This window comes from Abramis brama (assembly GCF_963993115.1).
Source record: "Abramis brama genome assembly, chromosome: 5".
In the NCBI taxonomy this organism is placed as follows: Eukaryota; Metazoa; Chordata; class Actinopteri; order Cypriniformes; family Leuciscidae; genus Abramis; species Abramis brama.
In genome coordinates, this window is record NC_139967.1 from 4,852,016 (window position 1) to 4,976,187 (window position 124,172).

The following is a 124,172-nucleotide window of genomic DNA, read 5'->3' on the forward strand; positions in this document are numbered from 1 at the left end:
TCTTTACTGTCACTTTTGATCAATTTAATGCGTCCTTGCTAAATAAATAAAAAACATTTCAAAAACACTTTTGAAAGGTAGTGTATATGTTTTATCATTTAAAAAAAAAAAATTATTCAAAAAGGAATTCCATTCACTGTTAACAACATAAAAAAAAAAAAAAAAAACTGGTTATCACTACACTTCCCCTATTAAAGCCCCTTTGAGCCCTTCTTGTGACTCACAACAAGCAATGATTAAAGTTTGTGTTTTTACTACAGAATGAAGAACTTTTGACTTTGTCTCTGTCAGCCCATCTGAGGGATCATAAAGTACGATGCCTTTATTCTGTCCCGACTCTCTTTCTTCCGCACCTCCGAAGCCAAAGCATCCCTGTCATCTTTTCTCCTGATGAAAGCATTAGCTCTATCGTTCTCTTATCTGATGTAACTCAGACAACCTCATTTCTGCGTAAAGAACTCTCACCTGCTGCATTGAGCTGATACGCACCAGCCTCGGGCCAGAAGACTTGATTTACGTCACATACCATTACGGCTCTTCAGAGATCTGAGGAACAAAACAGTGATTTTAAGAGACTTCTTTTCTGTTCATCACTCCTGAGAGGACAAGCAGAAGTTCAAACCCTTCAATATGACATCATTGGCTGTGTCAGCTAAAACAACACACATCTACTGCAGTGAACAATGTAATTCATGACATTTTTTGCAGAATAACCCACCTTGGGAAATTTAAACTTGAATGTCAACATATTCTCAAGTTATCAGATCATTTTAATATTTTTTAACCATATTTTAAAATGTTGGCTTGATACTAATTTGTGGACTTTCATCACTTGCTTATATTTGTATTGTTGGTTCTGATGTCATTCAAAACCTGTATGCATTTCTTTATTTCTTTATTCTTTAAAGGGGTGGTATAATGCCCTTTTCACAAGATGTAAAATAAGTCTCTGAAGGCCCAAGGGTGTATATGTGAAGTTTTAGCTCAAAATACCCCACAGATATTTTTATATAGCATGTTGAAATTGTCAATTTTTGAGGGTGAGCAAAAACGCACCGTTTTGTGTCTGTTCCTTTAAATGCAAATGAGCTGCTGCTCCCGGCACAGGGGGCGGAGCTTCAACAGCTTGCACTCACACAGACATGCACTGAAAATTTCAAAAACGTTTAGCCTTTTATGTTCAAACCGAAGTCAGACAATGATGGAGAGACTCAAGAAGAAGTGACAACATGTAGAGCAACAGGACATTTCTGAATGGTTAGTTGATGAATTTATCTGGGGGCGGGGTTTATGTAAATTTAAGGGTTGGTGATGTCACTAACCCGGGAGGAATGTCGTGTAGTCTCTACCAGCCGTTTGTTGTAGTCCTTAAAAAGCGATTTCTTTAAAAGCAAATATCTCCCTTTGCTTTAAACTTTGAGCATTGTAACTTTGCAGATGTTGTTTATGCTCAAACAGCAACATTACACACTAACTAAAGTTAAAAAAGTGAAATCATAATCAACCACCCCTTTAAACTTTTATTCAAGTCACTTTCCAAAAAGGTATCTTTACTTTTACTCAAGTATGACTACTTGGAACTTTATACAACACTGACGTATTACTCAAAACATCCTCACAAACTACAGCAATAATTCCATAGATAGTGTCTCATGGTGGCCATGATAATGATGCAGTTTATAGTCAAAGAAGCATCTTTCATAAATCATATTGAATGCTTTTGCCTCTATAACAGAATAGATCCTAAATATCACCTTTATCATGGACAGAGGTCGACCAATCAATCATCTCAGCGTGTGTACGACGGCTCCGTATCACTAGGTCACATCTGGACGCTAACTGTGATGGATGAGAAGAAAGGATGACTAGACACACACGTGAGCTGGTTTTTCACCTTCAATTCATTCTATTCAGATAACAATTTTCCACAAGTATACATATAGCAAGTATAATATACTGTAGAACTGAACTGAGCTGGATGATGACATCACTGTTTTCTGCAGAGCTGCTGTATTACTGAACTAATTATATTAACTTTACACAGTTAATAAACCGACCTGAATCAACACTGAACTTGTTTCACCTGAATAATGACTGATTATATTGTCTTTTAAAGGTGCTCTAAGCGATGTCACACGTTTTTTAGGCCAAAAAATCTTTTGTCACATCCAGCAAACATCTCCTCACTATCCGCTAGCTGCCTGTCCCCTGAACACACTGTAAAAAAACGTGGTCTCTGTAGACAGCCCAGGCTCCACAAACGGCAAGAAAAACAAACTGGCCCAGCCTGGACCACGAAACATAACAAACAGTGTTCCAGCCAATAACCGACGAGAATGACTTGGGGGTGGGGGGGTTAGTGCACGTGCACATTAAGGGGGGGGTGTGGTGTGGAGGAGAGAGAAGCATGAAGAGGGAAGTTAGCTAGAGGAGAGATGTCCTAGACAACGACAACAACTAACGTTAACAATTTATAATCTTGAGAATTTTGATATGGCCGACACACGACCAAAGAGACGACGTTCCGATGAACAAATAACAAAGAATAGGGAAAAGGAGAAGGAACGCGAAGTCCCGAATTTACATCGGAAAAGCGTTCAAAAGGTGGCGAGAACTCCGCCGGCAGAAGGGCTTCCAATCCGACATGCAGGTGGCTCTGTTTCAGCTGGACAGGGTAAATCCAGTTTGGTTTTTCTAAATGGTTCATGACTGTTTCAGGAAGCACGGAAGGGAGGGGGAGGGGACGGGACGGGATGAGGAGGAGGGAGGGTCGAGCTAGCCTCCGTTTTGTTTGACAATACTTCGAACGTCAACAAGAAGTGACTTCACCCAACATCGCTTAGAGCACCTTTAAGAGCTTCTTTACAGAAGAATTGAAAATGATTGAAACAATATGTATTGTATAAAGTGCTATAGGTGACTTGACTTGATGTGCATTTACAAAAATTATTCAGAAACTAGATGTACCGCATGGCGGTACAAAATATGACCGCCGCTCAGGCCTGCACTGGCTTTCCACAAAAAGAAATGACGTGGAGCAATTTGGCTGTATTGCGTGTTTATGTATATACCTAAAAAAAGTAGTAGTATGTGCATGTCTGTCTGTGTGTGTGTGTGTGTGTATGTGTGTGTGTTTGTGTGTGTCTGTGTGTGTCTGTGCGTGTATGTATGCGTGCGTACATGTGTGTGCGCGTGTGTGTTTGTGTGTGTGTCTGTGCATGTGGATTTGTATGTGTGTGTGTATGGGTGTGTGTCTGTGCGTGTGGATGTCAGTGTGTGTGCATGCTTGCGTTTGTTTGTATTCCTGCATGTGTGTGTGTGACAGTTAGGGTTGCCAACTTCAGAAAAGGAAAATGCGGGACAATCGTGGTTATTTATAGGAAAATGAGGGACACTCAAAATATTTGTACTGTATCACACAGTGTACGTCATTTCAGTGTCTGCAGTTAAGTTTGTGTTTAAAAGGTTATCAGACATAAACACATTTGTATTGCTTAACCTATTTATGTATTTAATTCTAAAAATAATTTTAATGTCATACATGAAAAAAGTCACATTACAAACAAACCATAGTTCAAAATAACAGCATTTATCTAAAATAGAAAGCTTTTTTAACATTATACACTAGGCTTACAGTTCAAAAGTTTGGGGTTAGTAAGATTATTTTTTGGGGAAAAAAATCAAGAAAGTAATTGCCTACTTTTATTCAGCAAGGATGCATTACATTAATCAAAAGTGACAGTTAAGATAATGTTACAAAAGCTTTCTATGTACTTTCTAAAAGCTTTAAAACATTAATAATAATCAGAAATGTTTTTTGAGCATATTATTCCCTCAGGTAGATTACATGTTTTCTTGCGTGGCTGGATGTTAGACTCATGAACAATAATCACGTTGTTTGCATTCGCCAAAATTGATTAGCCGAAATCAAAACGTGGACAGTGAAAGGAAATTACCGTTAGCGCGAGACGAGTCCGGCTTGAAGCGGAAGCGACCAGACGGCAGAGGATGTTCGCAAATCAAACAATGATTTGTCTCAAAACAGTGATTAAAAAAAGCTGTGATTGGATGTTGACAGGTGTCGGTGATCATTCTCAAGTGTCGTGGTCAGCACTGCTGCTGTTGCTGTTGTATCAGTCAGTGGTTTATCAGCTTGTCAAAAAACGGGACACGGGAGGTCACGCAAGGGACAAATAAATTAGGCCCAAAATGCGGGACGTCCCGCCTAATTCGGGACAGTTGGCAACCTTAGTGACAGTATCATCCTAAACCAGCAACCCTTCGCTCAACACCACCATCTACAGGCCGATGAGTGTACAGTCACTAAATGTGCACATAAATGAATTTATTTTATACCCCCCCATGGATGAAATTCTACGAAACTTAGCATACCCCCAGAGGATGTCAAGTTAATCATACACATGAAATATGGTGCAGTTCTGAACATCTCAACTGAAGATAGGGGCGATTAAAGCAGAATAATATTGCATTTTCATTTTTTATGGGAGGGGCGCAAATCACAAATGAGTGATTATGGGCTAGGTTGATGTGGGCCCTTAAGAGCAACATACCATAAAAATTTCTTCATCCTCGGTGCCACGGTTCAGGTAGTTATTTAGGAAAAACTGCATTTTTTGGGTTTGGGGGGGCCCAGCGCGGGGGTGGAGTGGCCCCCGGGGACCAAACGAAATTTTTCCGTAAAAGGCTAGTGGGGCTACATGCCCACCAAATTTCATGTTCCCCGGTGTTTCGGTGTCCCTGGTATCGTTGACGAAAAATTCAGTAGATGACAAAAAAAATAAAAAAAATAAAACTTTGACAATCCCTATATGACCGCTTTCGCTAGCTATGCTAGCGGCGGTCATAATAAATGTTACGGAGTCACAGCCATGCGCTCATTAACATATGACCAGACACATTTGCATGTCAACACCCATTCAGTAAACCTGACTCATCCTCATGAAGGACAATGTGAACTAAACTAGTGCACAGAGATTGGTCAATCATAAGTGGTCACTGATATATTGACAAGCCGTCTTAAAGGTACAGTAGTAAAAACTGCCTTAAACTGGTGAAAAAAAAAAAAAAATATGACTGCAAGAAACCCTGACTAACAGAGAAGGTCAAGGGAAAAAATGAGTGGAAAAAACTCGATAATAAAAAGAACAAACTATATATATATATATATATTATATTATATTGTTTATTATATTGTTTATATATATTATACTGTTTATAATATATATATAAACAAACAAAATAAGGAAATGAATACAATTAAGCCTGTTTTAGGACCATATTTTAGACTGAAATAAGGTTGAAATTAAATTAAATAGCCTATTAAGATTAGTTAAAAAACGAAACTTAGAAAAATATAAAAATATATCCTGGACACATTCAATGACAGGTTCTGTGAGATTCACCCTCACATCCTTTCGTGTTATAATCTATTTTTCAGTACAGCTGAATATGCGAAGTGAGTGTGTGTGTGTGTGTGTTGACTTCACACCCCTAGTGATGGTTATAGATGTGAACACATGGTTAGAGAACAGGTAATGTGTTCTGACACAAAGAACAAAGAGAACCAAATTCTAAGAAAATACACACACATTGACACACAAACTACAAAATCCCTCCTTCTTTTAGACACCCGTACATCCAACAGACCTCAGCTTTATGAACGCAATAACATGCTCACGTCCTGAAGAACCATTGCCACTTTACTCATAAAAAAAAGAAATACGATTTTAGATTATAGCATAAAGACAATAAAGACTATTTAGAACCATTGACATTTTTTGCATTGTGAAAAAATCTCATTCTAATGTAATTTCAATAAATAATTAAATAAATGTATTTATACATCATCAACTTATTTGGGAAACTACATGTAAAATATCTGTATGCATCATAGTAAAAATAATATCACAATGCAATAAAATTGAATTTTTCTATGCAAAACAAAATTTCTCAGCTGTGGGGTGGAAAACTCATGAGATTCATCCACAAGCAGTTTCTTAAAGTAACTAGCAATAGTTGCAACAGGTTCTTCAGTTGCTCAAGCTGATCTTTCTGAAGATATTGGCTTTGAAGGCAGGCAGGCCATGCCAAGAGCTCCTTCATCCGTCATCTCCCAGAGCTTTCATTCCTGACCATCAATTTCCTGAACAAGACGCCGACAGGCTTTGATCAATGCGTCACTGTTGTTTTCCCTCCCTCTTTATCTAAATCTGTGCCTCTGGAAAAAATGACAAGACAAACTCCGGCCTCTTTGTCTTAATTTTTACAGCACGAAATTGAATTCCGCCACTCTTCCATCACAAGTGAGAAGTTCAAGGGGCAGAAGAAAGTAAAGAGGGAAGGAAAACAGTACCATGCTGGAAAATTCATGGCTACTGAGAAAATAGATACTGTCAATAATGAAACAATGCTGTCAGAATTACAAACTACAACTCCCATAATGCATCTACATCATGCCTTCAGTAAGGTTCAAGACATTGAACATTGTTTTTGTGTCGCCTATTTAGGTTTACAAAGTCCCTTTAAAATTTGAGATATGTATGTGGGCAAAAGGTGCCTCTGTATGAGTTATTGTTTTTAATATTTATAATATATGATATAATTAAGCAATCTAACATGAGCAAAAAAGAGATGTTTTCCCAAATATCAGCACAATTGCAAATGTGATATTGACAGTTTAATATCAAGCTATACATTTAGACACAATATTGTCTGTTTTTGCTCTATTTAGTCTAACAAAGCCAGAAGAGAGAACGGTTGTGCATCTCAAAATGCATTTTGAACGAATCAATTGAATTAATAATTCAATGAGATACTGAGTATCGTACAGCCAAATTTAAAGTATAATTTAATTTTTTTTTATCATTTCATATTTCTGTATTCAAAATGTTATATTTAAAACATTAATCTCATAACATTATGCAATTGTAATTGCAATGTAAATTCATTAATGTCACCATAAGCTGCATTAAACAGTCTGTAACTGTAATAATAATTAAACTCTGCAATGCATTTTATTGATACTGATTATATTTTATTATAGTATAATATTGGCCCGTAATGGGAAAATTAATTTCTGCCATCGATCAGAAGGTGCTCCTAAATTCTTGAAATGAAAAATGTAAGAATAAGAATGTAATTGTAGAGCCTCGCTATAACCCATATTAACCCATATGAAGCGCTGGTGTCTCTAAAATTTAGAGTCTAAATGAACTGCAGTGCACACTAGAGCACTTCTGACCTCTGGTGCATATTCAGGGAATCACACGTTTATGATATATGAGCAATGGCTTTCCATTCATTCCCTTTCCCAGTATCTGTCTGCATATCACTGTGTATTGCATGTGCCTCTTATAAACGTTATTTTTATTAAGCATAGGAGAGGGCATAAAAGTTAAGGAAGGGAACGTAATGGTCAAAACCTCATGTTGATTCAAACCTGTTTGACTTTCTCTCTTCTGTCAAACACAAAAAGGAGGAGTTTCCCAGAATGCCAAGCTGCTCTTTTCTATGCAATAAAAGCAAACGGTGACTTTGATGGTACAAAAAGCACCATCAAGTTTCTAATTCTAAAAGTCCTGCCTTATAAGTCACAAAAAATTGTCAGTATATTTGTCTTGTTTTACAATATACTTAAACAAGTAAAACAATTTTTTATAAGATGGATATAAGGACTTTTTGTTCCTGAGAATGCATCTTAAATGTGTGTTGGCTTATGTGTTTTATAAATATAGTAAAGGTATCAGATAGAAATACTATAGTATTTGATATGGGTAGCTGACTTTGAATACATTGAATATGTGCATTTTTTTTTAAACCATTGCATTTACATTGTATTCCAATAGAGTACAAGCTCAATAAAACAAGGTACTTTTCTATAATTTTTAAAGGTGAAAGCCTCAAATCTATTTTGAAGTAAAATACCATACCAAGGAGAAGGTGGTAAGAGTGACATTTATTGAGGTTGAGTCGTTACAAACGAGATTATTCTGACCACAAAACCGAATGAGCTCCAGTTGCCTTCACTTTTCAACACGAAACGGGTCTGTATCGCAAACACAACAGTGCAACACAAGATTTATCATATTATTTGGTCTGGAATTCGATGTAAAATAACTGTTGGTTTTCTCTTCATTCACACTGTTTCAGCTAAATGTCTTTATCTGTATTACACCTGACACACACATATGAACAATGACAGAGAAACGACTACAAAAAGATTTAGAGGGACAGTTTAGTCCTAAAAAGATGCACAGGGAGTCATATCATACATAATATCATATCATACAAATAATTTGTCACTTAGGTCCACATTATAATGCTAAAGTTTATTGGATTCATTGTTTTGCAACAAAAACAAAGTTCTTTGCCTGAAAATGTTCAACCTGTTCTGAGCAAACAAAAAATTATCATCTAAATTTGGTCAGTCGTGTGATAACGTATTAATCAGTTTGACATCAGAAATATTTAGGCACAAATTTAAAACATATTTGAATTGCATAATATTTGAATTTCATACAAAATGTTCATCCATTTGGAGTTTTAACATTATGCATCACATTAAGTTGAACAGATTGTTATCTAAATCTCTTTTTTAGCGAGTAGTTCAGAACAAGTTGTTTTTGTGCTTTGTTTCAATAAATGCTCTTATTGGGAAGAAAGCTTTGAGTTGTGAATTGTATATCATTCTGAAACAGTATATTGTCATAATACATCAGGCTCTTTTATCTGAAAATGGATTCCTCACGATATGACCCCTTTGGAGACAGACAGACTCGTTTTGTGGTGGGACAGAGAGACAGAAGAGGCAGTTGCCCATCACAAGAGGAGAAGAGAGGCGTGATTGGGCTACAGTGCTAGCGGCAGCGGTCTAAGCCAATCGGTGAGCTGCCAAATGTCACATGTCACAGCGTGCTGGTGGAGGAGGATGCCAGCCGTTTCCCTATGTATATTCTGAGAAAGATAGAAAACAGAAAGAAAGGCAGAAAGAGACAATCTGTCATCGTTTCTCATCTCTCAGAGATGGTCATCTGAGTTCTTATTTGTGTTCTTTCTTATGCAACATCAATGCCTGTAATGAAAATGGAAGTCAAAAATTCAATTTGTTCAGCTCAATACATTTTAGAGAGTCTGAGCACAATTTTTTTTATTTGTTTCTGATTTATTGCAAACACAGACATATGGGACTCGGGGGCTTATGCGGGGAAAAACTCACAGCGTCATGAGCCAAAGATTAAATTTGATCTACAGTCATTTTTGATGAAAAGCCAAGATTGGCAGAGAAGCCTCATATAAACACTAATGGTCAAAAGTTTGAGATCAGTTTGATAAAAGTAATTCAGACTTTTATTCAGCGAGGACACATTAAAATCATCAAAAGTGAAGAGGAAAGAAGAGGAAAGAAGAGGAAAAAAGAGAAGTGTCTCCATTAGCAATACTATTAAAGATACAATAATTTTGCGGATTCACTCATGCATTTAAATGCATAAACACTCCTAATCAGAAACAAATAAAGACAAATTGCCAGCACTAATGGATGGCAAAATGCACACTCTGACATTTGAGCACGATGTGTACAATGGTGTATTTAAATTACAAGTGCTGACTCGTGACTTTCAATGCAAATAAGGCTTATGATGGGATCAAAAATGGCATGTTTAAAGGCTCTTTCCCAATCAACATCGATCATCTTTTGCATTAAAATCAGCCACAGACTCGCAAGAAAACAATGAGTTCAATGGGGTTATATGGGGATGGGATGAACGTCCGCAGAATCCTACACTTTTTTTAACGCAGATAAACAGTGCTTTAATTCTGTAAAATATTCAAATGCACTTAAAAATGCACAATATATGCACTGTTTGAACAGATGAATCTCATTGTCTTAAAGCTATCGCTGATTTGCAATGATATTAAAATGAAAATATTAGAAGTTAGGATATGATATGAAATATGATGTGAGACCCTCACCCCAGACCCAGCGTCAGAGCGTGTGAGGCGAGCAGAGACGGCAGGAGGATGAGGAGCACGTCTGAGGAAAACAAACCCCTCTTCATCACCTCAGTCTTCCTCACGCTCAGAGAGCCTGACTGCTTTGGGTGATGAAACACAAACTCCCTAAAGAGAGAGAGAGAGAGAGAGAGAGAGAGAGAGAGAGAGAGAGAGAGATCAGGGTCATTCAGCAATATAATCTTGATATGTATACATGGATTTAGGACACTGAAGATGTGAGAATATAAATATATTCAATAAGCGGCCCTATTAGCGCATGGTCTAAAGTACACTCAGGGTGTGTCCGAATCCACTTTTGCTAGTTTAACGATGGGAAAAATGGTCGGCGCTCCCGGCGCATGGTCTAAAAGGGTTGTCTCTATTCTCTTAATGAGTAATGGGTGTGTTTTGGGCGTAACGTGCAATAAACCAATCAGAATGTAATATCCCATTCCCTTTAAAAGCCAGTTGCGCTCGTGCCATGGCGGATTCGCTATTTACATGACGAAAAGACTGAACGCTTCTCTAGAGAGGAAACGGATCTGCTCGTGCGCTTATTTTTTATTCTCATGATAAATTACAGTTTTAGCAGCATAATTTCAGTGAGAAGCTGTTTTGAAAAATGCACATGAATCTGCGAATGTCTCAGTATTTGGTGCATCTCTCTTTTGCTTTAATGACAGTAGCACTGGAGCAACACGAACAAAACCTTGATCAAATGGCTGAGGAAAACGTGTCAACTGGAGTGACAAGACTAGATCGTTTCATTCTTACCTTTATATTCCAAAAAGTGCATTCAGGATAAACTTGGCAGTAAATTTGGCAATATACGAGTAGGCGCAATGCTAGAGCTTTGGTATAAACAGGTCGTGCGCTGCACTCGTCCAATTAATGACACTGACTGACACCGCAAAATATGCAAATATGAATGATAACCCAGGGTTTAGGAATGTACAAAGTGAAACCCAGGATTAAGGTGTGAAAAACCCTTATATGTATTAGATCAGGGGTGTCCAATCCTGCTCCTGGAGGACCACTGTCCTGCAAAGTTTAGCGCCAACCCCAATTAAACACGCCTGAACCAGCTAATCAAAGTCTTACCAGGCCAAAGCTGCTTGAATGTCAATGGAGGAGAAGCCGACTGGACCAAAAAAAAGCAGTTTTACAAGAGAAGTCACGGACAATTTCGCCACAGGTATGATTCAGTTTAAGGCATTTTTCATTCATTTCTATGGTATCCGCAAACAGTGATTAACTATCAAAATTCAATGATGTCAAGGCTGTAATGTGATTGGTTATCAAGGCACACGTGATCAAGTTAGCCGTTACGCTTTCTCCAATGTTAGAGCCACGGACCCTCATAACTCCCAATAATAAGACCATCTCTGACTAGGCAAACTAGAAACCTGAGGCAAGTTGGAGCTCAACCCTGCAGGACTCTCCTGGACCGAGTTTGGACACCCCTGTATTAGATGCTTTTGACACAAATATCACGTCAGGCTGGAGAATTTAACAAGCGTGCACCATGTGACCCTGAAGGTGTTTTAAGCTTAATTTCATTGAAACAGATTAAGCCAAATTCAGCATTGTAATCTCAGTTTAAATCTTGTCTATCCTATCATATAAAGCTTGTTGCTATAATGAAGTCAGACTGGACCTCATACACATGCAGATGTTGGGAGAGCAGGAATGCAAGAATATGCAAAGAAGTTTCGTCTTTTGAGGAAAAGACATTTGACATTTAAACATCACAGCTCAATGCAACCAAGATAAAACTCAAAGCCGCATTGGTTGCAGGAAAATGGAGTAGAAAGTGTATGTTAACATTTTTTATGTTTTTTTAGTTTTTTTTTTTTAGAAGGGCTGCAATGGCTAATCAATAAAACGATCAAATTTAATGTGAACGTTTTAATTAAATGACTCTACATCAGCTCTATTTCTAAAGACTGATTTCAAATAACCTTTGAAACATTTGTGCAGCAAGATTTATTTTTGCACAGTGCGTATATGCACCGCCATGAAAATTGACAATGACAAAGTAAAGCTTTTTGTGCTTTCTCAAAGGTTTTTGCTTTTAATAGCATCATGATATCGGAGTAGTCTCTTGCTAAAATCTGCAATCCTAACATCATTAAACGTTCCAAAAAGTTTTTGTTGCAAAGTTTTTTTTTTTATCTGTATAATGATATGTGCATTACAAACTTTCTCCTCTAGAGAGCCAACTCAGATTCGCTGACTCATGGTGTGGCGCACAAGCTATTTTTGTGTGGCAACTAAATGATCCTCTCTGAGATTTAAGCAGAGGTATGCAGGGCTAACGGAGGTCAAACGCTCCACTGCAAGAACTGGCAATCTGTGAAGCGCTCCGTTAATCTGAAAGGACACATCAGCACACAAGAACACCTCATTTATTTTCTTCCAAAATTACGTTTTTATGTCCTTAAGCATAATTTTATCTAGGACTGTAAACTGGCATCATGTGCAAAAAAAAAAAAAGTTTAAACTTTATTATTCTATCTATTCCAGGGCTTTCTGGGTGTTTTTTGGTCAGCTGAACCTATAGAACTCAAATTAATTACATGAACTATCCTCTGAAAAGTAGCTTATTGTTCTTATCTTTCTACCATTCAAAAATTTGGGGTCGGTAGGATTTTTAAAAATGTTTTTGAAAGAAGTCTCTTACAAGGCTGCATTTATTTGATCAAAAATACAGTAAAAACAGTAATATTGTGAAATATTTATTCCTGTGATCAAAGCTGAATTTTCTGCATCATTACTCCAGTCTTCAGTGTCACATGATCCTTCAGAAATCATTATAAGATGATGATTTGCCGCTCAAGAATAATTTCTGATTATCATCAATGTTGAAAACGGTTGTGCTGCTTCATATTTTGGTGGAAACTGTGATAAGTTTCTGAGGATTCCTTGACTGATTAATATAGATTTAAAAAGAACAACATAGAAATATTTTGTAAGATTATAAATGTCTTAACTGGCACTTTTGATCAATTTAATGAATCCTTAGTGAATAAATTATTCTTGGTAAAAAAAAAAAAATGTATGTAATATTGTAAAGTGATTTTTTTAATGCAAATTTTAATTAATGGAAAGTAATGCAAACAACTCATAAATGCAACAAAAAAAAACTTACAGGTCTCATAAATATTGTTTTTATGCAAAAAAAAATTGGGGGTAAAGTATGAATTTCAATACATATTTGTATTTACAGTAATACTCACTTTTGTATGTAAGACCAGAGTAAAGGGTTTGGATTAAAAAACAGTCTAACAAACAAACCCCCTGCAGTTCCATCATATACCACAAACTGCTTACAAAACTCAGGAATACATTTATTAATAACCATCATCCGCTTATATGACTTTAGAAGGTGAACTGAAGAGAAGAACATGATTTAAGAACGTAGGCTACAAATGAATCAAAGTATGAATTAAAGGTAAATCTTACTTGGGCGGGAGGTTTTCTGGCCGACTGGACCAATCCCACACCCATTCAGCACTCACTCGCCTGTCATTCTCATCCGACTGAAAGAGAAAGAGAGCAGACCGAGACAGTGTGAGCGTATCAAATACATGCATTAAATCAACTGGCTTTGCTTCAGGAACCAGTCCATGGTACAGTGGACATCAAGTGGTGACCTGATACAACCATGTTTGTCCTTATTGCAAGTGAACCTGTATTTAATGTAGTCTGGGTCGTATTTCTTTTTTTAGGAACTCATTCAAGTTCATTAGCCTATTTATTTTTCTGTCCTATCATGCATGATTATACAGTTGCGTTTGCAATCATCCTTGTTGTTTACCTGCTCTCTATTACCGCAAAAAAACAGAAATGCAACACATTTGTGGGTCACCAGCTTAGGCCTTTGCTATGTTTCACCTGTTTCACTTGAAATGGACCCCCGTCATCACGCAGCACACAAACACCAGGGTTGGGAATTAAAAAGGGCAAAAATGCCACCAAAATTAATAAAAATGCTTCCAAAAACCAAGATATGGTGCAAAAAAAGTGCCCGTATAAGTTCTTGTTTTAAATATTTATAAGCAATTTCACATGAGCAAAAGTGCTGTTTTCCTGAATATCAGCACATTTGCAAATGTGATATTGATTTTATACAACAATTCTCCGGGGGGATCCGGGGGGAGGGGGGATCTCCGACTACAGCCATATAAATGAGACGCATAAAGAGAGGGTTTTTTCAGCTTGATGATTGAGTGACTAATCAAAAACTTATGAGCATACATAAAACCATGAAACCAATTACCATTGCAAAGTCTGTCTCAATCAGTCATTATAAAAGTACTGATATGATTGTAACCCTCATAACTATTCAGGTTGTAATTGTTTCAAGTAACTGGTTGTAACTATAAAACAAAATGTGCGATGTTGTTGGAGCTAACATGCTGTAGCCTGAACAGTGCTGTTACCTGTATAGTGACACAGTCTGTGCTGCTGCTGCTGCCCTCACTGGCTGGTTTAGGAGATCCAGATGTTCTCGGGGTCACGACCTGCGGAGGACTGAAATCAGAGACGAAACCTGTGTTATAAAAACAGCTTCCAACCACTTCTGTCCTGATTTCTTCGAGGGGAGGGTCTATTGGTGGGTAAATGTATGGGTTTTTTTCCAGATCTTTCAATTTAATGGAGAAAATAAGCTTGCGCAATTTACATATGAACGCAGTAAAACATACAGAGAACATCAGCTTTAGTTTCTGCTCTGACAGACGCAAGACCAGCCGAACGCTGTGAGTGTGTGTTAGACATCAGGAATGGTGAGAGAACATTGAGCTTGGTATGTTTTTCCTCTTCAAACAAAACTTGGGTCTTCAGTCGACCAAGTTTAAATCCCGTCTGGCTAGAGCTCTTCCCATAATGTTTACTCATTAGGCCAGTAGGTGGTACCTCTGGAAGTGGTCGAAAGTGGACAAGCTCAAAACGTCATAGACCCCGTTTACACCTGTGTTTAACGTCGTCCACTTGTGATCTGATAGACCAAAACGCGTCTTAATACCAGATGTAAACAGGGTCTTGGATCAGGTTTGGAGCTGAACTTTGCAGGAAAGTAGATCTCCAGGAACAGGATTGGGCACCACTGGTGTATATAATACTGAAAAAAGTCAACCACTAAAGCCCAATGTTCCATGCATTCAACTCAAAACTTACTTTTTCAGTATGTAATCACTGATCAATCACTAAACATGTTGGAAACTGATTGAAATTAGTGATGAGTCGTTTATTGCGTCTGTCACGTTACAAATGAACGAAAGACTCGGAAGGTAAAGTAATTATTTATGTTCCCTGTAAATTATTTTTGACTGCATTATAATGATTTCTTAATTCAGAATATGATCAAGATTGCATAAGTGGATGTGTTTGGGGAATTTGCCTGTTAAAAGCATAACATTTAAAGCCCCTTAAATAAACTAAATGACTCGAAAAAAGATTTGTTCATTTTGATGAATGAGATCGAACAAGAGAGTCAGTAAAATGATCCGAACTTCCCATCACTAATTGAAATAAAACACTGCAAGTCCAAACATGTTTGCAATTATGTCTTTAGCAAGCTGTGACATTCAAAACAGGTACAAAACAGGTATGAATTGAGTGCCAGGCTGTATGTAAACACATTGGTTGATGTCTTGGAGAAACAAAGAAATAAAGAGATCTAAAGGCAGATTCATTTACTTCCAAGTGAACTGGCTCAATATTCATAATTCCCAAAGAAAAGCTTAAATAGGCCTCAGACACACACCTCTCTGTTTGACTGCTCCTCTCACACTCCAGCTGAGCTTCCAGCAGAATCCTCTCCAGCTCCCCCTGCAGGAAGGAGGCTGTGGTGTCCTGTGCTCCTAATTCTCCTTCTGTTTGACCTGCAGATCCCATCAGACCCTCCAGCTCCACCCAAGAACCTGACGGACATATGAACCGCGTGGACTTCTGGTTACTTTTGGATGAATAAAATGGATTCAGTTTATTGCTGTGCTGTAAGACAGTGGAATCTGTATGCATGACGTTCAGTTGAACGTCAACATGAATACATCATGAATACATCGTATTGTGACATATTTCCAGGCATGGACGTGCACAGGGGGGGTGTCCCCATAGATATCATATAAAGGCTAGATGTCTCGTCCGCGCTGCTGGCCAATGGAGCTCGACATCCGCACACGGCGGCCATCTAACCACAGGGTGCTCGCTCACTCATAACATGGTGCATGTACTTTTAAATAACCATAACTTGCTCAATTTTCTACCGATTTTCAAACGGTTTGGTTTGTTATAAACGTCAGAGATGTAGCTATTATACTGCATACATATGAATAATTATGTTCAAAATGTTTAAGCATTCAGAATTATAGCCACGTTAATAACGTTTGTAAGAAACCAAACCGTTTGTAAATCCGTCCAGATTTCAGCGAGATAAGAGGATTTGTGTGTGTGCTGCTCACTCACCTTAATTCACAGAGCCCTGTGGTAAGATGGCCGCCGGTGATGCCGGAAGTGACTCCGCCTTAAGACATCTAGCCTTTATATGATATCTATGGGTGTCCCTCTCAGCTGGATGATACCCCCCCACCCCGTCACCCCGTCACCCCGTCCGGTCCCATCCCTCCAATGAACGTGATTTTGGCAGAGCAATCTTTCCCAATCCTCCCCAGTGCCCTTTTTTGGTTCGGCCCACTTCCCTGCAAAATCTATCTATCTATCTATCTATCTATCTATCTATCTATCTATCTATCTATCTATCTATCTATCTATCTGTCTATCATTCTATTGATGTATCTCTCTGATTGTTGACATGAACACAAAAGCTTGCTTACATAAGCATTTTATTTCTGTCAGAGATTAGCCAGCCACCTCTCTCTCTCTCTCTCTCTCTCTCTCTCTCTCTCTCTCTCTCTCTCTCTCTCTCTCTCTCTCTCTCTCTCTCTCTCTCTCTCTCTCCCTCTCTCTCTCTCTCCTTCTCTCTCTCCCTCTCTCTCTCTCTCTCTCTCTCTCTCCCTCTCTCTCTCCCTCTCTCTCTCTCTCTTCCTTCTAATCCTGACCTTCGCATCTTCTCTTTCCGCCTTCCTGGTCATTTTGTGGTTATTTTTCAGAGACAGGGGTTTTGCAGTGGAGAGAGGAGGGATTGTGCCATTGCTCCAGATTCTCCAGCATGTGGAATTGTGACATAACCGCAGACAAGGGCCGTGTGTACAACAAGCACAATATCAAGCTGTGAGTGTGTGCATGTCTATTTGTGCATGAATGAGAGAATGTATTTGTGTTTTATGAATGATAACGTATTCCCTGAGAGGGATTCGGTTTTATGAAGAACTTGTGTTCTGCAAACAGTATTGTTCTCACATTTCCCCCTGCGGACAGTTTAAGCCACTGATCAAATTATGAGTTGTTAACCCTCTTCACAGTAATTGGCTTAGAACAGGCGAGTCATGGAATCTATTTACATAACAATACAGACAAAACAATGGCACTGCAAAATAAAAACACACAGATATTAGGCTACAAGGTTATATATGTGCACTGTAACACACTTTGAACAAAAGTGATTGTGTTATTTTAAAACAGAATTCATAAGAAGTTAAATATATTTTAAATTAATTGTAATTAATTTCATCAAGTTATTTTTTATAGAATTGAGTCTAAAATGTCTTTTAAATCGTATTTATATGCATTTATTTGAAAATAATTTATGTACAATATACTATGGGTATTGAAACAAAATTATAACTTTGCAATTTAAATAATAATAATAATATACATAAATATCAATATCACATATGTCACGTTATAAATAGGCCTTTCTATATAGGCTGCACATCACAGGTTATAACAATGAAGCAGTGTTATGTAAACATGCAGTCTTCTTACCGTGCAGAGCATTGTCCGGTGTTTGAGATCCTGACAGAGACATGATGGGACAGAAGAGTTCAGGAGATGATGCACTGACTTCAGCTCCTATCGGCTTTCTTTGCCCGTGTTTAACCGTCCTCTGCATTTGTTGACAACACTTTTGTGGGTGTGTTTGAGTGGCTAATGCTCGCTGATCACCGTTTCTTAGAGGACGTTTACTTTCTTTCCGCCAGGGGGCGCTCGATGGCTCATAGAACCGAAACCTCCATTGAATTTTTTTTTTTTTTCTATATTAATTAATTTCTTTATTTTTATTTAAAAGGATTATTTTTACATAAAATTGGGATAATGCTAAATAATGGAAAAAAAAAAAATCAGATAGTAAATTAGATATTGATATCTAGTAACTGTAATGACCATGCAGAGTGCGGTCTAGTCTAATTGTTTAGAGGGCACCTGAATAGTGACACTGAAAATAATAAATAGAAATTGTATTTAAAATAACTGGTCGATATATAAAATAGCATAATAATTGTTTACGACCCATCGTTTCTGACCAATCAGAGACAACTTTCGGGACTCCACGCCCCGCCCCCCGGTTCAGTGTTTTGCCATTCTCTGCACTTGTTCTATTTTTATGACGTAAATGCGGTAATCTCTCTTTCTCCCCACGTGTTTCAGCAGGAGGTAAATATTGGCATATTTCCCTTCTTTTCCATAAACAGACCTAAACAGGTGCCTATCTTTGGTATAAACTGGAAAACAACAAAATCTCAGCAAATGATTTTATATTTCAAATCACCCAAATCCAGATATGACACGTAAATTAGGCTAAATAATGTATACAATTATTTTAAAGGTCAGTATTAGATGGTTTGTCTTTGATAACGACAAGTGAGAACAACACTGAGTGTCTCAAAATAACTTACCTGACAAAACATCCAGCATGTGTTGTTACCATTTAGAGTCACATGACCTCAAATAAACTTTTAATAACATGATAATCTCTTCTGATCACCACACACACACACACACACCATCTAATCCGTCTTTCACTGACAAAAAAGTACCATGGTACTACTGTATTTTCGCAGTTAAGTGTTGCATTTCAACTGTGATCATTAAAATGCAGTTTATAGCAACTCACAATACTTTTATGAACACGAATAAACATCTTCACACCCGACTGCTACTTTCAGCCCTGACAAGAAGACATTCCACTTCAAAAATGTTGTGGTGAATAATGTTCATATTAGTTCCCCTGATTCCTCATTCTCGCTCTAGTTTGTGGTTATAATCACGGATAATTAGATTCTGTTCACGTGTTCATCTGGTTCCCTTTGTTTGTTTGTTCCTTGCATTTAAGCCCTGAGTTTCTTTCTGTTCCTTTGTCTGGTAACGTCAATGTTTATCGATCTCCTGAGTTTAGTTTTGTGAGAATAAAGATTATTCTGTATTCGTCGTGCACGTCTCTACAGCACCCACACGTGACAGGAATACAGTAAGGAAATATTAAATTAGGCTACTGATCATCTTTCTGTGTTAGATGCTACCATAATAATTGTATTTTTATGTTTTAATCATCTTTTTAAAACTGAATATTAGCATTTTAGAACACATCTGTACTGAGATCAAACTTAAAAATAATTGACTAATTAATAATTTCCTGCTCATTGTCATTATTAACTATAAAGCCTACTGTATAATATTTTGGTAACTCTTTACAGTCAGGTTTATTAGTTAACATTAGTATTAAATAACATTAGCATGAGCAATACATTTGTTACTTCATTTATTAATCTTTAAATTATGAAATTAACATTAACGAGTGTTAAAAAATGCTGTAGAAGTGCAGTTGAACATTATTGTAAAGTGTTACCCATATTTTATATGCAAATTTCTAAGGATTCTAAATTATCAACATGATCAACCTGTTGCACACAATCTACTTCATGCCTTCTGTGGTCTGATTGATAGTTTATACTTTTTTAGTTAGTGTTAAAGGGTTAGTTCACCCAAAGATCTTTTTGATGAAATCTGAGAGCATTCTGTCCCTCCATTGACAGCTACACAACTACCACTTTGACGCTTCAAAAAGTTCATAAAGAGATCGTAAAACAAATCCATATGAATCCGTTTGAGCTTCAGCAAGAACCAATGAGGTTTGTTCTTGAGAGTCAAGCAGGTTCGGTTGAGCTTCTCTTTATGTTCACTGATTAATGTTTTAATGTGAATAAAAATCTGAATTAAATCTGTTCATCATATAAAGCGATTGGACTAAAGCACTCAGTTCATATTGATTATATTCATAACATAACTTTCTGAAGCGTCAAAGTGGTAGTTGTGTAGCTGTCAATGGTGGGACAGAAATCTCTCAGATTTCATCAAAAAGATCTTCATTTGTGTTCCGAAGATGAACGAAAGTCTTACGGGTTTGGAACGACATGAGGATGAGTAATTAATGACAGAATTTTCATTTTTGGGTGAATATCCCTTTAAGGCCACAATAACACCTTGCCTATAAGTTAATGTATACATGCTTCAAAATATTTAAAGTCAATGACAAATGTATTTTGTTTGACTTCATAGCTCATTTTGTGAATGACCCCGAGGGCCGAGGCTAACAGATTTTGGAAATGATCTTCACCACACTCCGGAGAACATCAGGATACAGTGACAGCCAGAAAAACAATATTGCGATCTAATATTTATAAAATGAAGATCAAGAGTTTTATTATTATTGTTCATTTTACAAAAATCAGCAATAAAAACTTAAACTGATGTATTGATTGCCTCTGTTTTATGAGTGATATCATGCAATTCTGACATCATTGGTTGTTTAATATGTCAGCACCAGAGGGAGACATTCAAAAACATTCGAAAACTATACAATATAACATGATCTTAGATTATTGTATTTATTTATTTTAGTTTGATTAACGTTGCGTTTGATTCCTCGAGAATGCATTAATGTATACCTTGAATGCAGTGTATGCATTCAAGTATGCAATGCAATGTTTTAGATAAAAACATTTGCCAGATGCAGAAATGTAAATCATTTGAAACACTTTGCTGGTCAGGAAGAGGTCTGGCAGTTGTAAAGATATCAGGTATCTTTGTGTGTGTTTACTGAAGGATGAAAAGGAAACATCCATCTGTCCATCTAAAGAACACCTGCATCATCAGGCGGCCAGCTCACAACGTGCCATTCGACCCCGGGGTTGTTCAACTGGATCATGTTGCTCTGCCCTCAAGGCAAATGTGCATGAGAAGCTGAGATGATTATTAGTTGTTTGATGACAGCAGCTGGTAAAAGCTGACCTTTCTTCTGCTCCGGCTTTTTGACTTCCAAACACGCTAATTCTACACTCTTGGAAAAAAAATGTTCTATTTAGAATCTTAAAGGGTTTTAAAGGCGCTTCATAGAACATTTTAGGGGTTTCTAATGGGATCAATACAATTTTATGAATTAAGCATGCAGCTCTTAAATAACTTTATCACCTGATAACCCGTTAAACATGAAAGTATCATGCAACACTTTAAGACATTTCTCCTTATATAGAACCTTTTTGGCATCTTTGAAATTGAGTCAAGACCCAGAGGGTTCTATTTAGAACATCATTGAACCGGTTTAGGGGTTTCTAATGGGATCTATTACATTTTATGAATTAAGCAGCTCGTAAACAACTTTATCACTAGAAAAAAACATAGAAATAACCTGTTAAACATGAAAGTATTATACAACAATTTAAGACATTTCTCCTTATATAAACCTTTTTGGCATCTTTGAAATTGAGTCAAGACCCAGAGGGTTCTAGAACATCATTAAACCTTTTTTTTATTTTTACATTTCACATGTTACGTGAAATAAAAAAGCAACCAGACCAAATGTAGTGGACTGTCAAACACACTGGGGGGAAAAAAAGTAGGACTTACTTCAAAACAACTTTCCTCCCCGAAATTGCAAGCAAATTTCACAAATAATTACAAAGGAATGGCAAGCAACACTTGAAAAATCAATACTGTACAGTCAGAAATCATAATGATAGTTTTTATTGTACTCAATTTATTTTATTTAAAAATGTCATTATTGTAATGCTAAAAAACAGACTTAATTGTCATGAAAATAGTGTCACGTTTATTTGCTGTCAATTATTAATCCTGATATTAAGAATAAAAACATATAATCTGATGAGTGTTCGACTCATGTAAGTGGGTCTGTTGACTGGGCTGAGGTGTTTCTGTGTGAGCGTGATGGTCTTGTGGAGCGTCGGGACCAGCTCGTGTTTTTCAGCACACTGCTGATCCAGCTATCCCGTGTCATGTGACCCCGCTGGCCAGGACACACTGGATAACAAGAGGCCCCTGACACTGCCGTGGGATTGAGACCCAACACTATATATAGCACGAATGAGTGCTGAAGGGACATATCCAAATACATCATCTCTCTGGCCTGAAGATTAAAGGGGTCGGGGGGGTGGGGGGAGAAAAATTAATGAGCTTTAATCTCAATGTCCTCCTATCATTTTCATCTTATTTGGTCTATAAAGTGTAAGTATAACTTTAAAAGTCAATGTGAAACCTCATTTTACTTCCATAATCTTATGTGTTTCTGAGTAAAATTAAGTTTAAAAAAAGTATATGGTTGGATTTTTTTTTTTGTGGAAAAGTGATGAATGGATTGGCTAATAGAAGAGCAAGCCATGACTTTTTATTAAATTACATAAATATGGTTTTATTAAAATTTAATTATACCTTTAAATTTCTTGCTCAAGCTATTTCAACTTCAAAGCCTTTAACTTGTAACTTGAGCTACTTGTATGAATGGTGCTTTATAAATGCAGTTTATTATTTAATTAGGACAAGTTCATCAAAACATTTCATTCCAAATTAGTGTCCTTTGAATTTGTAAAACATTTGACAACACATAAATACATAATCACTATTTTTTTTTAAAAGAAAGAAAAGAAAGAAAACTCCAAAAGTTGTTATAAAAATTAAGACCTTTATCATTGTTTTCATGATCTACTTGCAGAGGAAAACACTAAGCACCAAAAATGATTAATATTTACATATTCAGTATGTCCATGTCCAGTGATTAGTTTTATAGGACCTGTTAAGACTGTAATCAGTGTGATGTGTTCTAATGATATTTACTGGTTAGTGTCATTATTAACCATTTTTTGCAGAGACATTCAGCCCTGAAATCTTTAGTTATATATTCCAACAGCACAAAAATTATTTTGAAAAAGAATAGACATGCATAGGTTACAAAATTATGTACATATTCAGCATGTGCGTGGATGCATTGTATTAAGTGATGTAAAGGTGCATACATTGAATGTGATTGTCTGTAAAACATTGCTTTTTAAACTTTTTTTCCAAGCCCTGCCATCTACCTCTCTCTTTGATGTTGTATAATGTACATGAATGTCCATGCATGTTCATGCAGACGGAGGAGAACTGATGTGAGTCTGAATCTGTCCTGGTCTTGTGTTCAGTTCATCAAACACACTGACCCAGTGGACGTCCTTCCTCCAGAGGACAGCAGGACAGAAAAACCGTCGTCTTAAACATTTTTCTAAAGAGTCAAAAAATAATGATTTTTTAAATCCGTTACTATAGCATACAGGTTTATTCTGTTACATTTCATCAATTGGGCTGTCAAGCGATTACAATTTTTAATTACATGAATTAATCGCACATCAAACTTGGATGAGAAATCCCCCCCCCCAAAAAAATATTTAAAGTCATTATTGTGTTAAATGAGAAAATCATCAAAGAGACATTACAAAGAGTAGCTTTAGAAAAATAAAAAATAAATAAATAAATAAAAATAATAATAAATAAAAATAAAAAAAATATTTATTACACAAACTTTTAGGCTTCAACGGCTGTGAGGGTGCGTTAATATAATTTTTGGGTGAAATATACTTTTAATGTTTTTTTTATAAATAAGGAAATATGAAAAAAAAAATTATATTATAATTTTTTATGAAATAAAACTCTGGAATATATGGAATATAACTAATATATATATTAGTATAAATATAAATACAAAGTTTTATATGAGATGCGATTACTGGATTTGACAGCACTACAGTATATGTTACAGTATGTGTAGTATTAACAGTATTTTACCGTGCTCAAATGCACAGCGCAGAAGATGCTGATGATGAGGATGCCGATGATGATGGAGGCGATCGACACGTAGAGCGCCATCTTCCCTAAACGCCTGGAACCATCATAATCTCCCTGATCATAACTGTTTCTGGACTATAAAAGAGAGAAGAGACATTACAATTAACAGACACAAGTTTTTCCCTTTGTGATTTGTTTTTAAATTTGCCAACTCATCCAGCCAAACTAACAGCTGAAAAACCCAAAATGATCCTAATTCTAGTTTTTAGTTTCATGTACACACAGTTTACTACATATTACTTGATAATATGTGAATATTACTATTATTGATAATAAACATTCAAACTGGAAGAACAAAACTACAGCCTCTTCTTTAGAAAACCTGGTATAACACTTACATCTCTGTGATATTCTGCTCTCTAGCTATGGGTGGGCCCTTTTAAATATAAATATTTGGGATATTTAGTTCCTCTGCTAGGTTACAATCGTCTGATTCCTTAAACAAGTAATCAACAAGCAAACTGATCCTCAACAAACCCCAGCATTAAGGAATAACAACTCAAAGAGATAATGAGTTAAGCATACAAGTTTAATATTTAGTTAGAGTCAAAAACAGAATATTTAGTCCAATAATCTGTTCAAATTTGAAAAATCATTATGTACAGTCAGAAATCATAATGATAGTTTTTATTGTACTCAATTTATTTAATTTAATTTAAAATTTCATTATTGTAATGCTAAAAAACAGACTTAATTGTCATGAAAATAGTGTCACGTTTATTTGCTGTTAATTACTAATCCTGATATTAAGAATAAAATCATATAATCTAATTCATATTTAGAATATATTTAGAGTCATTACTGATCAAGTATGATCAATAATGATAGTAATGACTTGACTTGACACTAACTGAACGATCAATATAAAAAAGTTGCTGCAATACATTTTTAAGTACAATCAACTTGGATGATTAAGTCATTTCAACTTAAATTACATTAAACTGGTTTATAAAATGAGTTGAATCTTGTATAACTTATAACACAGAGTTGAAAATGTCTTATTTTGCTGAGTTGAAGCAATGTGAAAACATGTGTTGTCATAACTTATCGATTGTGCAATATGAGTCGGGCGGGATCTGATGGGGAACTCACCATGACGGAGAACACCAGGGCTAAGATGTTGACGGGGTAAGCAGGACAGAAGCAGGTGAGGATGGTCAGGACCAGGTAATTTCGTAGAGGAGGTCGTGGGGTCGTAGGACCGAACCAGTGGTGATACAAATCCATACTCCCATTCAGAGAGCCTTTCACATCCGTCTGCGAGCCGGCCGGAGCCATGACGGCAGGCCAACACTCCTGATAACCGGCAAATGTCCACCAAAAAATGACTTTTACAGAGAAAGCAGTTAAAAACAGAGTTAACTGAGAGGAATAAATCCAGCAGAGCTGTGTGGGCTGTCAGGAATCAAGATGAAATGAGGAGTGCTTTCGGTGGGAGGGTGTTTGGGCAAGAAGAACCTGTGAGTAATGGGATCGCAGGGGAGATGAGACAGAAATATGGATGACACTTTCCCATGGACTGATTCCAAGTCAGAAAAACTTGTGTGTATGTTATTCTCTGATTTTCCGCGGTTGTACCAGGACCAACATCTACGAGGACTAGGTTTTGTCAAACTGAACTAATAATAGGGTCAAATGCAGAAATGGTGATGGAACTGGTGTGTGTGTGTGTGTGCATTTCCACATGGGTGGGCGTGCGGTATTGGGGTCACAGGGTATCAGGTGTGTGTTATGGGACAGACATGGACATATCAGAACAGGAGGGGGCAGGTCAAACACGTCTGTTCCCATGCCTCGAAATTTTGGATGGCGTCTCACTTGTTTGCTTATGACGAACTGGAATGCGGCAAGCTTCATGGACAGCGACTTGAGCTGAGACTGACAACGCTGAGTGTTTAGATCTGATAGTTATGAAATGGTTGGAATCTACTGTGAATGTTAAATGTTGCAAACCGGCTGAGAAACCACAACATTTTTGGCAATGTGAAATATCTACATTTCTATTTTTCATTGAAAATGAGTACACCACAAACACCATAAAAATGTGGTATGAAACATGTTCAGAATTTTAGTGCTTTATTGTATAGTCTACAAATTATAAACGGCTTTAACATTTGTTGTGAATATTCAACTTCTGTATAGCTTTTGAAATACATATTGTAGAACTCAAAGGTTTGGACACTATTTATTTATTTATGAATTGATCTAGTAGTTTGGGAAAAGCAGCCAACATGTTATTAATAATTCCTTAATTATGACTTGACTAATATTTTAAAATAATAATTATTATAGTAATAGTAATATATATATCTACATATAACATTTATTCTGGATTTCTGAAATTGAATTGGACTGGATAACATTTTATTAATAATTCTTTAATTTTAATGACTTTACTAATATTCAAAAAAATTAAATAAATATATATATATATGTATGTATGTATGTATGTGTATATATATATATATATATATATATATATATATATATATATATATATATATATATATATAATATATATACAGTGAGGAAAATAAGTATTTGAACTTCCTGCTATTTTGCAAGTTCTCCCTCTTACAAATCATGGAGGGGTCTGAAATTGTCATCGTAGGTGCATGTCCACTGTGAGAGACATAATCTAAAAAAAAAAAAAAAAAAATCATACATTGTGATTTCTGAACTATTTATTTGTATGATACATCTGCAAATAAGTATTTGAACACCTGAGAAAATCAATGTTAATATTTGGTACAGTAGCCGTTGTTTGCAATTACAGAGGTCAAATGTTTCCTGTAGTTTTTCACCAGGTTTGCACACACTGCAGGAGGGATTTTGGCCCACTCCTCCACACAGATCTTCTCTAGATCAGTCAGGTTTCTAGGCTGTCGCTGAGAAACACGGAGTTTGAGCTCCCTCCAAAGATTCTCTATTGGGTTTAGGTCTGGAGACTGGCTAGGCCACGCCAGAACCTTGATATGCTTCTTACAGAGCCACTCCTTGGTTATCCTGGCTGTGTGCTTCGGGTCATTATCATGTTGGAAGACCCAGCCTCGACCCATCTTCAATGCTCTAACTGAGGGAAGGAGGTTGTTCCCCAAAATCTGGCAATACATGGGCCCGGTCATCCTCTCCTTAATACAGTGCAGTCGCCCTGTCCCATGTGCAGAAAAACACCCTCAAAGCATGATGCTACCACCCCCATGCTTCACAGTAGGGATGGTGTTCTTGGGATGGTACTCATCATTCTTCTTCCTCTAAACACGTTTAGTGGAATTATGACCAAAAAGTTCTATTTTGGTCTCATCTGACCACATGACTTTCTCCCATGACTCCTCTGGATCATCCAAATGGTCATTGGCAAACTTAAGACGGGCCTTGACATGTGCTGGTTTAAGCAGGGGAACCTTCCGTGCCATGCATGATTTCAAACCATGACGTCTTAGTGTATTACCAACAGTAACCTTGGAAACGGTGGTCCCAGCTCTTTTCAGGTCATTGACCAGCTCCTCCCGTGTAGTTCTGGGCTGATTTCTCACCTTTCTTAGGATCATTGAGACCCCACGAGGTGAGATCTTGCATGGAGCCCCAGTCCGAGGGAGATTGACAGTCATGTTTAGCTTCTTCCATTTTCTAATGATTGCTCCAACAGTGGACCTTTTTTCACCAAGCTGCTTGGCAATTTCCCCGTAGCCCTTTCCAGCCTTGTGGAGGTGTACAATTTTGTCTCTAGTGTCTTTGGACAGCTCTTTGGTCTTGGCCATGTTAGTAGTTGGATTCTTACTGATTGTATGGGGTGGACAGGTGTCTTTATGCAGCTAACGACCTCAAACAGGTGCATCTAATTTAGGATAATAAATGGAGTGGAGGTGGACATTTTAAAGGCAGACTAACAGGTCTTTGAGGGTCAGAATTCTAGCTGATAGACAGGTGTTCAAATACTTATTTGCAGCTGTATCATACAAATAAATAGTTAAAAAATCATACATTGTGATTTCTGGATTTTTTTTTTTAGATTATGTCTCTCACAGTGGACATGCACCTACGATGACAATTTCAGACCCCTCCATGATTTCCAAGTGGGAGAACTTGCAAAATAGCAGGGTGTTCAAATACTTATTTTCCTCACTGTATTAATTGTGGCTGCAAACACATTTTTGTTCATGTTCTGTTAATATTACAACCTAAATGTTTTGTTTTTTATTATTATTGTTGTATAATATTTAAAAAGATCCTCGAGATTTTAGAGATACACTCAACACTATTATTTTAATTTTTTTTATTTCTGTATTGGACTGGATAGTTAAGGAAAAGCAGCCAAAAATGTTTATTTTCTCCATAATTCCCAAATTTTGTTGACTAAAAATAATATTGTTAGTATTATTTCAACAATTTTATATTCCATTTTTATTTATGAAATATTTCAATGTTCAGGGTTTACAATATTGTAGAATAAAAGGAACATTATATGTACATTACACTATTTAACTGTAAACATGATATTTTAGATTTAGATTACAATTAGATTCCAAAGTGAGATTAATAAAAAATTCATAAGAGCACGATCCATTCTGCATACGACCAAACCATGACAATCTCTGCTAAAAACTCTCAGCAAATCCACAAAGAAAAACATGAATACAGATGCCATCAAATGGAATGTTTTAAAATAATTTATTAGGATCTTTTTATTTGAAAATTTCCAGAGGTGAAAATTAAAAAAAAAAAAAATACAGTAAAGGGACAGCGGAGCAGCGTAATCGAGCATCAGGTCACAGTGTTGCTTTCCAGTTCTGCTGCTGATCCCCAAGCCCCGCCCCTTTTACAAATCATCCGAACAAAACATGTACTGTAAAAATCTCAGAAACTTTCAAAGGGGTTAAAACGGATCTTGAAAAATATAGCTTTTTTTTTTTTTCTGAAAAATAATTCTTAATGCCACATAATCGCCGCCGCATTCGTACCACCGCTAACGGCGTTCGTTATTACTTGAGTTTAAAAATAACTTATTGCTTTTTGTTGGTTAAATAGTTACAGTGTGTGCCGTGCAGTAGTTTTGTGAGGCGTCCCCGTCAGCTGGAGTTTTCGGATCGTCACAGTGACCACTGCTCCAAAAAGAGGCTACACATGTCAAACGGAAGACTCAATGTTATTGCGAATAGGTAGAAATCAATGATCAAATCCAATGTTGCCAACTTAAATGAACTCTGGATGAGTATTATTCATGTATTTTTCCCAGAAGGCCTCCGTTAGAGCCGTGGTGTCACAGACGTCCTCCTCCATTACCGGCAGAGACGAGACAGTTTCAAAGGTGGCAGTTGAATGCATGTAAACTAGCTACGTGTACATCCATACTTCAGTCTACGCTGTGCACACACACACTCTCTCCGTCACACACGCACACACACACAACCACGACAGGATAGAAACGGAGATGTAACAGCGCTCAGACTCCTTTGCTTTGTAAATGTGTCCTTCATTTCTTTAAAAACAGCAGTGTACCGTCAAAAAAACAAAGAGAAAGGAGAGGGAAAGTACACTGAAAGAAGTACACCGCGCAACAAAATTATATATATAATATATATTTCCAAAAACAGCATGAAGAAGCCTAGCAGCCGTGCCCTTCCGAATGAGGCTACTAAACTGGTCGCGACCTTCCTCTTCCCTAAAATGGGACCGAATCATTTGCTCTTTTTGGAAAACCAAACCTGGTTTTTCAGGGATGTGGTTTGACGCCTCGTACGTGACGGCAAACGTTAGAAACGTGGCTTCCGAATTCATGCAAAAAACCTCGAAAACTGAAGCGCTTTGTGCAACCGAAAGAGCCCAAGGAAAATTTTGTTTCCCGAAACATTTATCTTAGAGAAACTGTCAGTATAAATGGAGTCGAAAGTGAGAGGAGCACAACCAGAGACACACATCAGTCCAACTCGGTCATGATGCTAATCTCAGAAATACAAGATTCAATGTGAAGAAAGACGTTTGCATGTTAAAACCCCATAAAGGACCCGCACCCTCCCGCGCCCCCCCATCTGAACCCTCCCAAAATACATGCAATATATACAGTATCTACAAAAAGAAGCTGAACAATGAGCCTCGGCACGAGCAGAACGAGCTCCTGTGTAAATCTGAACGTGTAGAACGGTTCGACCAACGATTCGCGCAGGAAATTCGGAAACGAGGCCCATTGCTTCTCATATAAAAACCAATTTTACGGAAAAAATATCAAACCGATTCAGCTTACAACATTACAAATGCTGTGTAAAAACTACCAAAATATACATTTTTGTCCTGTCGTTTTGTTTTTGTAAATTTGATTCATTCTCACGTCTTTGTTCGGTGTTGTTTGGATTTGTAATGCTTAATAAACATCAAGGAAGACAAATCCTGAACTTTTTTTTCCAGTTTCGTTGCTCCTTCTCTCTCTCTCTCTCTCTCTCTCTCTCTCGACATCATCCGTTACAGCATGAGTACAGTAAAAACATCAAAACACAGTCAGCAAAGACATCGTAACAAATGCAGAAAAACTTGTCAAATAAAAATCCGGAGAAACGGAATCCCTCGCGTGTTTCCCGCACGTACAATCAAACAATATGTTTTTTTTTTTCTTCATTTTTTTTTTCTTTCAAAAGACAGACGGCAGCATATCATACACGAGTCGCTGATAGACAGGATACGTCAGGAAGAAAATACGGGATGAGGAAAAAGAAAAGTGATGTTAGTAGAGAATGGAGGAAAAAAAAAAGAAAAGATGGGAACTCCAGAGTGGAGTCAGGAGGGAGCGTCCCGTAAGCACGTCACGTGGTCAGCGGCGCTCGTGCTTCACAAGCTCGTGAGTTTCTTCATCCCGTGCCGGATGCTGATAGGACACCTCAGTGGTAGCCATTGGTAAAGGCAGTTGCAATCAAAGGGCCCTTGGAGAAGAGAAAGAGGGATTTTAAAGGAATGATCCGGTACAATACAAGACTCCTGTGGCCCTGTTTACACCTGGTATTAAGAAGCGTTTTGGTCAATCGGATCATAAGTGGATGACGTTAAATACAGGAGTAAACGGGGTCTAAAGCGCTTTGAGCTTGTCCACTTTTGACCTCTTCCAGAGGTAGTCGAAAACACATTCGACCGGATATAACAAAGATTACGCGTTTCTTACTTCTAAAAGTTTCATTTTTACTTCTAACATTTGTTGCAAACATTTGTTTTTCTTCTAATATTTGTTTTTAACCATGAGTGTAATGCACTTGGAAGTCTTTGTGGCAAGACATTCCTCATCACATATTGTAATGTGAACAAATGTTAGAAGTAAAAATTAAACTTTTATCTAAAGTCATTCAATGTTTGTATTAATATGCTTTGATTATGGTTATGCTTGTTGGAATGTGTTTTTATATGTTTTATGGACTTTGCCATCAACCTTCCAGGGACTACAGATGAAAATAGCCTATATGGCTAAATCTGGCACATTTCCATGATGGACTTGAGTGCTCATGTTGATTAATGTGCATTGTCCCTTTAAAAATAAATAAATTCATATTCAAATTCAAATTCTTCTGTACAGAATGTGTTATTTGAGATGTAAAGTTGTTTCTCAACTAGTGCGACGTGACCCAAATTTAGATGACAGGTCTGTTCTTAGATTATAGTTTGTATTGATAGTTTGATTTTGTTTTTATTTTTACATTTTTCCTTTTCATTTTGATTTTATTTAAAGTTTTAGTAATTTTGTTGTTTTTGTCATTTTCATTAATTTATTATTTTTTTAATATGTGCATATACTTTTATACATTTTTATTTCATTTTATTTTAGTACATCAAGTTAAACTAAATGAAAATGAGAAATGTTTCCTTACAACTAACTAAAATAAAAAGTAAGTTTTTATTTAAAAATATCTTATTTTATTTCAAGTAACAAAATCAGAAATGTTGGCATGGCATCTAAGTTTAGCTGGTAAGTCTAATTGAAAAGAATAATAATAATGCTAAATAGAAATATTTAAAAAGAAAAAAGCACATGTAAAACGACTACAACTTAAACTAAAATTAAAATATTAATTGAAAAATATATATTTTTAAATACTACAATAGTATATAAATAAACTAAAATAATAGCAGGGCAAAAACAATGATAAATGCAAATAATAAAATGCAATATAATAGTTGCCAAAATAAATAATAATGCACTTTTAACGGGACACATAAATTAATAAAGTATTTCTTTAATAAAACTTCAGAAGTCTTACAATCTACAGCTCAAGTAACATTAACTACTTTTTATGATGCTTGTGTCCTTTTTGACCGTAAAGTTATATTTATAAATGTTTGTGTATGAGCCTGTATGTCTGACTGTACCTACCCCAAGTCCATGTCCGAACCCCGTGCTGGGGGCGGGGCTTGCCGCACTGATGTAGCTGCTGACTGAATCCTGATTGGCTGCTGCATAAAGGTCTGCCATTGGCCCAGGGCTGCTGGTGCCCAGGAACCCGGCGCGTGACGGGGTGGAACCTACGGGCAACAGACGACAGACAGATGTCTCAAACGCTCAGAGGGTACTTTACAAGTGGAAAGAGTTTAACAAATCTCAAAATCTGAAAGTAAAAGATCATACAACAACCATAATAGAGCTGATTTTGCGCACCTCTGACCACCGCTGCCGCTGCGGCCGCTGCCATTGGTCCATAGGCAGTCAGTGGAATGGCTGAAGGACAGAGAGAGACACTTCATTCAGGTGACAAGAAGCCACAGGTGTCAGTCACACCCTACTACAATATCCTGTTTTACTCAGAAATACATCAAAATGAAATAAAAAATTATATATAACGTAATAAATAACTTTCTCCATTTCCGACTATTCTGCTGATTGTAACCATTGTCACGTGGACAGGAACTAATAATATCATTTTTCATGATCTAATCAAATCCCAATGGCTAAAATCAAGTCCTGCCTAACATTATGTATTATGAAACACTGAACACATTCAGTTTCACTCAGAAGTGTTAAATTACAGAAGTTATATATATACATATATATATTATTTGATCGAAAGTACAGTAAAAACAGTAATATTGTGAAGTATTATTGCCTTTTAAAAGAACTGTTTTATATGTGAATATATTTTAAACTGTAATTTATTCCTGTGATCAAAGCTGGATTTTCAGCATCATTACTCCAGTCTTCAGTGTCACATGATCCTTCAGAAATCATTATAATATGATGATTTGATGATCAAGAAACATTTTTGATTATTATCAATGTTGAAAACAGTTGTGGAAAGCGTGATACATCATTTTTTCAGGATTCTTTGATGATTAAAAAGTTCAAAAGAACAGCATTTATTTGAAACAGAAATCTTTTATGATATTATAAATGTCTTAACTGTCAGTTTTTATCAATTTAATGCATCCTTGCTAAAAAAAAGAAAAAAAAAAGGTATTAAGTTGCCCAAGTTTTGAATGGTACTGTATATATGCACCATTTGTACGCTGACTGTAACACTTTTAAATATTTCTCTGTTTCAATGGCGTTAGTTTGAGGAAACTTGTTTGAACACACACATGATTTTTGCCTTATTTGGTGGCAGTGCAGAAATGAAACCCAGCAGGTGTGTGTGTGTATGTGTGTGTGTGTGTGTGTGTGTGTGTGTGTGTGTGTGTGTGTGTGTGTGTGTGTAAAGTCAGATGAGAACTAACCTGTGATCTCTTGGGGGTGAGAGGAAGTCAGAAGGGGTGTCCGTTCTAAATGGAATTCTAGAACACAAACGGCAAAAGAGTGGTTTGTGAATAAACTCAACGTGAACAAGTTCAGAGCTAAAACACCAACACACACGCACACACACTGCAAAAAAAATGATTTTCTTACTTAGTATTTTGTCCAGTATATATATTTTTGTTTTCCAGTAGAAATATAAAAAATTCTTAAATCAAGATACAGTTACTTCTGATGCAAAATGACATAAGATATTAAGAATTGTTTTCTGAAAACATTTTTAAAACTAAAGGGGTCCTTTCACTGCTGGCAAAATGGGTTTTCAAATATATTTTTCTAAATATATTTTTTAAATCAGTGCTACCTGACTAGAGAAAACACTGTTGACTTTCCTCTCGCCAATTAGATAGGAAAACTTCAACACCCATAATGCACTGGGCATGTTGCCATCCAAGGCCACTCCCACCAGTCTGCCATAGATAGGGTGAATTCAGGTTGATTGAGAAACTTTTTCCAAGTCATCTTAATGGCAATCACCCTGAACTGAATATTCACCCTACGCTTAAAGGGTAATTTCACCCAAAAATGTCATTAACTGTCATTAATTAATCATGTTATGTTAATCATGTTAATCACGACTCCAGTGGTTTAACTTGAGTGTTTTGTTTGCGCAAAAAAAAACATTACAAAATATTAATATCTGATGCGTGTTCACACAACAACGTCTGCTCTCGCGTCAACAAAACACGCATGTGTCGCGGTGGTCTTGTGCACGGTGGAGACTAATATTTTACTAATACTTTTTTTTTTTTTTTTGCACAAACAAAGCAATTGCGTCGCTTTATAAAACTAAGGTTAAACCACTGGAGTCACATGGAGTCCTGTTAATAACCCTCTGATGATCCGACCGTCCGTGAGCGGGGGTACAGAAATGCAGAAGTATAATCTGTAGTTTTGACGAAAGACTCTGAGCCGTCAAAAGACTTTTGCTGACAAATAAACGTAAATTTCTCGGTCCAGGTAACACAGAGAACGAGTGAATATTGCTCATTTACATAGACTACCGACACTGCAACAATACAAAGCGGATTTAAGTCTCACTTTAAAGGGGTGGTATAATGCCCTTTTCATAAGATGTAAAATAAATCTCTGATGTCCCCAGAGTGTGTATGTGAAGTTTTAGCTCAAAATACCCCACAGATATTTTTATATAGCATGTTAAAGTTGTCACTTTTTGAGGGTGAGCAAAAACACACCGTTTTGTGTCTGTTCCTTTAAATGCAAATGAGCTGCTGCTCCCGGCACAGGGGGCGGAGCTTCAACAGCTTGCACTCACACACACATGCACTGAAAATTTCAAAAACTTTTAGCCTTTTATGTTCAAACCGAAGTCAGACAATGATGGAGAGACTCAAGAAGAAGTGACAACATGTAGAAGCAACAGGACATTTCTGAATAGTTAGTTAGTAGGTATGTGTAGTTATCTTCTAGTCATTGATTAGCATATTCTGTCTTGATAACCTATAAATCTTGTTCCGGGGGCGGGATTTATGTAAATTTTAGGGTTGGTGATGTCACTAACCAGGGAGGAATGTTGTGTAGTCTCTACCAGCCGTTTGTTGTAGTCCTTAAAAAACGATTTCTTTAAAAGCAAATATCTCCCTTTGCTTTGAACTTTGAGCGTTGTAACTTTGCAGATGTTGTTTATGCTCAAACAGCAACATTACACACTAACTAAAGTTAGAAAAGTGAAATCATAATCAACCACCCCTTTAAGTTATCTGGCAGTGCGGTAAGAGATAAAAACTTTAAGCAAAAACTCACTTAATTTTGATACATTTCACAGAAAACTAAAACTTATTTGATCTTGCTTCTCCAGTAAATGTATCCTGATTTAAGAACGTTTAGATATTTGCACTGGAAAACGAGATAAAAATCCTGAGGAAGAACATTTTTTGCAGTGCACACATAGTCCTATCTACACAAACACACTGACGTTCACCATGAAATGAGGTTTTCAGAGGAGAGACAGTGTATGCACACAGAAACACACGCAGGGAAGAGACTTACAGCCAGCTGTAGCTGATACACAGGAGGAAAGGAAGGGGACAGATTGAGGTGCAGAAGGACACGAGGGATAAAAAAGCACAAGGAAGAGAGAGAAACGGGAGGATGTCGTTAGATCGCTGATCTTAAGTTGTGGAGTGTTAGACATGGAGCGAAAAACTTGAAGGTTAGTATTAGAGTTAGGCAGTGTGACGGTATCATGCAACGATACAGGGTTTGCGATGCCAAGGTTAGAAACAATTGCACGGATATTTACATGTGAGAGTGACTAAGAATATAAAATAACTCAGAGAGGGACACATACACAGTCGAAGGATAAGTGTAGTTGTTTACAGGTGCGATGTCACATCGTTTAGATTCTGTATCATTGGTTTTATGATATTAATTTGACTTTTTTGAGACTTTTGATTCATAATTTGAAGCTGTTTTTGCACTGATCTTAGGCTGATCATTAATTTGTTATGAATAATTTTTTGGTTTGCATGCATCAAGAGAATAATCAAATGAGAAGTCCCTTTCATTTGTAAAGCATTTAATTCACTGGATTATATATATATACTGTATATATATATATATATAGTAGTGGCTAAAAAATGATGTCTGGATATTTGTATTATTCATTTATTTATTATTATATTTATATATTATATATAAATTATTTGACAAAAAAAAGTATTATTTTATGCAACAAAAAAATAATGCATTGAAAAACAAAAAAACTTCCAGGAAAAATAATACATTGACTACAACATAATCAGTTACGTTGTATTTATAATACTGTGTGTGTGTATATATATATATGAATAGTGCCATCTGAAATTTTCTTCTAGAATGATCATTTTTATCAAGCTCGAATATTAAAGTTCAGTAATTTCACTTAAATGACAATTTAATTTTCACTGCTATTTAAGTGAAATTACTGAATATGTGTGTATATATATATATATATATATATATATATATATATATATATATATATATATATATATATATATACATACACACATAATATTATCTATTACAGGTTATAGCTGAAAGCGCTATCAAATTAGTTTAATAGTCAATCAAATTGTTTAATAAATGAACCCACAAGAGGCAAAGGATCATTTTATTGGTTAAAATGACAGTTAGTCAACAATTGTCAATTATTGTCAATGCCATTTAGGAAAAAGGTCACGTTACTGATCAAGTATGATTTCTGCTGTTCCTGTTTAATCAGAGGAAACATGCAGAACTTCTTTTACTGACGTCACGCTGAGAAACAGTTATAGTCCGAATAGAGCTGAGGAGGACAGATGGCAATATTTCTTTCTCTTTGAAATGTCTTGTGGGATAGCATGGCAAAAAAAGCATAATCTCCTGCTGAAATCTACAAGCAGCTTTAAAAACTACTGTGTTTGTGAGTGTGAGAGTTTTGATCAAATCCATAAAAAAAATTGCAATTATCAGATAAGAGGGAATTTTTTTTTATTTCTTGGTGTTTGTAATGTATTAAATTATGCATTTTGACATTGCAGTGGATGACTGGTGCTGTGAAAGTTCTGCACAGATAGAAATGAGGGAAGGTGGACTGACCTGGGAACTGGTATGTGTATCCTGGTGTGATTCCTGTGTAGCCACGACTGGCGTAGGTGGCCGCCTGGAACCCTGGGTAACCTGAAAATAAACCACGTTTACTTATATAGCACATTTACAATAAGGTTCCAGTTGTTAACATTAGTTAACTAAATGAACTAACAATAAAAAATACTTTTATAAATCTTTGTTAATGTTAGTTTCAACATTTACTAATACATTATTAAAGGTGCCCTAGAATGTGAAATTGAATTTAGTTCAGTACATGGACATGACATACAGTGAGTCTCAAACACCATAGTTTTCTCCTTCTTATTTAAATCGAGCACAGCATTAGTTCAGACAGGCCACGTAGGCATAGGCTGGGATCAGCTGACGTGGTCAGCTGTCAAATTACTCCAACCACTACCGTTCTCCTATTAGACCGGAAGGATATATATACGCGGCACTTCCGCCTGGGAAATATGCTTAAACTGCTCGCAACCCCCCCCACCCTCACCACTATAAGTATCAAGCATATTTCTGTGCACCTTTTGGCTGTTGTCTTCTTTGTTTCAGATTATCAAGGCTTCCAAGTCCTAGAGTCACGGACATCATCGTGAGAGACACACCTTTCCTCATAGCAAGCTACAGTATAGACGTCCCAGACTTCACTGCTACGTCTACATGTTTAACCACGGCTTAAAGACATTACTAACTGTCTTAATCATCTGTATATTGCTCAAGCTGATGGTTCCATAGGGGTGTTAATGCCAAAGCTATGTATGTCATTTATTATGGAGCAAGAACTCCCATAAGGAACCATACCGCCAAAGATAAATTGTGTTCAATAAACTCAAGTAAACTTGCCAAAGTGGTCTCGTCTGAAATCTCGTTTTTGAAAAACACCCCTGAAAAACAGGCGAATCTCCACATAACACCGACTGTGACGCAACAGTCGGGATCATTAATATGTACGCCTCCAAAAATGTGCATATGCCAGCCCATGCTCAGTGCCAGGCGAAACTGCGCAGCCGAATCATCGGAAGTTCTGCAGGTGAAGAAACAAGCAGGAGGAGGATCATAGGGAAAATGGCAGATCTATCTATAATCTATCTATAATCGGATACCGCTACAGTTTAATTCGAAGTTGTTAGTTGCTCTGCCCATTTCACCACGGACTGTTTTTCTAACCTGGAACAATATCAAGCAGCCAGGCTTCTCTCGGCGTCTCAAACGGACGAAGGGGGCAATTTCAACTAACGTTATATTCCCGCAAGCGGTAAGTAGTGATTTTATTAACGATAATTTACACTGTGTTGTCTAGATCCAGTGCGATATTATTTTTTCCTCGAGAGACATCGTGGCTTGCAAACGAGCGAACGAAGCATGGCAGTTGCTCAGTGTTTGGATGTACAAATGAACACAAAAATATTTTTTTAGCTCCTTCATCCGAGCCTCTGGAGAACCAGTGGGTTATGTGAATTTCTGATGTGTAATTGTTCAAGTTCAGACAGATAATCTTTCTCTCAAAGTCGTTCAACACTGTTTATGCATCAGTATATCGCGTTGCAGTGATAAGATCTTCATTCACGCGATCAACAGGCTGTCATCTGCTCAATGCTCATCACTGCAACCTTTTATGTGATGGGAATAGATCTAAATACTTAAAAAACTTCTCATGATTCGTTAATCCCGATAGCTGTAATAGTAAAAACGTATAAAAGCTGTAATAGTAAAAGTTTTCCAGATAGCTCTACATGTAATGCCAGATATTTCATATGCAAGCATGTCAGCCAATCACAGCAGTGGGCGTTTACACTGAAGTCTCACAGCAGACACGCCCCTTCAAACAGAGTGTTCAAATCAGGGGATGAAATCAGGCTAGGAAATATGCCTTTTATTTATAAATTATAACAAATTTTTATCTAAAAAACATACTAACATTATAAGGGCACCCCAGGAAACATTATAAAATAATAAAATAATCCATTCTAGGGCACCTTTAAAGTCAAAAGTTAAGTATCTGTTAATGTTATTTAATGGACCTGGGATAACGATCTAAAAATGAACAGTTGTTTTATTAACTGACGTTAACAAAGATTAATAAAAAACTGCAACAAATGTATTTCTCTTTGATATTTAATGGGACGTCATTGTAAAGTGTTACCAGCATATTTCATACACTGTTGTAAAGTGCTTTCCATTAAAAGGATTCACGAAATAATCATAACAGGTGTAAGAAATAAAAAAAATAAGAGTATAAAATGTATTACAAACAAAGAATAAGAAAACAGAAGAATAGGTTATTTTTTCTTCCACAGTTAAAAAGTCATTTTTGCCTCATGTCTTATAATCAAGTAGTGTTTTTAGTGGATGTGTTAAATTAGTTTCATATTTTACAACAATATTTGTTACTAATACAGAATTTAATTCTCTATTTATTCACTTTCACTAATTTATCCAGTTTTTTCCAGCAGTAAGAAATTTGCAATGTTGTGGTTTTGTTTTAGAGTCTGCTAAATTATTAACTGTGAATGAATGTTCTGAATAAACCCCTCGTTTTAACTGTTGTAAAATAACATTTGATGTAATTTGCAATGTTTATTTAGTAAATTAACCCAAGCCCACACACAGCAGCTTAATTTTTACAATAAAGTTAAAAAAAATATATGTCTAAAATCTTGCATAATGTGACATTTGTTGCTCTGATTTGTGGCACACTCACAATCACACAGTGCAGTTCCCTGTTGTAAACAGCAGGTGGCGCCAAACTCTCATCAGACAGGACTGAACGCTTGATTTACTCATGTGTGCGCGAGTGCGCTGAAATGATTTGCGTTTTCCATCTTTCGACTCACCCAGCATGCCGATCCCCAGCATGAAGGCGTCCATGCCGTAGGGCATCACCCTGGAGCGGCCTCGCGCCGTACCTGTCGGTGACATCACTTCCTTCGGCTGCGCCTTCTTGCACTCCACCTTCAAACAGAGCCGAAGACAGACATCACACACAGAAATAAGTCAAGCCTCCTTTATTTCTATAGCGCTTTATACAATACAGATTGTTTCAAGGCAGCTTCACAAGTAAATAACAGAATCAATGATGCCAACTTCAGTATGAGACTAATGAATAGCGTCATTATTCAGCGATGTTGGTTTAAGTTCAATTATGAAATGTGCTCAATTTCAGCAATAAGCAGCTCTACAGAACACAATAGTGTCATTATTCAGCGTGAGTCAGTTCAATGATGATTCAGTTCTGTTCAACGTCAGTGTCGATGTTGCAAAATTCATCAATAATGAAGCAAATTTGATTCAGCTGTAAAGCAGCTCTATAGAAGACAAGAGGTTCATTATCCAGCTCAATTCAGTTCAAGTTTTGGTCTAATCTGATAGAGTCAGTGTGGTCAAATCGACATTATTACTGAAAATGAAGTGTCTTTTAAACCTTTATAAAAAGGCGTTTTCGCACAGTCTTTCATAGCAAGACACACTCACCATCTTGTTGTTGATCTCATGAAAGTGGATCTCGCAGACCTTTTCCACCACGTCTTCATTCTCAAAGGTCACAAAGCCAAAACCTGCAGAGCAAGTACACACGAATCACAAACATGACGCTGCTTTCACAGAATCTAAACATAGAGCATGTTTATTTTGCCCAGTCCAATCCTGACATCAATTTTCCCCTTTACTTTCTCATTAGCTGTTCTCTCTTTTGTTCTGTTTACATCTGTTCATATATTCAGGCCATTCTCTCCAGAGATTACCTCTTCACCTGCTGCACTTACCTGTCCTACTCGATCCTGCCCACTCATCTGTCACTCACACTCACACACAACCACAAGCTCCGCCCACTTTTCCTTTCGCAGGTGCTTGACGGTTTAACCTCTGAACTACTAACCAGATTACATGGACTTTAGCAATGCCTCTGAGCCAACAGACATGAGACAATGATGAGAAGAGACGAGACGAGAAGAGACGAGATCTCAAATATCACATCAAGGTATGAAAGACCAACCTTTGACCTTTTTCTTTTTTTTTCAAGAGAACCTGTTTGATCTGACTTTCTTTTTATTTCTCCACAAGAAAGCTTAAATGACACATAACTTTGTCAAGTTAAGCAACTTTTAAACAATATGATCACAAATAAGTTTTTCTAGTTATATAAGCATCTGAGACTAAGTTTATACTTGAAATATAAATGAAATGTAAGTCCATTAAGTCTCCTGAACTATGAGCTATGAAAGAGAAACTATTGATCAATTAAATGAGAATTTATTCCGTCTTTTATTTTTAAGTCTTGAGTATTAATTCTCCTAAAATAAAGTTTTTTTAAGTTGATACTGAAGAATAAGTATAAATAAGAACTTCATTACATCTCCTGAGTTGTAAATGAGCAACTTTTGAGGATTAAATCATTCCTCAAATACAAGAGATGAGATGACGAAACGAGACGAGAAGAGACGAAAAGAGAAGAGTGGAGAAGATAAGAGACAAGATGAAAAGAGAGGAGAAGAGACGAGAAGAGTGGAAAAAAGAAGAGACTAGAAGAGAACAGACCAGACGAATTCAAGAAGAGAAAAGACGAGACGAGACGAGACGAGAAGAGAAGAGAAGAGAAGAGAAGAGAAGAGAAGAGAAGAGAAGAGAAGAGAAGAGACCAGACGAATAGAGACGAGACGAGAAGAGACGAGACCAGACGAATAGAGAAGAGAAGAGATGAGATTAGACGAGAGGAGAAGAGAAGAGAAGAGACCAGACGAATAGAGAAGAGACGAGACGAGAAGAGACGAGATGAATAGAGAAGAGACCAGACGAATAGAGACGAGACGAGAAGAGACGAGACGAATAGAGAAGAGACCAAACGAATAGAGACGAGACGAGAAGAGACGAGACGAGAAGAGACGAGACCAGACGAATAGAGAAGAGAAGAGATGAGATTAGACGAGAAGAGAAGAGAAGAGAAGAGAAGAGAAGAGAAGAGAAGAGAAGAGAAGAGAAGAGAAGAGAAGAGAAGAGAAGAGACGAGACGATACAAGAAGAGACAAGACTAGACGAGACTAAACGAAAAGAGAGGAGAGTGGAGAAGAGAAGAGATGAGACAAGACGAAAAGAGACGAGACTAGACTAGACTAGACTAGACTAGACTAGACTAGACGAGAAGAGAGAAGAGAAGAGAGGAAAAGAGGAGGGTAACATCAGCTCCTGAATGACTGCAGAAGCATGTACACACTTGACTGTTGTTGTATAATTATATGACTCAGTGAGGCTTTGAACGCGAGCGTGTGCATTTGCGTGTGTGCGTGCCTGAATGCCGCCTTACCTCTGTGCCTGTTGGTGGTTTTGTCAAACATTAGCATCGCGTCATCAACCTGCAGACAAAACACACACACACACACACAAAAGAGAGGGATGAGACACTCTAAGCCATTACCCAGCATGAGGCTCTATTGTGAAGCTCTGAAGAAACAGAGAGGGGCAGCAGATGGAGGGGTCGAGAGGGAGGAGGGAACAGAGAGAGAGAAAGAGATGGACAGAGAGAAAGAGAAGAAAGACAATATGGATGGAAGAAAAAGAGAGGGGGGGGAATAAAAGAGGGGACTTTGAATACTTTGAAGCACCTTAGGTTAAGCAAACAACGCTGTTTGTATCCAGAGCAGTTTGTCAGTGTATACGGTTCTATAAGATCAGCGGTTCACAACCCAGATGTTACACTGGACATCAAATAGCTAACAAAACAGTGCCAACAACTGTCTGTGCTACAAAATAAAAGTTCTTTGTGGAACTTTCTATGATGCTCAATTTTAATGCTTGATTTAATTTGCACCTTCATTCTTAATGATGAAGGAACCTAGTGCTGAAGTAGAAATTCATTTAATACCATTTTCATGATGTGCATGATTATATGATTTTTTCAAAAATCATTTTGCATACACAAGAAGCAAATATTTCAGAATGAAATATAACTAGACAAATATATATTGATACGATTATAGAAATTTCCATGACTTTTCAAGGTTTTAAAGTTTCCCAAAATCCTGTTTTGTCTGATTATTATACAAGGATAAAAAAAATTAAAAAAAAATTACAGATTGCACACACAAGAAGCAATTCAGGCTGATAAAATATTTTAGAGTGAAACATAACTAGATAAATTTATTTTCATTATATTAATTCCCTAAAATTCTCTTGTGTGGGATTACATGAGGAGGAATTAAAAAAAAAAAAAATTCCACAAGAAGCAACTCAACCTGGTAAAATATTTTAGAATTTATATTCACAATATGATTTTTCCAGGTCTAAAAATCCCCTGACATTTCTAGGTTTTAATGACTGTAGTAACCCTAGAAACTGTTTGTGGAGAATAAACAGTGAAACCGGCGCAGACACAAAACGAAGGTGCAAACACATCTCTCTCTCTCTCTCTCTCTCTCTCTCATTAAACAGACTTCGGTGTCCACCGGCCGTAGTTTACACGAACAGCCTGATTCCCTGAATCTCTCAGTCCGCTCCCTCCCGACTTCACAGTTCGTGGGGGTAAATCTTTTCAATAACTCTCTCTGTCCTGTTCCCCCCTTTCTCTTCAAACCCTCTCCAAAGTTTACTATTCCCATGGAGACTCTGCAAAGAATTTCAATTAGAAGAATTGACCCCCTCCCTCGCTTCTCCTTTCATGAATAGAACAGAGAGAGAGAGACGAGGAGTTGGATAATGGCTGTTATGAATAGTGCTGGAAGAATAAACTTTGACAAGAGAGAGGAATATGTTTTCAGTGATGAAGCAACGGTCAGGCTAACAAATGAAAAGAGAACTTTAAATTCAAATTGCCGTATAAAAAGCTATAAGTCTCCTACCCATCAACAGGCACAATATCATCTAACATAAGACTGCACATAATAACATTTGCCGTAGACAGAACTGATTAGACGTTGTACAATCAACCGCCACAATAAAAAACAGTTATGAATAGATTTAAAATCTGTTTGGATGGGCTGTCTTTAAAGCCATTATAAAATGGTTCACCTGTGACTGTACATCAGTTAAATTATATATTACTGCTTCAGTCATTCATTTACAGAATAATCTTTGATCATAATGTTGCAACCATAAAGAGCTTACAGTTAGGCTAATAAACAATAGTATTACTTTGTCAAAGATTTGCTAATTAGCATCAAGCATCGCTATTACTAAACTGAAGCTAAATTAAATTAAATTATATTAAATATATATATACTGATCTTTCATTAAAAAAAATTCACAAAATTCTAACCTTTCACTAAAGTATGACTGAAGTAAAACAATTGAAAGTGGGGGGAATTATGAATCACATTATGAAATAAATGTTTTTCTCCAATGCATGTTGGCCACAATTATTGGAATTCTTATGAGTAAAGTAATTCTGAAGTATATTCCCATTCACATTTACGCCTTCTTTTTTTTTTCTTCTTTTTTTTAGCAAACCAGGGTGACTAGGAGCATGAAATTATCCAGCCATGAATATGAGGAAACACAAAGGCCAAATTCTCTTAATCATCCATGACAATGAGTAAAACCAAAGAATATAGTTCTGATGTGCAGCAAAAGATTGTTGAGCAAATGAATGGCGAGGAGGAGAGTCTCCAAGGATCACAGCTGGAGAATTGCAGAAAATAGTTGAGTCTTTTGGCAGCAAACACTCGAGATGTGTTTGGTGCACACTGAGATAAAAGGTACCCCATGCCCTCGGTTAAAGATACTGTTGTGTGGCCTTTTTTTTTTTTGCTGGAGGTCCTGGTTCAGATACATGGCATTATGGATTGTAACAAATACCAACAGATAAACAAATCAAAACCTGACCGCCTCTGCTAGAAATCTTATAATGGGCCGTGGTTGGATCTTCCATCAGGACAACGATCCAAAACAAACATCAAAATCAACACAAAAAATGTGTCAATGAGCACAAAATGAAGCTTCTGCCCTGACCGTCCCAGTTCCCTGACCTGAACCCTGTAGAAAACTGAAGAGGAGAGGCACAAACACAGAGCTGGGAATCTAGAGGATCTGGAGAGAATCTGTATGGGAGAATGATCTCTGATCTCTTGTCCAGGTGTTCTCCAAACTCATCAGGCATTATAGCAGAAGACTCAGAGCTGTTATCTTGGGAAAAGGACATTGCAATAATTGAGTGCCAATAATTGTGGCCAACGTGACCTAAAGAAAAAAATATTTATTTCATAATGAGATATATATATATATTTTTTACATTCATTTTGATTATAGTAATATTAATATGATTTGTAACTCGAGATTGCTGTAATTGCATCTAGCGTAACACCACACCTTAACGTTGAAAATGTTGATAATGACTGTGTGAATTTGTTCACAGTTATATCCTGCTTTTGATCGTTTGATGAAACTCAACACAACCTGTAACACGAGCATCGTGAAGCAACTGTTAACCGTCTCCTGTCCAGATCCGAGGCCTAATTATTTACTGACTGATGGCTTCTTCTTCAGGATTACACGTCACTTCAGTCTGTGTGAGCCGAAGCGCTCGAGAGTCACATGACACGCCAACATTTATGTGACCGAGTAGCTCTTTTCATTGCCACCTGGTTAAATGACCATGGGAAAGGTCAAACACTCTTAGCCCAGATAGGCCGCTGTCAAACACACACTCTTAGACTTGACATTTAACTATAACCCTCTCCTAACCCCTCCTATTGAAACCTGGTCGTACCCTTCCCTTCATTGAGTCAATCCCACAAACAACCCCCTCCCCATCCTCAAAATCCAATGACACTGCAAAGTCAGGAGAAGACCGCGGACCGACAGCTGCTGTGAGCATTAGCATTGACGTGTCTGATGTGAAAAATGATCAATGTGATGTTTGTGTTTATGAGTTACTGACCAAGTATAAATAGGTGAAAGAGACGGAAAACCATTCCAATAACAGATAAACCGATACTGACAGTCGAATTTTTGGATGATTCAGATGTTTTTGTCCCTAAAAACATTCACACTAGAGCTCCAAACTAGAATCTGACATGAAACCAGACATCAAAACTTTAGATTTATACTTTAAATATGTACAGGCTAACTTTTTTAAACTGGGAATTACAACAACAACAACAAAAATCTACTTTTTCCAGATATGCCAAATTACAAATGATAAAAAATAATGCTGCTGATAGTGTCACTGATATATTGTGTATCCCTAAAAGATCTGCATATCAAAATGAAAAATTTGAGAACTGAATGTGGTGTGGTGTATTACTATTATTATTGATCAGACTTGAGGTTAGTGATTTCAACAAACCACTAACCATGAGTATTAAACTTTGGCGTACAAACATTCCTGCACCGTTTGTTCTATGAACATGAATCATACCTCAAATTGAGAGGTTTGTTGAGTAGAGGTGTGTTGTTACTTTACTAAGCAATGAGATTTACCTGGCAGACGATAAAAAGACTGAAAAATCCCATGGATTTAGACTGAAGAGTGACCCGAGCCACACATAGGCCCTGTTTACAGCTGGTGTTAAGATGCGTTTTGGTCGATCGGATCACAGGTGGACGACACTAAATACAGGAGTAAACGGGGTCTAAAGCGCTTTGAGCTTGTCCACTTTCAACCACTTCCAGAGGAAGTTGAAAACACATTCGACCGGATTGCTTTAGTAGTGTAAACGCTCATGAGGTCAAACAGACACAAAAGACCGTCTACTCTCCGTCTACTGATCTAATGAGTAACATTATGGGAAGAGCTCTAGCCAGACGGGATTTAAACTTTGTCGACTGAAGACCCAAGTTTGGTTTGAAGATGAAAAACGCACCAAGCTCAATGTTCTCTCACCATTCCTGATTTCTAACACACACTCTCACCATTCTAACACACTCTAACACACACTCTCACCATTTCTCTCACCATTCCTGATTTCTAAGACCAGTGTTCGGCTGGTCTTGTGTCTGTCAGAGCAGAAACTAAACCTGATGTTCTCTGTGTGTTTTCCCATTGTCCCTGGTCACGTTCATATGTAAATTCAGCTTATTTCGTCCATTAGATCGAAAGATCTGAAAAAGCCCATACATATACAGCCCTCCTCTCGAAGAAATCAGGACAGAAGTGTTTGAAAGTGGACAAAAGAGACGGATTAAAACACCAGGTGAAAACTGGAATATGTCTCCCTTTCTTTAGATTAGGTCCAGTAAGAAAGAACCCAAAACACCCTAGCAACTTATGTATGTTATGATTAAAGTTTAACGTTGAACTTGCGCCAGTTCGCTCCCAAACTTTGTTACAGTGAGTTTTACACAGACACTCATGTTTGCTTTCTGAAAAAGTAAATATTTAGTTGTTTTGTACTTTTGTAAACTGGCATGTATAAAAGTTTACTTAATTATAATTAGTAAGTTTATCTTAATCGTAACAAAAAATAAACCCTGACATTATATGATTGCAAAATCAGACTCAGAAGCCAAAAATGTTTAAAACAAAGAACATTGCTAATATAAGATTAATCGCATCTAACATAAAAGTTTGGGTTTATATAATATATGTATTATATATGTTACACACACACACACACATACATATACAGTATGTGTGTGTGTGTGTGTGTGTGTGTATAATATACAATACTATTATATAAACACAAACTTTTATGCTAGATATGATTAATCGATATGACAGGACTAAAAGACATGGCAAACAAATATAGCATCCCTTAACAGAATTAAAGGTTTAGGAACTGTCAAAATATAAATAAATTTTAATAAAAAAATAAGGAAGAGAAAAGTGAAATGCAAAAGTTTAGGAAGGCAGTCCTTCAAAGATGACAGCTAATATTGCTTCAACACAACCTAAAATCATTTTGCATGTCAAATCGAGAAACAGCTATGAGACAAATTACATTACGAAAGAAATGTTAGGGATTTCTGGAGACATGTTTGTTTACACCGCCATGGATGAGCACGATCTCACAAACAAAACACACACTCTCTGCTATGCACCGTGTTTTCTGATACCGATCCAACCGCTGAGTGAGAGGAGTGTGGAGAAGAAGCACAATATTAGCACAGATTAAGTGTAGAAAAATCCCTTCTTTGTAAACTTTAACCTTGCCTAAGATGAATCCAGATTGCTTTCACATACTTTCCCCGTGCTTGAATGCCCAAAATGGAATTTGAAACACGTTTGGATTTTACTCTACCAGTCAAAAGTTTGAAATTATTATGATTTTGTTATGGTTTTGAAAGAAACTTCAAAGTTATCTGGTCTTTAATAATGTTAACATAAAAACATTATTTATACATTGTTCATGGAACGTTTTTTTTTTTCTGAAATGTTTTGGACGTTTGTCTAACAATTTTTAAATGTTACTACTTGTTTCGGAATGTTCAGAGAACATTCAAAAGTAACGTTCCAATAATGTTTGTGGAATGATAAAATGGAATGTTTCCTTGACGTTCGCAAAACCAAGAACATTTTTAAAAAATCATTCAGAGAACATTCATAAATAAGGTTGATATTTTTGTTAGCTTGGATTCTGGTAGTATCATTCAGTTTTGGTTGTTTTGGTTGCAAATCAGCATATTAGAATGATTTCTGAAGGATCATGTGATCATGCATAAGAGATGAGCATAAGAGACTACTTTCAAAAACAGTAAAACATGGTAATTATTCCAAACCTTTGAATGGTAATAATACTGATTTTATGTTGTCTTGAAACTCCCAGCAGCCCAACAGGTGCACGAGGTGCTGACACCCACTAATACGCATTTGTGAGAGTGTACACCACTGAATCCACACGTGCATTTACATATTTAAAAAAAAAAAGAGCCCACATGCACCCGGTGACACAGTGAGATGTGTGCGGAGACAATAGGCCCAGCAGGTCACCGTGGAAACAAGCTTGAGAGGGGGGGGGGGGGGGGGGCAGCAGCTGTTGCATCAGTTAAGATTCTGAGACCCTCCCCCTTTGCCAACAGCACCCTCACACCCTCGCCCCATTCTCCCATTCCTACCTTCACACCATTTACTACAGTAAGTGTCACTTTATATAAGTGTGATTCTGTAGCGAGGGACTACTTGAAATGTCTTCAGAGTACGTTTCATATAAACATTACCACACGTCATGATGGAATTATGGTCTTGGTAAACACGAGTGGATTTTGGTATTTTTTTACAAGTCAAAATGATCATTACAACAGGTGAAATCATAAAATTGACCCTATTTATATAAACACAACATATAAAAGTTATTGGCCTTCCCTTCCAATCACATTACACCTGGTGTGTTTCACAAATCAATCAGTTCTTAAAGCATACAATTAAGTCCTGCCTCACCGAATATCCTGTTTTACTCATAAATACACTCTTGAGCATCAAATCAGACAAATCAGTCCCCCTGTAGTCGATAGTTTTATCCCTTAAAACTCATCTTTGATCACCAAAATTACATATTTCAAAGTTTTTTCCTTGAAAAAAAATTTCTTCATGCCTTAAAATTGCTTGAATTTAACTCTACACCCTGTCCTCATTTAGTATACGTGGTTCTATGAATATGCAAATGAGCCCCACCTCCACTCACTCACTCAGCTCAGAGATCCACTCGTTGATGATCACACCATGACCTGATTGGTTACAAGGTAGTTTGTGACGTCAGAAACACCAGCGATTTTGAGACTTTGGTTCACTGCAGTTTTAAGGAGAAAATACTGAGCAATGGTGTCGACTTATGAATTTGTGGTTTGTCTTAAAGCGTATTAAAAATACCACAGACATATAAACAACATTAAAAGCTTGATTTTCAAATCATTGAAAAATTCTGATCTTGATTTAAAAGCGTTCATTTCACCTCTGTCTGTTAAAGGGAGTTCACCAAAATTATGTCATCATTTACTAGTTTCAAATAACGATTGTATCAATTACATCGTTACACCAGTAGGTGGCAACAAGTGACTGTTAAAAAAAATGTTTGTCATTGAATCATTCATTCGAGAGATTCGTTCAAACACGCTGATTCATCCAATAATGAAACAAGTCTTTAAGAGCGAGTCATTGAATCATTCACTCAAACTGATTTTTAGTTTAAAATAATTCATTCAAATTAAATACACATTTTTGAATAGACTGCAGCAATTAACATTTTGTCAGAACCTCTTTACATGTTATTTTGTTAAGTTGTCTGTTCAGAATCGTGGGAGAATCCTGATCTCTGTTTGAAACGAAAACAAAGAAATCCTGATTCTCGATTTATCCAGAATCGTGCAGCTCTAATTAGAAAGATTTCTGAAGGATCATGTGACACTGAAGACTGGAGTAATGATGCTGAAAATTTTGCTTTGGTCACTGGAACGAATTACATTTTAAAATATATTCACATAGAAAACCATTATTTTTAATTGTAATAATATTTCACAGTTTTTACTGCATTTTTGCTCAAATAAATGCAGCCTTGTTGAGCAGAAGAGACTTCTTTCAAAAACATTAAACTTTTGAAGGGTAGTTTACATTTGAAGGTCAGAAGGTTTTCCCTATTAAAGAATCACCTATTAACATGATCATGACCAGTTGTTTTGTGTCTATTTAGTGTCCCTTTTACTCTAATAGTTCTGGCTAGTTTAGGACAATTTTATAGGACACCCACTTTTAAAGCTTCCCTTTGTAGTGCGTGTCTTACTCTTTCTCCTCCTCTCGCTCTCTTCTCTGGCCCTCGACCCACAGGAGGCGACGCCGCCTCCCTCACTCGTCTCCTGCCTCTACTCATATGCTTTTCTCTTTCTTTAGACCCTGTTGTCCACTATTCAACTCAGCGGGCCGCTCTCGCACGAAAGAAAAAGCAGCAACACAAGGACTCCAACTGGGACACCGATTCTTTACCACTGACATCGAATATGACAGTAACAAATGGAACAAGTGGAGACAGATGGAGCATAAAAGAGATATCATGTGTTCTGTGTGCATCAAAACAGAGACAGATATATGTGACCTTTTTGTTATTGGAAATGTCAAAGAAAGCACCAATATCAAGAACACATTATTGGGTGATATTACAGGCATATCACAGAAAACTGTTTTTCTGGTTCTTTTAAAAGTGTGTGGTCTGTGTGTGTGTGTGTGTGTGTGTGTGTGTGTGTGTGTGTGTGTACCTACTTAACTATATTTTGGGGACAAATTTGTACTCAGAAGTGACCAAAACCTGACAAAATCTCCAAAAACCTCCCTTTAAGGACCTCCTCATTTGTAAATCTGGTATAAAAAATAAAGTTATTAAAGTTTTTTTTTAAATGTAAAAATCCAGAAAGTTTTGTATGATGGCTAGGTTTAGTGTAAGGGGAGAGAATAAACAGTTTGTACAGTATAAAAACCATTACATCTATGAAATGTCCCCATTTAGATAGCTAAGTAAACACGCGTGTGTGTGCGTGTGCCTATATACATTTATAAAGTTGAACTATGTAGACATACTCTAATATATTTACAACCATTTATAGAAACTAAGATGCAAATCATCATGTGACATCATGACATCACAACCACAAGCTCATTAACATATAACCACCTACATTTACTTAAATGGTATTAAGCAGCGTGACCTGCCCTGATGAACAAAAGTATGATTGTCATACAGAAGTCTTAAAATACAGTACTAAATACAGCCGGTTTATTAAGGATCGGGGGGGTGGGGGGGGGATGCATGAGAAACTAAACTAAATGACAGAAATAAGAAAAGTAGAAAAGAGCCCTTGAACTCACCTTTCCGAACTGATCGAAATACTGTTTCACATCTTCGATGGTGGTGTTGACAGACAGCCCTCCAACAAAGATCTTCTTTGTTCTTGTTACCAGCTGAAAACACCAGAGAAAAGACAAATAATGAGACTACAGGACTTTCTACAAGAAAACTAGGGTGCCATTTTAATAAGTATTTGGTAAAACTTTACAATAAGGTTTAATTTGTTGACATTAGTTAATAACTACATGAACAGCATTGACATGCTAATTTTAACATTTACTAATATTTTTTGTTAAAAAAAGAATGTGTGTGTCTATTACACAAGTAGGAGTAATGTACGACTGTTCCAAAACCTAGTGAGCTACTTTAATGTCTGCGAAGCTGCCTTCTAAGGGAACATCCTAACTAAAAATGGAACCTCCGAAATGGAATTTAATTAACTCGGATTTGGAACGTTTCACACAGGGAGAAACTCTGTCAGACAGATCCACAAGTAACACTTTTCATCACACGCAGGGGAGACTTGATTTCAAGCTAACAACGCAATACACTAATAAGCATAAAAATACACCGCACCGATATCTATTTTATTCGTGGAGTTTTGGGGGTTTTTTACATTATTTTTATAGGACAGTCCAGTGTAGACAGGAATTTTATTTAATTTTTAAGTTAAATTTGACTTTTTATTTTTAATTTACGCCATCTTGGAAGAAATTTCACTGAGCCCATCACAATGCATTCTGGGCTTACCTTATCTTTGAAGATATATAGCTACTACAATTCAAAAGTTTGGATTTTTCCAAAATAAATTAATACTTTTATTCAGCGAGGATGCATTAAATTGATCAAAAGTGACATGTATAATGTTACAAAAGTTGCTAAATGAGTAAATGTAAATGTACATTTCTGAAGGATCATGTGATCAAGACTGGAGTAATGACGCTGAAAATTCAGCTTTGATTGAAGGAATAAATTACATATTACAGTATATCAAAATAGAAAACAGTTCTTTGATATTTTAATAATATTTCACAATATTACAGTTTTTACTGTATTTTTTTTTATCAAATAAATGCAGCATTGGTGAGCAGAAGAGACTTCTTTCAAAAACATAAAAAAACATTTGAACAGTAGACTATGTGCGATACGGTCAAAAAGAAAGTATCTTTAGAATTTTTATCGTCGTTTAGTCTCTATTTACGGTCCTTTTACTTGTCGTTCTAAAGGTTTTGTTTGCTTATTGCCCATGCTTCAAGCCACTTCTATTCAGTATGGTCAAAAAGAAGAGCTGTCACATGGAGAAAACACCTGTGACGCTTTGAAACACTCATAGGTTTTAGAACAGAGCCTACATGTCCTTAATGAGAAGTGACGTGTGACATCACAACACCTGTGATGTTAACCTGAACTGAGACTTCGCACTCACCTTCGGCTGAGCTCTACGTGGGAAGGCCACCTTAGGGTCAATCTGAGACAGAACGAGAGAGAGAGAGCGAGAGAGAGAGAGAGAGAGAGAGAGTGAGAGAGAGATAGAGAGAGAGAGAGAGAGAGAGAGAGAGAGAGAGAGATATTTGTTTAGCATGTGAATTAAGCTTCTTTGAATCTTGAGAGGGAATAAGAGGCATGAGTGAGAAGAAACGTCATGTATGGTCCGTTTGAAAGACAAAGATAGTAGTTCATTAATATTCTCAAAGTCCAATCACAGCTGTTCAACAAACAGACCAGTCAGTGTTTCCCAAAGATTTACTGATGTTAACATAATGTAATCATTATATGAAAAATAAACATTAAACAAATCAAACTGAACTGTGCATGTGAAGTCAACTAGATCACCAAATTAAGTATTTCTACATCTTACATCTCAGTCAGTGTTTTCTTTAAGCATTCTACACCATGAAAATGTAAGTTACTATATTTGTTATGTTTTATTTATTGATGAAAGCTTCAACACATACTTCAACACAATGTTTTACTTGAACAATATTCACAGTCTTGCAAGCAGAACCTGGCAGGAAATGAAAGCTTTCGTAACAGACAAATCCTCTGAAATATTTCAAAAGGAATTACATTAAATTCCCACCATGTTTCAGGCCAGTGTGGAATCATCTGACCACTGCAAGTCATGTGAGAAACACAAGAAAAACTGAAAGAAAACTTCTGCTTAAAGCTTTTCATCTGCCCATGTTTTAAAATATCTATTGTGGCAAATAAATGTATTTTAAAAAAAAGTTAATTATACCAAAAATGATATAATATTTTGCAAATATCCTGCAAAATTAAAGAAAAAAGTCTGAGGTCACCAAGTTTTTCACCAAGGCTGCATTTATTTGAAAAAATATAAAACTATAAAAAATAATAAATAACATAATAATATATTTTTATTATTAATTATAATAATAAAATAAAGCATTTTTTTTCCCAAATCAGTATCTGTACAATTCAAAAGTTTGGGGTCAGTCATTTTTTTTGGAAAGCTTTTAATATTTATTTAAATTTACATATCTTTTTGTTATTGAAAATGTCAATATCAAGAGCATATTATTTGGTGATATTATAGACATATCACAAAAAAACTTTGTACTCTGTAGATATTTACTACCATTTATAATAAACTAAGATGCAAATCATCATGCTATGACATCACAACAACCACAAGCTCATTAACATATGATCACCTATATTTACATAACTATTTACTTATACCAAAAATTCACACTTTTGTAAAAATCCTGCAAAAATAAAAAAGCATTCAATACATTTTGAAAACAATGACATTCTAATTGTTTGTGAGCACTGATGCTTCCTATTTTTGGGGATATATTTGGATACAATAGTAATATGAAATAGTTGGATAAATATCTGTATAATATCTATATCAATAAGCAACCCTGACAGCGGGAAAAAAGGAAGCTCGCAGAAAAAAAAGATCTATTTGCAAAGAATTACAGAACAAGTTAAACTAAAGTTACTAATAGTTTTAGGATCATAATATATTCCGAAAGATACAACTTAAAATAAATATTTGATAAGTAAACCATACTTGACCAGATGCCTACAGCAGACTGTATGAGAATAGAGCCTGTAAAGTAAAATATAGATCAGTATCCTGGCAATCTAGAAGGTATAGATTTGTTAATCAACAAAAATCAGCACTAATCCCACTAGACAAGGCTATCTCCATCCTAATTCTAGAAACCATCTCTAGCCACCCCATGCCATGCACTGCCATTGATCTAAGCGACCTTCTACACCAACTAGATTCATATAGGTGTAGCACACAGTAGCAATCTATTGGTGCGCTCCAGCAAGACTCTACCATGTTGATCTTGCTAGTGTCTACAGTTTTAGTACTATGATTTCAGCTCAGAATCTCTAGACTACACTCATAGTCACCTTTTGATCCCAAACCTCGTCCCAACCTGTGCACGAGAAATACAAAACATCATGTGAAGTCACGTCAGATATACGAGTGTGAATCAGTTCATCCGGATAAAAACCTCACTGGTAGATCACCATCATTTTAAACTCATTTAAAACTCACTACAGTTCAATCTTTTGTAACATTATACAAATATCTTTGCAAGCACTTTTGATCAATTCTGAGTCCCTTCATTTTTTAGTCACACTTGGTACCTTCACGGTGAAATAGTTTTTTTTAGGAAAATCAATTTAATATATTTTTTGTTCAATATTATTTTATGATTGTTACTTAGAATTTTTAGGGGATTTTATGATACTATGCGATGTAAAAAATTTAAGAGCTATTTTTTCCTTTAAAATGTATAGAATTTTTTTTTCAAATAATAATTATTTGCAATAAATGCAATATTTCAGATTAAAATAGAATGAAGGCCTTTAAAATCTTTTTATTTTATTTATTGAGAATAGTGTCATCTGGAGACATTAAAAATAAAAACCTGTGCAATGTCATGGTGTGACCAGCTGTATAGCTCCCTATATAAATATATAGAGAGGCTTTTGGATTCCCTAGTTGTTTTTTAGACATAATTTCTTTCTTTTATTAGGTTTTGCATTTAGAAATATATTTAGACATTCTAAAAGACTACTTTTTTTGTCAAGGTTTAGATATTTAGATTTTTTTTTTTTTTTTTTTTTTTTTTTGCTTTTGCTTTTGCATTATGATTACAATCAAACATTAAAATTTTGTTAGAAAGGGAGCACAAGGATAGCATTTTTGTTACTCAGGATTTGACTGATAATTAAAAATTCTAGCAAAATAAGGAATGGATAGTGATAATTTAAAACACGTAATACAAAGATTTTGCAATTAAAATGTAATTTTTGTCTGTGCATTCTGCATTGGGGTTGAATTGTTGATTTATGTCACACATTTGCAATATCTTGCTCTGTTACAATTACACTAGTTCAAATGTGTGTTTTAAAAAATAACCCCTAACCCAGAGGGTTAAAGTATTCATTTCTTTAAAAAAAAACTTTTAAAAAAAACTAATCTTACTGACCCCAAACATTTGAACAGTAAAGTGTATTGTTAGCACATTATATTTGAGCGTGCCAGATTACAATACTATTTTTTTTTATTGTATCTTTTTATTTTTATTCATATTTTAACATTTTCTGAAGAAACAAGTGACGTTTGGCCCTGGGAAAATCCACTGTGATGTTGTGGATGCTTATGTGGTGTTTTAAGTGCAATGTCTGATAATAAAAGTGTGTTTCCAAAAGTGTGCATTCGCAGCGAAGCAATGGAAGAACCATTTTTGGTTCCCCAAAGAACCAGTCAACGGTTCTTAAAATAACTCTTAGCGTGAAGAATCTGAAGAATCTTTTTCCACTATAAAGAATCTTTAGTGCACTGGAAAGGTTCCGTGGATGTTAAAGTTTCTTCATGGAACCATAAATGCCAATAAAGAAACTTTATTTTTAAGAGTGTAGAGTGTAGGGTTTTGTAAAAATGTGTAACTCATGAAAATCATAGTTCCGTCTTTAAAAATATCTGAACACACTGAGCATATTCCTTCAAATATGTTGTAACATATGGATAACCAAAGCTTTATGGAATCCAAAATGAGGTCAGAAATGACATTGATACAGTTTTAAGTATCAGACAGAAAGAACAAACTGATAGAAACACAAGTGTGTGTGTGTGTGTGTGTGTGTGTGTGTTGACGAATGCTACTCCTTTTACAGGTTACTGGAACAGATCTGTTTCCAAACAATCCTCTTTTCAGGCCTGAGGGCAGGCAAAGCCTATCCCACCATCCAATCTCTGCTCGGAGCTGAGAGGGAGGAGATACGGAGAAAACGAGAGAGAGAGCGAGAGAGAGAGAGGCAGGAAGGGGGTGAGGGCAAATTAATCAGCACGAAACAGCAAAAACAAAAAAAAAGTAAATGAAAACAACAAAAGAGAAGGAAGAGAGAGAAGGCGCAATTCAGCTAAAACAAAACCTGCTAGTGAAAAGCTCAGGGTGTTGATTGTGTGTGTGTGTGTGTGTGTGTGTGTGTGTGTGTGTGTGTGTGTGTGTGTGTGTGTGTGTGTGTGTGTGTCATGAAGCCCCCTCTGCTTTCATTAATTATAAGGACAAAGATGAACCCCAAACAGATGGGACGGAGAGAGGTCCACCCCCTCATGAGCGAGCACACACACACACACACACACACACACACACACAGCTTGCTTTTCACTCCACACAACCATCAACAAATCAAACCAAACTACACAAGTATATTTCCTATTCACTCTTTTATCAGCTTCTACCTCATTTTACACACAGGAGCTCATATACACTCTTTAAAGTTCCTTCAGGCCAAGTTAAGCATCACTATTACCACTCATATAGTTAGTGTCAGTAAACTGTAGTTAGTGATTTTGAACAAACCTATGACAAGTAGTAAACTTCAGTGCGTACACCTCATCCTGCAGCATTTGTGCTACAGACATGAATGATTTCTCAAGGTGTTCTGTTACTTTGCTAAACCCTTTATTGGACTTAAAAAAAATCTTAAGTACACAAAAAAATAAATAATAATAATTATGAGGGAAACTGTTAGATTTCTAATGTTACACTCTTAGAAAAAAAGGTTCTATATAGAATCTTAAAGGGTTCTGTCAGTCGTTTCATATGCAGAACCTTTTAAGGGTTCCCATCATGGGATCAGTTTTAATTAATTTTTCTTTCATACATTTTTAATTTTCATTAAATTTGTATGAATTAAACAGCTTGTAAACATACTTTATCAGTAGGGAAAAAATGATTTAATGAACACATTAAACATGACAGTATTAATTAATATGCAATCATTTAAGACATTTCTCTTTAGACATACAGAATTTTTTTGGCATAAAAGCATCTTTAAAACGGAGTCAAGAACCCTAGATTTCTATATTGAAGCCCACTAAACTGACCTTTATTTGCAAAAAGTGTATACCATATAGGGATGCTATATGTGAAATATAAAAATTATATATATAGTGCTGGGCAATGATTAATCGCATCCAAAATAAAAGTTTGTGTTTATAATATAAATTATGTATAAATATATATATATATATATAGGCAAATATTTCTTAAATATATAAGCATATGTGTGTATTTATATATACAAAATAATTATACACATTACACACACATATATTATGTAAACACAAACTTTTATTAAGATTAATCGTTGCCCAGCACTAATATAAATAAATATACAGTATTAATTAATTAATTTTAAATAATTGTACATCATTTTTTTATTTCACATATAGCATCCTTATATGGTATACACTTTTTGCAAATACAGTTCATTATATATATATATATATATATATATATATATATATATATATATATATATATATATATATATATATATATATATACACACACAGCCAATATATATTTATATTATAATATATTACATAAATGACAGACAGACAGATAGTTGTATTGCAACATTCACGATGCCTATTTTCATAAGCTGCTTTACGAAGAATATTGGTAGTGAACACTATAAATGTGAATTGTGAAAGAAAGCTAAATCAAGACTCAACTGGGGAAGCCCTCGTGCTCAAGCTCGCGCATATTTAAAACCATTTTATACAAAGCTTACATAAATACAGTCATTATCAGTTTAGGCCAATATTTCTATATATATACAGACCGCATTAAAACTGTCGGTGTTTGAAAGTGTGTTGCTGTAGGAGGAAGATCTGCTGTTGTATATGGGACTGGGCCATCAAGGTCACTGTGCATGAGTGAACAATGGCAAAGCAATTAGCTAACGATGCTCGTTAATGAGGCTCAACAACCCCACACCGTGACCAAGACGGAACAAAGGTGAGAGTGTGTGTGCTGACACAATGCAAAATCTCAGGAGAGGCTTTGGCTTCAGCCACGTAGCTACCTCGGAAATGCAATCCAGTTTGTTTCCCTCAATCCGATTACTTGCTTTTGCGATCCATACTAATTACGGACAGGGAATTCTCTCTCTCTCTCTCTCTCTCTCCCTCTCTCTCTCTCTCTCTCTCTCTCTCTCTCTCTCCCTCTGTCCCGCGGCCCGAACCACCTCATGCCATCAGCATTTCAGATCTAATCTTCAGAATCTACCGCTAAACCATCACACACACTCTTGCACGTCAATGACACACTCAAGGCCTCCAACGGGACTCTCATCCAAATAATTTCAAGTGTCCTTGTACCAGTTCTGCGCAACACACAACACAGGAATGTCTCTGGTCTTGAAATCCGAACTTAAATGTGTTTTTTTTAAGCTGAAATTCGAAGGTTCAGATTTAAGGCCGTATTAAGCACAAAAATTGCATGATAAAGTAAAAGCATAAACGCATCAAGCCACAAGCTATCACAGACACATTTTTTCATGTGTGTGTCAACTGCTAGAATAATAGCAGTTCATTTCCACCAAACGCCAGTGAGTCTAGAGGATTTGATCACTGTATTATCAATACAACTTGTAGTACATGGCTAAACAAGCATGTCTGAGCTGAATGTGCAATAACATTGAAAAAGCAATTTCAGGAATGAATGAACAGACGAATTTCTTATGTGTTTATTGCAAAACTGGATGTTTATTCAGCAGGATTTTTAACTCTTTCCTCACCAGCGTTTATTTTATTTTTTTAGTTACCAGTCAGCGCCCGCATTTTGGATTATTTTCGCAAAGCATTCATGGGCCCCAGAATATTTATTTGTATGAATATCTGAACAATCAATATGTATATATAAATAAAGTAACAGAGACTGCCTTTAAACTAACTTGAAAGTGGGTGTTTCATTAAAAAAGCAACATTTTTGAACAAATAGCTGAGAAAATAAAAATTTTGTCAAAGACTTTGTCCAGATCAGATTTCAGAACGATGTTCAAAACATAGATAGAGTAGATCGAGTACATCAACACCCCCAAAACTTTACAGTCCTCGTCCTGGGTCGGTAACATTAGGCAGTTTTGATTTATATGCTGTTTATATGCTGTACGCAGATCTTCATTGTATTGTTTTGGATCTGGCGATCCTGTGCTAGTTCAGAAGATGCGTAAGATGCGTAATAGCGCCGCCTACCTTATAAAAATGATTGCCGGGAAAACTTGTCAATGGCGGGGAAGCGTTATGTCATAAATGACGGAAAATCACGTCAATGGCAGGGAAAGAGTTAATCTCTTTTGCTACACGAATAAGTTTAATTGAAGTTCGTATTCAAATATTGAGCCTAACTAACCTCATTTGACAAATGCAGATCCACATTGTTCCCATTTGCACTTGTTCAGGTTTAATATTTGCAGTTTGTCTTTTTATACAGCATTGATATGATCTTGTTTAATCATTTAAATTTGAACAAACTCCTAACACTAAATATTCAAATTAGCTGTGTAACTCATTCTGCAGCGTTTGTGCTACAGACATGAATGATTGTGCAGAGTTGAGAAATGTAAAACAGGAGACAAAACAGCTGGAATCTCTTGACTTCGGCTGGTAAGCAACCAACTAACAACTAGCGATGCATGAATCGGGGGAAAGCCGAAATGTGAGTTTTCTGATAAAAATTGCGACTTTTATTTAAAATGTGATTTTTTTTTCTGTGTTTATTTGGCCAAAATTTAGTGATCACATATCAATATGACATAATATATAATAAAATAATAATATTTTTTATATAAGGTGCATCCCAATTCGCATACTAATGCTCTATTCTATGCTGTTTTAGTGTTCACACAGAAGAGGTGTACTTTAAATATCTGGATAATGCTTAATAAATATGGAATGTTGTACACAGCTTTAATTACATAACATTTGGGATGGGGCTGTCAGGCTCTGAGGCTGAATGACAAAAATAACCTTATTACATTTATACATTAAACGGTTGAGTACATTGAGCACAAGTATAGTGTGTCATTAGGAACACAGCTTTAGAAAGCCTTAGCATACCATGTAACAACACTTTGACAACCACCAATAACACCTTAGCATAATGGTGGTGAGAAATTAAAAAAATATATAAATATTATAAATATCAAGACAATGTACAACACTGACGTCCAATCGTTTTTTAAGATACGGCCCTGAATTTTTTTTTGACTACGTACACAAACACACACCTTGTTTTAAAACACACAAATCAGACACCTACATATTCTTCACATGCTTGTTGTCTCATTCTGTCATGTCTGTTTTAATTCAGCCTTATTTTTACGAGATTTGACCAAATTACCTCTCGTTTCCAGAACTCAACCAACCTATCCTCTTTCATTCTTTCTTCTGAGGGCCGACAGCACGCAAAAACACTCTCAGCATGGCACATTCTTTCTGTTTTCAACACAGACTCTCACAATATCTTCTTTTCATTTCCTCGCGTGGACGGCAAAAGCAAGAAACAGGAAAACACTCAAGGAAGGATGGAAAATGTTGAATAATGAAGGACAGCATGGAAACGCTTTACTGTTACATGCACAACTTTACAGTTCTCTACACAAGCACCACATCAAATATCAAATAAAAAAAGCACATACTGCCATCTGTGTTACAGACTGTTGCCGATTCTTCGGCAGTTCCTCTGGAATCTCAAAACACAGCTGAAAGTGGACGAGGAGCTGTTTTCACAATAGTCTTATCTATCAAAATTGCTTCCTGTTATTGTGGATCCCTCCCCACGCAGCCTTTCAGACCCCACCGGAGTGACCTAATAACCCCCACCACAACATTACCACAACAGAGGCTCAAATACCACGCCAAAGGCTCATTCAAACCCGTCAATACACAATCAACACACTGATTAGCCTTTGCATCACAGCACACAGAAATCATGCTTCACTTAATAGGCTACCTGTAATGGAGATTTACATCACAGCTACCAGAATCATCCGGGTCGCTTTTAAAGTCGTCTCGTATGCTCATCACCAAAGCCTGCATTTATTTTGATCGAAAATACAGTAAAAGCATGTGAATTATTATTACGATTTAAAATAATTTTAAAATTCCAGCATCATTACTCCAGTCTTCAGTGTCACATGATCCTTCAGAAATCATTCTTATATGTTGATTTGCTGCTTGATATTTTTGTGAAATCTGTAATACTGTTTATTTTTCAGGATTCTTTGATTAATAAAGTTCAAAAGAACAACATTTATTTGAAATAGACATCATCTGTAATGTTATTTTACTGTCACTTTCGATCAGTTGAATTCATCATTGCTAAATAAAAGCAATAATTTCTTTAAAAAAAAAAAAAAAAAAGATAGACTTTCACATAGATAAATGATATGTGATTAACATTAATGTTATACCACAGGGAAAAAAAATGTCTTCATAAAAATGAATCACCCTAAAATTATTTTGAATAACTCTCTTTTAGATACTTTTTTTCTAGTTGTAAGTTCTCTCAGTTTCCTGAAGGATAAGTCCTAGCCTACATTTTCTCCCACTGAATATTCTTTGACTAATGAAGTTCAAAAGAACTGCATTTATTTGAAATAGAAATCATTTGTAATGTTATTTTACTGTCACTTTTGATGAGTTGAATTCATCATTGCTAAATAAAAGCAATTCTCAATTTCCTGAAGGATAAGTCCTAGCCTACATTTTCTCCCACTGAATATTCTGTTTCACTTATCAGTACATCACATTCCGAAAAGAAAATAGATTGTGAGCATCACTTCATGTCCACTTTAAGAAGCCACAAAGTATTATATTCTAGAACAGAATTGCTCTCGAGCATTAAAAATAAAACAGTGTCTCTATATGTGTCAATCTGTCCTAATTCCTTACTGAATTAATGCAAAAATGTACTTGACCCCACAACATATATTTGCTTGATATGATGTAACCAGGGCTTGACATGAACTTTTTTGCTCAGTCAGTCACTGTGGCTAGTGATTTTCCAAAGTTACTAGCCACTCAGCATTTTCACTGGCCACAATTTTTACATCAATACAGGGGAAAAATCGATCTGACACCATGGGGAAAAACTGCCATACAGATATTTTTAATATCTCATAATTTGGCAGCAGGTATATTAGGCTGCTGTTACTTTAAGACCTGACGCACAGATCTATTATACTGTTACACATGCGTTTTAAAAACTGACTGTGTTTACATGAATACTCGCCAAGACCGGCATTTTGACATTATTTTGTGTGTATTTGACTGTTTAAGCGCAATCAGCAGGGAAAAAGAACTTAATTTAGTACTGAGATGCAGCTTTATGTGCTGCACTTTGGGTGTTTGAGCACAAAATCTGTGGGAATAAGTACAATTATGCACAATATGCACAATCCCATGCCGAAATTCAAGCCCTGTAACAGCAACAATATTCATTGGCGGGTTTGTGTGCCAAGCCCTGGATGCAACTATGATGCCTTCCATTTTTCAAAACAGAAAATAAAGAGATTTATATACATAATTCTACACCATCAAGTGTTACTCAAACTACCACTGGCGATTATGTAATAGGTGGGTGTGGCTCAGAGGCTCCGCCTTCTTTGGCGTGGATATTGATTCATTTCTTCAGTTCAGTCCGTCAAGGTCAGATGTGAAACATGAACACTGGAGAGCTGATTTATAGTGGAGACTAAAGTTGTAATTCCAATTGAAAGTGACACTGACACGTCAATGGCGTATTTTTTCATGTTTAATACTGTAAAGCTGCTTTGCTAAAGCAATCTATTGCAGAAAGTGCTATATAAATAAACGTGACGAGATTTGACTGCAGTGCTGAATTGCAGAACTTGTGCAAACATCCACATCGCTGTGATCATATGCTTTTTATGAACTGCTGTTTTCTTACCACTGTCATTTTAGTGGTATGTTTATTTTGTTATCGAGGAACGAGGAACGAGCGCAGCGCATATTTACATATTCATTAAACAACGCCAGTATTTCAACCTTTTTACCCCTAAGCAAATAATGAATAATGAAAAGAACTTCTCTGTGAGTATACAGGGCCTTTATGCAGGGGCACAGTGGTTAATAGCCGTGGTTAAGTGTGCGACACTCTCGGATATAACCAACAAAGTTGTTATGGTGATGATAGTCCCACATGGCGACCAAACCCAAGAGACTGAAGTGTTGCCAGGCTGAGTCTCTCTGCGCAGTGGTGTTTAAGTCACCATTAATAGTTGTAAATACTCTTGCTGCAAATAAATGCGTCGAAACATGATTCGGCTAGCCTCGTTCTTTAATGTGAAAAGACTAGGAACAGGCCACAACCCAAATTTTACAACAAACAAATACAACCCCATTTACACATGGTCTGTGCCACCTCTGTTGTAAAGCTCTGGCTGGTTTTCTCTGCTGACACACCCACACAGTTCTGACAAAGGACCATCAATGACGTCCCAGGACTCACATATTCAAACACGACCTGGGAGCTTATTCAAATAGAGCTACTAGCTAGCACCATAATGTGGTTACAAGTGGACAAAAAGTTATGGAGCGAATTCAAAATGGATTAGGTTTCATAGTATCATAGGCCACTTTCATGTCAAAGAATACTATGCCATTACCAAAGTAGTCATGGATCTCAACAACCCTGGTGGGTTGCATCCCAAAAAAACTGTTCTGATCGGGTCACAGACATCAGGGATAAAACAATAAATGAATATAATAAAATGCAAACGTATGAAAACGTGTGAAATGTACAAGCTAAACTGTTCAAATGGAGGAGAAAAAGCTCTACATTTGACATCAAAGGCTGTTCAACTAATCAAACTTTACTTTACAGTACTATAAATTCACCTGTCACTATGGCTAATACTAATATATAACTTTTAGCACTATGTTTGGCTGGCAAATCACTGCTGTTGTTTATGCATTTGCAAAATTGTCAGTTTTCCTATTCAGCCCATGTCATGTTAATCATTTTTGCATAGTTTCTAACCTATTAATATATTTCAACACTAAAAAATGTCCACCTATTTCAAATTAAAGGTGTCAGTTGATGTCTTCAATTTTTAAGTATAATCAAATTAGCTGTACCACCAGTCTTAGTGAAAGTGGATGGTTTATTTTAATAACATTTTTAAACAATTTGGATACAGTGATGTCTGATGTAAAGTCTGGGCCCTGACACAACAGCAGCTGAGAAACACTGATTCAAATTAAATTCACAATTTTTCTATTGTGGCTAGTATCTAAACCTTCTTAATGTATAATGATAACATTAATGATAAAAAAAATACACATATGAACAGTGGTGTAGTCTAGTTTTTTGTAGTGAGTATACTGTAATAATATGATACTGATTTTCTACTGTTTAGTGTTAATCACCATCTAACTCAGCCAGTTAAGAGCTACATTTAGCCTTAGATGTTATATGAATATGGTCCCTGAAGCACAGGTTTTATCAGTTGACAAAAAAAAAAAAGAAAAAAAAGAAACATTATAGGCACAAATACAAATTTACTTTTAGAAATGGTGTTTTTGAAAAAAAAATGGTGTTATTGTTTTGGCAAGTTTAGGCTACTCTTTAAATTAAAACATGTATGAAAACTTGTGTGATATTCCCTTAAAATAACGTTTTAATAGATTTTATTATTATTATTATTATTATTATTATTTTAAAATTCATTTTTACTTCTTTTTAATTTCTTTGAGTTAGACCGAACTTTTATTTTGGTGGGTTGTAGACATTTGAGTTTCTGTGTGTTTTAATAAACTATTATTATTATTATTAGGCCTACTTGAAGTATACTCTACTGTGCAATAGTAATATATTTCTGTTATAATTTCTTCAAGTTATACCGAACTTTTATTTTGACAGGTTGTCGTAAAGACATTAGCCTACAGTTTCTATGTGTTTGTATATGAAACGAATGAATGACTTTTATCAAATGAAATGGTGAAATTCTCGTGAAGTGACTCTCATAGCAGCTCTGCGATGAAGTGCACATGTAGTAGCTCATGTCTCAATACAGTGAAACGCTGAAAACACCACGAGCGTGATCACGCGTGCTTCAGTGTGTGTGTGTGTGTGTGTGTAGTGGAGCACACATTGAGCGCTCATTCATTCCCAGAGACGCGTAGAACAATTGCAGTCTCTTTTAACTTTAATATTCACAGACACTAGTCCATATCGAGATTTGATGAACAACCCAGCTGTCAAATGTGACTACAGTAAATCATACATTAAGAGTACAAACGGTCAAAAAAGATTATAATTCTGTGTCAGTGCCATGGTTTAATGATGGTAAGTTAATAGAGTTGTATTTTGATAGATACCATAATGAAATGGTACTTCAAATAATAACATCTTATTACCATAGGCATAGTTTTAGTAATAATAAAACTAAATCCTCGACGATTTACAGCTGTTCTTAAAGTATATGCAAGCGCCTACACAACACTTTTGGAATGTTGATCGAATCCTAGAAGTTTTTGAAAAGTTTAATTCTGCCCCGTTTCGCTCCCCTGGTTGCCATGACGATGAAAAGCGAGAAAGAACGCTTTCATGTGGCGCGCTCTGCGTCAGTCAGACCTGCTGGAACGGACCTCGTGCATGTGGACTTAAAGTGATCAAAAGCGAAAACCACCGCAAAGCATTCAAACCATTGAAGTGCTTAAATCTTGCAAGGGAATGAACGAACGAATATAAGGCGAACTGCTTCAAAAACAAACGATTAAGCCAGTAAAACCACAGGTTACACTGCTGGATTATTATTTTCATGCAATGTGCACGCATTTAGGCTATATAAAGTAAACACATGACTGATATACAGCATAATAAGAATGATATAAAAATTTAAAAAAAAACTCACAGTTTTTGAATCCAGCTCGTGTCTGTTTTGGGCCAAAACTTTATCCACACCGGTCTGGTCTACATAGGTGACAAATCCAAAGCCCCTGCGCAAAAGCAGTGCATGCACACACATTACGCATAAGAGTTAAGTTACAAACACACAAACAACAAGTCAGCAGTGGATGTGCGCGCGCCTCCCCCTCACCTCGACCGCTTCGTAACCGGATCCCGCATCACCATACACTCCTTCACCTCGCCGAATTTACAAAAGTATTCCTTCAGTCCCTCTGGAGAAAGAAAAAATACAATGCGTTTATTTCACAGCACCAGTTTAGTGACACGAATCGTGTTTGATGTACCTTGAACAAAAAGCTCGCTGCTAGTTCAGCATTGAGACTGCTCATCTGTGACCACTTTGCATCTCAACAAAGCGCTCATTATAAAGCTCTGGAAAGCATTCTTATTATAATGTTCTAAGTTAAGCTGTGTATTTGAATAACAACGCAGGTATACATAGTGCGCTTGCTCTCGGAGAGATTTTCCACTCTGCATGTTGCATGTATTCAAGCACATCAGTGCTTCCTCGCTAGCGCCCTTGCTTTCACCTCAAATCTCCACGAGCTCATTGTATAGATCATCTGTAGCTTTCGAGGAAGTTTTCTGACAAAACATGTCACGTATTGATCTATACATCATCTTCTACGTAAAGGATATCTAGGCTCGTGCGTTGAATGCATGCTTTGATTTTACGGTGTATGAACTATTCGCTTTCTGTTTCTAGCCAAACAAACATTATGAAAGAAAACATGCTCCTATAAGCAACCCATGCACGAGCTTTTAGTGGAAGTCTCAGGCAGGACAGAAGATCACGCGTGTCTCACCTTGTGTCGTCTGCCAGCTCAGCCCGCCGATGAACATTTTGCTGAAAGGTGAAAAAGAGAGCCAGATCAGACATCTGAAAGTCTTCTGAAACGCGATTGATTGCTGATGCATGTGCACATACAGTAATCAACCCGCTAGAATAACAATCAAGTGGAAAAGTGAAATTCGGCCATGATGGATGTGTGCCGTTATTTCCAATGAAAACGCAGAATTAATTATTTCCTCTCCTCTAAAAAGTAACAAGTTCGATCATCCCCTTTTGAACGGGCGAAATTGAATGCAAAAATATTAACAGACTGGAAACAATGTAACAGTTCCAAATGTAACAGATGGAAACAATGTAACAGCGCGCGTCCTGGAAAGAGGGAACATGGGAACAATGTAACAGTGAGGCTCCTGGCTGTTACATTGTTTCCATTTTCGCTCTTTCGTAAAGGGACCCGCGCTTCTGTCTTTTGTCTCCGGTGGTCTCTTCCCTCCTGGTCCCAAAACTCTCAGCTTTATATATAGTATATAGATCTCCCGTTCGCAAGGAAAAGTCAAACGGAGCGCGCGGAAAGGAGCTTTACCAGGGGTCGTGCGGGGAGTCCTGCGTGGAGGACGACAGGCTGCTCTGACTCCCTTCTGTGTCCATTCCCGTGTCCCTCTGTTGCCCGGACTGAGCCGAACGGGAGCCAGGAGTCTCCAACTCAAGAGCGGGTGGCCCGAGGGGGTGGGGGAGGGAGGGGCCCGTCTGGAGGAGGACGGGCCAAGCGGGGTTTGCGCAGACGCTGAGGCCCCGCCTCCCGTTTGACTTTTCCCGGACTCTAGTTGTCGGCTCCGCCCTCTCGCTCTCCCTGGCCCCGCCCCCTCCTGCTTTCATGTGCTGTTGTACAGTAGCAGAAGCAGAGTCGAAACGTGGTCAGTCTGAAGAAAGAGACAGAAAGACAGACAGACAGACAGACAGATAGATGGATAGATGGATGGATAACGTTGATTACAGACAGGGATATAAAGAAAAGCGGTCAAACAGACTGAATAAAAATAAAAAGTATATATTTATAAACAGACAGATAGATAGATATAGACAGATAAAGATGTAGACAGACAGACAGACAGATAGATAAACACAGACAGATAGATGGATAGCATTAATTATAGACAGGAAGAAAAGCAGTCAAACACTGAATAAAAATAAAAAGTATAGATTTATAAACAGATAGATAGATATAGACAGATATAGATGTAGACAGACAGACAGACAGACAAATTAACAGATGGATATATAATAAATAAAAATAAAAATTATACATTTATAAACAGAGAGATAGAGATAGATAGATAGATAGATAGATAGATAGATAATACAAATAAAAACTATACATTTATAAGCACAGACAGACAGACACAGACAGACAGACAGACAGACAGACAGACAGACAGACAGATAGATAGATAGATAGATAGATAGATAGATAGATAGATAGATAGATAGATAGATCAAACAGACTGAATAAAAATAAAAAGTATACATTTATAAACACAGACAGATAGAAAGATAGATAGAACGACAGAACGATAGATAGATGTGTGTCTGTCTAGCAAATTCATGACTTCTAAGTGACTGGACTTGATCTATTGTGTGTACCATCAACCAAACCAAGCCAGCACATTAGCCAGTATCATTCAGCATCAGGGTGAGTTTGGTGATTGGTAGTCTGGATTCCAGTCAGCCTGAACTGGCAGAAGTCAAGAGCAGGTGATTGGTGGTTTGCATGAGTGGGTGGGACTGACAGACTGACCACAACCATCCGTGGTCCTCAGAGGGGTGTGCATTGTTCCTTGTAAACAACAGCATCTCACGTGGTATTGTTGTCGTTGTTTTGTAATTTGTTGAATGAGTACATACTGACATTCAGAGGCTCGGCTTGACAAGGAGTCTCTGTTTCAAAAGATGAGCATATTCCTCTGGACTTGAAATAGAATTTAAAAGATGATCCCATTAACAACTATTTGTTTTACAAAGCATCTGTGGAAAATAAAATGGTGATTTTATGTTTCCCAGTTTGTTTATTTGAGTGACGCACAAGACAACCGTATGCAAAAAAAAAAAAAAAAACATGCATCTGTACTAGATTTATATTAAATTATAGAAAAACGCAAACTTTTATCCAAAGAAACTTGGAAGCAATGTTTCATACAGAAGCCAACAATATTAGCAGTTATTTTAAGAAAAAAAAAAAGAGCAGAAGTGCACCTCCTAAAGGAAACTAAAGGGAACAACAAAAGATATATAAAGGGTAAAATTTTTGTTAAAAAAAAAATTCAATAATGCAAAGTGAAGCGAAACAAAACTGAATGATCAGATCCAAAATAAAACTTTTGCACCGAAAGTTTTGAGAGCAGTTCATAAGCCGATCTGGTAGGAATACATGCCACAATTTGTAAAAAATTTGCGTGCTTATGTATCACGGCTCCAGGGTTTGTCAGCGTGGTTGCCCTGTGTGTGTGTGTGTATTTGATTGTGGTCTCAGGATGAGTGTGTGTAGAAAGCAGTATGTAGGACAGCGCCCCAGCGCTCCCGACTGGAGCTATGGGCGTGCTAAATTTCTGCATGCATGATCAATGGCTTTGAATAAAGAGAACGAGAGAGAGGGGGAGGGGAAGGAATTAGTTTGAAAAGGGGGTTGAGAAGAGGTTGAAAGCAGAATGAGAGAAAAGATGAGACAAGATGCATTTATGACGAATCTGGACTAGCTTCGCACAGGCCTCATTATGTACCTGAATAGCAGAACAGAGGGAGAAAACGACTGATGTGCGTTTGTTCTCATAATATGCAACTTTTATTCTGTTGCACTTGGCTGGCGTCTCAAACGCTGAAGTTGGTTAATGAAGCAGGCACTGGAACGGTACAAAAGAGATGAAAAAGCAAAATAAGAAGTTATGCACAGAAAAGATAAACAGAGCCATTTTTAATAGGGGGAATGTGGCTTGTTGTCAGAGGGACAGTAACTATACGATTTTGAGTCAGAAGTTTAAACACACAAATGCTTGTTTTCTCTAGTGGTGCTTTTGTGTGTCGGTTTCAAACATCTACTTCAAAACTGTCAGAAGGACAGGATTGGATTTTGTGATTTTTATATTGCTGTAGCTTTTGTTTAACAACAAGTAAACATTATAAAGCCACACTGACATTCAGACCAGAGTCAACTATATAATGAAGCCTGAAATGTGTTTCACAAATGTTGTCATTTTATCCAATTTATTAATTATATTTTCTGTTACCTTTTATATTAGTAGGTATTTGCCAACCCAATGTGACAACTTACCCCGTATATTGTGACAACATGCGATGCGTGTTAAATGAAAAGAAACCTTCAGAGCCACAACTAGCCTATGCTTTTTTCCACAATAAATGTTGATTGATTTAGCTTTGCATTATAAAAGTTTACAATATCTATAAAAAAGTCCTATGAAACATGATGACGAAATGTTTTGCTCTATTTCTTCCCCTAGTGTGATTTTCTTGGTCATTCATCACTCCTGTGGCTCTTTTGACTGAGGTTCTCACATGCTATTGTTGCTCTGTAACCTCGCTCAACCCTGAGATCTCCTCCCTCATTTTGTTAAGTGGGAAAGGAGGCCTAACTTTTGACCTCTGTGTCTTTTCCTCCCTTGTCTACTCTGACAAACTGCAAAACCAAAAGAGAGTAAAGTCACTATTATGGCGATAGATGTGCTACTGTTCATAAGTTTGCAATAAGTATGATTTTTTAAAATGTTTTTAAAAGAAGTCTCTTATGCTCACCGAGGCTGCATTTAAAAATAAAATAAAAATACAGAACAAAACATAAAATTGTGAAATATTAGAATTTACCATAAACGTTTTTTTATTTTTATATATATATACAGTGAGGAAAATAAGTATTTGAACACCCTGCTATTTTGCAAGTTCTCCCACTTAGAAATCATGGAGGGGTCTGAAATTGTCATCGTAGGTGCATGTCCACTGTGAGAGACATAATCTAAAAAAAAAAAATCCAGAAATCACAATGTATGATTTTTTAACTATTCAGGATCAGTCAGGATCAGTCAGGTTTCTGGGCTGTCGCTGAGAAACACGGAGTTTGAGCTCCCTCCAAAGATTCTCTATTGGGTTTAGGTCTGGAGACTGGCTAGGCCACGCCAGAACCTTGATATGCTTCTTACAGAGCCACTCCTTGGTTATCCTGGCTGTGTGCTTCGGGTCATTGTCATGTTGGAAGACCCAGCCTCGACCCATCTTCAATGCTCTAACTGAGGGAAGGAGGTTGTTCCCCAAAATCTCGCAATACATGGCCCCGGTCATCCTCTCCTTAATACAGTGCAGTCGCCCTGTCCCATGTGCAGAAAAACACCCCCAAAGCATGATGCTACCACCCCCATGCTTCACAGTAGGGATGGTGTTCTTGGGATGGTACTCATCATTCTTCTTCCTCCAAACACGTTTAGTGGAATTATGACCAAAAAGTTCTATTTTGGTCTCATCTGACCACATGACTTTCTCCCATGACTCCTCTGGATCATCCAAATGGTCATTGGCAAACTTAAGACGGGCCTTGACATGTGCTGGTTTAAGCAGGGGAACCTTCCGTGCCATGCATGATTTCAAACCATGACGTCTTAGTGTATTACCAACAGTAACCTTGGAAACGGTGGTCCCAGCTCTTTTCAGGTCATTGACCAGCTCCTCGCGTGTAGTTCTGGGCTGATTTCTCACCTTTCTTAGGATCATTGAGACCCCACGAGGTGAGATCTTGCATGGAGCCCCAGTCCGAGGGAGATTGACAGTCATGTTTAGCTTCTTCCATTTTCTAATGATTGCTCCAACAGTGGACCTTTTTTCACCAAGCTGCTTGGCAATTTCCCCGTAGCCCTTTCCAGCCTTGTGGAGGTGTACAATTTTGTCTCTAGTGTCTTTGGACAGCTCTTTGGTCTTGGCCATGTTAGTAGTTGGATTCTTACTGATTGTATGGGGTGGACAGGTGTCTTTATGCAGCTAACGACTTCAAACAGGTGCATCTAATTTAGGATAATAAATGGAGTGGAGGTGGACATTTTAAAGGCAGACTAACAGGTCTTTGAGGGTCAGAATTCTAGCTGATAGACAGGTGTTCAAATACTTATTTGCAGCTGTATCATACAAATAAATAGTTAAAAAATCATTCATTGTGATTTCTGGATTTTTTTTTTTAGATTATGTCTCTCACAGTGGACATGCACCTACGATGACAATTTCAGACCCCTCCATGATTTCCAAGTGGGAGAACTTGCAAAATAGCAGGGTGTTCAAATACTTATTTTCCTCACTGTATATTGTAAAACGTCATTTATTCCTGTGATCAAAGCTGAATTGTCAGTATTATTACTCCAGTCTTCAGTGTCACATGATCAGAAATCATTCTAATATGCTGATTTTCTTATCAAACCTTTGAAGTAATATATATATATATATATATATATATATATATATATATATATATATATATGTAAGGGTTAATGACCGACGAGGTGTCCATTATCAGGTATTAATGGACGACGGCGAGGCGTGAACGTCGGACGGTTGCCTCCGCCGAAGTCCATTAATACCTGACAATGGACACCTCGAAGGGCATTAACCCGCTTATACCATGGTCACTTACGAAAGAAAGAAATATTTAATCAATTAATAATACTTTAATGTGTTTTAGAGTAAAAATCGTGAGGGTTTTTATTTATTAAGTCGAGCGCACTATTTAATATCTCCCGTATACAGGCGTTGCCAAGCAACGTGGCCACAGCGACCCGACCGCAGCAGTTGATCAGTGAGTTTGAGCCAGCGCAATCATTTAGAACTGTCATCAGGCAAACTGACGGGACGCCTTTCCTAGGTGTACATTATCACTTTTTAATGGACACCCTGCAGCCAATCAGAATCGAGTATTCACCCAGACCATGGTATAATAGTTATTAAAGAAAGTAAACAGTCAGTAATAAAATATGAACAAATAATCAAATTACAAGCAACAGATAGGTGTGGTACTGTAGATTATATAGCATCTTGCAGGGTGCAATAATTCACTTTTTTTCATAATTGGGTAAACATTGGTATTGGCATTTTCATACAAGTATTTTACTTTTAATGTATGTGTATGTAGGGGTTTGCAATGTGTATATGTATATATGAAAGTATGGATATTGTATGTTTCTGTGGGTATATGCACTTATACATATGTATATATAGGCATTTATCTTTTTTTTTTTTTACTTGTTACTTATTTGCTGGCATGGGGTGGGGGGGTTGTTCTGTAAAAATGTGAAAAGCTTTAAATAAAATATGAAAAAAAAAAAAAATTACAAGCAACAGCACAATTATATATAATAGAGCAAAGACACAAATGAAATTAACAGTGATTTTCAGGTTTTTCAGGTAGGTCTAACAGTAGTTTCCAAGGGACAGAAATTTAATAAAGTAAATGTAAAATAACACTGTAGTCATCTATAAATTAAACATCCTTATTAATTAATCCTAATTAAAGTTGCAAAAGTTGTGTGAGTGATGTTTTCTTTGTTGTTTGATCAACATTAAAAACACAGCAGGAATATTAGGCTGCTGTCACTTTAAGAGCGAATGCACAGATCCAATATACTGATACTGTACACATGCGCTTACTTTCTCAAATGTTTACGTACACTTAAGACATAACAGACTATGTTTTCTAGGACACTCTGTATTTTTGACATCATTTTATGTGAATTTGTCCGCTCAAGTGCAAGTAGACGTGAAAGAAAACTTAGTTTAGTATTCGCGCACTGTCTGAGAAGCGGCTTTCTGGGCATGTGCTTCAGATGTGTGCGCACAAAACTTTCCACACAGTGTGCGAGTAACAGAATAAGCTCCTTTTCGCGTCTTCTTGCACTTGAATAAATTGTTGTTTCACATTCATACATTGTTAGAATTCAGAAAAATGTTACCGGCCAACTGGCGAGTGACACCGTTTCATATACTCGCCAATGCCAAGTTTTTTTTACTTGCATTTTTTTTACTTGCCTTTGGAGCTTGGCGAGTGTTAATTTTAGGCCCTTAATGTAAATGTTTACAGTTATGCCAGTAAACCTTAGCTGACTCAGACAGCTGAACATGTATCTGTTTGTTTGAGTGATTGCAGTAGTGATAGTTATATAGCTCAAAAGGTTCAATTTAGATCTAGGCTACCTGTAAATTTGATGTCAAAATCAATTATGTTGCCTAGGAGTGAACCTCAGCAAAATTCTGATTGGATAAGAGCATCCAATGAGCCAGTCAGAAAGTAAGGGTCCATCCAATCAACACATAAATCACCTGAACACGATGCTCAGTCTCTCCTCCGTCATCACACCTTTACCTCCAATAATGAAAACACTTCCCATCCTCAGGGGAAGGCGCAGCACCACTGTCAAAAGGAAGAGAGGTAAACAGAACGAGTGCATCAACGCCCATTTCACTGTCATCAAGATCGCACGAAACTCCCATGTGATATCTCTCCTATCCGGATTACCTGAGTCAGAGATCCGCGGGCTGCAAGAACAGCCCGACCACCAGCCGAATATCTCTCTTAATCCTTTTTCCATGCCCCCCTCCTTCCTTCAACATATCACCACCATTCCTCTTCTCTATTTATAGGGTCACAGCGTTCCCTCTCTCTGTGGGATGAAGGGGGGTTTCATTTGGAGCGTCACCCTGCCTGGTTAGTGAATGGGTTAGTGATGGGGGTCAGGACGGAGGACATGGGAACCCCCTACTGACCAGGGCACATCTATTTTTACTTTTTTATTTGTTTAACATCCGTCCGATCAGGTGGATCAGTTTGGTGTGCTCTTAAAGGGATAGTTCACCCAGAAATGAAAATTCTGGCATTGCTTGCTGACTTGTTGCAAACTCGTATCACTTTGTTTCATCTGTGGAACATAAAAAGAGATGTTAGGTAGAATGTACAAGCAGCTCTTTTCCATATAACGAAAGCTTAAGAGCTGTCAGATTACAAAAAGACTGAAAAAGCAACATAAATGCAATTATTATTAAAAGTCATTATTCACTGAAAGTCTTGCTATAATGACTAATTTGATGATGAATAAGACTGTTCCTTACATGGCTTCAGAACCCTAATCATACCAACAAATACATTTCAACAAATGACTATAGCGCGATACTGCAGATATTGAAATATTTCAATAATACAAAAAATATATCTTCCAGAACTTTAAGGAATGAATGACGCACACAGGTTATAATAGGGCCCCTTTCTTCTATCTTTAGTACAATAAAAACTATTGAGATTTCCCTTTTTCAGCCCAGCTAATGTTTGAAAAAAACTATTGCTCATTCCAAGGTCCAATATGTATTTAAGTATGTGAACACAAATGCTTCTAGATACACAGAAAATCCTACAGACTTACCGTATCTAGACCAAGATAGCATATATGTGTCCCTGGACCACAAAACCAGTCACATGGGTCAATTTTTTGAAATTGAGATTTATACATCTCTCTGAAAGCTGAATAAATAATAAAACATTAATAAATAAATAATGAATAAATATTTGTTAGGATAGGACAATATTTGGCCGAGATACAACTATTTGTAAATCTGAGGGTGCAAAAACATTGAGCAAAATGGCCTTTAAAGTTGTTCATGTTCGCGATTGTGCTGCATTCACTCACAAAAATAAATGTTTTCTATATTTACGGTAGGAAATTTACAAAATATCTTCATGGAACATGATCTTTACTTAATATCCTAATGATTTTTGGCATAAAAGAAAAATGGATCATTTTGACCCACACAATGTATTGTTGGCTATTGCCACAAATATACCCGTGAGACTTATGACTGGTTTTGTGATCCAGGGTCACATATCATATAAAAATATCAGATTTCTTTTGACTTGGGCCAGAAAGCAACATCCTAGAACATCCAACCAACTGCATAGTATGCCTTGGCAACCATTTACCCTATTGTGGCAGTGGGGTTTGCATTGGGACGCACTCATCTATCCATCTCCTCAGGAGATGCAAAAACATGATAATTATTTGAATCTGAATATGCATTCTTCCCCAGTTTCTTCAAGTTGTTTTAAACTTTAAAAGGAGTTTGTGCCCTTCATCTAGAGAGAGACTGCTTTAACAGACTTTTTATTTTTGCCATTTTGGCTGCTGAAAAAGCCTTATTCAACCAAAACTAAACTTTTTATTTTTGAAAAGCCACTACTTCAACACAGCCTCTAAATACACTTTTACATCAACCACAACTCAAACTCTAAATAGATCACTCCAAAAAATATTTCAGCAATTACTCACCGTCATGTTCTTTCTTCCATTGAACACAAAACGACACAGGCAGAATGCTGAGCTGTTATTTTACCTCCATACAGTGATGTATGGAACGAGAGGCCGTTGAGCTGTAAAAACACATTAAAAGCACTAAAGTAGTAACATCTTAAAAAAAGATCAATGTACACTACTGTTAAAAAGTTTTTTGTTTTTTTTAAGAAATCTTATGCTCACCAAGGCCGCATTTATTTGATCAAGAATACGGTAAAAATATGATTACTATATTTAAAATAACTTTTCTATGTGAATGTATATTTAAAATGTAATTTATTCCTGTGATCAAAGCTGAATTTTCAGCATCATTACTCCAGTCTTCAGTGTCACATGATCCTTCAGAAATCATTCTAATATGATGATTTGCAGCTCAAGAAACATATATGATTATTATCAATGTCAAAAATAGCTTCATATTTTTTTATACCGTACTATATTTTTTCAGGATTCAATGAAAACATTTATTTGAACAAAAAAAAAGTATAAAAAAAAGTTTTGTCACTTTATCTTGTTTAAAGGGTACTAAAAAATATTTAAACATCCTTTAAACAACTTAAAATATAGCATCAAATGCTGTTTTAGCAGTACACTCATTATCCAAGTCTTTTTAAGCCTCTGGTTTGTGTGTCGGTCAAAAATGGCCGAAACATTTTTTTCACATTTATTCACTTTTTGAGCATGAAAATGAAATTTCGAACTTAAACGGTCATACATTTTGAATGCTTTGGAGCACAGACTTCTCTTTCTATAGAAGATACTTGGCAGATTATTGCTGAAGTAAAAAAAAGTTTTAAAAAGTACACTTTAAAAAGTTATACAATTTTACATTTATTGTTATGAAAGATGCACAAAAATGCAATTTTTCAACAAGTTGTGTTCCAAATTTGAGGTTGAGGTCTCAAAAAAAAAGAGCTTTCAGTAAGATTTTGTTTGCGCACAGTACCAAACGTTTCCACTCAACCAATCAGCATGTTCAGCACCCAAGTCCCACCCCCAAAAGTTCCTAAACTTTGAAAAGGTACAGCCTCACGAGCAGAGACTTTCTGATGGGGACATTTTTACTCGGAACTTCCTTTAGACCCTGGAAACAGAGAGTACCACCCTAGTTCCCTAGTCCCTAGTTCCTGAATCCTGGGGAAAGTTCCTGCGGGGCAAGTGCAAACGCGGGCAAGATTGGTTGACTCCACACAGCATTTTATTTTAACCACCATTTTTAAACGTCTGTGTGCAGTAAGAGCTGTTTGATGCAACAATGAAGTTTAAAAAATACGACAAATGGACTGAAAACAAGGTTCAGGCTTTATTAAGCTTATATGCGGAATCCAGCGGGAGCGGGAAAGTCATGCGCAGTCCTACGTCACCAGACTAATTTGCCTAATCTTCACTGTTCTTTAGGCCGTGGTGGAAACGCAGAAAGTAACAGGTCTGGGGCAAAAAAGTTCCTGGGACAAATTGTTCCAGGTAATTTTGGTGGAAACGTGGCTCAAGTGTGAAAGTTTTTCAGGAACATTTTAACCTTATCAAATCATGTTCATGATTGTGTGTGTGTGTGTGTGTGTGTGTGTGTGTGTGTTCACACAGAAAGTGCCAAAAACCTTTACCAAGTTTTGTACCATGAAGTTAAAAATTATTTTCGGTCAAAAATGACTGATTAGCACCAGGGTTAAGATATAGCTTTTGTGAGTCACAGACCAAATTTAAGTATTTCACTTCCACTGCACGCCTTCAACTGTATGGAAAAGTGCATCGCACACATGCAACAAAACATCTCCTTTTGTACACAGAAGAAATAAAGTCACGAGGGTAAGTTTCATTTTCCGAGTGAATTACTCCTGCAGCGGCAGCAAATGGCTATAATGACGCGTGTTTTTCTCGGTGAATGACAGCATGAGAGGTCACAGGGTGAATCTCGGCTTGTCTCTCACGGTGCCACTGCTGTCATCACAGCACACTGTAAACCAACACTCATATAGATCCCCCCACCCGCCTGCCACATCGACTCAGTTACACTCGTTCTTTGCTGACCAGCTGCACACAGATACACATACACACATACACCCCAGAGTTTTGCATTGAGCGAAGCAGGACAGCTCAGAAGAGAAGATCCCAATCATTGTTTATTTCATTCGATTTCTTTTCAGTCTCTTGCGAGCAACTTGAGTTCTGATTTTTGTGAATGTGTGGATGTGTTTCACAGTTTGCCGTGCAATTACTTTTTGTCTGTTTATCTGATCCAAACCGAAAGAAAGGAGACAGACGGAGAGAGAAAGAGTGCAAAGAAATAAAATGCCAAGGGAATAGTGAGGAAGGCACAGAGACAGTGGCGAATTAGAGGGAGAAAGGGCCGAGAGCGAGAGAGGAGGGACGGTGCCGAACAGCTTTTGTGGGCTTTGTGAGGCTCAAATTGTCTCCTTCTCTGGGAAAGTGGAAACTCAACACCCCCCACAGGAGGTCTGGTTACCTGGTGAGAGTGGAAGAAAGGAAGAAAAACACAACGACGGAGCGAGGGAGGGGCGCAAAGGTGCCGAGAGAGAGAAACGGGAGAATAGGGAAGAGGAAGACAGGATGAATTGTTAACATAAAGACGGGATCACCGCTGTATGAATGAGTGATTTAGTAGCCTTCTGAGAACAGGGAGGGGTTTGCGTAGAAATATTTGTGCTAATGAAATGCATAACCTGAAATGCATAATTTTTATCATATGATGCTTACTGCATCATATTTGATATGCAAATTTCTAAGGCTTTTAAATTATCAAAAGGAACAAAACTTTACTGAAAAACCTGTTGCACACAATCTATTACATGCCTTTTGTCGTCTGAATGAAAGTTTATAGTTTTTTTAGCAAGTAAAAGGCCTTTTGGTATAATTGTAAAAACAGTAAAAACTGTCTTTTTGCTGTGAAATCTGCACTGATTTTAAACATATGAATAACTCTTATATATGATCATCAGGCTTTTGAGGAACGTTTATTTGTTCATCTCTCAATTGTATTCATTGCATTATGTGTTTTCCCCTTACAATAAAAACAACTGAGCTTTGATCATAAAACTAAGCCTTTAAATATCATCTTACTAAGACATATTATTTGTAGATATAGAGTGACGATTGATATTTATATGCATTTTATGTAAGTATATGCAATACTGTAACAAAGATCTCATTGATTTACATTACAAGCATCAGAATTTCATCTTACTTTTTGGCCTTAAATATCAGAAACCACACAAAATTGCATATTTTTCTCAGTTTGGGTCTTTAAATAAAATTAAGCTATTTTTTTCCTTACTATGAGCTCCATATACTCACTATATCAAACAACAGCCTGATGTATCAAATATGATATTCAACAAAAACACATATACTTTTAGATTTTGTCTAAAGGTTCAATAAACTGTTCTTTTTTTATGTTTGTATATGTTTACACATAGTTATAACATGTCTTAGATGTACTTCATTCACAGAGGAATCGATGGCTACAGAGTTGAATGGAGTCTCTTCTCCTCTGGCGCCCTCTTTTGACCAAAGGCAGAAGTGCTCCAGGTACATCTACAGTCATTTATTTAGCAGATGCTTTTATCCAAAGTGACAGAGATCTTTTTCTAACCTGCCATGTGGCAATAATGGTTTGGTGTGTAGACTGGGCTTTTTTTACTTCAACACCCTAGCAACCACTTAGAAAACCTTTTCAACCACAGTAATGCCCTGGCTAACAACACCCTGAATTTCACACGATCTTCAGAAAATGTAAAAATATGTTTCATAGAAATTAAATATTTAATTTATTGGAGTAAAAGTATTGGAAATGTTGCCTAATTTAATGCCCTATATATACTGTTCTCCAAACAATGCCTCATTTATTTGTATCAGCAACAATGGGCGAGCACACAATAGGGCAATGAGATCTGCACATAAGCAACAGTAAAACAGAAAATGCGTGCCCTGCCATGGATCATCAGACTACACCTATTTGACCTTTGTCAGGATGTTATAAAAAAAAGGATCAAACAAATAATGGAGGCTATCAGTTGTGATCACGGGGTGTGCCGGACGGGTAACACGAGCATGGGGAGTAAACCGCACATATTGCTATTTCTAAATTATTCTAAGCTGCCATCCAATAAGCAAAAACATGCAACACATTTAACCTGACATAAAATATAAAACCATGTCAAGGTCAAAGGCTTAAATCAGAGGTCACAAATTGTGGGTTTGCCAATAATTGTTTAAGCTCAACTATTTTTTGTGGGGAAAAAGTTCACTAAATGAAAATATATTATGTAAATTACAACCAGAGAAAAAGTTAAGAGCTAAATTTCAGTTAAATGTTTCGTCATCATTAAGTGTATTCAGTAAAATAAAATATGCAAGTATACATGGCTCTGCGCACCAATAATTATTATGCAATATGTTAGGCATGAAAAAACTATACACATGATATTATAGGCCAGGCTTAAATAGCCTGGCCTATAATATTATGTGTATAGTTTTTTCATACGATCGTCAATGAGTGGATCTCTGAGCTGGTGTGAGTGAGTGGAGGCGGGGGTCATTTGCATATTCATAGAACCGTGTATACTAAATGAGGCAAGGGAGTCGAGTTACATTCAAGCTATTTTAAGGCATAATGTTTTTTTTTTCCAAGGAAAAAAACTTTTAAATATGTAATTTTGGTGATCAAAGATGAGTTTTAAGTGATTTTCCTACAGGATCCTGCTCTGTTTCCACCAAGGGAGGGATCCTTGGGCTAAAAGTTTAAAGACCCCTGCCTGTGTAGAGGAAAACTCAACCGCAGTAACAAACGCTTCCAACAGATGTCAGCAAGCATGCAAAAGAAATCAGCAGAAGAAAAAGTCAGTGAAGTCCATATCCTCATTTAACCCCACACATAAGCTGTGTCCCAATTCAGAGGCTGCATCCTTCGAAGGACGTGTACTTCAAAAACCACGCTTTCAAAGTCTACAAAGGTCTGCGTTGTTAAACGGGGCGGTCTAGCCTACGGAGGATTGCTCTTGTCGCCTAACAACTGTGCCAGCTACCATTGACGAGCAGCAATAATGTTTGTACTAGACTTTTTTGAAAGTTATATTCAACTGTCTGAAGACAAAAAAATACAGGGTTTACAATCTGGTCCATTTCGGTACATGATAAAGAGTATAAACTAAATAAAATTGCATCTTATTTCTACATTTGTATCATTAGATATTCAAGTAAGTTGAAATCCAATACTTGCATTTAAAGGGGTGGCCTTTTCACAAGATGTAAAATATGTCTTTGATGTCGCCAGAGTGTTTTCAAAAATTTCAAAAACTTTTAGCCTTTTATGTTCAAACCGGAGTCAGATGATGTCGATGTCAATGATGGAGAGACTCAATAAGTGGCAACATGTAGAGCAACAGGACATTTCTGAATGGTTAGTTGATGAATTTATGTAGCTTATGTGTAGTTATCTTCTAGTCATTGATTAGCATATTCTGTCTTGATAATCTATAAATCGTGTCCCGGGGGCGGGGATTATGTAAATTCTAGGGTTTGTGATGTCACTAACCCAGGAGGAATGTCGTGTAGTCTCTACCAGCCATTTGTTGTAGTCCTTAAAAAGCGATTTCTTTAAAAGAAAATATCCCCCTTTGCTTTGAACTTTGAACATTGTAACTTTGCAGATGTTGTTTATGCTCAAACAGAAACATTACACACTAACTAAAGTAACCACCCCTTTAAAAGTGTAATCTGGCAATATCTAAGGAGCCTTCAAATTGGGACAGTCTCCGTGACGCGGCTGTGGCGATATCGGCCTTCGAAGGATGGAGCCTCTGAATTGGGACACAGCTATACTGCTCCTGAAATGCTCTTTCACAGGCCGAGTCATGTTCACTTTATGTGATAACAGCAAGTATGTGTTTATAATAATAACCCTTTTGTCAGGAAGTGGAATCATTTTGATTAGTCACATCACTCAGTGTATAGCACCCTTGGCATCTGAAACTTTGTCCTTACAGTATTATCATTATTTTCATCCTGTTGTTGTGAAAACAAGTGATTCACCAGAATGTGTTTCTCTCCTGTATTCGGTTCAGTGAGAGTGAATAGCACACGATAAACGATAAAAGAAGAGTTGTCCAAGAGCCAAGGATCACTTGTGGAGAGCTTCAAAAAGACCTTCAGATAGCAGGTACTGTTGTCTCAAAGAAAACAGTAAGTAATGCACTCCACCGCCATGGCCTGTATGCACGCTCACTACGCACGACCCCATTACTGAAAAAAAAGCATGTTGAAGCTCATTTAAAGTTTGCTGCACAACATTTGGAAAAGCCAGTGAAATACTGGGAGAATATAGTGTGGTCACATGAGAGCAAAATTGAACTGTTTGGATGCCATAATACACACCATATTTGGAGGAGAAATGGCAGTGCACATTACCCTAAAAACACCATACAACTTGGTGTTGGCTCTTGGACAACTCTTCTGATTATTCTTTTCACTCCTCTATCAGAAATCTCGCGAGGAGCACTGGTCGAGGCAAATTTATGGTGAAATTATTGTCTTTCCACTTCTGTATTATGGCCCCAAAAGTGCCCACTGGACCATTCAGAAGCTTAGAATGGCGCCTATAAAAAGTACATTTGACCAAAGTCTAACTATCTGAGTGTCGTCACACTAAATTTAGACGTTGACAATATCCCTTATAAATGCATGGTTAAATTAAAGGTAGGGTAGACAATTTTCGGAGAGGCTATCAATAGCGAACTAGCTTTAAGCATAAGATCCCACCCTCCGCCGTCTACAAAGCCACACCTCCCCCCAAACACGTACAGCAGGGAGCAAACCTGTACCACCTGACTGCTGCAGATTCATTTAGCCGTTCACCATTGAAACGCATAAATTCGAGTCACGAACCACTTCGAGTATAACGTCACGGCGGGTTTCTCTTACAAATTGCAGTAGTTATGACGTGAACGTGAACTGTAAAAGGTGGCTGCTGTTTTCGGTGCTCGCCAAACGGACTTGCCGTTTATACTTGACGTGTTCGCCATTGCACTATTCTTTGAAACAACGGGGCAATTTGGAGTAATTGTCCAAACCATCAGGAAGCAGCAGTGAGAAGTAAGGTACTGTCGTAGATTCATCAACATCGGCTGAGTCTAATCCTATACCCTAGCGCATCTACACATCGACGTCGGCTGAGTCTAATCCTATACTCTAGCGCGTCTACACATTGACGTCGGCTGGGTGCTAATCCTATACTCTAGCGCGTCTACACATCGATGTCGACTGAGTCTAAATCTATACTCTAGCGCGTCTACACATCGACGTTGGCTGGGTGCTAATCCTATACTCTAGCGCGTCTACACATTGATGTCGGATGAGTCTAAATCTATACCCTAGTGCGTCTACACATCGACGGTGGCTGAGTTTAAATCTATACTCTAGCGCGTCTACATATTCGACGTTGGCTGGGTGCTAATCCTATACTCTAACGCGTCTACACATCGATGCCGGCTGAGTCTAAATCTATACCCTAGTGCGTCTACACATCGACGGCGGCTGAGTCTAATCCTATACTCTAGCGCATCTACACATCGACATCAGCTGGGTGCTAATCCTATACTCTAGCGCGTCTACACATCGGCTGGGTGCTAATCCTATACTCTAGCGCATCTACACATCGACTGAGTCTAATTCTATACTCTAGCGCGTCTACACATCGACTAAGTCTAATTCTATACTCTAGCGCATCTACACATCGACTGAGTCTAATTCTATACTCTAGCGCGTCTACACATCGACGGCGGCTGAGTCTAATCCTATACCCTAGTGCAGGGGTGCCCAATCCTGCTCCTGCCGATTGACTGTCCTGCACAGTTCATCTCCAACCCTAATCAAACACACCTGAAGCAACCAATTAAGGTCTTCAGGATAACTTGAAAATTAAAGGCAGGTGTGTTTGATTAGGGTTGGAGATGAACTGTGCAGGATAGTCGATCGGCAGGAGCAGGATTGGGCACCCCTGCCCCAGTGCATCTACATATTGACATCGGCTGGGTGCTAATACCTGTTCCCCTAACTAGCTTACTTCCTGCGCAGGAATAATCGGCAAACAGACCTCAGCAAATGTCCTTTAAATGCTTTAATCACGGTCGGAGGATCTCTCGAGCAGTTCTCAAAGAATTTCCCCCAAGAAGAAGCAAGGCCGGAGGATCTCAGACAAATTCCATTGAGAATCCCACCAGCTAACACGAATACAACAGTTTTTATAGAATAGGGAAGTATGGCAAAATGATATGAATTTGATTGGTTCTTCATATGCAAACCCTTCTGTTACTAGGCAAAGCAAACTTTGTTTTAATGATTACTTCATTGTTAATCACAAGGTTCAAATTTAGTCATCTGTCTAGTTTCAATTCCCATATTTGTTATTTTTACACTCACAAAACCAAAGTAAAAGGGGTATGGCAACACAACATACAACATTCAAAGACAGGACAGAACATTTTAGTATATTGTGTATCATGTTAGGCCTAAAAAGAGAAATAAAATTAGATGTTAGAAACATGGTGAGTTTAATATATAGTTTACTATTTTATCTATTAAAAATCCACCACAGTACATATGTGACGATGTTTGTTTTTATTACACACTACAAAAGAACCAAAGAATCATGTAAAAACCCAGTAAACCTTGAGATTATTACTTGTGACGATAGAACAAAATATATGGATATGAGAACACGAATAAAACTAAATTAAACCATATTTTCTAATTTCATTAAACATTTTCATTTAAATTCATGAACATTTTTATTAAACATGGACCCTAATTTTCATTAAAAAGGCTTATTACTGCTATTGTCGGCTCATTTTGTAAATGTAAGCGATTAATTTAGACAAGCGCAAACCGGGTGCCGGTAAGATGCCGGAACAAACGTACCTGTGCATCTTTGGCAGCGAAGCCGCACGCAAAGTTAAAAAAAAAATGCCGTGCAGACCGCCACGTGAAACGTGACGCCATTTTTGCTGTGTGCACCTTTACACTCATGCGGACACTCTGCATAGCATGAAACGCGCTGATGACGTGTGATGTCTGCACAAGCAGGTGCGCAAAGGTATGAAAATACATAAGTTGACAGGCAGGTATGGACATCGTAGGTAGGACCATAAAATGTTCATCCAATCATTGCATTCGGTCCGTATGCAATGATTGGACTAACATTTTATGGTCCTACGCCTTCCACAGACGATATATATACACACGCACACATATATATTACACATTTAGACCACTTGCTATGAAGATGTAGAGACTTTCAACCAGCATAACAAAAAATGTTTCTGGAACAAATCACCTACCCTGCCTTTAACAAAAGTAAAATAAACAATGCTTCTTGTGTCCATTGCTTACGATTCACCAAATATAATAAAAAAGTATACAGATAAAATTAATATTGCACCAGCAGGAGTGTTACTCTACTCTAAAGGAAATATGGGTGAATTAGAAATATGGACAGATGACAGGCCATATTTCATCTGAAATCAGCAAAACAGTAGATGAAAACAATAACTATTTAACTTCATAAGTTCTTAAAGTTCATAAAGACAAGCACTGACGTTGGGTGACAAAGCACTGTCTCGAATTTTAAGGTTTTAAAAGCCTTCAATGTACAGACAATGTTTCAATTGAAGTCTAGGGATTTGGGGAATACCTGATTTTACAATCATGTAGAAAATATTAATTGGTGTCTGTGCAAAGTTTGTCGGAAACTCTACAGTCAGAAAGTTGTCAGGGATTTTGAATGAATGTTTGTACAATATGCTCAAGCCAATGAATTAGATTCCACGCTGTTTACAATGGAACATGTTCCTATATTTGTGTCTCCCACCTTATACAGTGTTTTCTACACACCCCGTGTCTTTCTTCCATTCAGCTCTACTGGTTTTTCCGGTTGAAGAAGCACGTTTACAAGAGGACTAGAGGAGTGGCCGCGCGCAACACCTCGAGACAGCAGCTACAAGTGCTGATGACAGGTAACGTCATTACCGGCCTGGCTCATGAATATTAATTACGCAATGTGCCGTTTGCTCAGCTGATTGGCCGAAAGCCAACGCAGTTATCAAATAAACGAATCAAACTCTTGCTTATGAATATTAATTAGTTTGCGTGAGCGGACACTCCCGGAAGGTAACCAAGGGACGTCAAATTAATATTCATGAGACAAGCAGTCGCAGTAGGATTCGTAAATTTGCAACACGCCCTCCTTTCTTTAAAGTTTGAACTGCACACCTATAACCCTAAAGGACGCAGACGTGTATTTGAGCTTGGAATATATATATGTACAATCTTATGGAATAATTTCTATCACTCTACAGGTAAATGGACATTGTTTGAACTTGTTTATATGCGGATTTAATATGCTAAATGATAACATTCATTCTGTCTCCAATGTAAATATACTTATATACTTATTTCAGTTGTTATATTTATTTTGTTAATTTTTCTGTATAAACTGTAAAAATAGTGTATATTTTCCACCGCTGGAAATTATACAGGGTTCAAAGACAGATGGTTCATTGTAAGAGACACTTACTAATAAGTTACTTATTACCAACAGGTGTAGATTATTGTGCCCCTGTTATATAAGCTTTTATTTTTATTTTAGAACATAGGCCTATGTAAAATCATTAATAATAAGTCAATGACTTTATAAAGCCTATATGCTTACCATCAAGAGCTCATTTAGCTACATTCATGCATATATGAAAACATATAAATGAAAGTTTAATGTCATTTATATTTAAATGTACATTTAATTCATTCAATAATGATAATGTTGTTGGTTATTAGTAAAGTGTAAAATGTTAAATAAAACGTTATTTTGAAGTGTAGGCTACATATATTTTAAATTCAGACAAGCATGGCAGAAATGCAGGTAAATAAATAATATTTAACCTGACTGACGGAAAAAAGAAAGCTCCTCTCTGGACTGTCCATTGGGATGTAATAAGCTCAGCATGCAAATCTGTGCATAATAATTTGCATACGTTCCTGGTGAGTGTAATATGCCGTGAACCTACTTACTTTGAACATTAACTCTGTCCTTAGACCACCAGGTCTTCATTTTATTGGAGTGTCAAAATGATTGGATCTCAATAAGCGGAGAACAACTTGTATGCATTTTAATAATTTAATTTTTTTAAAGTGTCTCCATGAGCTGAACATGTTTCTCAAGAATATAGCAGCTATAATTCTAAACATTTTGCATAGTGGCAACTCCAATACCGATAAGGAATTGTCTGATGACCCGGTTGTGCTGCTGACAAAACATCTGTCAACCATTAACGTTACAATATATTCTGAGTAGCCTATAACATATTTTCTCCAGCTATACATGTCATCTAACAATACTGGCTTGCTGTTGGACCGGTTTGTTCAACGAAGACAGATTTATGTCAAGCCAAAGTGAGCCAGTGAGCATTTATTTCCACCTGTGGATAATGTTTCAGTGAATGTTTCGTTTGAAGCATTTTCTGTTGCTTGTGGCCATTGGAAATCAGAAAGAACTCATCTTTGCCTAACTTAGCTCACAGTCTGAGTAGGGATTTTGTCCTAAACACTCACAACAAGCCAGGCTCTAACCACTTGTTTTGCACTGTGAGTTTTGCACAATGATAAGAGAACATTGGCAACGGTTTCGAAATGTCAACATTCAGATTGCTCCAGTTCACTTCAGGCTATTGCAGCTTGTTGCAAATGAGAAATTTGTCCATGTGGATGGCATTTGATATGATTTCAGAGTCAAACATCAGGCGGGAGTGATACTGGTCATTTATTGTGGTTCACGCAGGGTGTGTAATAAATAGCCTGCAGAGAAACGTCTAGTCGCTTCTTGTGTGAGTAGTTGGATGGGAAAACTTAAAAATCTAGCCCAACCAGAGTAACATGGCCTCACAGAGCTAAACCAACTGGGTTGGCCTTTGTGTCTTTCCCAGAGTGCACTGATTTCATGAGTTTATGGCTGCTTTGAAGTGTTCATTCATTTATTCAGATCTCTGTTAGCATGCATAGCATATCCATCGGCACATGCAGCAACAGAAATACACAACCTGCTTGCTGCCATCTTTGCTTTACTGGTGTGTTGCTGGTGAAAAAAAGATTTTTCTTCTATATACACCGTAAAAACTAATTTTCTTAATCAACATTTTGTCTTGTTTAATATAGCACAAAATGTTTGTTTTTTTTAATTAAAATATTTTGATTAATAGTATTTCTAATATTTTTCTTATTTTATATTGTGAATGAAATGTATTTATAATATATATTTTTATCCTATTAGCAAATAACATAAATCTATAACTATATTTAGGTGAGGTTTTATGCTGGGTGAGAAATATAAACATATATTCTATGAAAACATCATATAATCTTTAACGATTTTGCTTCTCAAGTAAATACATTTTATCTTAAGCGAGCATGTATTCTGTTTAAATACTAGAGGATCTTATGAACAAGGTATTTTCTTATATAAGGTTGTTATGGCATCCACCGATACTGACAAACTGGTAAAACTAACCAGGCAAACCATTGCGGTGGCTAAAGCATCTTCCAAGTTCCAACTAAAGTCCTAACAGGTGCTATGTGACAAATTTCCAGAGCAAGCTATTCTTTTGTTCATACTGAAAGCGAAAATGCTGAATGATACATAAAAATGTCGACTATGTGACTATTTATTTACTTACTAAATCAGAACAGCAAACATAGAACATACAAACAAATATTTCCAGAGTGCACATTGATTAAACAATCCAAAAAACCTTCGACCACTTCATGGGCATTACATAACACTTTCCTTATCTCACTTGTACTGCATTTATATTGATTCTCAGATGTTTCCTCATAGTTCTGGGCTTTTTTTTTTTTTTTTTTTTTGCTAGCCACTAAAGTGAACAACACAATGTGTGGGAGAAAGAAGCTTTATGGAGAAACATAAATGCATTGCCACCTAATTTGAAAAAGGACAAACACAGGAACAGAAAACTCTCTTATTAAAAACTGTTCTTATATATGGCTGATATTTAACCAACAGATTTTGTAATTACAATCCTATTACACACTTGCCTAAAATTTTCAAGTAAATCCTTTAGTGTGTCCTAAAATAGTACACCAAAAGTGTCAGGATGGTATGTAATTTCCACTGGATTTTCAAAGTGTTCATCCATGTATGCTTTATGGGCTAATACTACTAAAGATCAAAAGTTGATCTGGTTAGCATGGCCCCATAAACTTGTGCTTGTAGATGTTACAACTACACCATCTGGAAGCATCTTTCTCCATTTGACAGTGATTCAAAAGTAGACATGTGACTAAAATAAATAATTCTGCAAGCAACATGTATATCACTTGACATACATGTTGTCAATTATATCATCTAAAATCTTAATATATCATTTGCTTCTCATGTAAATTAACACACACACACACATATATGAATATTATAATCTAATTAATTACATGATATGCTGATTAATTAATCTAATTAATTGCAAATTGATCGCACATCAAATTTGGATGAGAAATTACCCCCAAAAGATAATTTAAAGCCATTATTGTGTTAAATGAGAAAAGCATCAAATAGACATTACAAAAAGTAGCTTTAGAAATAAATTATTTATTTGATTCAACATAGAATTTACTACACATAAAATTCCAGGCTACAATGGCTATGATTTCTTTCAGAAGCTGCATCTGAACTGGTATTTAGATATATTTACATGTAACTCCTCCACCTGGGTCCGCTCTGTGCAGGTCTCGAACCCAGGTCTCCAGCGTGAGAGTCAGGCGCTCTAACAAGGAGGCTATTGAGATCAGAGGAGTGAGGCTTACTTGCACAGCAACAACTAGCTGGCCTCTGTTACATTTGGGATGCACCGATATGAACATTTTGGCCGATACCGATAACCAGTATTCAATATATTTGAAAGCCGATAACCGATATATCGGCCGATAAATCTAAATCTGAATTTATTTATTTTAAATTCGATTTATCTAATAAACAATATATTATATGGTAAAGGGATAGTTCACCCAAAAAATGAAAATTAGCCCATGATTTACTCACCCTGAAGCCATCCTAGGTGTATATGACATTCTTCTTTCAGACGAATACAATCGGAGTTATATTAAAAAAATGTCCTGGCTCTTCCAAGCTTTATAATGGGAGTGAATGGGTGTATGTCTTTGGAATTCCATCAAAGCGCATCTATTCATGATTAAAGTGCTCGACACGGCTCTCCGGGGGTTAATAAAGGCCTTCTAAAGTGAAGCGATGCGTTTGTGTAAGAAAAATATCCATATTTCAAACATTGTTCGACTAAAATAACTAGCTTCCAGCAGACAGCATTTATATAGCGCTAGCTTAACAATAGTTGACCTGATTGCTGCTCATGCGGATTGATATTAAGGTCTGTTTACTCTTTCTTATGGTAGAAAAGAAGTTCCTGAACCGAGTGGTAAGAATCAGCAGGTGTTGTTGCGCCGAAATGAACCCAGATACGATTGAAATAAATGTTTAGGAATCTACTTTTGTGAATTTTTTCTGCAAAAGTAGTGTCAATAAAATAATTAATTTCAGTATTTATCATGTTATAAATGAAAATTTGAGTATTGCATCTCAAAACCCTCGGTATAATCTATCATTTACAGCAATGAACACACATGACCTATTTTTGTCATTTTTATGACTATGACTACTTTGAATAGACTATGACTATGACTACTTAAACTCATAATTAGATTCTGCGACTTTAGCCGGGGTTTCACTGGCGGAGTCACAATCACTCACCCTTATGTCGTTCCAAACCCGTAAAACCCGTTCATCTTAATAACACAAATAAAGATATTTTTGATGAAATCTGAGAGCATTCTGACCCCACATAGACTGCAATGTCATAACCACTTGCAAGGCCCAGAAAGATAGTAAAATAGATTGCTGTTACAATGAGTTTTGTGTTTTTTGAAGCTTGAAAATAATGATTGCCTTGACAAAATGGACGGACAAAAATTTAAATTTAGTATGTGGTGGTTTTCCTGATGGTATTGAAAATGATACTGAATATTGAAAATTTTCAAGGTGTCATACTGAAGTTAGAAATTCCAGTATCATGACCACTAATTAATAATGTCCTTTATCAATAAGGTAAAAATGTGTTAAAAGTAGCTATTTTCTACATAGATCTATGATTTGATTGAATATTTATTGGTAATACATTAACTATCGCCGGCTAAAAAAGTAACTAGTACTCTGAGTAGTTTTTGAGAAGAGTAATTTGTACTTAAGTTACTTAAGTACTTTTTTGACACCAGCACTTTTGACATGTAATTGAGTATTATTTCAGCAATGTAACAGTACTTGTACTTGAGTACAAATTTTCAGTACTCTTTCCACCACTAAGTCAGTCTCTTCCAAGCGTGTTTATAGTAACATCCTAAAGAAGTATATTTAAACCACTATACTGAAACACAGAGGTGTTTCTCTTTTGTTTTCCCATCCAGGTGCAGTGTGTAGCCATGGCTGCAGGGTTGGAGGCAACCACAAGGGAAATGGGCCAATCGCTCATTAACCCAGACAAACCTTCAGTTTCAGTCCCAGGAGACACCGAGAAGCCAGCGTTGAACCCGAAACCCCGCTTCACAGCCAAACCATTTTCCCTGCAAAGGAATGCAACCGTCCGCCCGATCCGGGCCCCCAAAACCAACTTCAACAGACAGCTCAATCGAGCCATCTCTTCTGAAACGCTTCTGAACACCACAGACACTCATGCTGGTGGTCTAGAAACATATGGCACTGTAAATGGGTCTGATCAAAGTGCAGCTCCTAAACCCGTCCCGCTCCGCCCAAAACCTGACTTACAGGCTAAGCCTAAGAGTCCTGACCCAACTGGTTCTAATGACCAAACTGGTCCAAACTTAAAGCTTGATGTAACCGCTGAAGATATGAAGAACGTTCAGCTCAGGAGCAGAGCAAAATCCTTGGGTTCTCGGGATCAAAAGAATCTCAACCAGAAGCCACAAGGAGACACTGATGCAGACGTCAAAGTGCCTTCACGATGCAGGCCAGCTCGTAACCGTCTCTCTGCGGATCTGACCTCCAAGTTCGAGTCACCGTCTCAGCCCGATACTGTGGGGAGAGAGGCTGAAAGCAGCAAGACGGAGAAAGAGGAGCCGCCACTTTCTCCTTCAGTAGCGTCTGAGTCCAAGTCTACGGTGGAGAACGAAGAGGAGGGAGACGATGAGCTCGTTGGAGGCAGCATTAAAAGACGGATCAGCCTCCTCTTAGATCGATCTGCAGCATCTCAGCGCAGGGACACCTTCAACAAAAGAGACATCACACCTGCTGAAATATCTATTGACATTAAACAGAGAATCCAGAATCTGAGCTTGGACACGCCAAGGACGCGCTTGCCGTCCACTGGTGCTCCTCAAAGGTTAGTGAAGCCTGCATTCTCTCTTTCTCCTTTTGACTCTCAATAAGTATTTCATAATATCTGTGTTTTCTAAGCACAAAACATTTATCAAGGCTCAGTTGATAGAACTAATACTTGAACTGTCAATTGATCTTGCTCAACAACTTTTATGTCTTGCATACTAAAGCATGATTAATCATCAAGTCAGATTTACTTATATAGTGCTTGTCACAATACACATTGTTTCAAAGCAGCTTTATAGAAGGTCACATTATCTTAATATCTTTATGCCTTAAAGTTGCATTTAGCAGAGTTATATAGGTGGTAATACAGTATAGTTTAGGATTTTACAATGATACAACCAGTCAAGATGCTATATAATATATATTTCACTCTATGCTAGTATGTGTATAAATTATTTTTTTGTAATTATCATATTTGTATATAAACTCTTGACACATCAGTAGCCTAGTGTTGCGAATGTCAATTTACATTTTCCATGCATATTTCCATATTTTGTTTCACATACTTCCTACTTTTTGTTTACATATTTAAAACAGTCTGAAGCAAGGAACATTTAGTCAGAACCGTGTAAGGCTGGAAGCTTGCGCTGCTATTATGAACCAATAATCGGAACAAAAGGCAGTTGAAGGATGACGTGTATAATTCAAATATTTATCCGCCTCCAATATAGTTAATCTGACTCCATTAAAGTTGTTGTCATTCTTTAACCTCTTATTCTTTAAAAGTAAAAATCTTTCTGCTGATAGGAAAACGTAGGATTTAACCTGAACGTTTAGATAACGAAAGTTATAATCACTTTAGCTTTCAACATAATCAGTGATAAAAGGAAAGATTTTCAAAGCCTTTAAAGCAGGTAAAGTTATTTATTAAGTTACATGTTTAAATATACAGACAGTAGAATGGGTCAACATACAGTACTGTATAGAAAACTTAGTTGTAACAAATAATGCACTGTTGTGCGGAAGAGGCCGTAAAAGCCTTTCTCCTAGTATGAGGTTAAACATTAGTGGAATACCAAAACCAAACCCGACCGACAGGAAACCAAAAGATGAGGCAAATGGGTTGTGATCAAGAGGGGGAGAAGAACATTAACATATTCTCCTCAATGCATGTTTAACCAATAGTACCTAGATTGTACATTAGGATAATTTAATATCTCTATTAAAGGGTTAGTTCACCCAAAAATGAAAATTCTGTCAGTAATTACTCACCCTCATGTTGTTTCAACCCTGTAAGACTTTCGTTCATCTTCAGAACACAAATTAAGATATTTTTGATGAAATCTGAGAGCTGACTCACTTCTCCATAGGCTTCTCTGTAATTGAAACTTGCAGGCCCAGAAAGTTAGTAAAGACAATGTTTAAAACAGTCCAAGTGACTACAGTGGCTCAACCATAAGTTTATCAAGCGACGAGAATACTTTTTGTGCACTGTAAAAAAAAATCCTAATTTTACAGAAAATAACTGATTTTTTGACGATAATTTTCTTTAATTTTAAATTGTACTCAAAACACTGTAAAATTACAAATAATATCTGTAAAATAAAAATTCAGCTGTTATTTTAGGTATTGTGACATTAATGACAAATTACAGTAATTCACATTTTTTATACAGAAAATTGATTGTATTTTTCATACAGTATTTTTTCTGTTTTCTTAAATTACATAAAAATGTATGTAAAATTACAAATATAATCTGTAATTTAACAGAAACAAAACAGTTAAATGATAAAATGGTCAAATGACTGTCAGCTCCCCAAAAAACTGTAAAACATCCTAAATTATATAAACTGAAAAACACTGTTATTTTACAGGTATTTCCTGAATAATCACGATCATAAACCTTCATTGTAAAAAAATCGTAAAAAAAGGGTCAAATGACTGGCAGCTGCGGCTGCCAAACAAAAACCATACAATTAAAGTAAAATATGCTTATTTAAATAAAGTGTAAAAAACTTTAAAATAAATTTGATGTCACCATGATTGAGATCAGTGTCTGCTTTAGTTGGGCTCATGACCCTTCAGTTTTTAACTTTTATTTTTCTCTGACTGCTTTAACTGTATATTTGATACACATCTGTTATAGCATTAAATGCTATAGAAAATATCAGATGATCTTGGTCATTCATTGATGCTGTTTATAGTCATCATATGATGATCTGATATGACTGTCAAATCTCTGAATATATAAGCTTAGATTACATAATATGTAGATGGAATTTAGTTTTATATAAAGTCTGTAATTGATGTCATAATTTTTCACATGACCCTTGAAATTTAAAAAAAATATAAATTATACAGGAAAAGTTATGAGCTGGTTAATTTTTTTTTAGTAGAGACATCAAGAATCGACATATGAATCTCAACAATGATGACAACCAACAAAGCCTTTTTGTGACTTTATAGTAGTTCAGAGTTGATCAGATTTTTTTTCATTGTCACCATTGTTGCGATTCATACGCTGATTCTTGATGTCTGAGTGACTCTATATCAGGGTTCACCAATCTCGGTCCTGGAGGGCCGCTGTCCTGCAGAGTTTAGCTCCAACCCCAATTAAACACACCTGAACCAGCTAATCAAGGTCTCACTAGGCATACTAGAAACTGTCAAACAGGTGTGTTGGAGCTGGTTGGAGCTAAACTCTGCAGGACAGCGGCCCTCCAGGACCGAGATTGGTGAACCCTGGTCTATATGATCCTGTCAAAACATTTTCTGTATAATGACTTAAAATCATAAAATCTGAGTATCACAGCACTGCAGGATCTTCTATAGCAGATTTATCATGCAAAATAAACAACTAATATTTAACGATTTAATCAGATATCACACTTCAGGTGAAGCAAGACACTACATGATGATTTTTATCACTAAAAAGTGACCAACATCATCTGATCTGAGTTTCTCTTGGATTCCTACTATAACTAATATGCATCAGAGACACAGTTAAAGCAGCCAGAGAAAAACGTATGTTAAACTAAAAGGTCAAGAGCCCAACTAAAGCAAACACTGATCTCCATCATGGTGACATCAAACTTTATTCTTTTCAAAAAAACTTCAACTTCTAAACCTCTGTTATTTCTCAATAAGAATGTTAGTATGAAAGAAATAAAGTTTGGATTGTAATAAGTGAAGATGCTGAGATCCTGAGAGATCTGTTAGTGTTTAATGTTCTGTTGGGGTTTAAAGTGTTTCTGTATGGTGTGTTTCGTGTGTCACCATTGTGTTGAAGAGTAGAGCCTGAGCTTCAGTCCAGGATGAGCAGAGAAACACTGATGATATGCTGCATGTTGCTTTATTTAACAGACAGTAACTGTGTAGTTGCTGATGCAGTGGCATATAGTCACAGCAAATCATGCATGTAATTAACTGCATATTTTTCAGTAAAAAAGTCAGAAAATAAATGTGAAATAACCGTGTTTCTGTTAAAAATGAATTAATGAAGATTTCTGTAAAAGTATTTTGCACTTACTTAATTTAGGATATTTTACATTAATTTCATGGTTTTTGCATGGCAGCCATTGCTGACGGTCATTTGACTGTTTTTTTATGGGATTTTTTTACAATGAAGGTGTTTGATCGTAATAATTCAGGAAATAGCTGTAAAATAACAGTGTTTAAGGAAACATTTAAGGAAAATTTCTGTAAAAGTTTTTTGCACTTCGTTTAAATTAGGATATTTTACTTTATTTTTACGGTTTTTGTTTGGCAGCCGTAGCTGACAGTCATTGACCGTTTTTTTACGATTTTATTTTTTACAGTGTGTGCAAAAAACAAACAAAAATAACAACTTTATTCAACTATTCATTTTCTTTTGTGTGGGCCTCTGAGTGAGTTGAGTGTAACAGCGCAGCGCTTCTGGGTTGTACGTCAAAACGTAGGCTCACTATTGGCCAATGCTGGTCATGTGTGTGACGCGTGTGATGCTGGCCAATAGTGAGCCTCCGTTCTGACGTACGACCCAGAAGCGCTGCGCTGTAACGAAAGTCTTACGGGGTTGGAACAACATGAGGGTGAGTAATTACTGACAGAAATTTTTGGGTGAACTAACCCTTTAAGTTCACCACCATTCATTTCAGTTTATAAGCTGTCAGATGAGACCAAACATGACATAGTTACATATTAGAACACACTAGTAAATAAACAGTATGTAGTTGAAAGCATATGTCCTGTGAAGCAAATGGTACAGACATGTCATTAAGGTAAAATTGACCATCCTGTGCCTGGAGTGTCCCAACAGTCCTCAATCATACTGATGAAATCCCTTGCACTAGATAGGGATTAGCATACTGTGATGATGAAGGCCATTGTGCCACGTTTAATTCATATTAAAGAACAGTAAAGTGTTCTGATCATATTTGCTCAGCCCTACAAATGCTGGTAAATGACATGTTATTTTATTTAGTAGCCTAACTGTCACGGGTTGGATGGCTCCAATGAAGCGCACGACAATAAGGATATAACAGAGAACTCTTTAATGCAATGTAGCTCAGAAAAAACGCAGGATATCACAGGAATTAGAATACAATTCCACATACAACGTTAGCATAAATGAGATCAAACACTGAACAAAGGAAACTAAGGGCTTATAAATACAGGGAGTATAATTAAGGGAAAAATAGAACAGGTGTAAATGACAAATTAAAATCCATAGTAACTATGAACAGAGGGAACAAAGAACAAAGGGAATAGGAAACAACGAGAAACAAACAGAACCAAGACCTAAACGTGACACTATCATTTGTAAATCACTAAAATATATATTTTTCTTTAGAATTTTATCTCTATTCTAAGCAACACAAAAAAAGAGATAGACAAACTCAAACTTTACAAACTCAAACGTTTGGTTTTCTGTGATGTTTACTGATGTTTTCTACGTTGTTATCTAGCTGACTAACACAGCAATAATGTGTTAAAAAAAAACTATAAACCAATCTGTAGCATTTTCCATCATTTAACTAGTGTGTTTATGAATTTATGCTGTTTATGAATAATCTAGCGGTGAAATTTCCCACTTGTTCCAACTTTTTTGAAAAATATATTTTGGGAAGAAAAAATTACATTTAATAAAAAAAAAAAATTCTTACATTGAAAACAACAATAAGTAATTTTTCTTTTGCAAGTTTTTGCATACAGATTTTTTGAGTAAATTTCACTAAATTGATAAACTAAATTGACCAGTTAAAGTTTGTTGAGTAATTTTTACTTAACTGAAGAGGACTTTGCAATACTCTGTTTGAAATACATTTTACCCAAAACAGTATAACACTAAATGAAGCCATGTTTTTAAAGTGTATGCTTTACATAGTACATCTCAGTAAATAATACAGTAGATATTGTGTAGACAACATATAGAAGTAATGTGGTACCCACCTGAACACAGAGACCGTAATACTTGGTACAAAATACACAATAACGGTAACATTCGTTGGATAATTTTTCAGTATGAATTTGCCATTTTTGAGTAATAAACCCCAGATGTCACAAAACAGCAAGTTACTAAACCTAACAACAAAAGCAATGATAAAACATAAAACAATGATAAATACAACTGGAAACAGTGAACATGCAACCTTATTAATTATTCATGCCCCACTGTATTATGGGAACACCCGTATCAGAAAGTTGATTTTTACTTTAATTTCTACAAGCTTAAATTGAGTATTATTATAGAATTTACTTTGTTTTTTAAATTCTTGCCTGAACTAACTTATTCAGGTAAAAATTACATTTGTTTTTTCTCTAGTATTTACTTCACCACAGAATCACTTTTATCAGTGAATGCATAGCTAAAGATAATCATTATTATGTGGTGTGGGCAATAAAAATGTTGGCAGGAATGTCAAGTATGTATGTTTATATGTTTCTGGCCTTTTGTTGTCCTTACTTTCAAAGCTGTAACATAATTCCAAACTCTTCTATTTGCAGTCCACCGTATGAGAAGATGAATGAGAGATCATCTGAAAGAGAAAAAGAGAAGGTTCCTGTTGATAAACCTCCAAATACACCAGAAAAGGAGAGGGAGAGACAACAAGAGCAGGAGAGATTAGAAAGAGAGAGGCAGATCGAAGAGGAGAAAAGGAGGACTGAAGAAGAAAAAGAGAGACAGAGAGAGGAGGAACGACTGAGACAGGAGAAACTAAAGAAAGAGAGAGAAATGGAAGAAGAGAGACGAAGAGTTCAGGAGATGGAGAGACAGAAAGAAGAGGAAAGACTGAGACAGGAACGAGAAAAAGAAGAGCGGTTAAAGAAAGAGAGAGAAATGGAAGAAGAGAGACGAAGAGTTCAGGAGATGGAAAGACAGAAAGAAGAAGAAAAACTGAGAAAAGAACGAGAAATGGAGAGAATAAGGAAAGAAAAAGAACTGGAGAAAGAGAGACTGAGAGAGGAGGAAAGATTGAGACAAGAACGAGAAAAAGAGAGACTGAAAAAAGAAAAAGAGATGGAAGAAGAGAGGCGAAGAATTCAGGAGATGGAGAGAAAGAAAGAAGAGGAAAGACTGAGACAGGAAAGAGAAAAAGAAGAGCAGTTAAAGAAAGAGAGAGAAAGGGAAGAGGAGAGACTGAAAGAGGAGGAAAGATTGAGACAAGAACGAGAAAAAGAGAGACTGAAAAAGGAAAAAGAAATGGAAGAAGAGAGGCGAAGAATTCAGGAGATGGAAAGACAGAAAGAGGAAGAAAGAATTAGGAAAGAGCAAGAAATGGAGAGAATAAGGAAAGAAAAAGAAATGGAAGAAGAGAAACGAAGACTCCAGGAGATGGAAAGACAGAAAGAAGAGGAAAAACTGAGAAAAGAACAAGAAATGGAGAGAATAAGGAAAGAAAAAGAAATGGAAGAAGAGAAACGAAGACTCCAGGAGATTGAAAGACAGAAAGAAGAGGAAAAACTGAGAAAAGAACGAGAAATGGAGAGAATAAGGAAAGAAAAAGAAATGGAAGAAGAGAAACGAAGACTCCAGGAGATTGAAAGACAGAAAGAAGAGGAAAAACTGAGAAAAGAACGAGAAATGGAGAGAATAAGGAAAGAAAAAGAAATGGAAGAAGAGAAACGAAGACTCCAGGAGACTGAAAGACAGAAAGAAGAGGAAAAACTGAGAAAAGAACGAGAAATGGAGAGAATAAGGAAAGAAAAAGAAATGGAAGAAGAGAAACGAAGACTCCAGGAGATGGAGAGACAGAAAGAAGAGGAAAAACTGAGAAAAGAACGAGAAATGGAGAGAATAAGGAAAGAAAAGGAAATGGAAGAAGAGAAACGAAGACTCCAGGAGATTGAAAGACAGAAAGAAGAGGAAAAACTGAGAAAAGAACGAGAAATGGAGAGAATAAGGAAAGAAAAGGAAATGGAAGAAGAGAAACAAAGACTACAGGAGATTGAGAGACAGAAAGAAGAGGAAAAACTGAGAAAAGAACGAGAAATGGAGAGAATAAGGAAAGAAAAGGAAATGGAAGAAGAGAAACGAAGACTCCAGGAGATGGAGAGACAGAAAGAAGAGGAAAAACTGAGAAAAGAACGAGAAATGGAGAGAATAAGGAAAGAAAAAGAAATGGAAGAAGAGAAACGAAGACTCCAGGAGATGGAGAGACAGAAAGAAGAGGAAAGACTGAGAAAAGAACGAGAAATGGAGAGAATTAAAAAAGAGAGAGAAATGGAAGAAGAAAGACTGAGGCAGGAAGGAGAGAGAGAAAAAGAGAGACTAAAGAAAGAAGAAGAAAAGCTGAGACAGGAAAGAGAAAATGACAGACTGAAGAAAGAGATGGAGATGGAGAGGAGTAACTCAGTAGAGATTCTTCGAGAGGAAGTTCCTACGAGTTTTGATTTAATATCGTTTGATACTCTCGACTCCTCCGGCTCTCCTCAACTCAACCAAGTGATTTACGACGACTTCTCAGTGAAACCACGAAGATGGGGAACCGGAGCGAGACGTTCCTCAACTCCGCCTCCATCCAGAGAACCTGAGCAGAGTCTCCAGCCAGAACCAGTGTCCACTGATCCTGGATCCCAAGAACCATGTGGAGAACGGGGAGATGTGGAGGACCTGATGGGATTTGAAGCTTCCAGTCCACAGAACTCTTCCTCTAAACACACAACTTTATCCGAGTCCAAACCAGAGGATCTGCTGCTGCCAGAAGCAGAATCTGACGAGGTGAGACCAAAATATTGTTAAATACTAAATATTGTTTATTTATTATTAATATTGTGATTATGTTTTAATAAGGGACTTTACATTACATTGATTTTATCTCATGTAAAATGGTGTTCTTATGAGGTAAAACAGTCTAAACTCCCTTAACCATAATCACTGTAATGCATAACTTATTGCTTTTATCAAATGGTGCCGAGATCAATATTATAAAATGCACCAATTTTCAAGATGTTAAATGTCCGAGGCATAAAAGTATTCTAAAGTTGTCAAAATATTTACATTTAGTAATAAGAGCATTATTACTATATTACTTAATATAATTTATAATATATATATAAAAATATAAAAATTATATTAAACAATACATTTTCTAATATAAATAATGTAATATAAAGTATAAAATATAAAAGTAAAAAAAGTTAAAATAAATAAATAAATTTATATATATATATATATTAATAATAATAATAGTAATTGTGATCCAAGGCATATCTTAATATAATATAAAATAATGTAATACAAAAATATAAACATTTTAAAACTTTATTAAAAACTTATATGATCAGAAAGTTATTATAAACTGTATATATACAAAATTCAACTATTTGTTTAAAGTCCATTTAATGTAATTTAAGTTTAACCCTTTCATGCATGAATTATGATAACCTCAGTCAGGATTTTTTTCCTATGTGTTTTTATTGCTCTTAGGGCATGAAAAACAAGAATTGATTTTTATTTAATTTTTTTACAAATTTTTCAAAGAGATCTTCAGATGTCCACTTGAGTGGACAGCATGCAGTTGGTTTAAACTTAAGATATAATATATTAAATATAAGACAATAATCAAACACATAAAGTATGTGAATTTAACAAACTAATCAATACAATTATATCAAATCATGTGAAAACTATAAAATATATACAAAAAATATAAATGCAAAATATTGCAAAGGCTTCATACAACTTCATACAAGTTGCACTTCGCGTATCTTTGATATCAGAACATGAGGATGTGATTCCATCAGAATTTTCTACAGTATGTCAAGGTACAACTGTGGAAACCACTCAGATGCTCCCTCCAGTGCACCAGAGTATGAAGATTTACCCTTATTGGCTGATAATTCTGATTATGTTCAAGATGGACATGCACATTTCTATCATAGCCCTCCTCTGAGAAAACCTAGCGATACGTTTTTTTCAATCTCATCTGAAATGATCAGTGTTGGGGGTAACGCATTACAAGTAACATGCATAACGCATTCAGATTACTTTTTTGATGTTACAAGTAAAGTAATGTGTTACAAGTAACATGCATTACCTAATCAGATTACTTTTTTATCTAACAAGTAATTAACTACAAGTAATGTGCATTACCTAATCAGATTACTTTTTGATGTTATGAGTAAAAAAACGCATTACAAGTAACATGCATTACGTAATCAGATTACTTTGTGATGTTATGAGTAAAGAAACACATTACAATAACGCACATTACATAATCAGATTACTTTTTGATGTTATGAGTAAGGAAACGCATTACAAGTAACATGCATTACGTAATCAGATTACTTTTTGATGTTATGAGTAAAGAAACGCATTACAAGTAACATGCATTACGTAATCAGATTACTTTTTGATGTTATGAGTAAAAAAACGCATTACAATAACATGCATCACGAAATCAGATTACTTTTTGATCTAACAAGTAAAGTAATGCATTACAAGTGTCATACATTATGTAATCACATGACTTTTTTCGATGTTAATGAAAATTACATTCTAATAATACAAGTACATTTATTTACAGTAAAAAAGTCACTGCAGATTAAGTTTTTAAGTTTTAAATTTCAAAAACAATATTCACATTATAATTATGAATTGTAGCTGAAATATAGCAATTGATGCATGACGTCCACTACAGTGGACATGTGATTAATCAGAGTTTTCTCTCAATCTAAAATCAAAACTTGGAAAATTTTACTGTGATATGACTCATTAGATATTGCTTGATGCTGCAATATTTTTTTTACCTACAAGAGTCTCATAGGATAGAAGGAATGGGTGGATATTCCGGAGCAACTTGGCATGTCTGACTGACCCTTGGCCATCTTGGTTTGGAGGGGGAAAAAATCGAAACACAAAGGCTTGCCACTTGGTTGCAATTTATAGGATGATGCACCAGGGTCCAATGAAGAGGCTGATGTGCAACTTTGCCATAAAAACCCGTGCAAATTCAAGAAAATGTTTTTTTAATAGCTGTCCACTGTAGTGACCACTATGCGTGAAAGGGTTAAATGACTTTAACATCCAAGTTGATTATATTTTAAGGCAGCAACCTTTTTTACAGTGTTGTTTACATTATTAATAATAATCAGAGTAATTTTGTCTATTAGTCTAAGAGATAGCTGAAAAGCAATGTATAGAATATGCATTCACAGTGTTTATCTGCATTTCAAACACGGCTGATGCAAAGTATTTGTTTTACTTTATACATTTTGAAAAATTACATCAATTCATTTTTATGAAGAAAATGTTTACATTTTAATAGAACAAAAACTAAATAGACTAACCTCTGAGCTGGCGGTAAACTCTGTTTAAAAAAAATCATTAATTTTGTCCCTTTTGGCTTTCAGTAGTTCAAATGCGCACAGGCTTGTTAGCTTTAGCAGTTAAAGGGTTAGTTCACCCAAAAATTCTGTCATTAATTATGCAACTAACACTTTCAGTCTCCAGAAAGCTAGTAAAGACATCATTAAAGTAATCCATGTGACTGTTCATGTGTTTATGAAGCGACCCGAGTGCTTTGTTTGCGCAAAAACATAAATTACCACTTTATTTACAAAATGTTAATCTCGAACGACCGTTCACGAGAGCACCACTAACGCATGCGTGTTGTGTTGACACAAGAGCAGATGTAGTTTTGTGAACGCGCGTTGTAAATAAAGTGGTAAATTATGTTTTTGTTTTTTGTGTGCAAACAACACCTGCCTTGATTCACGGCCATTCAAAGGTACTTTAAAATGATTTGCTAGCAAAATATAAATCAATAAAATGTAGTTATAGTAGATTTTGTTTTCGGATGGCTGCTTAAAATGTAAGATAAACTTTTTCCTGTTGTTGAAAGGAGATCTTATCTTTTTGCATTTGTATTCAACTAGTGCATGAATCCTCGAAAATGTACTTAATTGTGATGGCATAGCCTGTTATGAAGACACATTTGCTCAGTGGATGTTTGTGTGTTTGCTTGGAACTTGGAAGTTATCAAGCTCTTAAAATGCACTAGTACTCCAGAGGAAAAGATAGTAGGCTACCTGTATTTGCAAAACTTTGCATTGTGGCTTAATAAGAGAACATAATGGCACGCAAAGCCAAAATGTTCTTGCTTTTAATATGACATATAGAGAATCGCATGATTTTATTAGTGACAACAAACATAATCTTGACCGTGAGTTTACAGGCAGTGTAAGAGAAGCCTTGTTCTGTTGCTGCTCCTCTTGTAGGGTTGACCAGTGTCTTCAGGGCAGGGCCTTTGTTTCCATTGATTGCCATGTTGGAATTTCCCATTGGTGTTTTATGACGGCATAGAGTGATGTCACCGCAGTAGATGGTTTTGTGTTGGGTGTGTGTGTGTGTGTTTGTAGGATGTGTTTATTCTTACACGACGCTTGTCTTTGAGTCAGGCCTGTGGAATTTTCAAAGAACACCTATCGACTGTCAAAGTGTGCCGTGACATTTTGCATTTGCGCAACAGATTATACAGACATTGCCTTTGATTACATGTACACTAATATGTTATGACTGATTCTTGCACAATTAATCCTGATTAAATTATTGTTAGGATGTCTACATGATATGGGCAAATCTCTTCAATTGTATTAACATGTTCCATGCCATTATTTTGATTATTCCCTAAGATATATAATATAGTAGTTTTACAGCCACTCGCTGTACTGCAACACAAAATGTTCAATTCAAATAATAATACATTAATGAGTCATTTTTATGAAGATAAATAAAATTGAATTATTATTATTATGATGTTTACATGACATGGGGGAACATCTTTAATTGTGTTTATTTGCTCCTTGCCATTATTCACTAAGAAGTATAGTTGTTTTACAGCTGTTACACAGAAACATTAATGTTCAATTCAAACGCAGTAGGCCTGTTTATTAGGGTTAGGTTTGTTTGTTGCTGCTGTTTTATTTGTCTGCTTCAAATGCTAAATATCCCCTGGTTCTTGAGTGGCAGAAATGCGATTGAATTGTATACTTGACTCACTGTATAGTGCAATAAACCACAGTGATTACTGTGATTGTGGTTACTCTAATTATGATCAGAATTAGCCTACATTATTCACAATATTCTGTTTACATACACAGTAATGTAATCACAGCAACATTACACTTCCAGGGATGAAAATTCTGTCATTATTTACCAACCAAAAAGTTGACGGTAGACATTGACTTCCATAGTATTATTTTTTTCATACTCTGCAAGTCAATGGCTACCGTCAACTATTTGGTTACAAGCATTCTTCAAAATATCATCTTTTGTGTGAAATTCATACAGGTTTGGAACAACTTGAGGGCGAGTAAATGATGACAGAATGCACTGGATTTGATCAAGCACAATTATGGTTTAGAGAGTTGAACTTGCATTTGATTCCTGTGAAACGGGGAACAGACATATTTTTTTTCTTCTAATCTTCATGTTTATGATTTGCAAAGCCCTATAGGTTTAGACGTTTATTCCTCTCATATGTAAAGCAGAGAGGTAAAGGGTGTTTTTAAATGTCAAAAATAATCCTAAAGTTTAATCTCCAAAATGTTTGAAACAAATAGCAAATGTGCAGTGATGCAGAATGATTGAAATATTTTTGCCATATATTTTATTTTATTACATTTTTTGGTTGTCACTTTTTAAATCGAATGAGCTACAGACTTAGAGGCCGTTTACACAATGCCATTTTCAACTAAAACAGAATCGTGTAATGTGTTTTGGTCGTTCATTTACACGACAATGGCATTTTGGGGGCCTGAAAATGCAAACTCGTTAACGTCTCTGTGTAAACTACAAAAACATGAATTTGTGAAAACGAGGCCGTCATGTGCATGTGTATTACGTGTTCAGTCTATGGGCGCATCGCATAGTGTTTCTTTTTTTACAAAGTGACATCGCCATCTACTGGCCTGACTGCAGAATAGTAGCAGTTTAGTTGTTTTCGCAGATCTGGGATCGTTTTGAAAACTTTGTTGTCTGTGCGTGAAAAACGCAAAGGAAAAACTTTTCCGTTTTTAGTGCATGGACTCGGGTCTTACTGAGAGTTTACACCAGGAAAAGGAGAGAAAATGTGTGCATGTATGGAATTTTTGACATACCACCTCCTCCTCCTCCTTTGGTTTATGTACTCTACTCTTGTTAACTTTTTAATAAATCTGTTCTTTAAAAAACAAGAATAAGTTTGGGGGAAAAAATCAGCATCCACCTGAACGTGGGCTTAAGAGGTAATATTAAAACATAAGATAATGTTTTCCTGGATCCTGGATTCCTTTGAAATTCACTGTGATTATAGTATAATTTTTACTTTCCACCTCTTAAGCTGTTGTGAAATGATTTAATCAAATGTACAGTAATTCTAAAGAAGCCGTTTGAGCTGTTCAGCAGTAAATGGTTATGAAATATGATTCTCAATAATGTCAAGTGGATCTGTTTCGGGAGTAGTTTTCATTCGCCTGAGGAAACATCTATAATACCCCTTCTGTTGAACAGTGTTCAGTCATGATATGTTGTGTTGTAGTTAACTATACTGTTCGACTCTATCCTTTAGTATGCTGAAGTGTAGTGTGAACAGGGGCGTCGGAAAACCAGTACTGATTACCAGGGCCCCAAGGGGAGAGAGGGCCCTTTAAAAGTCTGGAATATATTTTATTTGGAACATGGGGGCCCATCAGGACTGCCTATACATAGGGCCCGGGATCTTGTGCTACGCCCCTGAATGTGAATAGATGTTGTGACTGGTGAGTGTTGTTTTTGTTGAAGAATACTTGGATTGAGGTGCTTTTCTAAACCACCGGGGGTCAATAAAGCTTCAAAAACACAATTTCTTAAATCAACCATGGTGCTTTTGCACTTATGAGGTTTCACAGACTTCTTGCACTTTATTCTTACCCATATTTTGAATTTTGTTCTTATTTCAATTATTCATTCTGCTCAAGTTTCCATGAAATCACAACTGACACTATTTTAGGTGTCCTGAAATCCTCTGCCGTTGGTTTGGTGGTTAAATGCGGTCAGTTGCAGGAGTGTGTGTGTGTTGTGTATATGTATTAATGTGAATGCAAAGCTGAATTTTCAGCATCATTACTCCAGTCTTCAGTGTCACATGATCCTTCAGAAATCATTCTAATATGATGATTTGCTGCTCAAGAAACATTTCTTATTATTATCAATGTTAAAAACAGTCGTGCTGCTTTATATTTTTGTGGAAACCATGATATTTTTCAAAAGAACAGCGTTTATTTAAAAACTCAAAACAGTCTTACTGACCTAAAACTATATATATACGTACCAATATGTGTTGTGAATCTATTTAACTTTATACTTATAAATGGCTTCTACAAAGTTTCTTGTCCTCACAGTGTGACAGCTGGTGTCAGGTATAGTCTAATTCACACGCAATCTAGGCTATGGCCCAAACTAGACAAACACAGCTTGTTATTCATGGCAAATAGTCAAACTAATGCACAGTGAAGTACAAAGCACCTGATTCAGCAGTAGTTTGCATAAGGGCTTTGTGGTTTAGCAAGTTCACAGGTACAGAAAGGTTCCCACATAAAACTCTTTCCTGTTTTCTCTCTCTCTGTCCTTCTACATTTTATTACTTACAAATGCAGTCAGTGACGGGTGATTTTCCTCGATCAGCTTTCATCCCTTCCCCCCTTTCTCTCTGTTTCTCCGAGCTGGGATGTTGTCACTCATTTGAGGGCTGTGCCTGTTTCCGGTACCTGTTCGTACCTGCAGCGGGACAGGTATAAGAGGTGGTTTTGCCGGAGTTCTGCTATGTTTTTCCATTGGGATCTGGGAGAAGTGCACAAGAATAAGTGCTCACAGGACTTCAATATTGGATGTCTGAAGATTTTTTCCCCCTGATTTGAATTTCTACTGCATCCAAGCAGGAAGATTTCACAGGAGATCAACCGCAGAATGGATTGACACGTTACATGTGCTCTGTGGAGGAAAGCGCCGGAAGAGCGTCAAGGATTGATAGACAGCCTGAAGTGCTTTCTGTGATCGGCATAAACTCTGGTCCAGTTTGGTTTACAGGTCAAGATGCCTACAGAGATGCCAGTGTGTTTTGGCTACAACGCCCCCTAGACCTCACATCTGGGATTTATTCCCAGAAACCCAGTGAAAGAGTTGCGTTACCACCAGATACCACCACTGACTTTCCTAACATACTTTGTAATTTGGGGTAAATCAAGATGCAGTTCCTGGGTGAGAAACTCTCCGAGGTGCAGACACAAGTGACGGGTTGGATGGGCAACATGCGTCGCTCATTACAGGAGGCGGTGGAGTTGGTTTCAGGCACTCTGGAGCGTGAGGGAGTAATAAACGAAGAGGAGGACGACGAAGAACGAGTGGGAAGGTTTGAGAGGGCCATAACACCGTTCAGAAGTTTTGCTTCTCGTGGTCGACAGTCCCTTCGGAATCTGTCTCAGCAAAGCCGGCAGCGTTTTTCCCTGCGCAAACGCACGACTACGTCAAACTCACATAATGTAAGAGTGTGTGTGCTCTGCTCTCTCTCTTTCTCGTTCTCACTTTATCAGACAATTTTTAAGATATTGTGCTTTCTTGACAGGTCTTCAATACACTGAGTCTGTTCCAAAACATTCCTGTTTTTAGTTTTTACTGCATGCTCAAAGTTATTTGGAAAGTCGCTGTTGCGATTTTCTTTGTGAAAGGTTGGACCTTGAGGCCAAAATTATTATTTTCAGTTGTTATTATTATTATAATTATTTTTGTAATGACAACTCTCGGAGAGATTGGCATTGTAATGGTAATGAATATGGCAATTTTAATGTATTTGGTCTTAGTGAAATAGATCTGCTACGCTGCTGCTGCTGCAGAGCAAGTACCAAGACTTGCTACTGCCAATACATTCACATACCTAGGGGCGGGGGGTGTAAAAAAAAATTATTGCATCACAATAAGTGTATTGTGATTGTCAAAACATTTTAGTAACTAAACTGAATTTTATTAGGTTTAGTGACAACATGTTACAATGTTTACATGGTTCAATTTCTGGTAAGCTACGCTTTTTTATTATTTCAATTCAATTAAATGATTGTGATCTGAGTTAATATTGAGTCATTTGGATAAATATTAGGTAGGCTACACAAGATAGGCATTCATTTTTCTCAAGAAAAAAACAACTCACCTAATGCTGTAAACATACAGAGAGCCCTATCAGCTGGCAGTATTATTTAAGGTTAAAAATAACACAAATTAAATATAATGCAATATAGTACACATATTTAGCTAAATACTCTCTATAGCTCTTTTTTTCTAGCCAACTAACGTGCTATAGCCTATATTATGGTCATTAAATGGCTTTCCTGAGGTAAATGTTATGTGACATTGTTCTCCAGCTGTTTTATTGACCCCTTTGTTTGATTGATTGGTTGATATTATGTATGAGGAATATACATTTCGGTAAGTTGTTGTAGGCTACTGTATCTTTCATCAGTGTTCATTCGTGTTTAACGTTATTTAGGCCTAGCCTACTATCAGCTAGAGATGATCGGGTCACGTGCCGCTAGTGATCTGTCGCGTCACATTTACAAGCGCCAAAACGGTATTTATTGTCTGAATTTCGTAATAAAAGTGACAGAATCTGAGAGCTGAGATTTTTTTTAATATCATAAGTAACCTGCTCTGTCTAGTCTGTCGGTCTCCGTGTCCTCTTTGCTTCGCGATTTTTCTGTGCGTGACAAAATGGATGTGTGGCGTGAGAGCGTGTGAAAAGTGTCAATTGTGTGTCTCACGGTGAATGCGTGAGAGTTGGCAGCTATGCATTCACAGCATGTGAGCATGTAAGACATAACCCCGTAGCAGATCTATACAGGTGGAGCTGGGGAAGGTGGAGGGTTTCTGAAAGCACGCTTCAGACTGCTAACGGCAACACTATCGGTATTTGAATGTTGAGCCGCAGCTCATTGGCCACTGATGCAACAGCAACCAATCATCTGCGTTATGTAGATGATGATGAAATTCGTTATCTAGTGTTTCATGCCAGAACTTGGTATTAATATGAATTATTATTCATTATAATTTAAAGGCCCACTGAAGTGCCTTGAAACGTGCAGCCTTATTCAATTTGTTGACGTAATTTCCACTGAAACAGGAAGACAGGGTGGCACATATCGAGCAGCTCCTCCCCTTTTTAAAATAGCCAATAGCGTTTCACAGCTCAGCCAGAGCCGTTTAACTCAGTAAAGTTGCATTTCACAGCTTATGGCAGCCCCAGTGTAATAGATATCCCTTTTAGATTTAATGTGTAACTGTTAATAAAGCAAAACAGTGAACATAATCATGCTTCCTGAATGCATGTGTAGTTTGAAAAGTTTATAGTGTGATTTATGTTGGTGTTATCTCTTCTACTCGTCAGTGCTAATGCCGAGTCTGTCTCTTAATCTCCTTCATATCGCTTTAAAACACAATATTCTGTGCAGAATTCAAATGGGTCCGAAATGTTTACTGGTCTGTGTCGACTCGATCACATGATCCGCTCTGCTCTGGACCGGAGCGAGACACTAACGTGATACCAGACTTCATTCGCCCCGATGGAACGCTGTCTGAATCGTTCCCTATCCCCTATTCAGCGCACACACTGTGTGCCGTTCACTGTGTAGAAAATAGTAAATGTGATTTCAGCAGCAGCTTCAGCGTCTATTTATAATGTAGGGGGCGGAGCTTCAGATTCTAGAGAGCATTTGATTGGACAGTAAATCTGATGAGAAGCTGAAGTGTAGAGAGATGTCCTCAAAATCATTGATCCATAATGGCAGAAGAGAGAGACTAAGTTTTGAACTCTTATATCTTCTAAATGCGAATTTTGCCATTGTTTTGGAGCAAAGTAGCTACTTAAGGCTAACATATTCATACTAAAAGCAAAAAAGAAATTTACATTTTGATCTCATGGGGACTTTAAATGAATTTAATTGGTTTTGATTATTATTATTAATCCTTACAATCTGATTACAATTCCTGTCAGCGCACATGCATGAGTCAGTGTTAAGGCGTCCTGGAATATTTTAGCTCGGAATCTCGAGCTGTCTAGGCTTGTTTTTACTCACTTGTATATTTGCTCATCCTCTCATGATGGGTCTTCTGTTTCTCTATATGCATTTCTGTCAGTCATGACAGGTCTTGATCCACCCAAAACTCTCAAATTTAATTGGACCCTTAATTTGGCACCCATCCCACAGACCTGCACATGTCTATATAGAGAGGTTTTAGGTGGACTGTTCAAAAGTTTGGGGTTGACATGATTTTTGAATGTTATTGAAAAAAGACTCTTTTGCTCACCAAGACTGTGTTTATTTGATTAAAAATACAGTAAAATCAGTAATATTGTGAGATATTTTTACAATTTAAAAGAGCTGTTTTCTATTTGAATATATTGTAAAATGTAATTTATTCCTGTGATCAAAGTTGAATTTTCAGCATCATTACTCCAGTCTTCAGTGATTCTTCAGAAATCATTATAATATGATGATTTGCTCAAGAAACATTTCTTACTAATGTTGAAAATGGCTGTGCTGCAACTGAATAGAAATATAAAGTTCAAAAGAAGAACAGCTTTTTTGAATAGAAATCTTATGTAACATAAAGACATGTCTTTACTCTCACTTTCGACCGATGTAATGCGTTCTTGCTGAATAAAAATATGAATTTCTTTCAATAAATAAATAAATAAAAATCTATCTGACCCCATACTTTTCAACAGTATTGTATGGCCTTTATGAGTATGATGGCGGATGGCTATACATGTATCTTTAAATGTTTGTGTGACTTCAGGAAAGAGGTTTTGACGGTGTGTTTTAGGTCACTAGTTGCTGCATGACTCATGGATTGTTAGTAAAATATCACGGGACGACCCTAATGGTGCTCCTGGAACAGTAGAGCCGAAACGTAGTCCTCTAGTGAGTAACTACACAAACTAAAGCTGCACATTGACCTTGTTTGCTCTGATGTACATGCAAATTTACAATAGCCATATACAGTAATATGCAGCATGTCAGCAATTCCGCACAGTGTTGTATTGTATGAAAGAGTATTTCTTGAACTTTTTTCTGTTCTTTGTGTTTGGACATGAGTTTATATAAATTCATATTTCATTACTAAAGACCATTACAAATAAGGTTTTTACAGGACAGAGAATTCCAGTTAATTCCAGTTATCTTATTTGGATTTCTAAAAACCAGCATATGGTTTAGTGTATTTGAAGTCGGCATGAACTGAATGTCGTGATCATCTTTTCTTCACTATTGTGATGTAAATCCGAGTAAAACGGCTTCTGGAACAAGAACAAATGTGGGCGGGGCTTGATTTCGTCCGTGGGGAATTGATTGGATGGTTGTGGTTTGCTATTGGTGGATCTCATGTGAGTGACAGGTTGCCCCGCCCACATCATCAGAGAAGAGAAGAGATGACGCTGCAAGAGGGAGGGGAAGTTATTTTGATTAAAGATTACAAGGACGCATACATTTAGAAAAAAAATAAAAATCTAATTAAATCATTTATAATAAATACTGCAATATTCCATTAAAAAAATAAGATTTGTCAACTTTGATTTCATGGTGACTTTAATAGAGGTACATAATTGGAATATGACCAAATTCCAATAGTAATAGGATTTTCTAAGCTAATTTCTATTTCATCTGTAGGTTTTTTTTTTAGAAAAGAGTTAACATGATCGACGGATGCTAAAACGGCAGGCTACTTTCTTGGCTGATGTACGATATAGTTATGAAAAAATTAATCTTTACATTGCACAATGAACATAATTCCATCAAAGTATCTAGTTAAAACCATTTCTGGCTTATCAGTTGATCACAAATATTTTAGCAAAAGGATTTAACTTATTTCAGATAATTGTAATCACTTTCTGTAGACTTTCACTGAAGATTATTCCTGACAGCTGCAATAATAGTATCATAATATTAATCAAACTTATAATATTGCCTCGAATTTGAGATAAAGAGCTAATACGATTGGCCTGTTATTTATTTTGATCTAGTCCTTGTCATTATACTTTGACACTTTTGACACATTTGTTTTTTATACCAATATATATATATATATATATACTGTATATAATATTATATTAAAAAAAAGTTTGCCCCTAGTTTCCATTACTTCAAACATTAAAAGCATCACACACAGAACCTTTAAGAGCCTCCAACTCTGTGTCAGTAATATAGAAGAGAACTGAATCGGTTCTGTTTATTCTGATCAGAGATATAGTCATTTTTACCGTATATATACTGGATTGTCTCGTGATGGACATTTGCTCAGAGTCACAGAGAGTCTGTTTATGAGGAAGTGTTTTGTTTCCTAGGAACGATTCTTGTACGCCGACATGTTTTGAGCAGAAGAGTGATGTGAAATGCAAAGTATCTGTTCTGTGTTCAAAAACAAGTCTGGATGACTGAGAGTGTGTGTGTGTGTGTGTGTGTGTGTGTGTGTGTGTGTGTGTGTGTGTGTGTGTGTGTGTGTGTGTGTGTGTGTGTGTGTGTGTGGACATGTTTTTCTACACCGGTGGGGACTTAAACCTGAATGCACACAGACTCATGGGGACTCGTGTCACCGTGGGGACCTAAATTGAGGTCCCCATGGGTACAAAAGCTTATAAATCATACAGAATTAGTTTTTTTGAAAATGTAAAAATGCAGAATGTCTCCTGTGATGGGTAGGTTTAGGGATAGGGGCAGTGTAAGGAGATAGAATATACAGTTTGTACAGTATAAAAACCATTACGTCTATGGAGAGTCCTCACAAAGATAGTGCACCAGACTGTGTGTGTGTGTGTGTGTGTGTGTGTGTGTTAGCTGAGTGTGAGTTTTGCATTGGAAACGATCACTTTTGAGTGATGCTGCACCACAATGATAGGTTCACTTTTTGTAATCCTTGCCAATAGAATGTGAATTGAGCATTTTAGATAGATAGATAGATAGATAGATAGATAGATAGATAGATAGATAGATAGATAGATAGATAGATAGATAGATATAGATAGATAGTTGCTGAAATGTCATCTGTCATAACATTGAGACCTATAATTATTTTGCTCCTCAGTTTCATTGTAGTGCCTGTTTTCAGGAATGTATCATGCCATAAGATATTATGAAATCACAGCAAACAAAAGCAACTTTTTTGGCATCTAAACCTCAAAAGCAGGGATTTAAAGGTTTTTCTGTCAGCTGATCCCCTTTGACCTAAAGTAATTTTAAGATAATATTTCAATAATTTAACAACACAATCAAAGGTTCATGGTTCTCTAATGTCTGTTAATAATCACATAACATGCACATAAATAAAAGTGTTTTGCTTTAACCTTTTATTTTGGTCACTGATATTCCTCTTTAATCGGACGTTTGACTGTCATGTAGCTTTTGGTTGATTGTCCTGCAATGTGATTTATTGTGTTGCAATTTAAAAAAACTGCACCGGTCAGCTGACCATTTCACTTGCCAGATGGCAGGACTTTACTGTAATCTGAGTATTGAAGTTGTTCTGTGTTTCTTTGCTCTCAGGGTCAGTTGAAGGACTGTGAACCCGAGGAAGATGGAGCTGTGGAACAGGAAACTGAGAATCTGATCGGGGAAACCGATGAACAAAGTGAAAACAACGACGATGTTGATGGGTAAGAAATGACTCGTGTCATCATGTTCACCGCAGCAACAAACCTTCAGTTGTCTTTTGAACATCTGAGGACGGCAGACAGAGTGTATCACATGCACTCGTTCAGCATTAGAGCAGTTTTGGGGACATAACTAAAAAGCACAGCAATGCTACTGACATGTTCAGTGTCTGAGCTGTTCGACAAAACAATGTTGCTTTTCCAGTAACAAGCTATTTGCATTTTCACTGGTATCGGGTGACAAAATGACTGCATTTCTGCATTTTTACACATGGTGTACAAAGTCTAAAAATGTATGTCCTGAAATGCCCTCAACTAACATTGGGATTCTTTTCTGCAAATTGTTTGGTTAAGATGATTTCAATGAATGAGTTTAACAATAGATTCACTAATTCATTCAGTAGTGCTTGATATCCTCTTAGTTTTGGTAAATGCTGCTGTTTATCTACATGTTTACATTTAAATTGCAGAAAGTAGGCTTTTATAGTTTTATTAATGTAAATTTACATGTTCAAGTTTGACGTAGTCAACTTAATGGGGGTACACATTGTTTTTGTGCCACATAAAAAAAATATTTTATTTATCAAAGTAATTATATAACTTCAGAATTAAAATATAGTTAGTTGTTACCTTTAGACTAACCATTACACTACTGTTAAAAAGTTTGGGGGTTTTGAATTAGAAATTAAGAAGAATATAATATAATTATTCAGTAAGGATGCATTAAATTGATCAAAAGTGACAGTAAAGACATTTATAATGTTACATGATTTCTATTTCACATTCACTCTGTTCTTTTTTACTCACTATTCATCAAAGACAATCAACATTGATAACAATCAAAAATATTTCTTGATCATCAAATCATCATATTACAGTGATTTCTGAAGGATCATGTGACACTGAAGACTGGAGTAATGATGCTGAAAATCCAGCTTTGATCACAGGAATAAATTACATTTTAGCATTTATTCAGATTGAAATCAGTTATTTTAATCTGTAATACTTTTTCACATTATTACTGATTTTACAGCATTTTTGATCAAATAAATGCAGCCCTGGTGAGCATTAGAGACTTCGTTTCAAAAACATTAAAAAAATCTAACGAAAGCAACTTTTGAACGGTAGCGTATATTCACTCAACATTCACGTCAATGATCGCTCATTCGATAAGAGGAGTTTTGTGGATGTCAGTTTTGCTCCGACTGTCTCCTAGTGGTCATGAAATGCATCAGAGTTGAGTTCTCTCACTGTAGAGTTGTGTGCGGGTTGTTTTCATGTGTTTTCATCTGTTCAGTCTCGGCACAGAGAGCAGAATCGGTCAAGCCCTACAGAGGCTGACTCGGGCTAGACGGAGAAACACATCTACTGGTTCAGACACGCCAGACGTTTGCATCCTCCCGGATGAGGAGGAGTCCACGGTGCTACCTGTTCTTGAGGTGCATTTCCGTTTCAGTTCACTGTTTTCTTTATTATATACTACAATAATGCAATGCAATGCATAATGCATCATGACATTATCTCTGTGTATAAATATATATATATTATTGTGTTGTATTGTATAAAGTGCTCGTTGTGCACCTGTCTCAGTGTGTATTTGTGTATATTTCTGCATGATCAGTCTGCAGCTCCTCTGCTGGACTCCAGCATTTTACGTTCGAAGGTCGATCTGGCAAAGAAACGAAGTATAAAGCGCTCCAGGCCGACGCGTGCCGTCCGACAGAGAGGCGCTCTTCCCGCGCTGACGGAGGGAACAAACCCTGACTGGAGGTTCTGCGACTCCACAGGTGGGATCATTATAGACACTATAATCAAATGTTTTTAAAGAAGTCTCTTCTGATCACGAACGCTGCATTTATTTGATCAAAATTACAATAAAAACAGTAATATTGTGGAATATTTTTACCATTTAAGATATACATTTTCTATTTGAATATATATTAAAATATAATTTGCAAAGCTGAATTTTCAGCATCATTAGTCTTCCATCCAGACATCCTTAGACATCCAGTCTTCAGTGTCACATGATCCTTCAGAAATAATTATAATATGTGACCCTGGACCTCAAAACCAGTCACATGGGTACATTTTTTGAAACTGAGATTTATACATCATCTGAAAGCTGAATAAATAAGCTTTCCATTGATGTATGGTTTGTTATGATAGAACAATATTGGTCGAGATACAACTATTTGTAATTCTGGAATCTGAGGGTGCAAAAAAATCGAAACATTGAGAAAATCTCCTTTAAAATCATCTATTTATGTTCGCGATTGTGCTGCATTCACTCACAAAAATACATGTTTTATATATTTATGGTAGGAAATTTATTAAATATCTTCATGGAACATGATCTTTACTTAATATACTAATCATTTTTGGCATAAAAGAAAAATGGATAATTTTGACCCCATACAATGTATTGTTGGCTATTGCCACAAATATACCCGTGCGACTCGTGACTGGTTTTGTGATCCAGGGTCACATATGTTGATTTGCTGCTCAAGAAACATTTCTTATTATTATCAATGTTGAAGACAGCTGTCCTGCTTCATATTTTTGTGGAAACCAGGGTTCTTTGAATAAAAAGTTTAAAAGAGCAGTATTGACCCCAAACTTTTGAACAGTGATATGACTGTATGATGACTGTATCAATCTATTACAGATGCAAAAGATCATTGTTCCAATGGAGGGGACTCAGAATCAGAAGAAGAGCCGTCCCGTGACGCCGTGTCCTCGCCAGCCCCCTGCCAGCCGAAGAGAGTCCCTATGTTTCCTGGGATGAACCCTTCAGCCCTCATGGTAGAGCATCAAACACTATATGTGCCTGCTGATGGGACCAGTATTGCTGGTATTGTATATGTCAGGCTTTGGATGCTGGTGTCTCCGTAAGGATGCTTGACCTTAAAGGGATAGTTCAACCAAAAATAACAATTCTGTCATCATTTACTCACCATCAAGTTGTTCCAACCCTGTATGAGTTTCTTTCTTCTGCTAAACACAAAAGAAGATATTTTGAAGAATATGGGTAACCAAACAGTTGATGGACCCCATTGGCTTCCATAGTATGGGGGAAAAAAACACTATGGAAGTCAATGGGGCCTATAAATAATAGTATTTTCTTTTAACAACGAAGATTAATAAATCCTGTAAAACACATGCTTATTGTTAATTCATGTTAGCTAATTCATTAATTAATGCTACCAAATGAGACCTTATTGTAAAGTGTTACCAGTATTTTTAATATTGGTTTGAGGCTGTGGTGGTAAACCAACAAGACCAGCACTAACCAGCATATATCAGCCTCAACTAGCATACAACTCTAGTCTCAGTCTCAGTGGTTTCAACAAGGTTGTCTCGTCTTTCTCTACAGGCACAGCTAAAGCGGAGAAGTGGAGTGGTGGAAGCAGAAAGCCCAACAGAAGCCCAGACGCCTCCATCTGTTCCCGCGCGCTCTCCACGCACACCCACCATGGCCCTCGGCCCCAGAGTGCTGCCCCCTGTGGACGCCAAGGACAGCGCGTGAGTGCGACCGCAAACAGTCTCATTCTTTACTAAATCATCTTGGAAATGAAATTGTCACAATTCTGTTGAATTCATTTTGGTTATTTCAATTGAATTATCCATAATTAATTAACATCCGTATGAAACAGAAGTTACGATAGTCTTTCCTGTCCTTTTTGACATATATCCGAGTGAAACTACGGTGGCTTAGAGAGCTCAACACACTGCAGCTAAAGAAAAAAAACACCAAATTAAGAAAAAATCTTGTTTGCTGCAAATAAAAATGTGCTGCAAATACTCACAATGCAACCAAATACAGAAACGCGTTGCAAAGCCTTACAAAAAGAGAAGCTTATTCAAGTGTGCAATTAGTATACTTCTTTTAAACTAAAAAATAAGAAAATATACTTTCAGTCTACTTTTTATGTACTTGTATAAGTATATTTGGCCTGTACTTGTACTTGTCTTTTGATTGAGATATACATAAAAGTATAATTAATTATTGTATTAGTGTACTTGGCTTATAGTTGTTTAATCTTTTGATTGATTAAATATTTTTTCACATACTGTCTTATAAACTTGCACTGTTTTAAAATATTGATTTATAAAGAAAACGGATGTTCCGAATGTGAATTTTTGTGTCCATTGGTAGTGTTACTAGTGTACATAGGAATTTACTTCAAATAAAGTACAGTTAAAGGTATTTCAAGTATAAAAAAATAATACCTAAATAGGAACATAGTAGTGCAAAAATAAGTATGATGTTAAGTTCACTTAAAGAAAACTTACAAGTATACTTGCAGTATAAAACTACTAAACTAGTAGTTTACTGAGAGAAGACTTTAAAGTGTACTTTCATAAACTAAATGTGCTACAAGTACTTATCTAGTAAACTATCAGTATATCTACGTTCACTTGTACTGTAGTATAGTTGGAGTACAAATGAAAACTGTAGTTGTAAACTAGTTGTGTACTCAATGTCTACTAATGTTACACTTAAAGTATGCTTTTATGCTAAAAAATGGGCCAGTTTAGTCCCAATTAATATTGAAAAAGCACACTTAAAAATATACTACTAATACATTGATATTAGTATACTTATAACAAAGTATACTTAAAATATACTTACACTTTACTTAAGTATACTTAATTACACTTACACACTAAGTACACTTATTTTTATTAGGGACCGCAGGCAAAGACAGAAACGGGATGGATGGATGGATGGATGGATGGATGGATGGATGGATGGATGGATGGATGGATGGATGGATGGATGGATGGTTTATTGTGGTGCTTCATTTAGTAACTTTTAGCACATTCATCTGGATCCGTAATGATGAATTTAATGAGAATGATCTGAATTATGTTGAGTGTTAGTTATTTGTAATAATTGTGATTTATGTAAATCCAGGTCCGGCACTTCACCCTCATGGCTGCTTGAGCTCAAATCCAAGAAGCGAATGAATCAGCCTGAAAGTGAAGCATGAATGTGTGTAGCTCAGGTGAGTGTGTGTCCTCTGATTCCTCCCTGAATTATGAAGTGTCCTGAACTTTTGATGAGGGCTTTCCTCAAATCTTTCACATAATATTTGCTTCAATGTTCATTATGATTAGAGAGCACATACACTCTTAAAAGAAAAGGTTCTATATAGAACCTTAAAGGGTTCTGTCAGGCGTTTCATATGTAGAACCTTTTAGGGGTTCCGGAATCAATTTATGGATTTAAGTTTAATTAATTAATTTTGTGAAATTCTTTTTTAACTTTAATTAAATGTTTTGAATTAAACAGCTTGTAAACATACTTTATCACTAAAAGACATTGAAATCATCCATTAAACATGAAAGTATTGTGCAATAATTTCTCCTTAAAATTGAGTCTAGAACCCTAAGTTTCTATATAGAACCCCGTGGAACCTTTTCTTCTAAGAGTGTAGTAGGGTGGGGCGTTTGTATGTCGCTCGCTTCATCCCCAGTAGAGGGTGACAAAATCCACTTTTACATCACTTTGACTTTTTAGTAATTTGGTTGCAAATGTCACTTCTTCCAGTTTTAGATGGGCGTTCACTCTGCCGTCTTTCCTCACAGGTCTGATGCAGTTTGTTGAGAGGAAATCTGGAAGGAAGTCACTAAGATGCCAAAGGAACTGACATGCATAAATGAGAAGTGCAATGAGCCTTTCATTCTCATACTGACTGATTATCAGATATGTTTTTCAAATATGTGTCCCTGGACTAAAATGTTTGTAGGCTTTGCCAAGATGATGTCCTGTTATGCACCTTTTTACTTTTTGACATGAAAGTCTGCAGCATCATAATCAGCACAAGACAAGCATGAGCTGTTTACTATCAGTCTTGGACCAGAAGCTCATTTTGATTCTGTTTACATTTATTAATTTAGCAGGACGGTAAAACAAGCAATTAATTTTAAAGACGTTTCCTCCGTTCAAGCAGGGGCCAAAAGCGCTTGTGTCGTCTTCTGTCCATCTCTGATCATGGGAAAAGCAGATATCAGTATAGCTTCATGCTACAATGCACTTTAAATGAGTCACACCACTGGAAATTGTGCCTTGAGGTCTTAGGCATTACTTTGCATTTGATATTTGATCTATATAAATCAGATTTTAAATATTGTGTTTCTAAAAGTCTGAAGATATTCATTATGGCATTGCTATATAAAACATCCATTTTCTTTCTCTTAATTGTTTTTGTTCTGTTTACATCGTGCCATTCCTTTAAGACCTATTTCTAAACATCGTTTGATGGTAATTTTGTCTTGTTCACTTTTATTATAATTCTTTTATTCTCTGTATTTCTACTTGAATTAAAGCAAGCAGAGAAGCATCAGTTAATAATCGGGCTGATTATCATTTATGATGTTTTATTTTGCTTTGATGCCCATGTCCTTACAGCCCAGCCAAGAACACTTTTACAAAACACAAGTCTGAGTTATAATAAGCTGTGTTTTTAGTTGTGTTCCTTTTGAATGTTTTTCAGTCATTTTCAATGTTTGTTTATTGACTTCAGCTGTGTACATTGCTGCTAGAGGAAAATGTTTACCTGTTTAATGTTGGGCAACGGGAGTTGTGTTTTATAAAAGATGAATTATGAATTATAATTAAGGGATATCTTCATTAAAAAAAATTCTAAATGGGAAGCAAGTTTGTCTTTGTACCATTTGCTTATGTGTGCCAGGACTGAGATATCAGTAGATCAATCACAGGGGTTTGAAAACCTTTCTAAAAGTGAATTTTCAATAAGTCAATGATAGAAAGAGAGGTTTGTGTTTGGAAACCGCAGTTACTGGAGAATTAGATGGAAAAAGTGGGAAGTCCCATGGGCCGTCATTCATTTTCATATATTTTCACTCATTCTGGATAATATTTTTGTGGAAAATGGCTGTATAAAAAGTTTATGAATTACACATTTAGGTTTAGTGAGCTGTAAGATGTCTAATAAACACTTTATCATTTTAATGTACAGGGCAAGAACCATAGGCCTACATTCAAATCTACTTTTCCAGTAGGCGTTTAATTTAAATGCAAGTAGCCTGAGGGTTAGATGTTGTTATACAGTTCTATGGAGATCTGTACAGGTTATTTATGTTCATTTTTATTTATTTAAAGGTAGGTTAGCCTACACTCTATGTTACTTCTTTTGTTCAAAATTAACAAAATGTAAATAATTTTTTTTTTTTATCCTGATTCACTTTGGTAAGCCTGTTATACGTGTTTATTTAGACCTGTCGGGATGGTTTTCGCGGGAAATTGCGTCGCCCGTGCATGTCTCATCCTCATATCCGTAAACAGAGTAAAGTTGCTCCGGCTACTTTGACGTGTGTCTGGTGTGAGAGTGGCAGAGGTTAGTTGTCACAACGAGCGAGAAAGGTCGACAAGAAGCGCTAAATCCCGAAACTCTGAGGAATCACCCGCTGGCGGCGACAGAGCTCAAAACGATAGATGGGGAGATGGCGTCAACAGGTGAGTAAGGTGTTTTATTGAACAGATAAATGGCCATATAGCTCTCTAACAGAGTTCACTGTAAGCATCATGTGAAGATCATTTCATTATTGTTATTGTAGCGCGTGTCTATTAACGGGTAAAGATACAGTAACGTCTTCAGCTAGTCAGCTTGAGATCCTTTCCATCTAAACTGGTTATATCTCTTAAAGGATTAGTTCACTTTTAAAATAACTTTTGCTGATAATTTACTCACCCCCATGTCATCCAAGATGTCCATGTCTTTCTTTCTTCAGTCGAAAAGAAATTAAGGTTTTTTATGAAAACATTTCTCCATTTAATGGACTTCAATGGGCCCCAAACGGTTCAAGGTCCAAATGACAGTTGTGCAGCTTCAAAGGGCTTTAAACGATACCAGACGATGAATAAGGGTCTTATCTAGCGAAACGATCGGTCATTTCAAAAATAAATAAAAAAGTTTAAGTTTTATAAGCACAAATGCTCGCCTTGCTCTGTTCTGTGATGCGCGTTCGTGACGTCATGTAATACGCAATTACGTTAAAAAGGTCACGCTTGACGTAGGCGGAAGTACC

The 124,172-nt window shown here is 36.6% G+C and overlaps 4 protein-coding genes across 6 annotated transcripts; 1 reads left to right on the plus strand and 3 right to left on the minus strand.

Annotated features, from left to right (window-relative positions):
* Positions 1–7,956: 7,956 nt before the first annotated feature.
* On the minus strand, positions 7,957–18,106 carry LOC311082630 (BCL2/adenovirus E1B 19 kDa protein-interacting protein 3). Its single transcript, XM_084113575.1, has 6 exons — positions 17,902–18,106; positions 15,782–15,938; positions 14,457–14,547; positions 13,477–13,553; positions 9,991–10,137; positions 7,957–8,973 (listed from the first exon to the last, which is right to left on the minus strand). Exons 1-6 carry the CDS (start codon positions 18,026–18,028, stop codon positions 8,925–8,927), a joined length of 648 nt encoding a protein of 215 aa, XP_083969701.1. The 5' UTR covers positions 18,029–18,106; the 3' UTR covers positions 7,957–8,924.
* A 3,598-nt stretch (positions 18,107–21,704) lies between these two features.
* LOC311083724 (transmembrane protein 233) lies at positions 21,705–26,137 on the minus strand. The gene is made up of 3 exons (XM_084115480.1): positions 25,177–26,137; positions 24,025–24,159; positions 21,705–23,464 (listed from the first exon to the last, which is right to left on the minus strand). The coding sequence occupies exons 1-3, from the start codon at positions 25,360–25,362 to the stop codon at positions 23,453–23,455; spliced, it is 333 nt and encodes a 110-aa protein (XP_083971606.1). The 5' UTR covers positions 25,363–26,137; the 3' UTR covers positions 21,705–23,452.
* Positions 26,138–28,999: 2,862 nt separating this feature from the next.
* Positions 29,000–68,999, minus strand: msi1a (musashi RNA binding protein 1a). 3 transcript variants are annotated; one of them, XM_084114243.1, is made up of 14 exons: positions 68,783–68,999; positions 68,213–68,253; positions 67,537–67,618; positions 67,351–67,435; positions 53,549–53,590; positions 52,143–52,235; positions 42,726–42,774; positions 40,901–40,983; positions 40,264–40,381; positions 37,424–37,504; positions 33,766–33,822; positions 32,714–32,773; positions 32,432–32,580; positions 29,000–30,995 (listed from the first exon to the last, which is right to left on the minus strand). In XM_084114243.1, exons 1-14 carry the CDS (start codon positions 68,845–68,847, stop codon positions 30,954–30,956), a joined length of 1,047 nt encoding a protein of 348 aa, XP_083970369.1. In that variant the 5' UTR covers positions 68,848–68,999; the 3' UTR covers positions 29,000–30,953. The 3 variants fall into 3 exon arrangements, with proteins under 3 accessions (XP_083970369.1, XP_083970368.1, XP_083970367.1); XM_084114242.1 differs by having other exon boundaries at positions 32,690–32,773; positions 68,783–68,942; XM_084114241.1 differs by having other exon boundaries at positions 29,008–30,995; positions 32,684–32,773; positions 68,783–68,942.
* An 18,789-nt stretch (positions 69,000–87,788) lies between these two features.
* tnks1bp1 (tankyrase 1 binding protein 1) lies at positions 87,789–122,779 on the plus strand. Its single transcript, XM_084115872.1, has 10 exons — positions 87,789–87,937; positions 93,117–94,048; positions 99,976–102,190; positions 116,011–116,120; positions 117,415–117,556; positions 117,739–117,904; positions 118,783–118,919; positions 119,491–119,639; positions 121,036–121,126; positions 121,710–122,779. The coding sequence occupies exons 2-9, from the start codon at positions 93,132–93,134 to the stop codon at positions 121,109–121,111; spliced, it is 3,912 nt and encodes a 1,303-aa protein (XP_083971998.1). The 5' UTR covers positions 87,789–87,937; positions 93,117–93,131; the 3' UTR covers positions 121,112–121,126; positions 121,710–122,779.
* Positions 122,780–124,172: the final 1,393 nt, after the last annotated feature.

Coding starts and splice junctions, on each gene's coding strand:
- LOC311082630 (XM_084113575.1), bottom strand. CDS start 18,028: ATGCAGAGGACGGTTAAACACGGGCAAAGAAAGCCGATAGGAGCTGAA. Junction 14,548..15,781: donor AGGAGCAGTCAAACAGAGAG/GTGTGTGTCTGA, acceptor CTCTGATTTCAG/TCCTCCGCAGGTCGTGACCC. Junction 10,138..13,476: donor CCAGAAAACCTCCCGCCCAA/GTAAGATTTACC, acceptor CTCTCTCTTTAG/GGAGTTTGTGTTTCATCACC.
- LOC311083724 (XM_084115480.1), bottom strand. CDS start 25,362: ATGGCTCCGGCCGGCTCGCAGACGGATGTGAAAGGCTCTCTGAATGGG. Junction 24,160..25,176: donor CCCTGGTGTTCTCCGTCATG/GTGAGTTCCCCA, acceptor TCTCTTTTATAG/TCCAGAAACAGTTATGATCA.
- msi1a (XM_084114241.1), bottom strand. CDS start 68,847: ATGGACACAGAAGGGAGTCAGAGCAGCCTGTCGTCCTCCACGCAGGAC. Junction 53,591..67,350: donor ACGAGCTGGATTCAAAAACT/GTGAGTTTTTTT, acceptor GTTCTGTCTCAG/ATTGACCCTAAGGTGGCCTT. Junction 32,581..32,683: donor TCAGCTCTATTATGGTTGTT/GTATGATCTTTT, acceptor TGTTGCCCGTAG/GTTCCACCCCGTCACGCGCC.
- tnks1bp1 (XM_084115872.1), top strand. CDS start 93,132: ATGGCTGCAGGGTTGGAGGCAACCACAAGGGAAATGGGCCAATCGCTC. Junction 117,557..117,738: donor CGGTGCTACCTGTTCTTGAG/GTGCATTTCCGT, acceptor CTGCATGATCAG/TCTGCAGCTCCTCTGCTGGA. Junction 118,920..119,490: donor TGAACCCTTCAGCCCTCATG/GTAGAGCATCAA, acceptor CTTTCTCTACAG/GCACAGCTAAAGCGGAGAAG.